Here is a 128,077-nt window from a genome sequence, read left to right as displayed (position 1 = left end):
ATCTTCCAAAGGTATGAATTATTCAAATATATCAGACCTTAATGCAGCGAATAAATGCATCAGACTATATGTATCAGATATCTTTTAACCATATCTGATATAGTCTATATGTATCAGATTTCTTTTTTGTATTTTTAAGTGTTGATAAACATTTCATATGTTGATACATAAGGTTCTAATAAGGTTTTTTGCTATTATGTACATGACACATAAGGTCTTCAGTTTTTTACAATTTTTCTGATACATAAGGTTTAATGTTTGATACATAAATTTTTCTGATACATAAGGTTTAATGCTTGATACATAATTTTTTCTGTTACATAAGGTTTAATGCTTGATACATAAATTTTTCTGATACATAAGGTTTAATGCTTGATACATAAATTTTTCTGATACATAAAGTTTAATGCTTGATACATAATTTTTTCTGATACATAAGGTTTAATGCTTGATACATAAATTTTTCTGATACATAAGATTTAATGCTTGATACATAATTTTTTAGATACATAAGGTCACTTTTGTATCATATATTTTAATGTATCAGATCAGATGTACAATGTATCAAGTTCAAGTTGTATTTAATCATTTTTCATGGTAATGTAGGAACTGAAGTATGACCAAGGATGGTTATGTTAGCGAAAATGACGATCCAAAAAAACTTTAGAGAGATTTCATCTCTCCTAGTCAAGGAAAACCGATTGACGTCGAGTAATTTTTTTTTGAATTTTGTAGTAGTAGAATGTACAATTTTATTTTTGCACCAATAGTAAATATTTTTTTTGGTTATTCAACAATTTAGCAGAATTTTATCAGATTCTCATGTATCAAACTCGAATTTAAGATGAAAATTTATTTATCAGATTCTCATGTATCAAACGTTACTGCTTCTGATACATCTACAACCTATATCAATACAAGATGTTATGTATCAACCACAATTCAGTTGAAAACTAACACAACAATCTTCAATGTATCAACCCTTAATCTGTCGAATATGTCGAATGGTTATGTATCAGTTATTCTCATGTATCAAACTCAAATATAAGATGAAAGTTTATGTATCAGATTTTCATGTATCAAGCTTTTCTGATTCTAATATAGTCTATATGTATCAGATTTCTTTTCTTGTATTTTTAAGTGTTGATAGACATTTCATATGTTGATACATAAGGTTTTAATAAGGTTTTTGCTATTATGTACATGACACATAAGGTCTTCAGCTTTTTACGGTTTTTCTGATACATAAGGTTTAATGCTTGATACATATATTTTTCTGATATATAAGGTTTAATGCTTGATACATAAATTTTTCTGATACATAAGGTTTAATGCTTGATACATAAATTTTTCTGATACATAAGGTTTAATGCTTGATACATAAATTTTTCTGATACATAAGGTTTAATGCTTGATACATAATTTTTTCTGATACATAAGGTTTAATGCTTGATACATAAATTTTTCTGATACACAAGGTTTAACGCTTGATACAAAAAAATTTCTGATACATAAGGTTTAATGCTTGATACATAAATTTTTCTGATACATAATGTTTAATGCTTGATACATAAATTTTTCTGATACATAAGATTTAATGTTTGATACATAAATTTTTCTGATACATAAGGTTTAATGCTTGATACATAAATTTTTCTGATACATAATGTTTAATGTTTGATACATAAATTTTTCTGATACATAAGATTTAATGTTTGATACATAAATTTTTCTGATACATAAGATTTAATATACATAAATTATTCTGATATATAAGGTCACTTTTGTATCATATATTCTAATGTATCAAACTCCTATGCTCTGTTTTTTGAATTTCAGAAAAACGTGACCCAACACTCATTAAATGTGAAGCTGCAACAGAGATAAGCATTAAGCAGGAGCTTTTGTTCTCCATTCAGTTATATATCCAAGCATCAGAAGGGGAAATTAAATAGGATTCCTCTTCATCGTCTTCTATCGGCGAGACAGTCACCTTCGCCGCCGTTCCGCCAATAATCCTATGCTCTGTTTTTTAATTTTTTTAAGTCCCTCATAACTGTTACGCTTTGTATGGGTTAATTCCCTTATTTAGCTAAGTAATTGATTGAAGAAGGAAACTGAACTTGATTTAAGTTACCTTTCCATAAATAAATCAACAACATTAATTATTATGTACACAAAACGTGATGTATCAGAAAAACCACTAATGTATCAAAAATCTGAGAAAAATCAGGAAAATCGGGTAATTTAAGAAAAAGTAGGGATAAGTTATAATTGGACTTTTTCACTATGGGATTTAGGTAAAGTACCCTATCCGAAATGGGGACCATCATTTAAGTCATACACATAAAAGTTTGCAAATCTATTCACTTCTGAACAACTTCATACATGTAGCGCCTAACTTTAGATATTATGGATCAAAGTCGGGCATTTCATTGGATGAAGTTCAACCATTTTTGTTTGAACTTCAAGTACGTATGATAATTTTTTTGCATGATTTTATAATAGAAATACCTAAACTTCAAAAAAAAAATACTCCCTCCATTCCATATTAGTTTCTCATTTTTTTTTTTACACGCATATTATAAAATCATAAATAAAAGGATAGTTTTACTAATTCACCCCTTAAGAACTTCTTTAGAACTTTATAAATAAGTGTGAACACTTTCAAAAAGAATTAATCGCAAAGGTAATGTGGGAAAAAATCAATTAATGTTTTCTTAATTTAGTGAAGTGATCGACTAATATGGGATAACTATTTTTAGTATAGTAATCAACTAATATGGAAAGAAGAAAATATCTAAATTCAAGATTTGTCTAAGTCGAATTTCGGATATTGCATGTGCAAAGTTTTCTACAAAGTTAGTAAAAGTTTAGTTTTCAAAGGGTTATTGTTATTGCCAAAAAGTTTGTCATGGCATGAAGTTTAAGTTGGAAGATCGAGGAATCAGCGACACCCACGGCGGTCGTGCCAATTGCCTTAGTAGTGGCTTTCATGTGCTAGTGTCTTGAAAACCCAAACACATTTTTCCCTTTTCCCTTTTCCCCTTTTCCTTTTCCCAAATCCCAGTGTTTGAAACACCAAAAAGTACTACTTCACAGCCCAAAACAAACTTAGAACCTAATCAAGACTAATTGTTCAATCATCCTTTCATCCTAGTACAGTGCAATCCAATAAATAATTTGAGTATACATATAATCAAAAGCAGAGGACGTGAATAGTTAGATTGCTTCGCAGTGTAGTATACTCCATCCCTCCTAATTTATATGATATGATATTGATTATTAACTCCGAACATTAATTAAATTAACTTTTCTAAAACAAAACTTGATAGTGAACGGAGAAAGCAAGTTTTACACTGTGTCAACGCGGAATGGTTGGAACAACGAGCAAAGGTTACCTTCCATGTTCACACACTGTCTTGATGCTTTTGTAATCTTCGTTGAAATTTTGTTGAAATTTACTTTAAAACTTTTTCTCTAAGCATAAAGTCAACCGTCAACTAGTTTCAAGACTCCATCATCCTCGAATTTAGTAATTATCTTTATTTTCAGCTGTAATGTCTGACTCTATTAGCACATTTTCATTGTCGATCCCACTAATTAAAACTAATCACCAATCATAATGAATTAAAAGATACTTAATTACTTGTCTCAGCTTAAACAAACAAAATAAGAGTTGTAATTTAATTTAAACAGAGTAGAGAACATTAACGTATATACTACATAGTATTCGTTTCATCAATTTTTACTTGTCCAAATTTTATTTGACACATTTCTTAAAAAACAAAAATAGAATAATGATTTCACTACGGTCAAACCTCTCTTTAGTGACAGTGTTTGTCAAGAAGTTGTTATATATACTACCTCTAGTTCATATTGAGTGACTTATTGGGTATGACACATCCTTTAAGAAAAATACTTAACAACAAAAATTAAAGGTTACTTCCACTGTAACTTTTTTGACTATTCTTTAATTAATGTCCTATAAAAATAAGGCAGTTGAGAACTTCATTAAAAGAAAGAATAATTTTGGACAAAAAGCCTCAATAATTGTCTTAAACATTGAAAAATTCACTTATTTTGAACTATAAAAAAAAAGTCTCAACAATTCACTTAATATATATGGACTAGATGAAGCATATACAAACAAACATTCGACGTTTAAATCTCATTTAGATATTATAAATAAAAATTCGCAAAAAAATTAGTTTAATAATTTAGTATACGAAGAAGAATGAATATATTTGTTAATCAAAAAAAAAATAAAAAAAAATAAAAAATAAATAAATAAATATATATATATATATATATATATGAATGTAAAAAAAAAAGACAAAATTCAATAGACTTTCATCGCGAAACTATGACTATAACTAATGACTACCATCTAAATACATTTTTTTTCGTTTTAGCTATTCGAACGCTTTGAAATTTACATTGTGCACAATATTGATATATGCAGTGTCGGATAATCACCCTTGACACGGAACAATCTCCGAGAGTGGAAAAATAGAGATGGTTTGATTTTTGCAAAATACTGTGTGTTTACACCTCAAGGTAAACGAATGTGCGTTAACACTTTTTGAATGGAATGTAACTTGGTAATTAATTACATTTCCAGAGAACTGCACTGTGTTTACACAGTCTCAGGGCTGAACGTCACCAACACTTATAGTTAACTAGTTAAATAATTTGAAAATATTGGGTATAACTTAGATGGCAAAATGAAAACTAGATATGGAGTGCAATTTCTACGTTTACACCTCAAAGCCATACGACTAAATCAGTTCAAATAACTCGTTGTTGGTTTTTTTAATCCGTGTCAATAAAAAACTAGTAAAATAAGAGTTGAAGACACTAAAGAACAGAGGTATGCACTCACTGATTAAAAAACAAAATGGGAGATCGAGCTCTCGTGTTCTGAACTTGTTTGTTAAAACCTAACTGTAAAGTTAAAAGAGTTGTTATATTATATATAATGTTATGCTGCTTAGGTTAGGTGCTCAGTTATTCAAGGCGCGCAGTTTAATTAATTTTACCACTTGTCCATGTTCTTCTCATTCTTCTTCTTCTTCAACATTTTGGTTTCCCCCCTGACCGACTCCTTGCTCTCGATAATCTCCCGTGTTCATTTACCCAATATTATACTCTTGTTGTTTCAAACTATTTGTCGTGTTTCTCTTTCTCACACTTTTAAAGAGATTATTAATTAAATATAATCTTATATATTCATTATATATTTACTATATTTATACTTCATCATTTCATAATTAAGGTGTTGGTACGTAATTTTCAAAAATATTACTACGAGAAAAATAAAAAAGAATATTAATTTGTTTTGAATATTAAAATGACAAATTATTTTTTTTTAAAAATATTTATTAAAATCACGATAGATAATTTGAGTCGGAGGAAGTACATTTTTTACTAGTGAATTACACTGTTCATTTCACTAATTACTTCTGGCAAAAGGATATCTAAGAGAATTCACTAATCATGTGCAGTGGCGGAACCAGAATTTTTGTGAAGGGCGTTCAACATTTATAGAAGTAAGTTGAAAAATGAAGCAAAATGGGAAAGAAAATTAATCTTAACCCACTAAATTTAACTTGTTTTGTCATGTCGTATACAGCGTTTCTTCTTACTTTAACTTGATCCATTGAGCTTTTTAAAAAAAAATATGATTTTTCCTTTTATTTTGTAGTGTTCTTTTTTTCATTTTTTAAAATTAGTGTTCGTACAATCATATGTTACTTTGAAAATTGTCAAAATTCTTTAAAAATGTATAATGATTGAGTTGCTAATATTATAATGCATATTAAAAAGCTAAGTAAATGGCATCGCCGATTTTTAGTTCATTTATTCAATTCATAAGTTTTTTCATTTGTAAAAAATAAAAGACAAGCGATTCAAATAAGTTTAGTTTACATCTCTCTGGAAAAAATAAGAAAGTGATAACGTAAATATTCATGACTTTTAAATTTCTTTGTTAGATCAAATTTGAATTTACCTTATTTTAAAAAATATTTTTTCTATCTCAATTTCATGTTAAGGACAATTGATATATTTTTAAAGAGTTTATTTGAATTAATATATAAAAAGAGAATTACGTAAATAAAATGAGCAATAAAAATAAGAAGAATAAAATATAAAAATAAAAATAATGTGCCTTATAAATTTAAGCAAATGAAAATTGGAAAGGAGAGATGGCATAAAAACAAATAATGAAAAAAAAAAAAAAAAAAAAGCTCTACATTGAGCCCAAATGCTTTTCATTGGATTAAAATTTTGAGCCAGCCCATATCAACTTTGCTATTGGATATTCCAAGGGAAAAAAAGGGAGGGAAAAAAATATTGAAAAAAGGGAGGAAAAAATTGTTACCTGGAATCAAACCAACAATCTTGAAGGCGATTGTTGAACCCCTTAGCCACTAAGTTAAGCTCATTATTTATATCAAAGGGAGTTCATTTTAATATATATACTAACAAAAATAGAATTTGACCTTATATATAGTATAATTTTCCAATAAAAGAGATTAGGGTGAACCTCCGATCTCCATGTAGATCCGCCCCTGATCATGTGTGTTCAATAACCAAATATAACAACAATTAGTGGTAGGAGGAATTTTTTTGACCAAGGACTGCCAGGTGGTGCCTGTTAACAATAGATTTGTAAAGGTTTCTTAATTAATGAATCCTAGCTAGAGTTAGATTCACTGTTTTACCAAGAAGCAATTATAGTTTGTGCCTGTACTGGCTAGCTCTAAATAAATACTATTCCCCAGTATGAAATATAATGCCCAAGTAGTCAAAAAGAAAATATGAATAACTTTATGAAAGAAGTCGAAAAGAACATATCGAACTTAAAAATTAATTAAATATAATGATACAAGAAATACATAGAGAGTAGAGATTAGAGAGAAGGAGGATGATAATTATCTAAAAGGCAAGATAGACACTACTTTTTTACAAAATAAAAAGTTAACGGTTTGATCTTTTTCATAAAATAGGAGCCAGGGGAATAGGATTTTCTCCCAATTCTTCAGGAAGTCAAAATTGCCACTACCTTTGGACCACTTCTGTGTAAACCTAAATCATTCCTTGCCTTTTTTTATTTTATTTTAAGTATCCACTTTGGGAATCAACTAATTCTGATTCATATAGGAATATCTAACTAATCTCCTCTAAAATTTGACTTAGTTTCGAAATTCCGTTTATAGTAAAGGTGCGCAATCTCATTCACAAAACATCCCATTATTTGAGTAGGGTCACATCATAAGAAGTGCGATGTATTCTAATACAAATATTTGTGACTGTTTTTATGACTTGTATTGGTGACCTATGAATATCACACGAAAAAAAATGAAAGGCTTAGTCATTGGTGTAAATTTAGGCCAACAAAACAAAACAAACAATTCCTCGTTGCATGCATGGCGCGGCAGACATGGAAAAAAACAACCGTATCTTCAGCTCCACGCTATCATAGCCCTTTTCCCTAACATCAACACATGAGAAAGACCATCTTCCTCTTTCTTAAACTTTTTTGTTTTTTCTATTCAGTCTTTTGTGTTTCCCCAGGTGCTCAATTGTACCCTTAACCAATTTTTTTAAGCAAGAAAAAGTTCATTGTTCTAACCCTAGCTTTGACTTGTATTTGGAATTTGGGCTTTCTATAAATCTCCCCTGTTTCCTTCCATGTGCATCTCTCTCCTTTATTGCAGAGTATAACAGACATAACAAAAAGAAAGAGGTCAAAAAAAATGGTGTCTTTAAGTTTTAGTTCCTTTATGCTTGTTATGGTACTCTTCATTTTTCTTTCCATAAAGGACACAATTGCTCAAAGTGATGACCATGGTATGTACTGCCTTTCTCTTTTTCCATTCATCAATACATTTATAGATTTTTTTCCAGTGGAAATTTAAATAGTTGCTCTTCCTTCTGCAGTTAAACAAATGGTCCATGAGGCTGAAAATGATAACGCCAGGGCACTACGGAGTCATCCGAGTGTAGAGAAGGTACTAAAGTTGATTTGATTTTTCTAATGATCAATAGTATTTTCACTTATCCTCCGGCCCGACTTGAACTTTGACTAGTTGATTGATGGTGAAGATGTTCAACCACTTGAGCAGAGCTTCATCTGTCTTGATTTCCCCTTCTATTAGTTACAATATTATCATTTGTTTTCTCAATACTCAAATTACATGATCAAATATCTTATTTTCAAAGTTAAAATTGATAATATTACAAACTCTGAAGGAGGTTTTTGTTGAAATTTCAGGAAGTTTTGGATGGTGTAGCAGCAGCTGCGGAATTCACTAATGGGAAAATGGGAGGAAGAAAAATGATGATAGAGAGAAAGGAAAACATGAAGAAAGTGGAGGAAACTGATTCATCAGGTGCGGCAAGTGCAAGTATCCATTCTGTTGGAAATTTAAAGTACCATAAAGTGCAGGGGAAGTTGAGAGAATTGAGCGGTATAAGTAGTAAAAGCCATTCATTGAAGGCCAATACAGGAAGTTTTGTGGCTCTTAACGCTGATTATCATATGGCAAGACCGCACCCCCCTAAGAATAACTGATTAGTAATCTTATTATGAGACTGTGAGAGACAGAGAGAAACTTTTTGGCCGTTTTAGATCTAATTAGCTGTTTTTCTTTAGTAAGTTGTTCTTGTGAAAAGGGTCGATAATAGTATACTTGTATGTACAAATAGAAAATTGCAAGAATTTTGAGATTCACATGTGCAAGAGTATCGCAATTCTTTGTAGTCCATCTATTCTTTTTCTCAAGCAAATTAAGAGAATGGAAATATACTTCTTTTGTGATTTCTGTGTTCTTCTTCAACTCCTCCCTGCAAGCTTCATGAGTGTAAATTCTTCAGCTTTGAGCTAGCGTATTCAATTTGCATAAATAATTAAAGAAAGGAAAAAGAAACAGAATGAATCCTCAATTTGGGTATGTTCTGGTTTACAACGCAGGAAGCATCAATAGTTCAGCAAGTCCACTTGGTGAGTCACGAAAGAACATTCACAATGATCAGGTTACTCTTTTAAACCATCCTATTGACTATACGCAATTTGCTTTCAGACTAGTTTGAGTAATTCCCATGTTACTAGCTAGTAATACTTTGATCTTAATATATATTCGATTCTTTGAATTTCAAGGATGAGAGCACTAGGATTAACCAAAAATCAACAAATGGATGTTGCTCGAAGAACTCATCATCCAATAAGTTAGTTTCAACAGATGATCAATTTGATGATAATGAATCATTTCATAAGCTTGAATCAGAGAAACTTCTGGACGATGCGACTGAGTTATTCACCATGATGAACAAGGACTATATCGGAGGTCCAGGATCAGGAAGCAAACCCCGTCACAAACCCCCAATCAACAATTTCCAACCTCTCCACACAACAAATCCTTAAAATTATGTAAAATTTTTGGTTTTGGTTCAACAATCTTGGCCCAACTCATAGCAGGGAAACTAAACACTAACCCAATTTTGCTTAGTGGCATGTGCCTTCAAGTACTAATTAGCATTGTGATACTGGAATATTTTTTTTATTTTTTTTTCTAGCTGTGATGTACTAATGTGTTATTAATTATAGGTAAGAATCATTATTTTGATTCGTTAATATTCTATATAGTACCACTGGTCAAAACAGGAAGACTGCGTTTTTTTTAAAGTAATATCACTGCTAAGCATCTCAGAGTGACAGTAATTTATGATTAAAGTTCAATTTGGGGCCTGATGAAACACTGTACATCACGTGGTCTCAATGAGGTGATTGAGAGTTTGTAGCTTCTACAAGTTTTTAGCTATCTTTGAATGTTTGCTAATATATTTGCCAAGTAATAGCAAGTTGTATGGTTAAACACTATTTTCTAAGTTTTTCCCCAAACACCATGGGATGAGTAAGTTTGTAGCTTTACAAACTTGTTTTTTTTATTATATATCTTTTTTAGAAAATATAAAAGATTTGAAATGGTTTTTTTTTGTGATACCCAAAAAATTTTGCATGTTCAATGGTAACCCCTCTGGATGTTAACTTCTTACAGATGCACATCTTTTTGGGCTGAAATTACAGTTCAATTGAAGGGCATCAGTATCCCTACAGTTCTAAAAAGTAGGAAAGGCCATTTTATGTCTTCTTTTGCTTTCCCCCTTTTTCCTGTTACCATTACATTGTATAATCCCAAAATCACACTAATTAACCCCGGATCCCAAATTAGCCTGGCCCTACTGTTTGGTCTCGGCCCGATATTCTTATTGGGCTGGGGTAGATTCATAACAATCTAACTAGGGTCCCTAAATAATTCTTGATTTTTATATAACTAAGGCCTCATTACATTTGCTTACACAAGATCCAAAATTAGATGAGTTTCTGCAAGCAACAAACAATAAAATACTCAGTGTGATCTTATAAGTGGTAGAGTATGGGGAGGTTAGAATTTCTGCAAGCTTAATTAGTTACATACCATGCAGTTAGCGAAGCATGCCTCCTCCCCTCATTCACGATATCAGTTAACAATTTTTCCGGCTTGGGCATCTTCACAGACCTTTATTTGATATCTTATGCAAATCCACTTATAAAATGGTGGCATTTGCAAAATTGTCAGCCCCCTTTGTCCATGTTACACTAGTGCCGGACTTCAACAATCTAAATAATTAAATGAAAAAGAAGATCAAAAAACAACCGTAAACAAGGGTGAAGCTAGCAAGAGAAGTATGAATTTGGCAAAATTTAGTAGCAATTTTAATTCAATTGTATGGAACTTAAAGCACTCACGATTGTTAATTATATAGTATTTATATAGTATGAGTCCAAATCAGATAGGAGACGGATTTCTCATTCCACGACCGATGCGGTACTTTATAAAATCAAAGAAATTATTTCAATCTCCCAAAAGGGGCAGCTCTACAAGCCTAAAAAAAAAGGCATTAGCCTTAGGGCTCATTTTTAAGAGCAATAACAGGTTATAATATAGATTTTTTAAAAAAATATTAAGCATTATTTATAAAAAATATTAACTTTTCATACAAGGGAGAAAAAATTATTAGAAGTTTGACAAAACTATACTACTATATGTCTCAAGAAAAATTAAACGAATCGACTATAATAAATTTTACTAAAAAAATTAAAATTTAAGGCCTCATTCGAATTTTACTTTAGACCACCAATACATTTGAGTCGTCCAGTCCGACCATCCTCGTCATTCAAAATAAAAGATAAAGTAACGACCAAGAAGTTTGAACGAGAAAAACATATAATATGAAGTAAGACGACGCATATGTTTGTTGATGATACCGAAAGTTGGTTGAAAATTAAAAAAATGCAAACCAATCATTTCCAGTAGCCTGAGATATAGAAGTGGAAAAGTAGCTAAAGTTGATCGCTGTGAGGGTAGTTGATTTAAGTTATAATTACTATTTGACTTAGTTTATATATGACATACACATAAAGATTGATTTATATAAGCATTTTTTTATTTTACTCAAAAATACTACAAAATTGCTTTAAAGTTCTTTTCGCTTAAAAACATTTAATAAATCAATCCAAACAAGTTTTTTGTCATTTAGCATAATCATTTTTTCACCAAACATATTAATTGCTTATTATTAGATTCAATACTTTCGCTCAAATGTGCAAATACCTATACATAATGTATATTTCAATATATTTAAAGGAGTTTTTCAAAACTTAGGTGTCGTTTGGTCCAAATAATTTTTGAAAAAGACTTGGAAAAAAAATTGGAAATTAGGGTTTGTCCATCTAATTGGCCATTACTTGACAAATATATTTGGTAAAAATCTCAAGTTTTCAAGTTCTAGAAAAAACTAAAACTTGAGAACTTGACAAGTTTTAAAAATTTAAAAATTATCCAAACTTTGATATTTTATAAAAACACTCATTATTTATTAATGTCAACTAATATTTATCTATCAACTTACTCCGCCATAAAAAATATCTCTATCTATTACTCCCTCCATTCCTTATTAAGTGAATTTGTAAGACAATGCACACATATTAAGAAAAACATTCAAGGACATAATTTAAATCATACTTTCCACTATTGCCTTTTGTAAAATCATAAATATAACTTTGCAGGTAGTGTGATTTATCTACTAGAAAATATAAAATTTCAATAAATGAAAGGACAAATATGAAAAAAATTTCAAACATTTATCTTGAACTTTGAATAATTCAATTATTTTGAAAAATGAAAAATCACTCAAAAAATCACTATGTAACGGAGGGAGTAATAAATAATCGGATTATTCATTTTTGAATAACTTTCCTTTTCCACCACATGGTAGATAAATTTGTAATTTCATTGTTGATAGTGTTTTAGAAAGAAAGAAATCAAGAAGAAGCATAAGTATGCTCTGAATTACATTTTTAAATTTTTTATAAAAAAAATTATATTGTTGACCCTGGTCTTCGAAACACAAAAGAATTTCTAGTTTCATATAAAGGAGTGCGATATCATTTACAAGACTATATGAGAAGTGAAAGAGAGCCTAAAAATGACGTAATGTAATTGAAAAAATATTTGGTGCATGAAAAAATAGATTCAAAATATTATGACAAGGCATAAACAACTATGACTTAGACATGTATATAAAAATAGTAGTTGTTTGTGCCCAATAACGAAGCCAGAATTTTGATTTAATGGTTCAAAATTTAAAAAAGTAGACAAATGAATTTGTCGAAAGGGGATTCGGATACCCCTGAGCAATAGGTGGCTCCGCCCCTACTTGTGCCGTATTAGATAATTTTTTGCTTGAAAATCAAAGCAGTGATGAAATATTCACTTAATATGAAAGTAATGATATGATTGTTAATAAAAATGATGAACAATCGATTCAGAGTAACAATATTGTTTCGTTTTTTCGGTCATTTGATCTTGAAATGAAAGTTTGTCAGGAAGAAGTTGTTCGTAGAATATGAATTTTTTTTATAAAAGAATAATTTTTTATTATCTCCTACGAAAAAGAGTTGTTTGAATGACAAGATTGAAAAAAAAATTATTTTTAATTGGATTAATGTATTGCTCTTGCCCATGTTATTATTTTATTATTGTTGATTGTTATCAATTATGTTATAACGTTGTTTTTTAATGAAAGATATCCATCATAAAATGATAACACACGAGTATTTTTAATAATATTTAGAACTTATGAATATAAAATAATATTTTTTAAAACTTCATCAAAAAATTAAAATAAATTAAGGCGTGAAACTTCACCAAAACTTTACCAAAAAATAACGCCAAAAATATTTGGAAACTTGGGCAACCGCTTACTTAATATAGTACTTATATTCATCATCCAAGCCGAATAGACTCGATAACATTTATTTCATATATCTAATGGTTAAAATAATCCATGCTTACATACTGATATTGTAGCAAAAGATGACTCCAACGATAGATTGTGGATCACCAAATTATTGCCTCAGAAGTTTGTTTTACACATTGATTTTTGTAGCCTCCTCCCTTAAATGTTCAACGAACGCTGCCAAATCCTTGAACGAATTCCCACCTTCTTTAATGTCATTATTTGCAACTCTTCGTAGCTCTGCTGCACGAGCCCTTCGCTCTTCTACGTTGTTTCCTTCCACAGCTTCCGCCAGTAACTTACCCAACTCTTCCGAATTTGGTATCGTTTTCGCACCTTCACAAGCTCTAATTGCTACCTTATGCTCATCCACTAAAATGTTCGCATTGGCAAATTGGTCCGCACCCATCGGCCATGTTAACATTGGTACTCCAGCTATTAAACTCTCCAGAATTGAATTCCAACCACAGTGAGTCAAGAATGCCGCAATAGCTCGGTGATTTAAAATCAACACTTGTGGGGCCCAGTCTCTAACTACCAGGCCCCGTCCAGACACTTTTTCCTCAAACCAAGACGGAATCACGCCGTAATCGTTTGAAGCATGTCCTTTGGTGGCTCTTTTGGCTGACAAAATGAATTTAACACCACTTTTCTCCAACGATATGGCTAGCTCCTCCATTTGCTTGTTGGTTAACACAGCTTGACTACCGAAGCAAACGTACACCACCGAGTGATCTTCGCATTTGTCGAGCCATGCTAGTATTTCACTAGCTAAAACAGAGCTTGAACCGCCTCTGTTCGATTGGCCGGAAATATTATTATTATCATCATCGTCGTCGGAAGCTGGCAGTACTGGTCCAACAGACCAAACCCTGTCGTGACCCAAATCATTCATCAGATGATCCAAATACACATTTTCCAGTTCCATAAACGTGTTGAAAACGATTCCGTGACTCGCTATATCAGCAAGATAGCATTCTCTGATGAATTCTGAACTTGCGTCTCCTTCAACATAACTTCGGTAAATAGGAGAGAGCTGCCAAAAAGGGAATTTCGGGGAATTGGGAATATTGGGAAAGTGAAAATTTTCGTTTTCATCGTTGGGGTTTTTCCTTTTGGGCATTTCACGCCACAGTGAATAAACAATTGATAAGGCTAACGCGCCGGAAGTGGAGAACACGTACCGGCGAATACCGAGCTGGGTGGCGATTTCGTGAGTAAACCCCAAAAACATATCGGAAATTATGGCCGACGGCGGCGAAGGGTGGTTGCGGAACCATTCCATGATGGGATCTCGAAGTTTGCCGAGATTGTACATCATGGAACGGAACCCATTGGTCGGAAGGTCCTTGACATTCTCTACGCCGGCGGGAATTGAAGGGTGAGAAGGGAAAGGCAAAACGAGAGTTTTTATTGATGGGCTCCTGGAGAGAAGGGGGTTTAAGATGGGGAGATTTTTTGGGGTAACTAAAATTGTTATGGCTACTCCATTGTTGACTAGCTGATGAGTGAAGTCCAGAAGGGGAAGCATGTGGCCTTGTGCTGGATAAGGAAAGATGAGTACATGAGGACGATTTTCAGACATTTTTATCAGTTGCCGATGAAGGGGGCCGCCGGACCGGCGTTAAATGGTGAATATTGGGAGGAGGAGAAGAAAAGGAAAATGGGAAAGTGGTTCAACTTTCAAGGACAAGAACAAGTGTGTGGTTTTTTATTGTTCTACTTTATTAAGAGAGGAAAATGTACTACCACATTTTTTTTGTTTTGGACTTGTTAACTCATTAGTTGACCGTCAACATTCAACTAATTTATTATCTTGACTGTGGACTAATGTATTTTCATAATCTTTTTTCTTTAGAAAGGAAAAGTAATTAATATTTGATTGAAAATGGAAAACTCACTAATTACATTCCATAAAAGATTTTTTACCATCACAGGACAAAAAAGTTGAAGAGATTATAGATATTATCCATGACCATCTTTTGGGGAGTATCAAATTAGTTACAATTTTTCCATTTGTCAATATGACGTGTCACGTGTGTTATGTGTAATTTACATTTGAGGAGTTATGGATTTCTACAAACTTTAAAACTTGGGGAAAGTTTTTAGAGACTTACCACCAAGTTTTGCTCGGTAAAAATCATATTATTACGACTACCTCTTTTATTTTAATTTTTTTAGCCGTTCTTTGAATTTATTAAAAATAAACATAAATTAATTATAATTTTCCAATTTTACCCTTCTATTCAATTTCACATCATTTTTCTTGGTGAAAGTGGTGGATTATAGTGAATGAAATTATCAGTAAATTAGTTCACTTTACTTTGCAAAGATATTTAATTTTTGGTTGGTAATTAAAAGAACACGTGCATCATCTATATATAATATATTATGGTATTAATTTATTTGTGTTGCTTTAGTACTAATTTATTTTTAAAGTATTTATTAAATAAGTTATTTTTAAATAATATGCATTGATATGAATAAGGACAAATTTGTCATAGTAGTTAATTTAAATAAATTTAAAGAATGGTTAAAACAAAATAGGAGAGGTTAGCATAATGCTGCAAATCATAGAAAATGTGAGTGTTATATAGCAAAATTTGGAAAGAGATCTCTGAAATTATCTCTAAAAATTATTACATTAAATTTAAAAGAGTTAAGAGAAAGCAAAAACGCATTTAAAATGTTTTACTTTTGAGTTTCATATTGTATTATCAAATATATGAGTTTCTTATCTGAATCATTATCAAATATTTATTGATATATATTTTAACTATCAGTTATTCTCTATTTTTTGTTCAAGTTTCAAAAATAATCAAGTTTGAATTATTATTTTTATAGATTGGGAAACATAATCTAAAAAATGATCATGTTTGGAAATTATCTCTATTTTTATTCTATAAATATTTGATTCAAATTTATATGCCCTATCACCAATCAATCAAATTACGTTTTTGTTTTGATATAGATGTTTGTCGTGGTTCAAGGTTCTTTAGTAAACATAGGTGGTTTAATTTGAATACAAGTTATGATGGTATAAATTATATTTGAATTGATTATGATGGGATAAGTTAAGCTGAGAATATATTTTATTGAGTGTTTGATTTATTGTATTCAAAATAATTTGCATGACATAAAATTTAAAAATAAGTTGTTTGTTTACAAAAACACCGTTCACTTTATTTAGTTTTTTTATATTTTATTTGCAAATTTTGGTTATTTACTATGCATTCTTAAAATAAAACTTTCATCTTTTTTAATTTTAATATTTTTATGTATGCATTTCATGATGTCTTTATGTATTTAAAAATAAATTTTTCTTCTTATTAATTATAAAATAGAATTTTCATTTTAAGTTTAATAAAGTAAAAAACTATTCATGAGAAATCAAAATATAAATAAACATAAGAATTAGTCAATTAATTTTATAAATAAAAATTATATTATATTGTGTAATTTTTTAATAGAAAAAATATGAAGAGTTATCATAAAAATAAGGAGTGAAGGTTGTGAATGTTGTTATATATGGTATTAAAAAAAATGTAAATATATATGAACTTGAAAAGTGAGGTATAAAAAGGATTTAAAGAAATATTTTTGTTATTTACCTATTTTATTCCGAAATAAGTTATCCCGGAATTAGTATACCACCTAAGAGGAGGTATAACTTATCCAATCACTAATTATTAATATCAGGATAAGTTATCCAAACTTGCCAACCAAACAACAAATTAAGTGTCACTATAATTTAATATTATCACTATATGATATTATCCTTCACATCAAACCACCCCTTAAAGTTATTCGGTACCCATTTATACGATACATTATTTTTAGTTAGTCTAAGAAATATGACATATATGATATATTACTACGTTGATAATATTTAATGATATTATCGATATTTTATTCAAGTCCCGCTTATTTAATAAAAAAATTATAAAGCATGTACTTCTTTAAGAATAATTTTAAAACAATGTAAAATATTTTCATACTTCATAAATTTTGTTTCAAGTCTTTTTATATCATTATAATAAATTTCAATTTCATCTACATGTAATTGATTTTTCTGTTTAACTACTTTAGTGGTTCAAATAAGCCTATTGAATATCGATCAGAATTAGGGTAGAAATTGTTTCCACAATGGACAAGTCCGAAAAAATTGGATTATAAAATGTTAAATGATAAAAGAATTTTCACAAATACTTATATCTACTTATATTTATGTGTCGGTCTATCTATCTATATTATCTTAAAAATATAAATTTTTAACTTAAATATTAAATGACTATAATATCCCCAATTTGAAACACCTAATTTGGTCATATATCTTTTACATTTTATATTATATTATATTGCATTAAAAGACGACATCTCTTTCCATTGAAGGGTTATAACTTTTTCGAATAGTTTTGACTTTTTCAAAAAAAATGTGACTTTTCCGATAATGATTGTGATTTTTTTAAAAAATTATGACTTTTCTGATAAGGCACAATACGCACATGTTCATACTATCTTTCGTTGGTTATAAATAAAGGGATTTTCTTACATTTTTAAACTAACAAATTTTCTATTCTTCTTTTTTTTCTTAAAACACCAAATTAGTACATCGGTTAAAATTCATATCATATTTATTTATTTATATTATATTATATTAAAAGCAGATATCATTTACATTGAAAGGTGTGACCTTTATAAAGGGTTGACTTTTTCGATGAGTTGTGATTTTTTTAAATGGTATTGATTTTTTTGATAAGGCACAATATTGATATTGTTTTACAAAACTGTATACTACATGATTTAATATACACGTACAACACATATGTGAAAGGACAAGTATTTATTAAACGCATAAATTAAATGAAATCTCTTAATTCTCATTTAGGGAAAGTTAATTAAACTTCTTAAAAGGCAAACAAAACAAAAAACATATACTAATATATATTATTGGTAAGTAGAACGTTTATCATCATATCTTGTCACTGTCAAATTTTATTTTCTATGCTCAACTCATAATTTTGTTCATATTCTTTTTATTGTGGAGAATTTCAATACCTAAATATGTATATTCAAACAGTAAAGTCACCTTAACCATCAATCACGGTTACGCCATATTTTTCTGTCTTTGTCCATCTCGTGCATTCAAGGACACAACAATGTAGTTTCTTCTTCTTTTTCTTTTGGGTCCCGGAAGTTACTTCTTAATAGTATAAACAAGAGAAAACTAATGGGAATTTTCATCGGGTGGTTGGTATCCGCATTGCAGCTCCAACTAAATTTGAATTGCACACTTAAGGGCTCATTCGGGAGTGGTGCTCCCAATAATTTTTTTCATACCCAAAGCTCGAATCCAAGAATTCTGGTTAAGGGGAACGAGCAAAACCTATTTCACCCATACATTTATATCAACATTACTACACCGTCTCAATTTATGTGGCACACTTCAAAATTTCGAGAGTCAACTGATTAAATTTTGACCGCGTATTCGGGCAATGAATTTTTTAAGTACTTTTTTTTTATCTATTTAAAAATCACTTAAAAGTATTGAGTCAGAAAAATTGATAATTCAAAATATTTAAAAGACAAATCATAATGTGAAATGTATTCATAGAAATACAAATCACAAAAAATATACAAAAAAAATTATACAAGTACCTTAATAATGCCGAAATTATACAAATAATAGTTGGAACGTATACTTGCTGATAATATACAAATACAAAAGAAGTAATTGTATATAATTATTGAAAATATACAAATTAGATCTAAAAAAGTATAAAAACCGCAATAAACATTGATACACTAAATCCATAAAATCGTATACAAAATAATGTGAAATGTATTGATAGAAATACAAATCACAAAAAAATTATAAAAAAAAATGTGAAAAATATCTCAATTTCTTCACCATGATTTTGGTCCATTGACCCACATTCATCATCTTTTTCTACAAATATTTTTCACCCAGGTCCGTACCGATTTTGGTGCAGCCGATTCAACGGAAATGATATAATTTTTGTTTGTCAGAGATCTGATCTGCCATAGCTGCTTCTCCTAGGTTTGTACCAGCTTAAAGCTCGTTGGTCCAGGATGGGGTTTCGCCAGAAAAGGGATAGAGGGAGAGGAACAAAGGCAGTAAGGATGGAAGTTTGTGGTGGTGGTTTGGTTTGTTGTAGTGACTGATGGTTTGTGGGCTGGTGGTTCATGGTGCTCGCTGGGTGTGAATGAAGAAGAAAAACAGCTACGTTAGATGATGATGGATGATTTGAGAGGGAAACACATTTTTTTTTTGAAATTTGAAATTTGATTCTGTTTGAGTGCATTAAGGGAAAAACAGTATAATTAGGAAAAACAGAATAAATTATAATCTATGTGGAATATACAAATCGAAAATGACGCCTAGCAACTCGGATGAAATATTAATGGGAAGGGATAGTTGCTTAAAACTATAGTTATAATACATAATTTAATAATATACGTTACCTTAGTGGCGTAATAATCCCTAAAATAAATCAATAATCCCCCGTGCCCCTACTAAACCTCGAGTACATTGCACTAAATTTATGTCTAACTAGACTTGATATTATGAATTAGGAATTCGTTTTAATTAAGTAAAACGTGGAGAATATTGTTCTTAGAAACATTTACAATTGGGCCTGCTAACTTCAAGCCATGACATAGGTTGCCAAACCCAATATACCGTGACAAAGATTCGGATATTTTCGTCGTTTATCCCATATTTTTTGGGACAATTGTTTAGAAAATGATTCTTTGTACTTCTTGTAATTTATGGATATTTTAAAAGTAAGATTGAGATGATTTGTACTTATGAAGAGGAGATGCATAGACGCACCAATAAGCAGGCGTGAGAAGTTGATTATAGAGGATACGAAGAGAGACAAAGGTATTGAGAAAATGTGTTAAAACAAGATATGTCATAACTTTAGGTTACCGATGATAATACCAAAGATTAGAAGGTGTGGAGGGCATATATTGAGAAAAAAGGTTAGTAAGTAGTATAGCGCTGTCTTGCTTAGATTATATGATACCAATTGTATTTTATTTTTTTGGTTAACTTTGAGCATGAAGCCTTTTTATTGAAGGGCAAATTACACGAATAAGTAAACATATACTAGTTAATTAGTTAACATAGATGTAGTTTAGCTAATTTACAATTCACCACTAATATTTAGTGTTAATTGCGGTTCGAGTTTGTATAATTCGCATATATGTATAATTCAAAATTTGTATAATATAATTTATATAACTTTTGTATAATATAATTTGTATAACTGTTTAAAGTTCATATGTCTGTTTTGTATAAATTTGTTATTTCGAGTTTATACAAAAATAGTCCATTTATACAAACACATCCATGAATTATACAAACCCGAGAATTATAAAAATGAGTCAGCTTAACTATAGCCACAACCCATAAATATACAAACTATAGCTAAGAATATAATTAAGTTTATTAAATGGCTATTTGCGAAATTTTCCTTTTATTGAATAGTAGTTTGTACAATTTTTTTTTATTTTAAAAAAAGACTCAAAGGGCCCAAAAACAAATTGCAAAACTACTAGCCCAGTCCATAAAGGACAGCCTGTATTTTTCAAATAGGCCCTTTCCTCTGGGTTTCCATATTGAGCTCTTTCTTTTCCTTATTTTAGTTCTTACTTTTTATTTTTATCATTGTTTATTATTATATTTTATAATCCATCCTAGTATCCTGTTTATGGAGTTTCAATTATCACATGATTTTATTGTTGTTTTGGCTTTCTGTGGTAGATTTTTGTATCGTTTCTTTGTTATTTGATATATTCTCTTTATTGTCTTCTTCTTCTTTGATCGAAATTTGTTGCACTTCATCCGATAATTTTTCAGAAATCATCTTTCTATCCCACGAGGTAGCAAAAGGCCTACGTACATTCTATCCTCCTCACAGCTCAATTGTGGGATTCCAGCAAGTATGTTATTGTTGTTGTTCTAAAGATCCCTTTTGACCGAGATCTATAATTTTATAGTCATTAGATGACATCGAATATTTCGTCGGTTCTAAGGATCATATTTACACAAAATATCTAGAGTAGGGACAAAATTGTAATGAAGACGAAAAAATTTGAGATATTTGTGTAAATTAGCCGGAGAGAAACTTACCTAGATATATTGTATTTATAGCTATAAAATTTTAATACACATATATTACATTTATAATTAATTTTTAATAAATAATGCATATTTTTTAAAATCAAAACAAGCCTAATACATTTCAAGGCATTTACAATACATCTATATTGCATGAAAAATTACTTGCGTAATTTGTTTTAATACATAGTGCAATTTCTTTGCTAAATTAAGTATAACACATTTATAATACATATATATTTCACATATAATTCACTTTTAATATATAGTACAATAGTTATACATGGTAAATATTTTTTAAATATAATATATCTAAATAAAAAATAAAAAATATATTTAAAAGCCATAAATATTTTATAAAATAAACTCAAAAAAGATAATGGAAAAACTACGTGGATAAAAAAATATATAGAGTCAATTAGCTAACATAACTATAATTTGAATTAATTATTGCTTGCGAAAAACATGTAGCTGTAATTACAGTTTGAGGTTTTTTATAATTCGCGTGATTATACATTTGAGTTTTGTATAATTCGCCCGATTTATACAAACATTGTGTGCGAATCGAATTGTATAGGGAAATATACAAACACTACAAATTGTATAGTGAATTATACAAACATTGTGCATGAATTGTATAGTTAAATATACAAACGTTATATAAAAACTGCGAATTATAAAGTGAATTATACAAATGTATATATATACTGCGTGAATTATACAAACGCTGCTATAACTATACTATAAATTGTTATTAGCAGATTACAGTTATGGAGCATAATTAAGTTATTTCTGAATGACTGTGTGCAAAATTTTTTAAAGATAATTACCCGTAGCCGGATATTCCGGTCCTATCAATTGGGCTGTTTAAAATAGAGTTCTGTAATATGGGCCAATTAAAAACGAGCCCCAAAAGAAAAAGAAAAAATTATTAGAAAAAATACTTTTTAATAAATAATTATTGATTTTAGCGATATTTTTTATTTATTATTATTTATAGCAATATTATTATGTATATCTACTATATATTAAAAGTGAATTATGCATGCAATATAAATGTATTATAAGTGTTTTAAAATATATTATATTTGTTTGGTAAGAAATTGACACAATGTATTATAAGTGTATTAAAGTATGTGATAAATATATTATCCATAGTTAAAACTTGTATTATATAAGTTTTATAAATTATTCTCGCTAATATGAATTAAAATTATATTATAAGTGTTTAATAAAAAAAATATTATTATTATAAATGATAAATATTTTTTTAATGTACTATATTTATGTAAATTTCTCAAAAAAAAAAAGGATGGGTTAGATGTTGTTAGAATTGTGGGGCCTTGTTAGTGCTATAAGAACCAAGTTGAAAGGCATGAGACATCAATCACGTGAGAAAGACACGTCAGCAAGAATATGAAAATATGGAGTTGTGGACCCCAGAAACGACAGGTCACTTCGGAAAGAAATGCACATGCCCCCACTAGCTAGAGACTTGTAAAAGGGAAACTTTATTTTTTTTTAAAAAAACAAAAAAATGTACTACATCATCCTATTAAAAGAGAATGATATATTTTTTTTTTAATAATATTTTAATTATAACTTTTTACGTGACATATTTAAAATTATATGATTAAAATATATTTTAATATATTTAACATAATTTTTAATAGAATCACAAGATTAAAAAATTTATTTATTTTAAACTATATATTAAGTGAAATAGGCCTTCTTTTTTTTTTAACGAAAGGTAATACTTTGGTCATTCTTTATGGGTGTTTTCTTTAGTTGGTGAAATGAAATGGAGGGACCCGCAATCTGGTAATGTTACGTCCTACGTGACACCGTCACGAGAATGAGAACGACGCACCGCCAAAGAGGAGTACAAGCACGTGCTATCACGTACCCTAATTTGGGTTGTTCATGGTGTTATGTTGTTTTACATGTATTACTCAAATTATGCCCATAACATCTCCATCTTTTTAATATTCAAGTAAAATAAAATGATACTAGAAAGATCGAAAAGAAGAAAAAAATATCACACAATTGGTTGAACGTGAAAGTAATTTGTAAAAGATTATAAAATTAATTTACCCCAAAGTTCTCTTACTTTCTATTTACTTATTTCACGTGTTATATTTTTCTGACTGAAAAATCAATTTTCAAATTTTCTAATCTTAAGATTCGAACTTTTATCTCACTACATATTTAGCCCACATGTGATCTTAGTTTTTCATATTTGTTTGGCTATAGATTTTTGCTCAAACGATTTTAAATAATAATTAGAGGTATTTCAAATTAGTATTTGTTTAATAAATTGATCGATTATTTCAATTTTTAAACTAGAAATATAAAACTCAAAATTTAAAACTAGGTTTTAGAGTTGTTTCAAGAAATATCAATTTTTACTTTTAAGTCATGTTTTCATGTTGGCGCATTTTAAAACTTTCAAATATCCCTTTTCAACTTTAACTTCAAATGCAATATCTTTTTAAATCTCAACCAAATAATGTCCAAACACCTATCTCATTTTTTGCTTTACTTTTATACATGATTCCAAAAGTAACCCTTAACTATAATATCATAGGACTAACACACTGAGGACATGAATGACAATGCCACTATTGCTTGTACTAGTTTACTAGTGCTCCACTTCATATATGTTTCATGATCCTTCCAACCATATATTTGACCCGGCAATGTTTTTTTCCCGTACTGATCGTGTGTGTATATATATATTTATTTATTTATTTAATTTATTTTTTTTAATTTCTTCGCTATTTTCGCTGCGTAATTTTCTTCTTTCGCTCGTCGTCGCTACTCTCCGTATAATCATGGTTTCTCGATCTGCTGCTAGCCATTAAAGCAGTGGCTTTAGGCCCCAAAAAATTAGAACCAAAAATCCCCTAAATTCAGTTATCGAAGATGCACAAAAAGGAAATAAATTTGACCGACTAAACGAAGAACCAAAAAAAACTAAGCAGACAAAAGATGAAGGAGATACATACTGCAATAGCACACTTAGAAGAAACCCTAAGTAGATATTAAAAAACTATCTATTTATTGTTAATAATGAAAACATTAATTTAAATATTATTTAAAAAGAAAACCATGTAGGTATATGTATATATGGTCCTTAACGTTAAGGTATATGTTTAATCTTTCTTACACATAATTTTTCTTGACTTTTTTGATTCAATGCCTAATTTAAATTTTAAATATGCCTCTTATAAATCTATTTATTTTTTATTATTTGAGTTTTTTATTCTTGTTTAATTCTTTTCTTTTATATTGTTTTAAAATTTTAGTCAATGCGCTAGAAATAAAATGTATGATGTGAGAAAAAATAAATTAACAATTATATTAAAACAATACATATAAAAAGATATCAGAAAAATAAATTTGAAAGAGAATGAAGAAAAAATATGTCTTTTAATTTGACTTCAATTAATATTTATATCCTTCATTACAAATAAATATTTAAACTTGTATAAAATTAAATAAATAAACATACACATCCTATGTAGCATAATAAATGTAAGATGTCATATAACATGAATTGCCACGTAAGACACATATGTCTATTTGTTATGCACATTCAAAATTGAAAGACATAATTATCAATTCATGTCAAGTTAAATATCATCATGTTTATATATTATGTCTTATTTTTTTTCCCTTTGATATTAACTAGTATTCGTTTACAACATTTTACTTTGTGTTTTACTACAGTTATGTGCATGAGCTTGAAATAACACTTATAATTTTATAGTTGATGCATTGCTTTGTTTGCACACTAGAAAAGTTTCCTATGGTGATTATGAGATTTAAAATAATAAGCCCCAAGTGAAAAAGTATTGTTTTGTGGTTTTAATATACACAAATTAAGTTTCAAAATGGAGCCCTTAGTGGAAAAGGACAAAAGTAAGTAAATTTTGGACCTTTTCCATATTTATTTTTTATTCTCTTAATGTTTTGTTGGGGAAAAAGGGAAAAAATTAAACTCGTTCCCTTTAAACTAAAGGGATAAATATTCACCAGAAGTTCAACAGAGGGGCACCAGTGAGAATTAATTGGGAAAAATCTTTTTTTTTTTCTTTTTTTACTGTAACAGATCATACACGAGGCTCCCACCTCTCGTGCGCGGTCAGGGGTTGAGCAGCACCCCCAAACTTTATTATAAATAAAAAAATGGAAAAATACAAGGAGGGGGCATAAACCTAACCTCCAGCCCTATGGTGATTCATAAATCGACCATCCTACAATTGGGAAAAATCTAAGATTTCTAGATGCACCACTAAAAAAAAAAAAAAAAGTAAAAAACATTAAGTGGGAATTCATTTCCGTCATGTAGATAAATAAGTTAACATTCAATGAAGTACACCTTCTTTTAAGTATAAAGTTGCCTCTTCCAGTGAGCCACGAAAAGTTAATATAGGCCGTTTCGCCAAATAGAATGATAAATATGGCATTTTCCCTTATTTAAATTATGGTCTTTTGGCCTTGAACTGTACTGTCCATACTATTCGAAAGGTTAATATCTTTTTCATAATATCAAAGGAGTTATATATTACCTGTACTTGCTTTCTTTTTGTTTATTGTTGTATTCAGAAGGGTAATTGATTATTAGGACATCTGAACTAACGACCTTATTAAAATCAGTAGCTCAAGTTAACGCCGCACTAACGCCGTCCCGTTGAGACTAGAAGCTATAAGTGGTCCCCACCGCACGCGATCTGCGAAACACGGCAGGGGATGGGCGCACGTGAGAGGCGGGATACACTCTCTCAGATCACGTGCTATATATATATATATATATTTGTTTTTTTACCCTTCCACGTATTCCCCTTAATTCTACATTTCCGGTTTTGGTATTAGGCCCCATTTCTTCTTTAATGGGCCCATCCTCCTCAAGTCCAGTAAATAATGTGTGTCCAACACCAGTCTATTTCCTTGCTTCCTTTTTTTATGGTGCCCATCTCACAAAGATCATCTGATTCATCCCCATCCAAACTAATCTTCGAGAAAAGTCATTTACGCTCTTTTTTTAAATTTATTTATTTGATTTTAATTTAGCAAATGATTTTAAAAAATAAAAGAGATTTCTGAATTTTGTAGTTTTAAACACAACACGTGAAAAGTTAATGATAAATTAAAAATTATGAGACAAACTCCAGTTTCAGGTTAAGAAGGACTAGAACATAGTATTTCGAGCGCAAATTCGGTTACATGACACATAAAACGGAGATGGAAGTAAAGATTGATACACATGTTTTACCCAAAAAAGAATTTTTCAAGAATTTGACGATAATATTATATATCGTATTATTATAGTGTGATAAGAATATGTCACTATATTTGAAGGTAATTTAAACAAAGCATGGCTTGACCTACTTTGTTGTATGGGGTAGAGTTATTAGTTAGTCAAGAACACATACGTTCAGGAGATTATGTACCAGAGATATTGAGGATGCTCAGGGGGATATGTGGGCATACTAGAAGAGATAAGTTTAGAAATGAGGTTATAATATGAGACAATATTTGGAATGTCCTTCATGATGAATAAAATGCCGAAAGCGAAATTGAAATAATTCGGACATGTGAAGAGGAAGAATACAAATACACAAGTAAAGAGACGTTAGAGATTGACTATAGTAGGTTTTAAGAGAATTAGGGGGAGGAACTTAGATAAAGACATGAGAAATGTTCAACTCATCGACGCTTAATGTTATTTTTCTAATTTTCACTATTATCTGTTATTTTTTGTATTCTATTTTTTTTATTTAGGTTAATTATTGAATTAATACGAAGGCTGTAGTTAGCAATTCAATCTAGTTTTTTGTATTAATTTCCTTTTAATTTTTTTATTTAACCCTACTCTTTTTTTTCCCCTTTTTCTTTTTGGGTACACTAACAATAACAATAAGTCAATAAATTATGAAAAGGAAATTGCGTGAGTTGGCCATGTGATTTGGGAGGCGGACGATGTATCAAGCAGACATTTTTTAATCACGTGTCTTAGCCGGATTTTACGGTCAGTTTGACACCTGTCCCATAGCGCTAACTTTAATTTTTCTTAATTATCCCTGAGCCAACTTTTTATTCATAATCACAAATAATTAAAACCAAATCGGCAATAAAGTAAAAGAAGAGTGTTTATGATATAGATTATCCTAATCCTCCGACACTATATAAACAATATTTAACTGATCCCTATAATGATACCTTAAGTAGAGAATGTCCACGCTACAGGGAAGCTTCTTATTTACAATTACTTTAATTATTAATAATTTAGATTTCAATTTATTTGGAAGAGTAAATGCTAAAACTAATGATTGAAGCTCTTTTAATCTTTTGCGTTGTCTCCCTTCTTTACATTAAAATAAACCAATAAATTTTAGTAGTACTAATTGACTAGATAAACCGTTTTTTACCTAGAATTAAATTAAAGACTAGAAATAAATAAAAATATTTTCTGAAATCTTTGTGTTACTATCTTAAAAAGTTCAATTATCTTATAATAAGATAGTTTGAATTATATAAAAGAAGAGTAACTGACGTCGCTTCCCGTATTATTGGGAATCTTAACTTTTTTATTTAGATATTAATAAAAATATAAATGTAATCTTCAGCTCTACTAATTAATTTAATTAAATCACGTTACCTTAGCTTATTGTATTTCCATTGACTAACTAAAGTCTTAATTAATGGTTTTGAATAGATAAGCAGCTGTAGATAATTAAGTAACTGTACTGTGCAGTGCGTGACTGAGTTATTAAATTAAATACACACTTCTGTTTGAACCAATTGATGTTACACGCATTTAAAATGTTATTGAGCCTTGGGTATTATATAAGTAGCTAATAATTAAAAATTTAGAGATCATGTCATTCATGCTTAAAGCTTGAATTTGAGTTAATTAATTTTTTTGTTGTGAAAAATATTAGAGTAATACTATGAATGTAAAGATGATAAATATTCATTTTGGGTCTAATAAAAAGTTTATTATATTTTGTTAGTCATATGATATCTAAACCTACCGAGTCGGTTTGTACTTGATAATTAATAAGGGGAAAATCATTCCTATAAAAAGCTTTTTTCATTCTGAAATTTAAATAAAATATTTCTGAGTTAAGATTTTAAATATGATACATTACATGCTTTGTCTTATATTTGGCTTTAAGGATTTATAAATTTTGATTATGCCCTTTTAAAGTTAATTGGTAAGGTCCAAAGAAAAAGTGTATGTGGGGTACGACGGGAGCGTACTGTCATAACCCGCCACTTGATCATGAAAAAGGAGGAAAAATTTAAAGTCTTAAAGACGTTAATAAAACGCTCTAGAATGTCCAAGAGAATTCTTGAAAAGACTTAGAGAAATCTAGAATCTTGTAGATTAGTCTTGGAAGACCTAGATTTCTCTAGAGTGTGTAGAGAATTCTTGAAAGGGACTTTTTTATAAATATGAAAGGACTTATATAGTAATTTTTATTTACACTCGAGCCCCTTAGGAGTAACATAAATAGAAGGGACATTCATTTGTAACAAACTATTCAGAAATCAAGCATTCTTCGAAGTAATATAAAACTTTTTTTATAAAAGTTCTCATGTCTTTCTTACAATCTAGCGTTCTGTTAGCGATCTAGTCTCAAAGACTTACTTGAGCTTGCAAGATCTTGAAAGATTCGTGAGTAAGTTATCAAGTACCGTACGAAGGTCTTAATTGAAGTCTAGGTCCGTGACAGTATGTAGTTAGAAAAAACATAGGGTGAGGGGTGGGGCGGGAGGGGCTTAGTTGGTGTGTCTCATATATGTTCTTTAAATTTCTTTTGACGAAATTTTTCATAGATCTATTTAGACCATTAAACCAATTTTTGACAAATTAAAATAAATTAAACTTATAAATATTTAAATTAATAATTAATTCAAACTTAAGTAAATTAAGCTGATCATATTTTTAAGAATTAATTTTGTCCCGCCCCTCTTCCGACCAGTAGAAATGGGCATTGGCAGTACTATTTTGAACAAGTAGCCGCTTTGTCGTATTGGGCATGAGCACGTGAGTTACTTTTCCTTTCTTTTATACGTCACCAATATATATATATATTAAATTTGACGATCACAACTGGGCACTTTCCTGCTAGTAGTACGATCCTTTTTATTTCCGTTAATGAAAGGGACGGGAATAAATTAGCGCGAATTCGGATATAATCGAGCTTCATATCAAACATGGGATTTGGGAAAACAAAGGAAAAGGAAGGGGAATAAAGTAGGGGAAAGATGTGAAATCTTTAGATGAATCTTTGTTTCACATACAATGCTTTTTTATTCTCTCTCTCACACACAAAAAAAATCTTCCAGGAAAATATTACCAATTGAAGAAGAAAGTTGTAGAAACATGAAACGTCCTAATATTGCAAAATAATAACAATAATATATCACCTAAGAGATAAAATTGTAAAGGGGTTCAAGAATATAAGAAATTATAGTATTATGATTTGTTCAAGAGTCATGAGTTTTTCTAAGTAATGGGAAAGAGGACCAAACGTGCCACTGAAAGATTATACAAAAATAAAAATAGGTTATTAAGAATTAATGTAGAAGAGATAAGATGAACAGTTGATCAAATCTAATATAGATGATACGTGAGCAATAATTGAAGTGCACAAAAATCTTATAAATCACCAAAAGAAGAAGAGTAAAACATTGAGTCGCACATTAGAGGTTAAGAATGTACCTAAAAGAAATGAAGCACATTAGAAGGTAAGGTCCATTCCTAATGCCAGCCCATAAGTAACAGTTGAGATCACATGATTTGTTGTGACAGAGGTTTATATATATTTAGGATTACTATGTAATTTTTTTCCCCTTAATATATGCAACATTGCACTTTTAAGTACCTAACGTTGCTGCATGTTACCCTAGGTTATTGTCCTTCCATGAAATGACAATATAATAATATCTTCGTCTCAATTTATGTAATATTATTTAACTTGTTATAAATAAATTTTAAAAATAAAAATATTTGGAATTTATGGTCTAAAATAAATCTTAAACATTTGTGTGACTATAAATCATCTCTCTAAAGATATATAATATTGATTTTAAAAGTTAAGTTATTTCTATTTATATAAATGTGACATTCTATTTAGAAGAGTGTCACATAAATTGAGATTTGAGACAAAGGGAGCTCTCCGTCCACTTTTACTTGTCAGCTACACAAAATATATATAGATGTCAACTCTTACTTATCCAATTTGGAAAATCAAGATATAATTTACCATTTTATACCTTTTTAGCCTTATTATTACATATTATTTATTTTTCAATATTTAGATGACCTATAATTAATAAGAGTGATGTAGTACAATTATTTTTTTATTTTTTTATTTTTTAAGGAGTGTATTTCAAGTTAAATATAAACAAGTAAAGATGAACGTAGGAAATATGATACCATAAAAAAGAAATGAAATGATGAATGACATAATGAATTATGGAAGCCAGACACAAATAATTTTGTAATGGATTATAAGATAAAAATGATTAATAATGAAATAATTAATGTTTACATACGTCCAAATTACAGAATAATATAGTGCTACTATACAACCTGTGAGGGCATGGAAGCTACTTAAAGATATATAGTTTTAGTTTAAGAACTGAAGAGCCATGTTCTAATACTTTTTCGAAAAGGGAAATAATTAATTAATGAATTAAGATGCAAAAAGAGATACATACAGCTTAAATAAATTGGATTAGTTAGTATATAATTAGTTGTATGATAATGACAACCTGTTCGGTTGTAGGTGTGCACCTTAATCTTAATGTGAATGCTTTCCCTTGATTGTCGGAACTAAACAACCATTTTTTGAACTATCTATGATTATTATTTTTAATTAGATTAAATATTTTGTAACCCCTAATCTCAAAAAATACAAGCAAACAGCTTGTTTTGATTTGATGGATTAGTTGGTGTACTATCTGTATCATCAATATTGGAATGTTAAATTTGTATCAAGTGATCCTTTGCATCACATTTTATATGAAAATATTTGAGTTGACACGAAGCTTATAAATATAATAAAACTTTTAACATACGTTACTTGTATAGAAAATATCCCAATTATTTGTATTATGTAAAGCTGAATGAAAAATAATAAGAATTATAATCCGTCAAGTTATATCAGTTAGGATAAAATGTAAATATTAGAGACATAATTTTTTGAAAGAAACTAATCTATTCAAAATCTCATATTGAATGTAGAAATGTAAAGAATAATTGTGGATATGATTATGATATTTGTTAGAATGAATGCTTTCACCAAAATAATAAGGATCGGGTCTTTTATCAGAAATTATTGCAGAAACTTAAAAAACAGACAGATAAAATAGATACAAAATTTTTACGTGGAAACTCCTTGATCAAGCGAGAAAAATCACGACCTGTACCATAGGATTTCAGCTCAAATCTTCACTAGAACAACTGAGCCAATGATTCAAAATTACAAGCTATTGTAATCTAGGAATTGTACTCACAATCCCTCCCCACTCTTTGTAACAACTCTGTTACAGACTTTGAAACAATAACTCTATTGCTTCCTAAATTACTAACCTCTTCGATGATTTAGAGTTCAGGTGGTTTCCATAACTAGTTCTAGTTACTTCAACAAGATGAACAGAGGAAATAAGAAATGAGAACTGATCTAACTTCCTTCACAGATTAGAAAGTAGACCTTACAAGATTAAGAATAAGAAATTACAACTCTAAGAACAAGAACATAACACTGATAACTCTATCAGATCATTGGTCTTCTTCATGAACAAATTTTCAATACTTGAGAGCATGATCTTTAATGGATATTCCCTTTTTTTGATTCCGAAAGCCAAATGAGAAAATATTGTAAAGAATGTATATATATCACTGATATACCATGTGCTGGACGATTTGTATTGGTTAAAAAACTGGCCTTCTGTACAGGAACTTGGCCGCGTACACACAGACCTACAAACTTGGCAGGATCTGTTATGTACTATTTGTCTACTGTCGTTATCAACAAGAAGTCCTCAAAGTGACCAAGTCCCCTACCTGTTCCCTGAGTTTGTCAAGTCATCAAAATCAACTTCAAGATCATTATCAATATTTAATTTTGAATGCTAAATACAAAAATATGTTAATCTTTTCGATTCATATGGTGAAATAAAATGAAAGAAGAACTCACTAGCAGTTGTATTTGCATATCAAGATATACAATATCATTTTGTATAAATTGACACATAAGTTTTCACTTACGGAATTACACCAATATAAATATGATATATATTATTATTGTTGATGAATAGAAGCTAATTCAAAATTAAAATATAATTGGGTTACCACAAGGGCAGATGTACATTAGTGGAAGCAATATCAAGCAATATCGCCTTGTCTATATTTTTTTTAGTAAACACCCATTAAATTCATGATGTTCTAAGAATTATTAATTGTTAAAAATCTCCTTAAACTTGATACATTTTATTAAATGCATATCTAAATTATGAAAAGTCTCAATCACCTTATCAAATACAGGTTTTTTGGAACTATTATTTACCTTTTTAAATTACGAGAAGTCTTAATTATCTCCTCAAATATGTGATTTTTAGGTATACAAATATTAATAACTTATTTTAGAGTACATCTTTCTTAAATTTTGTGTGAAGTTAAACTATATCATATAAATTTAAAAATGGAGATTATATTATTTTACTTTATTTGGTGTCCATGTGAATAATCATACGAGGTGAAAGACATATAATACATGCACAACATTTATAAATATGGAGCCAATTTTAAACATACTAGTAGTCGTATTTGCATACCAAGCTATACAATAGCATCTAGTACAAGTTTGACTCATGACACGCAAATTTTCACTTGTAAAATTATATCAGATATGATATTATTATTATTATTGTGATGGACCCAGAATTTCAAAACGATAAAGGCATCACAAGTAAAAAGAACAGTTCAAATGCACTAAACCCCCGCTATAAATAGAATTTGAGGAAGGGTACAATTACAATTTTGGAAAAGCTACATAACTATACATACTTCACTATCATAGTTATTATTATTATCTATACTTTTAAAATATTACGTATCTTACCATTAATTAGAAGTTTCCTAATATATATTGAGGAAGATACATTTAGATACATGTATTTTACTATCAGATACATTAAAATAAGGAGATAGGCGAGTGAGATTAGTATATAACCCAGATACATGCGAATCACGCTAGATACACACTAAATACATATATCTGTATGTATTTGATGTGATTCACATATATCTGAAATACTAAATATATGTGAGGGTGGTGAGTGAGATGGGAGAGATGCGAACGAGGTTTGTTAAGTATCCAGATACTTGTGAATCCAGTTGGATGCACTGTATCTACAATAAATTATACCTAAATTTGACTTTATGTATTTGAGCGTATCTAAATATATCAGAACGCAAAAAAATATAATAAAATACGTAATATTGCAAGATTAAATATATATAATTAATTTACTCCTAAATTAATGAAATTTACTTAAATTTCTCATGTTTTTAAACACTTTTTTTACTACGAAAGAGAGAGGCAGTGAACAAAATATATTTGGGTGCGTGCCGAGAGGAAGAGAGAGAAAGAATCTGGGTCGCAGATTGGTTTTTAAGAGAGAGAGAGAGAGCGCCCCGCGTTCCCCGGTAGAGCTGAAAGGCCACTTAGTGAGTAAGTGCTGCCAATCACGTGACTTTTCCTCCTCCCTTACCAACATCCCCCTTCTCCCTCCCATCCTCTTTATATTTTTGTATTCCCAACTCACTCCTGCAACTAAAAATCAAATCAAATTACACTAGTGTGGGTTAGACGATTATTTACTTGACTTAATTCGGATCTGTGCACTAATCATAGTCATTAGATTTTTTTTTACTAGTTAATCTCTCAAGGGTCAACGCCCCCCAACTCCTTTCATTGATCTCTTAAATTGTACTTTTGTGTGTCAACTAATTTGGGTTTAATGTGAGAGAGACCACTCACGTGATTTCTTTCAAATCAACTCTCTACTCTCTGTCGAGATATGTAAATCCAAATTCCCATCTTTACCCCACTCAAGTTCAAAGAGATACTATAAAAGAGTAACTTTTCACATCCTTCACACCTCTTGTTTTATTTTTACAAATAAAATAGCCTACGCACAATACATAACTATCTCCTGTAACTTGATATTTGTTACATTCCTGTCTATTAAATTTGAATGAGCACAAGTAATACTTAAATTTGTATAAAGTTAAATAAGTATACACATGTGTCCTACGTAGCAATTCATGTCCGAAGTGTATTATGCCACACTTGTTTAATTTTATATAACTTTAATTATCTACTTGTACATATTCAAAATTGCAGAACATAATATCAACGAAAGACACGTCTACCTGTTATTTCAGGATATTTTCTTACAACAAACACAAAATCTATTATCGTAAATTTAAATTAAAAAAAAAAAAGAAGCGAAAAAACAGAAAAGAATGTGATAAGCTGTCTACGTGAGAATATATAGCTAATTAATTAAAAATGTATCTATTCATTCGAATCGTTGTGCTGGATCGATCTTTCAATCTTTTAGCCTCGGTTGGAAATTTTCTTCCTTTTGTTCCTAATTCCTCCCTTCATTCACTTTTACTTGTCTATTTTGTTAAAAATATTTTGTATTTTTATTTGCCACTTTTAGCATATCAATAGAAAGACGTTTTTTTTTAATGTTTTACTCTCAATATTAATTATTTATTATTCAAATCATATCTCAATATCTACAACGAAACATCGAGTAATCTGACATTATAATAAAATACTTACATCAATCATTATTTCTTTAAAAGAGTGCAAATTCCAAATGAACATAAAAAATATGTGAAAGAAAAAATCTTTAGCTAGCATTTGACCACAAATTTTCAAAAAAATTTAACAAGTCATCTTTGGGTAAAGTTACTTAGAACATAGTCATGATTAAAATAAGAGGAAATTAAAGTATATAACATATTTCCCTTTTTAGGTGAAGTTTTAGAGGACTTAATGTTAAGATAACCCAAAATAAAAGACAATACAGTTAATTAATTTATGGAAAAATATGGAAGTGTGTCAATCTCAAGTTCAGTTTTTGTGGATATTTCGTAAACTTAACTTTTCGAAAGTATGTTAAACATGTATTAAGGAGGGAAAAACGTCAAGTTTAAGTTTTCCCGGGAAACCTTTTTGTTGTTATAGTTGATGAGCTACAGTCACTCTTCTTTTTACCTTCCAATTCTATTTAGTTAGTGCCACATTAAATGTCATCGAGCTATATGTATATTTGGCTCCCGATAATATCTTTATAACGGATATGATTAATTTATTCATTATTAGAGTTTTCGATTTCAGAATTCTTAAATTAAAAAAAAAAATTATCTGATAAAAAGTGCATGCCCTTATCATTCAATATGATCTTGAATAATTGAGATTCCAAAATGAAGGATGAGCGTTGAATGAAAACTAAAAATAATAATAGAGAGGTGCTGATTAGACTTTGTCCAAGTTGTATGCTTTTGTTCTTAGTTTTTCATTGTCCAATATAAACAAAATAATGTTACTTAAAAATTTAAATCATTATAAATTAACTTGTCAGAGATTTACATGTCTGTCTGAGACACAAAAATATATAAAAAAAATTATACCGTAGTGTATAATTATTGTTTGAATAGAATTTACTCGATAATCTTTAACATGTGATGTGGAGGAGCCATTTCTTTTCGAAAAATGGTACAGATTAATGTATCAATATTAGTTTAGCTGGAACATGGAGTAGTACTTTTCCCTTAATAATAGTTTTTTTATTATTTATTACTTCCTCCATTATATATTAATTAATTTTTGATTTTTTATTATTATTCAAAACAATTGAATTGTTTAAAGTTGAAGATAAATGTTTAATTTTTTTTTTATATTTGTCCTTTCATTTATTAAAGTTTTATATTTTCTAAGAGATAAATCACACTACTTGCAAAATTATATTTATGATTTTACAAAAGATAATAATGAAAAGTATGATTTTCCTTAAATATTTTTTTTAATATGTGTGCATTACCTCATAAATTCACTGAATTGTTAGTAAAATATTTAGTTGCTAAATAAATAAATACTATTACTCGGGATCGCCAAAAAGTATTTAAAAAATTCAATCTACTAGATTATCAAAATTAAAATTCCTTGACACCTTGATCCGACACACAGTCGAGTAAACGGTCACTTGCTTAATAAACGGTCAACCAATGAGCTAAACGCCGTTAATCCGCCGCAACGACGTTACGTTACATAAACGGCGTTTTAGCTTAAACGGAGTTAGCACGTCGAAAATGAAAATGAAAATGAAAATGATAATGATAATGATAATGAAGAAACGCTGCCTTTAAAAGTTAAAAACTCCTCTCACTAAAAAGTCCTTCACAGAGAAAAGTAGAGAGAGATTTTCTCTGATCTATGAGACCCATTTTCTTTTTTTCTTTTTCTGCGTTTTGATGTATATTGAAGCAAGTGAGACGAGGGAAATATAGTTATATATATATATATATATATATGTTAAGTGAATTGAATTTTGGTTAGACAAGACGACGAGGGCCTACCAGCAATATCCTTCAAAAGTCACTGTTTGGAACACTTCCTTATTACGTTTGGGGAATTGTGGGAACTATTGTTTTCATTTCTTTAGGAGGAATCCCCATCTGAATTATGCATTATTCATCGCAAATTCTCATCTAAAGTAAGTATTTTCCTTGCTATTACTTTCCTTCGAGATCTCTCTTATTCTCTACTAAATTCTTACGTATATTTTCAGCTGAATTCTGTAAAATTCAGTTGAATTATGATGAATTAGCAGGTTTGTTGGCCACCTGTTTCTTACCGCAACTTCTTTTTGAAGCTGAATTTTCTACGAAGAGGAGAAAGTGAGTTTTCGTTGGAGGCGAATTTGTAGTTAGTTTTACCAGAAAATTGCTTGCCTGCTGCTAATGCGCCTCCAATTTTCGTTGGAGGCGGATCTGTACTGTAAAGAGATTTGGATACAGAATTTTCGAGATTTACGCAACGACTTAATTAGCGAAATTCGGTTGAATTCTGTGTAATTACTTGATCTGGCGAACACACAATTCAAGTGTGTGGATGGAGCTGCCTCAGCCCAGACCTTTTGGAACAGAAGGTAACACTACTTTTTAGGTTCACTTTTTCAAAATTAGAAAATAAATAGCAGTGTTTGGTCTGAATTTGGATTTCCGGTGTACGTGATTGTTGCAGGGAGGAAGACGACACATGACTTTCTTTCCCTGTATTCACCTGTTCAACAAGATCCAACACCTCCCCAAGGTAAATTTTTCGCGCATGCAGGATATTTCTTTTCAGATTAAAATAAAATAAATAAATCCGTTTTTGTTCAGATTTATTATATTTAACGAAGATAAATAAAAAGTCTCTGTTTTATTTCTCCAATAATATAAATTTGAGGAAGTTGTGTTTGGGGTGCATGTGTTGTTATTATTGATTTTGGAGAAGATGCAGCCCTTTAGTCTTTCTTTTTAATTTAAAAAGATTCTTATATGAGAAATTATTTAATATTTCAATAATAATATTATACACTTAAATTGAGAGATAATTAGATTAGATTTAAGTTATTAATACACGTTAATGTAAAGAACTTTAGTTCATTGTGAGCTAATTGGTTATAGCTGGTTCCTAATAGTAATTTTTATTTTTGGAATTATCAATGAATGCACATCATAGAAAGTTACATCTAATCGGATTTAGGAGATCTATCATTTCCTGAATATATTTTGCAATCTCAATGCAAAGAACTCAAGCCGGCTCTTTCAATTATACCATAGATTTTGAATATGAAATTTAAAAAATTGAGTTTTTAGAGTTGCGATTTTTAGAATTTAAGTTGTGTTTGGACATGTATTTTATCTTGAAAAACTTTGAAGTTTAGATTTTCAAGGACTGATCAAATTTTACGGCTTAACATATAATTGAATATAAATTTTCAAAATCTGTTTCCAAAATCAATGGCCAAACTCTTAACTTATTCTATTCATAATTTAAAATTTTGATCTAGGGATCATCTAATCTTCATTTATTTATTTTTTGGTGGGGAGTCCAAGAAGGTTATGGTAAGGACAAACCTTCCACATGTAAGATGCAAAATTTTGGGTTGGCTTCTCCCTTCTCTCCTCTCTTTTAAAGATGAAAAAAGAAATCTGGGTTTTTTGTGTTTGTATTTTAAGTAAAAGAACTTATGGGGATCTGGAAACAGTAGAAAAAAAATGTGTTGTGGTGTAAAGTATGGTTGGGATAGAAGGGGAAAAAAAACAGTCATACCCACGAGTGTCGCATCAAATGCACCCGTGACCCTTGAATGCGTATGTGGATGTGGCTCATCTTCTTCCAGTGGGCCATCCAATTGGACTGAGGTAGGCTCAACATTGCTTAATCTGGATAAAGGTTGGGCCTTCGACTGAATGCCTCCCCACTCCACATCAACTAATTTTTCATCCGTACATCATTTTTGGGCATATGACTATTCTCTGCCTAGAGAGTTTGGGACCCAGTAATTATAACAATAATATACCTAGTGAAATCTTAGAGATTGGGAGTAGTATGTGATTCTTACTTCAATTTGTTCTTAATAAAAAGTCATGCAGTGCTCTGAAACTTTTGTTATGCACAGGATACGTGAAATTCACAGCCCAACCATAAGGGCAGGCGTACTATAGAGGCTTACCTTGATTTTTGGAAAATTTATCAAGGGATTTTAAAGTGAATTTAATTGATTCTCAAACTTGATTTAACTATGTCTAAAATAATACTGTTGATTGCAATACTATTTTCTCCCAACAGAGTTTATTAATCTCCTTTTTAATTCGTACAGTACCCTGGTCCCCTTCTTCCCCTACATATCAATCTTATTGCACTAAAAGATAAATCATACTTATTACTGTGTTAGATTCTTTTTTATGCTTTTGGACTTTGTAAATTGGACTTCATGGTAAGTTGAAAAAGACAGTAAAATGTAGCAAAAAGGTATTTACTTATGAAATACTGGACTGTAGCTTCCACAAAGTATGTGATGTTTTGATGAAAGCATGAATTATGTAATATTTTAGGATCAGAGAAAAGAAATATTTGTGAAACATTATTATGGATAGATTCTTCTACCCATTTATGCTATCTTTCATTTGCAATAATGTACTTGAAACATCTTGGATGTACTTTACATGGTCTATGTAACATGGATAATTATGTCCTCAATTCCCTGCCTTGCATGTATTTATGTAGTCCTTTATCTATGGCTGTTGCGCATACAAAAGCAGGTGGATACCTAAAGACTCATGACTTCTTGCAACCACTGGAGCAAGCAGAGAAGACATTAAGGAAGGAGGAAACCAAAGTTGAGGTAGCGACTGTGGAGAAGCCTCCGCCACCAGTAGCTGCTACTTCTTCAGGGGAGCATATTCTTCCCGGTGGCATAGGCACCTTCAGTATTTCTTATTTGCACCAAAGGGTACCAAAGCCAGAGGCAAGCTTGTTCTCTGTAGCACAGGCAAGTAGTACCGACAGAATTGACGAAAATTCAAACTGCAGTTCTTACACAGGAAGTGGTTTCACATTGTGGGATGAATCTGCAGTCAAGAAGGGAAAGACAGGGAAGGAGAATTCTGGGGGTGATCGACATGTCCTAAGCGGTAAATTTTTACTCCCTCCATCCATGTTTCACTTGGCACATTCCTTAAGAAGTAATAAATAATGTAAAATGGTAACTTTACTATATCTCTCCTAATCAGTATAAATCATCTCCCTCTTTGGGATTTCAATTGGAAATAATTATTACAACAACAACAACAACAAGCCCAGTCCCACCATGTGGGGTCTGAGGAGGGTAGAGTGTACGCAGACCTAACCCCCACCTTGAAAGGTAGGGCGGCTGTTTTCGAAAGACCCTCGGCTTAAGAGAGAAGAACAAGAAAGGAGAAACAAGGAAAACAAGACATAGGTCAGTAGAGTCAAGCATATCACAAACAATATAAAAATATGAATAATGAGAGTGAGAAAGTCAGGGTAGGAAAGACCGAAAAGAAAGGAGCATTAACTACTATAGATAAATAGGATACCCAAAGTAAACCGGACCAACAAATATAAGCAGTAATCAAATGCAGAAATCAAATGTTAATAAACAAATGAGCAAAACTACGGCTACTATGGAGAGAAGATAAGCCACCTAGCCTACTATCTTAGTTTGAGTCCTCCACAGTTTCCTATCTAAGGTCATGTCTTCGGTGAGCTGTAACTGTGCCATATCATGTCTAATCACCTCTTCCCAATACTTCTTCGGCCTCCCTTTGCCCCTCCTGAAACCGTCCATAGCCAACCTCTCGCACCTCCGCACTGGAGCATCTGTGTCTCTCCTCTTCACATGCCCAAACCATCTCAGTCTCGCTTCCCGCATCTTGTCCTCCACCGATGCCACTCCCACCTTGTCTCGGATATCTTCATTCCTAATTCTATCCATCCTAGTGTGCCCACACATCCACCGCAGCATTCGCATTTCCGCGACTTTCATCTTCTGAACATGAAGTTTCTTGATTGGCCAACACTCCGCCCCGTACAATAGAGTCGGTCTAACCACCACTTTGTAGAACTTGCCTTTGAGTTTTGGTAGCACTTTCTTGTCACACAACACTCCGGAGGCGAGCCTCCATTTCATCCAATTGGAAGTAATTATTACAAAAAAATAATTAAAAATGGTGTAAAATGGTAAATTATATCTTGGTATTCCATACAGGTAAAAGTGGACGGACGGAGTATTTTCTTTCTACTTGTTTCATGTCTTTCTTGAAAACTGTAGTGTACAATCATAATAAATCTCTTTGTAAGCAAGACATACGGGCTGGAAGAAAAGTCTCATTGAAGAACCTATTTTGTGAAAGACTGAAACATAGAGGGTAATAATACATCGTTGTACTAGAGAAACTAAGTTAATTTGATTTCATACAGGGAACATAGATAGAATTTGGTTAACCCGTGATATTCACGAGTAGTGTTTGCTGATCTGGTGTTATCTATGAATAGTTAACTCTGAACATGTCAACTCCAATTAAAACATGCCATTTGCTTGGCAGAAGCAGGTGTGAACACTGGAGGAGTTCAACCTACGACATCATTAGAATGGCAGTCACAATCATCTTCAAATCATAAGCACAACAATACGGCCTTAAGTTCGCTCTCATCTGCTCAGTCAGTGACTCTTTTGCTCCCAATCATATGAGTTCCCCCTTCTCTCCCTTGATATCAGTACTTTGATTTGCAGTTACTAACTCTATGATCACTTTGCAGGCAATCATCGCCCCTTAAGAGCCAAAGTTTCTTACATATGATAACATCAGCAAAGAATGCACAAGATGATGACTACGATGATGATGAAGATTTTGTGATCAAGAAAGAACCACAGTCGCACCCCAGAGGTTTGTCTGATGATTCCCACTCATTGTCTATATGCAGTTGTCATTTTGTAACTATCAGATAGCTCATTTTACAGGTAATTTATCTGTAAAGGTTGATGGTAAAGGAAACGATCAAAATCCAAACACCCCGCGTTCAAAGCATTCAGCAACTGAGCAACGGAGAAGAAGCAAGATCAATGACAGGCATGTCTACGACATAGTTGATAGCTTTAACATAGAAAATATTTTTGATATAGAATTATTTTCTTAGAATATTATCTCTAGGGCAGGATGGTGTATGTTAGATGTACGTGTATGTTTTTCAATTTAGTACCATTCCTCTTTGAAATATATCAAGCAGCCTTCTCTGCATAGAAAGGTGTTTGCTTGAATGTTCTTCTGTTACAGATTCCTATGTAGGTTTTATGTTTTTATCTCTTCAAAACTTTGTTTATCAACTACTACTTTGATTGTGTTTTGGACAAAATAAAGTGATATCCAGTTGTACATCTAAATATTCTGTTTTTTTTCCAGATTTCAGATGTTGAGGGGAATCATCCCTAACAGTGATCAGAAAAGAGATAAAGCATCATTCTTACTGGAGGTACTTGAATTGCACATTTTGTTAAGTCTTCTCTTTATCAATAGAAATATTTATAATAAAATTTAAATATTGTTTGCAGGTTATTGAATATATTCATTTCCTACAAGAGAAAGTGCACAAGTATGAAGAATCATACCAAGGCTGGGACAATGAACCTCTGAAGGTTCCATTGGTAATCAATCTCTGATCTCTCTCATTGTTCGCCTCCTTTCTTAGGTCATAGCTATGTTGTGCTCAAGCATTTTTGAAAAGTTGGCTTATCTTAAGGTATCAAGAATTGAGGCCTATGAATTTTATAATAAGGATGTAGTACATGGGGAAGTAGTTGGTCATTGCTGCATGTATAATTAAGACACCATGGTAAAAATGAAATTGGAAGTCTTGATTTGCTCGTGTATTTCCGTGACCATCTTTTCCGAGTATATCAGGATATGAACGGTCTTGGGCTCTGAATTATAGTGGATTGAGACAATATGTCTCAATTTGGATACTGTTTATAGTGCAATAACAGTCAAACTTAAACACTTAAAAGCCGGCAAGATATTTCCTTTTAATCTGTAAATTAGCTTAAATCTAGATAAATATGTTCTTAGTACATTGAATGACCTTCATTCTGTAACAGAGCAAGTGCCATAAGACAACTCATGCTGCTAGCAATCATCCTCAATGCACTATCAATGCATCTGGTGCTGTGCTGACGTATGCCGGAAAGTTTGATGAAAGCATAATGGGGATTTCGTCTGCTAATCCTATCAATGTGCAAAAACTGGAACCAAACATAAGCACCACAAGTTTAAAAGAAAATGGTCAGCATCCTGGTTTAACAAATAAGCCGACAACACTTCCTATGCACCCAAACGCATTTTCATTTTGTGGGACTAGTAGCACAGCAGCGGTATATTCATCAAAGCTGATAGCTGATACTGCTAAGTTGGAGTCAAAGTCTCATTCTCAATTTTCGCTTAGCAGATCAAATATGACTGATTATGCTATTCCAAATACTAATCCAAAACAGCAGGAGCTGTCTGTAGAAAGTGGTACCATCAGCATCTCTAGTGCCTATTCTCAAGGGTAAGAATTCTGTTAGTGCCTAATAGATTCTGAAAGTTATCTTTTCAAAAGCAACGCTCATGTTTTACTTACACATGCATATCTATAGATGTGGTTGCTTTTAGAAACTAGATGCGGTTGCAACAAATTAGTCGTTCATAAGCCTGGTGGTAGAGAAAGAGGTCATGTACTTCACTTTAGACTGTTGAATAAATTGCGCAGTTTTTGTCTTGAGTCTTACAGTGTGAATGAACATCTACCTTTGGTCGTCGTGATGTTGTCTATCTACCTTTGGTCGTCGTGACGTTGTCTTTTGAGATAGTGGATTGTAGAAAATTCTGTTGTTTGTTGCATTCCTATGTGTTACATAATTTTGAACTCTGATAAAATCTCCCTCTTCCTAAGTAGACCATTTCTGTTTGCTTTCTTCTGCTGAATATACCCAGTGGCTTGATTTGCGTCTATACTGATGCTTGCCAGGCTATTGAACACCTTGACACAAGCGCTGCATAGTTCTGGAGTAGATTTGACCCAAGCCAATATCTCTGTGCAAATTGATCTTGGAAAGAGAGCAAATGGGAGAGTAAATTCATCAGCTTCCACTATTAAGGTACATGAGCCCTTTATAATTCTAGAAACTTTATTCAGTTCTAGAAGTCAAGTTATTACTTCAAAGTTAACACATGGGTTGGAGCCTCAAGTAATTAACTTTCACTAAATTCTGACAGGTTGACGATGTTTCAACAAGCAATCAACCAATTCCAAAATCCAGAGTTACAAGCACAAGGGAGGAGTCTGATCATGTCTTCAAAAGGAGGAAAACAAGCTAATGCTAATTTGAAACACTAGCGTTCTTTTTCTTTTTTTTCATTGGCAATATTTAATTGTTTCTCTTTCCCTTCCCCTTCTCAACCAATATTGATGTCCACACCTGGTACAGAAATCTCCCAAATGAGAGATCACAAGCCACTGTATATGTAATGTACTAGTACTATTTTTCTGCCCCTTATTATACCCTTTGAATTGTTGGGCTGCACAAATTTACCTGACTAGAGTGTGATATTTTATTAATTGTATTATTATTTAGGCTTTCCATGCTGATGATGAGAAGCTGCCTTTTTCAAGTTAAGGCTTCTGTTCATTTTCATGTGAAGACTCAAGGACATTGTTCTAGTCTATTTTATTAAAGACATGATGAAATTCTCAAAAGAACAGAAAACTTTAGCAGGTTTTGGCTTTACATTGTTTTGGTCATTGGATTTTACAGGTGAAAGAGTTGTTATCTTTATGGGATTGAATCCCTTTCTCCATTACAATACCTTGCTCTTTGTACTGAAACATTTTTGCTGAATATTTTATGAATTGTAGAAGCCACAGTTCAACAATTTTGATAAGCTCTCTAATCTGACTCCCCATACAACCCCTTCGGCATATATTTCTCCAGAAAAAGCTTAAAATAGTCTTTTTATCTTTTGAGTTTAGACTCGGTCAATTCTTGTTTTTTCACATGGAGCACTAAATTTTTTTCCATGTTTATAGTAATAGAGCAGTTTTGGTCTGCCCTTAAACTTGCCTTTTTTGGTACGTGTGAGATCAAAGGTTCGTCACCTTAGATTACATGTGCAACATCACAACATTTCTTTCCTTGCAACTTTATTTGTCTAGTAAGGAATAAGTTCTTTAGAAACTGAAGTTATGCCTGAGCATTAACTTGTAGGATATTATCAGATGAAAATATAAGTTTATGCAGAAAATAAATTATTAGATAGAAGGGACATAAATAAAAGACCAGCACAAAATAGGGGCAAAAATGCAAATGACTAGACGCATAAAATTCAAATTATTCATGGTTTATCTCTCATTTCCTTGAGCTCCCTATCGAACAAATTTTGGGCTTTTTATCTCTGCTATACTTTGGGCCTATCGAACAAAATTGACTGTGCAAAACAACCACAACGCAATATGGCCCATTAAACAAAATTTCAAATGGTCTTACAACTATCATTACTCATCATCCCAGGAAAATTTCACAAATAGCATTTCAGTACCCCATAATTAAAAAAAATAGCCACTATCCTGGTAAAAAAGAATTCCATTTTTGAAATTGAAACTCTAGGATACTAGCTATTTTTCAAAGACAAGATCAAACTTGGAAGAATGAATTGCTATCGTCGAAAGCTGTTATAAGAGTTTGTAGACAATTATAATGCTATATGGACCTTGTTACTATTTGGTATGGGACATATTTGACTTGAACAATGAAAAATAAAAACAAAAAAAATTAAGGTAAAGGAACAATAATTTCAGTTTGTGACCTTCAATTCACCTAATCAAATAGTCGATCGTAGAGTTCTGGTGCACCAAAAGGTATTTTGGATTCTCGTTGTTCAGCCAACAAAGAAGTCAATCGATTTCTCATTTCTATCCCTATATGTTGAACCCTACTGATGAACATTTATTTTTTGTGAAGTTAATGAATGTCAAAAATTTTATCTTTGATACAGTATCTACTACTAATAATATCAATATTAATTAATAGAAATTAATATACTAAAAGGGCCGCAGTCCATCTTTTTTTGCAAGTTAAGGGAAACTTTACTCTCACCAAACATCACTATTCATTAATCTTGATACCTTTATATTAAATATGAGAGTGTATGGAGTTGGTGACTACAATTCCTTAGAACTCAAGAAATGAGACTAATCAACATATATATATTACTCCTCCTGTCGCAATCTATATGCTACATTTCATTATTATTTTGTTAAAAAAAGAATATCACATGTTATACGTAGATTGTGCAATTCAATTCTAATATTTTTGATTTATTCTCAATAAGATGATTTATTGTAATACAAATGTCTAAAATTTATTTCAGGCCACAGATTCTTTAAACGTTTATTTTAAGAAAATTTTTATATCTAATCAAATAATTCCACTCAAGACAAATGCAATGTCATCACTTTTAATTTTTTACAAAAATTAAAGCTTGACATATATATAACTCATATATTTTCCACGAGAGCAGCAAAAGAAGGCTGTAGAATGCCGACTTATCTCAAGTATAAATACACCTTTTAGCCCAGCTATGATGTGTAACGAAAGCAATGATCGTTAGAATCTTTGTGCATCTAATAGATAATTATCATTCCACCGGTTCAATTTACTTGTCATATTTTTTGTTGCACTTCATCTTAAAAAATAATAATTCAAAAAAGTAATTTGACTAAATTATTTTTATTTATTTTTTATTTCTATTTAATACTATTTTCTTTTACCACATAAATTTGATATTATTTTCTAATAATTTTGTCAAGTCAATAAGGATCAGATAAAATAAAATGATAGTTGCATATTTCTTTTATAAATATATAAATGCACTTGAATTTGAAATTTGCGATCCAATATTTCTTCCATCGAGGATTGGCCTTTCTTGGATCATTCAAAGTAGATAAAATAATTACTCTACCAAATAATACTCCAATAAACCTAGAGCATAGAGTACATATTATAGTTTCTTGGGATTACCTATCTTGGATTTCTCATGTGCCACTATTACCAAGTTCAAAAAATTCAAAGCAATGAATTATTAGCCCATTTATGACCTCCTTTTTTTTTAGTTTCACTACTGGAAATTAAACTATTATAGTAAGTGGTTTGAAAAGAGGGGAATATTGAGAGGGCAGTAAATTTAGGTTGTTCTATTGGCATTTTAAACTTGGTTGAATAAGGCCACTGCCAAAGTGAATAATAATGCTAAGAATAATATAACGGCTGATAATTGAAAGATGGTTGAATAATTATATGATCCTTCCAAAGTAGAACTAGAATGGACGCACTAAAGCACTAGTGAATGGAGGAATGAGAGTACCACAACATTATTATATTATTGGAGATTAATTTAAGTGCTCAAAGTGGCTTATTTTTGGCCTTTTATATATCTATTTTAGTCGTCTCCACTTATTATAATGTATAAATATGAAATATAATAGAGTACTTAACTAAATTAAATTTATTTAATTTTTCATGTATTAGCCGACCTACACTTAAATTATTGAACATAATGATGATGATGCACGCCTCTTCTCTCTCTCCAAGATTCAAAATATATGAATTTGATCAATATTTTGAGATGTGATAACTATTTGCCATCATATTCAAATGAGAAAAAAAAATTAGAATTTAAAGTAGTACAACTTTTGAATATTTAAATAGCAATTTAAAATATGAACTAAATCCAATTTAATTTAATTTTAAAAAATAATTTAATTAATTCTCAAAAAATAAAACATGATAATTAATATGAGACCGAAAGAGTATCATAAACCTACTCTCCATGCCTGCTTATAATTGCCGACTAATTCAATGTATGCAATATTTTTCACCCTACAAATTGTGTTTATAAAAGTCCATTTGATGTCAATACTTGAAAAGCAAAAAAAGTAAAGACAAGACACGTAAGTGCCTTTATAGCTGATTGTGGTTTGGTAGCTGGTTAGAGTTAATTCATGTATTAGTAGTGTATAGATTAATTGTGATTGAATTTATGTATTTTTTTTATTTTATATTAGATGAATATTTTTAATTTTACACGGTAATTAAGAAATTATTAATACATTAGAAGATTTTATCATTTTGCTTTTTGTTTATATCAATGTAATATACATAGATTATAGAAATAGTTAGTATTGAGAATTATTTACATTCAAAAGGTCATATTAATTATAGGGTAAAATAGAAAAAAACTAATTAATTCTATCTTGATTTAGTAAGTGATCAAGTAATATGTGACAAACATTTTTAGTAAGATGTCTATTTAATATGAGACGGAGGGAGTACTATTTTATGTAGGTATTGGTTAATATGAATTAATTATTCATGTATTAATTATAAATGTGTTAGTAATTTCATCTTCTATCTTGCATAAAATAATATATAAATTTCCACATAACTTATTCGGATTTCTAAATTGCAAAACAAACACCCTATTAATTTTATGCATGAATAATTTACCTTAAAATCAGGTAACAAACATGGTATTACTATTTAATTCTTCCATAACTCACCTCTAAACCAACTACCGGACGACCCATACTGTTTAATAAATTGCACTGGAGAACCATTGTATACTTAAAACTGTACAACGCTAAGCTGGTGGAGGCTTCTAAAGTGAATTGGTTGGTAGTTGGTACATAGCTTATATTATCAAATATTCTTACATCAAGAGAATGTGCAGAAAGCAAATCACTTTCATATACTTTTCATGTTATAAATATTATTTTCAAAGAATGAACAGATGAGTAAGCCAAAATTTTATATGACAAACAACAAGCATTGACTAGCAAATAATTGGCCTCTCTTCCTCCACTAGTCACATCTTACCAACCGCATATACCCGTAGCACTCAAATAATGAAAATCTCTATTGGAGCAAATGAATTTTGTTGTTCTCTTATAAACTGCTTAAGTAACTATCATGATGATGATGAGATCAGGATAAAATTTGTAGAACAGCAGATAGGAAAGAAGACTAATAGCAAAAGATAGAGGAAACACAAACAAGAAAAGGGGTGTGTTGAGGCAAAAAAGAATTTAGCCTCAACTGGGAGTGTATGGGATGGAATCTATAAATTGTTGGGTCCGTAGTTGCAGTAAAACAAATTCTATATTTCACCCCTCTGTGTACACTGCCGTAGAGTTGATGTAACCCTGCAATGGCAGGGGAAGCTTCTATACAGGAAATCGTTTATTAATTTATGTAAAAACATTTTTAATGTACTCTCTCCAGCATGCTCTTGAGTCTTCTCAGCCCCGTCAAAGTGTACCCTCCTACTGAGCTGCATTGAAGCAAAATCCTGCTTTCTCACTGACTCACGGTGTTGAGAACTATCTTCTATAAATCATTCACAGAAACTGCGTGGAAGTGTTTTTTTTTTCCTTTTTCTCTGACCAAATGTTGTTACAGCCAACATGATTTAAATGCTGCTACTTAGTGTTTCATCCTCATTAGATGGTTCTAAACATTCCCATGGGTTTGAGTAGAAATAATCCTCTTCTTTGGGTCGGTCTGGAATAACCAACCTCTTGGTTGGGTTGCCCATACGTTCAGCATGAGCTTTCTTAACAGCATAGGAAAACTCATCCCATGTCAATGATCCAGCAGTATGTTGGTCTATCAAATCCACTAGAAGCTTTCTGTCCAATAAGATGGTTTTCTTGTACCCAAGATATCTGCATAGAATGGTGAGACTGTTAATATAATAACATAACTACAATCAAATCTCCAAACTTGAAACTAAACTTGTACTGAAAACCAGCAAAACAAAAAGAAAACACTAGATGTAAGCTAAATTTGTACTGAAACCAGCAAATCAACAAGAAAATTGTGTACGTAATTGGGCATTACTAATGGGTGGTGACTACCAATTGAAAGCAAGCGAGGTAAGTGGTAATGCAACACTAAAGGGTATCACTTACGCATTAGCGCAGAAACAACTTCATCAAATGGAAATACCTGCGATGTCCTTCAACAACTTTGGCCATGTTTCCATCATACGTAGGAACAAAGATATCGCTCTCCAATGAAACAAGATAGTCCAATGCAGCCATTTGAGAAGAGTGATTCTGAAAGAACATAAGGTCGGAAGGTTCTAGTAGTGTTTCCTTCCTCACCTGCTCAACATAAAACAGTGCAACATGTGGGTCAACAAATTCAGGCAACATAAACAGCTAAAAATCTAGCTTGAACTTTCTAGCTACCAGATTGGGATAAGCTGCTGCAAGACTAGCCAATCGCCTTCGTCCACCATATATCTCTCCAGCAGCAATGTAAACTTGTATGCTGGAATCAATGTCCAATGCCCTTAAAGTCAGTGCAGTTTCTTCGGGTGTCAAGGGACAGAGACCGTCTCTCCTTTTCAAATCTGAATTTATGATTTTCTCCTTCCACCATGGATAAGCATATCTGCAAAAGGATTAAATCAGCCCAACACTGAAAGACTACTAAAGACACCCACTTAATACAGGGATATAAGTTTACCTCATTCTTGTCAACTCGTCAATCTCATCCTTGTTACATCCCTGACTACAGCCAGAGAAAGCTAACATATCCATTTCGTATCTCAGGTGGAGCACCATGAAAGGACCCTTTTGCCTGAGAAGTCGAATGACCTTTCTGCCCAGCTCTTCTATCTGAGGGGTGAATTTCAAGGCACCAAAATTTACTCGACAACGCAGTTTTTGCATTTCCATTGGTTGACCATTATTAGCAAGCCGAGCATCAGTTCTGTTTAAGTGAACAACTTTGTACTTCCGAATTAAGGGAAGAATCTGTAATCAGCAAATGTGACCATCAGTACTCATGGAATAATGATGAATTAGCAACATACATCATCAAAGAAGTGTGGCCTAAACCAACAAACCTGGTTATGGTAGTAAGAAATATCAGACCAACTGATGGGAGGCATGGTGTAAAGCATTCCTAGCTCCACTCTCCTCTTCAGTCTTGGCGGTAGCTCTCTCAATATTCGGACTTCATCTCTTAAGGATGTTATAAAATGATCAACATCAAAAATATCTTGAAATTCACTGCAAGTCAAAAGGTAATGTTAAGCGCACTACAGATCATCACCCTTATATATTAAGAAAGCAATCTGTTTAGAAGACAAACATTAAGATGGTACTCAAGGAGGCACACCTTGGATCAGCCCAAAACGAGGTTTTATCCAGCTCAGGAACTATGAGAGTCACATTCAAATATCTTGCAATGGCAACCATATCACATATCTGCAACAATAAAAACAGAGGAAGGAGGGGAGAAACTAATCAGTTATTAAACTCACATAGTTACTCTAATCGAAATACTTCAATACGCGCCACTAAACTCTGCAACTCACCGCAGACCTCATTTGATTCAGCCCTCCATTGCACGAAACCATAAGGTAACCATTGTTCTTGTAAACCCCTGGATTCAAAATAATTAAGACAATCAGTAATTCACGAGAATATACGTTGTAAAACAAAAATCCATAACACAACAAAGGAGGAAACAAATAACCAAGGAAGCAAATTCTCAACAAATTCCTTTTGCTGTTCCAATTAATGTTTTCACAAAAAGCTAGAATAACCTGAATAGGACCATGAGCCCTTTTCGTGATTTCAACTAATATTCCCAAGCAATATATTCAAACAATACAACCACAACTCTCACAGGTATCTCAATCATAATTAGCATCATGCCAATAAAACCCACCCATCTATGCTCTACTCTATAACATAATATGTAGGGCGATCTCTTTGCTTCCCACCAAACCCGATCAACTTCGCCACACAATTAGTAGAGAAAGCCACACCTGTAAATTACAAGAAAATACTCACTCTTGGGTGGAAGAACTCTGGCAGGGACCTCCGGTGACGAATCAACAGCAAATGCGGCAGTAGATTCCTGTGAGAAACAAGAAGGCCATCCCTTCAAAACTCTAGGACCCCAAGTCTCCCCCAATGTCATCAATTGAACCACACAAGTCCACAACAGAATCGAAGTTGTTGCCCTTATCATCCATAACTTCATTCTAGACCGCGACATCATAGAACTTTTCAATTTCTCCACACGACCGTCACCTAAAGTAGCTGCTTTGAATCCCATTACGCTCAATCCCCACCTCTTTCTCTTCCTCTCTCTGCCCTCAAATTCACTCTTTTCTCCTTCTATTCTGCACATATCCTGCCCAAAATCTTTTCTTTCTTTCCTGTAGTTTTCCCTCAGTCTGGAAGCAATGAATTTGCCTTGTCGATAATGTAGTATCCAAAACCAGTCAGAAATTAAAGCAAAATATGTTTGAAAAAAAATTCGACAAAAAGTGTGCTGATCAAACTGCTCAAATCTGAGCACCAAGAGAAAAGAGGGCGAAATTTGATCCTTCAGAAAACGTAAACAAAACTTGAACAGTTAGATCTTCCAGAGAGTGTTGATTCCCAAAACAGCACCATAAACCCTAAATCTCTACCACATTAGGCAAAAGAATCAACCAAAAGTTCGATCTTTGAGGGATAAACGGAAACGAACCCTAACTGATTATTCAGTTTCTTTTTTTCCTTATGTATGAGAGATCAATTAAAAATATATATAAAAATGTGAAATGTGTCTGAGATTTAAGAGAATTTTCCGGCGAGACGGTGACGTTTCGCCGGAATCTGCTGCCGTCGCTGAAAAAAAAGAGAGAAGAGAATGTGAATGTGGATAGAGAAAGAGAAGAAAGAGAGAGAGAGAGAGAAGAACACGCACCGCGTGGTGGGTTTAGGGAGTGCTTGTGTGTGGTGTGGTTATAGCGGTTATCACATGCGGCAACTTCCACAGTTTCCCTCATTCTTTTTATTTTCCCATTACACTTTTTATTTTTATTTTTCAACTTTGGTGGCACAACTTCAACTATTGGCAATTGTTATTTACTTATAACTTATTTGTATTTTTATTCTCTTTTTGGTTCATTTTTTTAAACTAAATTGTGTATTTGACTCTTTTTTTTTTTTGGATTAAAAATTTTTTTATCTTTGTTTCATTATATCATATCAACTCCTAATATGGAAAAGTTGGTACAACCTATAAAAGCATGTTATTTTTATGTGAATTACCTAATGTAATACTATGCTTAAAACAGGTTGCACTTACTAGTGAAAATAAGTCAGATAAAATCTTCATATAATCAAAGAAAAATAAAAATGTGTATAGCCATCATTTGTCAAAAAAAAAAAGAAAATGTGATATCATTTGTCTTACTTTTAATTTGTATAATTGTAGTTTTGTCTGCTTTAAGTAAATATTTAGAAATTTCAAAAATGAAAATGTATATCTTCCTTTTTGATAAACTTAATGTAGTAAATAAGTCTATAGTTCTACATTATTTTATTTATTTAAATATATAGAACTTTTTTCTATATATACATATCATATTTTTTTCATGTTTTACCACATAACTTTTGTCTTTTTCTCTTCACATGAATCAAACGTGTTTATTAGTACAAATACAAATCAATCGAGAAATTAAAATTTGAAGGTAGGTCCTTAAGCTAAGGTTGGACTTTTTACTAGCAAAATAAATCATTGGCTGTGAATCTTTTATTTCAAAAAAAAAAAAGAAAAAAGTGGGGACCTGTGGAATAAATACAATATTTATTCAGTAAATAAATAAAACAATAAGAGGAAATATATAAGAGGGAGCAACCTTTGGAGTATGAAACCGGGTACACTAGATTCCTCCACATCATGAACAGTGTTTATTAATTGAAAACTAAGGCAAATATGGAAAATAATTAACCAATAAATGAGAGCCAGCTAATTTGTTATCGGTTAGGGCCCCGCTACCATAAAGTTCAGTCAGACGTGTCAAAGATCGAGCCATATTAACGTTAAACGTGGCGCCATGATATGGACCGTACAACAACCTCTGTATCGCCGAATTATATAAGCACGTAGAGACACCGACAATATCTCGCGATACATCTGGAGTGACCTCGGGCAGAGGAAATAAGGAAAATGAGATCGCGATGCATCATTTAGATGTGTGTAAAGAAAGTGTAAGGAAGCACCAAATCGGAGGCGTGAAAGATTGACGGTAGCTGGAGTTAATAGCTGGAAAAAAATCAAGAGAATTCATTAAACAAGACATAACAAAAGTTGACATTCAAAAATTAAGATAAAAATTAATAGGTAATTCAGTGTTGTTGTTGTCTTATTTATCACAAGTTCATTCCTTTTGAGTTGAGAGACTTGTAGACATTGAAATTTTGTTCTACGAATTTCTCTGGAGATTCTCAATGCAGCATGCGCTGCAATCCGCCCATGTGTTTGATTTCTGTTTAGGCCTATATAAAGAGTATTATATTCTCCTAAAGAGGCATATTGAAAATTCCACAGATTCATGAAATATTCAGATCAAAATATGACGGCCCTCGAATTATAATAGAGATTAAATCCAAATCATCCAAATTTAAAAAATACGCCACTAACGGCTCCTCAAATCACGAAAAAATTAAGAAGAGAAGAATCAAGAGATAAACAAATTTTGTAGTTATAATCTAAATAATAAAATTATTCTTTTCATTATTTTGTGATTGCAGTATATTTTCATACTTAGAAAATTTGTTGTAAACAAGACTATCCGAAACAGTCTCTCTCCCCGATAAAGTCAGAGCGCGTCTTATTCTCAACAGCCCTTACCTCAGAATTACTATTAGTATGTCGTTGTAGTAATAATTAATAAAGAAAATAGGAAATCAAAAGCTTATATTCAACAGAGGCCAACTGAATTGCAGCTAGCACTGACTGACCCATTTAACTAATTTTATGGAAGCAGCTAAGAGCCAGGGCAGGAATTTTGATGTAATCATTTAACAGACCAAGAAGATAAGATATGAGGGTTGAGATTTTTAAGAAGTATAATAAATAGCATAGATAATAAATTAAGTTGTCCAAAGTAAAGCAAGGGAGTAGTCTAATTTTGGTTTCTCAAATTAAAGACTTTAAAATTTTGTTTTTATCTGTGTTATAACTAATAGAGCATCAAAACTAAAATGGCGGGAAATATTAAATACAAGAAGAAAACTGTACTTAAAACCTTTTCAAAGCAAAAACAGAATAAATCGCCTTCAAATTAGAAGAATAAAAATAGTGGGTGGCGAGTTATTATCAGTAAAATTAGTATCGTAGGCGAGAAGTACGCTTGCGATAAATTGGAAAAAGACAAGAAACGACAACTGGATCTTCTTTTGATGCTACTATTAATCTAGGCCGTACTGTGAGAGTGTCGGTACCGCCGTTATAACGGCAAAGTTAAGTAGAGTAGAGTAGGTGGGAGGGTGTGTCAGAACGGTCGATTGGGGGTCACGGGTTAAATGAACCAAAGGGCCTTTGTGTTGAGCCTATTGCTGTGTGGGCCCAAAACCCGATTTCGTATCGGGTCTGTTTTTTTGCTTTGTGGGGCAATGTGAATATGGGTCGTGTCAGATTCTCTGGCCCACTTTCACTCTCATCATTTTCACCAATCATTCCCCTACCATGCCTCACTTGGTGTATTTAACTTTGAAGTAAAAAAAAAAAAATGTATTTTCTAACTTATAACTTTTTCCGTTTTAATTTATATGAGTTAGTTTAATTTGTTATAAAATTTAATAAAAAATAAAATTTTGATATAAAATAATTCATAGATGTTTGCATGACTATAAATTATTTCACTCAAAAAAAATAATATTTAAAGTTAAGTTATTATTAAATATAAAAACGTGTTATTCCTTTTTAGACTAATTAAAAAGAAAAGTAAGTCATGTAAATTTAGACAAATTGAGTATAATTTATGTGATCGTATTTGATCTAAAATAATTCATTATTATTTATGTTATTGTAAAGTATCTTATTTAATGTTAAAATTTTAAATTAAATTATCATTATATATAAAAAATTATCATTCTCTTTTTAATTGACTAAAACGAAAAAATAATCAGAATAATTAAGATAACATCCTTTTATTTTTCATTATATCATTAATTTTCTTACCAATATTGTTTCTATAAAAATATTCAAGTTATTAGTGATTGGATGAAATAAAAAATAACCCCTCATGTGTGAAATCATAAAAGATCTCTTTTTAAGATCAAATAATTTCATCTAAACTAAGTATGATTGTATGTGCCATAGTATTTACTATCCATGAATGTCAATGAACCCGATTATTGAAATTGCTTTTGAAATAGCAGAAGCTAATGTATAAATTTTGAAAGAAAGAGATAAAAAAGATTGAGGTAAATTTAGCTCTCCAATCGATAAGCTAGACCTCGTCTGGAGGCTGTTAATCCGATTTCATAATTAGTTGATACATTCAAATGATAAAAAGAAATTATCTTTTTAATTCTATTTAGATTTTATGGTGTGAATACAATCAAACAGAATCGAATTCCGATGTACAAATTCAAAAATAAAAAAACATATAAAAGATATAAAATCAAAAATAAATATTACTAAACATGGTTGTAATTTGTAAACCTTATTTATACCAAAGTCAATAGTATCTGATATAATTTACCTATTATTGAATTTAAACCATTGACTCTTATCGTAACAAAACAATATTCTAATTACTATAAGTTAAGTTATTTATCATCCCAAAGAAAATCAAAGAAAAAATCCATCTATGGATAAATATCCTATTACGATAAGCACGAGTAAACTAAAGAATACCATTCAAAGAGATCAAAGATTATTAATATTGGATCTTGCAATATTTATCTTGATAAGAATTTATCTAAGTAATAAAATATGTATCACAAACACTAGTTAAAGGCTATAGACAATTGTATATGTTCTTACTTCTTTCTGTTGATCTCAAAATAATTACAGGAAAGAAAAGTATGTAGTGGCGACCAATTAATTAGTACAATAGTGACACTTAAATAAAGTTTAATAATAAGAGATATTTAATTCAATATTAACCTCAAACAGTAACTGGTGGCGACTTTTGATCGTATTGCCACCGAATGTGTGATTTTTTTAGTTCCTTCTTCTTGTCTTACATTTTAAAATATTTAGGAATGTCTTGTTGAAAATATAAAAGGAATGAGTGAAGTCATGAATAGTTGAGAATAAAAATATTTTAAAAATTAAAAGAATATTAGAGCAAAAGATATTCTACACCTAAGAGGTCCACGATTATATGATAATCACTAATCAACTACTCTAATTCCTATCAGATTATGATTGACAGAATATTAGAATTGCATATTGTATCTTAAACACAATATTCTTTATTCTTGAAACTGAAGTACATAATTTTCCATGATTCACCTTCATCTAATTTTAATTGTTTATATTTGATTTGGCATTCTTTTCAGAAGTAATAAATAAAATGATAAGTATACTATATCATTCTTTTTAATATAATAAATCTAATATTTTTTTGAAATGACTATTGTTAATAGTTAATAATGAAGATAAATTAGATATCAAGTGGTCAATTATTGCTTAATTTTTTAATTGAACATAAATATTTATTTTTAATATGATGAAACGCAAAAATATAAATTTACCAACTATATGGTATGTGTCAAAATGCACCAAACACGCAAATAGCTCTCTTGTCTTTGTCAAATATGTTTACTTTGATTGATTCGTTGGCTTCTTCAATTCTAGTACAATGGTTTACACAATTAATTCTGGATGGGATGAACTACCTATTTAATTTTGCTCTATATTTGGTTAATTTCATTTTCACTTTTCTCTTTCTGCCCATTATCAAACCGAGTACCCGATTTGTACCTTCTGATTAGCCTAAACGGAGAAACGTTAGGCCCCATTAATTTGGCAGCACTTATGTAAGTAAAATTTAATTTAAAACTACCACTATAGTTAATTTCACAGAAGAGGAAAGCTAAATTACACCAGTAATATTTCATTATAGTTAAGTGACAGCGTAGAATTAACATTTCACCCTTCTTTTAGTCCTTTGTTCGTTTTCTATGTTTTTCACTGCTCAACAGCCAACCAAAGTAGTACCGTTTGGTTATAAAATTTGCTATTATTTGACAAATATCCCAAATTCACAAGTTTATCAGAACTTGAAAACTTGATAAGTTTTAAAAATTTAAAAATTATTCAAAACTTTTATATTTTATAAAAACACTCATCATTTATTATCGAAAAGAGATTGTTCGTAGAATGTAGGAAGATTTTATAAAAGAATAGTTTGTTATTACCTCCTCCAAAAAAGAATAGTTTGAGTGAGAAGATTGAAAAAAAAAACAATTTGTTTTTAATTCGATTAATGTATTGTTCTTGCCAATATTGTTATTTTGTTGTTGTTGATTGTTATCAATTATGTTATAAGATTTTTTTAACAGAACATGTTTATTATAAAATGATAATACAAACTTATGAGTATTTTTAATAATTTTTAGAATTTACGGATACAAAATAATATTTTTTAAAACAGTCAAATATTCTTGAAAAGATTGGTGGTCAAATAAACTTCACCCAAAACTTATTTGCAAAAAATATTTAAAAACTTGAGGCCAAACGCTGTTGACTAAGGAGTTACTTAGGCAAGCTAATGGTTAGTGAAACTGATCAGGTTTGTTAGTAAGTTGTTAGATGGTAGTTAGAAGTAGTTAGTTGGGCAAATGTGTACAATACTCATAAAATACACAATGTGATATACATGTACAAAAAGAAGAAATATACTGAAAATAACACATACTGATATTTTTCACTCTCTATGAGAGACTCTTACATTTCCTCTCTTCTCTCTCTTCCTTTCCTCTTTTATTCTCTCTTCACTTCTCTTCAATGGCTATCTGTGCTTAACCTCTATTAATGGAGATTTAACATGGTATTAGAGCTTCACTGTGTCCTACGGTGTGGTAAACTCGAGTGCTAAGATTCTTAGCCAACAAGCAGTAGAATCGGTAGTCAGCAACTAAGAAGAACAAATGAATCTCGAAGTTGTGAAACTATGGATGTTACAGTTGAGTTTGAAGTCGGATCTGTGGAAACCAACAACTTAAACACAAACACCACAGCTGAAGCAGTGCATTTCAGAGCTCCTGTGATAGATCACAATCATCCGTTTTACCTTCAATCAAATGACACTCCAAGAAGCTCTCTAATCTCCTTGCAGCTCACCTGATTGAAGAACTATGCAATCTGGAGTAGGTCCATGCGTATTGGACTACTAGGTAAGAGTAAATTAGGGTTTGTTGATGGTAGGTATCCTAAATCGAAATTTGGCCTTGAGTATGTTGATATTTGGGAAAAATACAACGCTGTTGTTTTGTCATGGATTATGAATGCTGTGAGGCCAGGTATGCTCAACAGTGTAGTGTACAGTGATGATGCTCATAAAGTGTGGTGTGATTTAAATGAGAGGTTTGACAAGATTACTGGTGTGCATGTGTTTTATCTTCATAAAGAGATTCACAGCCTAAACCAAGAAACTCTGTTAGTGACTGACTACTACACTACACTTCAGAGCCTATGGAATGAGTTCGACTCCATCATGCCTTGTCCAGGATGCTCTTGTGATGAGTCTAGGAAATTCAAAGAACACTGTGAGTTTCAAAGGCTACTTCAGTTTTTAATGGGACTGAATTAGTCCTACTCAGCTGCTAGAGGTCAAATTCTACTTCAGACTCCTACTCCTAATCTAAACAAAGCCTTCTCACTCATATTAGATCATGAGAGTCAGAGAAATTTGATGCATGCAAGTTCAGATGCTTCCCTTCATAGGGCTATAGAAAGTACAACTCTATTCAGTCAGAAAACTTACACTACTGATAGTGGTAATTTCGGACACCAACAAGGAGGTGGTGATAGTCAACCAAATAGAGGATATTATGACTCTCAATACAAGCCACAATCACAGAAGCCTCAGAAGGTTGTAGTCTTATGTGAAGTGTGTGGATACAGGGGACACACCAAAGAATAATGCTTTAAGGTTAAAGGTTATCCTGTTGGTTGGAGATCAAAGAAGAAAGATGGCACTACCAACTCTTATACTAATCAAGCTGAAACCTCTCAACCTGCTAATTCCAATTTAAACTCTCCAACTTTAGCAACCTTCTTTATACAAAATCAGTATCAACAGATCATGCAAATATTGGCAAAAGGAAGTGAGAAAGCAGCTACTGCAGTTAGTACCTTATCTGCCTTAGTCTCCAAATATGTGCCTATAGATTGGATAGTTGATACTTGAGCCACAAATCATATGAAAGCTAGTCTTGATGTACTTGATACAATTCAACCTGTGCCTAACTATGAGAGGAGAGAAGTTCAGCTCCCTACTGGTAATGTAGCATCAGTCTCACATACTGGAAAAACAAAAGTACTTGATAGCCAAAGTATTAGTAATGTGTTGTTTGTTCCAGAATTCAAGTGTAACTTACTACCCGTGTCACAACTAACCAAGAAACTTCAATATATGGCAACCTTCTTTCCTGATTTTTGTATTTTTTAGGATCTCAACAATGGACTGGTCGGGAGAATTGGTAGAGAAGATCAAGGTCTCTACATCCTCAAGGAAGATCTCATCAGTTCAGTCCCAGCTGTTCCCTCTTCAGCACATTCAACAAATACCTCATTTACTCCATCAAGTTAGTCTGAATCTATTTTTCTGTGGCATAGAATATTAGGCCATGCTCATATAGACATAATAAAGAAGTCCACTGGTCTTGATATTGTACATATCAATTTGCATCTACCTTGTATTGTCTGCCCCTTAGCTAAACAAACTAAGCTTTCTTTTCTAGCCAGTTCTTCTGTTTCTAAGTCTGTATTTGAACTTGTTCATTGTGATATATGGGGCCCTTAAAGAGTACCAACTCATTCTGGAATGAAGTACTTTGTTACTATAATAGATGATTTTTTCAGATTCACTTGGTTATTTCTCATTACCTCTAAAGTTGATACTATAGTGGTACTGAGGAAGTTTTTTGTACAGGTTCACAATTTCTTCTTTACTACTGTTAAAACTTTTAGAACTGATAATGGTAGTGAGTTCCTTAGTCATTATTTCCAATCTCTCCTATCTACTCTTGGTATTCTTCATCAGAGCACTTGTGTATATACACCTCAATAAAATGATGTTGTTGAAAGAAAATATAGAACTATCCTAAATATGGCTAGAGCTATCAGATTTCAAGCCAATATTTCCTTAAAATTTTGGGGTGAGTGTGTCACTACTGCTGTCTACCTGATTAACAGATTTCCCTCCAAACTTCTTCACTACAAATCTTCTTTTGAATTGTTACATTCATAAACCCTTCCCTCTCACATATACGAACTTTTGGTTGCTTATGTTATGTTGTCTGTCCAAAGGTGTCAGATAAATTTGCACCTAGAGCTATTTCTGCAGTCATGATGGGATATACTCTATCACAAAAGGGCTATCTCTTATATGATTTTCACTCTCAATCTATGTTTGTCAAATGTGGTGTTCATGGAAGATGTTTTTCCCTTTAAAGACCTTCAAGTCTTCTTTAATCCTGTCTTTCCTGTTTTTACATTACCTACCCAAGTAGTTGATCCTTCTCCTCCCCTTTTCCTTCTTCATGTCCAAACCAATGTCCCTCACCCTCTACAGCTCCTCATGTTACTCTTCCAACCACTTTCCAAACCAATGTCCCTCCTACTAGAAAGTCCTCTAGACAAACTAAACCTCCCTTGTGGCTTTAGAACTTTGTCACTGCACACCACAATATCTCTTGATCCTCAATGGATCCAGGCTATGGAGCTTGAGATTGCTGCTTTGCAAGATAATCATACTTGGACTGCGGTGGACTTTCCCCCTAACAAAAAACCTATTGGCTGCAAGTGGGTATATAAGGTGAAGTACAAGGCTTCATGTGAGGTTGAAAGGTTTAAGGCCAGGCTAGTTGTAAAAGGTTACAGTAAATAAGAAGGTTTAAATTACAGTGAGACTTTTAGCCCTGTTGCAAAGATGGTTACTATGAGATTCATTGTTGCTCTAGATGCTTCTAAAGGCTGGTGCATTCACCAAATGGATGTTCACAATGCTTTTTTCAATGGTGATCTTTTGGAGAAGGTCTACATGACCATTCCTGCTGGTTTTGCAAGACAGGGGGAGCATGGTAAAGTCTGCAAACTCCACAAATCCCTTTATAGCCTCAAACAAGTTCCTAGACAATGGAACTTGAAGTTAACAGAAGCCCTGGTATAACTGGGCTTTATTCAGAGTCACTATGACTACTCTTTATTCACTAGACAAGTTGAAGGTGACATAGTCATTATATTGGTCTATGTAGATGATCTCCTAATCACTAGCAGCAGGCAACCACTTATAGACTGCACATAGAAGGATCTGCAGAAACAATTTAAGATGAAAGATCTAGGAGAACTTAAATTCTTTCTAGGAATTGAAGTTGCCAGATCCAGTTAAGGTATACATTTGTCTCAAAAGAAGTATGCATTGGAGTTAATAGCTGAAGCTGGTCTAGGGGGAGCTAAATCTGCAAGTACACCACTTGAATAAAATCTGAAGCTAACCTCTATAAAGTTTGATGAACATGTTGCTTCAAAAGGAGAACATGCAGATCCTGTGCTGAAGGACCCTAGCAAATATCAGAGACTAGTTGGAAGACTTCTCTATCTTACAATGACCAGACCTGACCTGACATTCTCAGTTCAGAAGTTGAGTCAATATATGCACTGCCCCAAGGAGTCACACGTGGCTGCAACACTCGGAGTGGTAAGATATATTAAGGAAGCTCTAGGCCTTGGACTCTTCATACCAGCAGTGACTTCAACTCAACTACTTGCCTACTGTGACTCAAACTGGGGAGCATGTCTAGAAATTAGGAGATATGTCGCTGGCTATTTGATCAAATTTGGTGGAGCTCTCATCTCTTGGAAGTCCAAGAAACAAGAGACAGTCTCCAGAAGTTCAGCAGATGCTGAATTCAGGAGCATGGCAATCTGTGCTGCTGAGGTAACTTGGCTGATTAGCTTATTCAGAGAGCTTGGCATCCAAGTTGATCTTCTTGTTAAGATGGTGTGTGACAGCAAGTCGGTAATACAAATTGCAGCAAATCCAATCTTCCATGAAAGAACCAAACACATAGACATAGATTGTCACTTTGTAAGGGAAAAGATTTGTCAAAGCATGCTGAAAACTGAATTCATTCACAATAAGGATCAGCTAGCTAATCTACTCACAAAAAGTCTTGAAAAAGCACAACATCAACTACTTCTAAGTGGCTTAGGGGTCATGGATTTGTTTAAACCATGAGCTTGAGGGGGAGTGTTGACTAAGGAGTTAGTTAGGCAAGCTAATGGTTAGTTAAACTGATCAGGTTTGTTAGTAAGTTGTTAGATGGTAGTTAGAAGTAGTTAGTTGGGCAAATGTGTACAATACTCATAAAATACACAATGTGATATACATGTACAAAAAGAAGAAATATACTGAAAATAACACATACTGATATTTTTCATTCTCTCTATGAGAGACTCTTACATTTCCTCTCTTCTCTCTCTTTCTTTCCTCTCTTATTCTCTCTTCACTTCTCTTCAATGGCCGTCTGTGCTTAACCTCCATTAATGGAGATTTAACAAACGCTAGTTATATTTCTTCACTATGTATACAAGTTTGATGAAGTACTTGAATTAATCAAGGTGTTTAAAAAATTAATTATCTATGTATCTTTTTCTTTGATGAAGAGGGTCAAAATTCAAATGTTACGTCTTCTATAACTTCAAACCAATCCACAACTATTAATTTGCTGTAATTAAATGATAAATTTTATATAAAATAAAACACATGCTATGTATTTATTATTATAATACAAATATCGATCGAGTATATATAAGCACATTTTCTTAAATTGCTAAGGACTTTTCCTCTGGTCATGAGTTCCAGCTCACACATGCTAAACTACTGTAATAAATTAGAAAATATTTAGGAATTGAGAAATTTTATTTATAAACTTTATAGCAAGAGTGAATCAATAGTTCAAAGCAATTAGCAGATGTGTGGCAGACTTACCAAATAAAAGTCGACTATATTATATATTTTCCCCTGTCATAGTCACAGAGGGTGTGTGTTGTCATAGATATCACTTTATTACTTACATCCTTATCTATAGACTATAATAATCATGTCGATTATTATAATTAAACTGAATTAGGACCATTAGTATACAATTTTCTGCATTATATCAATAATTAGGAAGGTTTTACTACTCGGGAGAAGGTAGAAATGGCCCGTGTGTCAGATAATATGAAGAAAGCGAGGTTGACATGGTTTGAATATGTGCGGAGGAAGTGCGTTGACGACTCAATGAGGAGGTACGAGAGGATGGTTGTAAGGGAGAAGAGTAGAGGTAGGCCGAAGAAGTATTGGAGAGAAGTAATTAGACAGGATTTGGCGCAACTCTATATCACCGAGAACTTGACTCTAGATAGAAAGGAGTGGAAGAAGTATATTAGGGTAGAAGGTTATTATGGGGAGGGAATCAGTGTAGGATCAACGTATTGTATCGTGTATCGTGTCTATTATCATCATTTTTTGCTATTAGTTGTTTCTTCATTATAGACTTTCTTATTCATTGCTATACTGTCTTTATTGTTTCTTGTTTTTTTATTTGGGTTTGAAGCATTCGAGTTGAGGGTCTTTTAGAAACAACCTCTCTATCTCCTCGAGGTAGTGATAAGGTATGCGTACGCTCTACCCTTTGCAAACTCCACTTGGTGGAATTCCACTAGATATGTTGTTGTTGTTGTTGTTAGAAAGGTCAAATATACCCTTGTACTATTGTAAATAGTTTAAATATACCCTTCGTTATATTTTCCGGCTAAGTATATCCCTCATGTTATACTTTCAGTTCAAATATACCCCTCTCATTATATTTTGGTATAAATTTGCCCTTAATTTTAATGGAATAACACTTGAAAAACTCAAAATTAAATAATTTATTTTCAATTTTAAATATCTGAATTTTTTAGAAATAAATAAAAAATTTCAAGTACTAATTTGAGTTTTTTTTTTGTTAGAAATGACAATACAAAATGAATTGCATAATTTTAAGTATTAATACATGAAATTTCTAAATACTAATTTGAGTTTTTTTTTCTAAATACTAATTTGAGTTTAAATGTAGGCATTAGGTTAGTGTTTAACTGAATTGAAGCATATCGGAGTATGCAAAAACTATCTTTCACAGAATAATCATCAATATTGCAGCTAAATAGCTAATAATGATGCGCATAAAGCCTAAGAAGATTACTCCTTCGAAGAGTTAAAAAGAAAAAAAAATGAGAGAAAGCTCAAATTAAAGAAATTCAGATTATCTCATTAAGAAAAAAACTCAAATTAGTATTTAGAAATTTCACGTATTAGTACTTAAAATTATGCAATGTATTTTGTATTGCCATTTCTAAGAAAAAAACTCAAATTAGTACTTGAAAATTTTATTTATTTCTAAAAAAATTAGATATTTAAAATTGGAAATGAATTATTTAATTTTGAGTTTTTCAAGCGTTATTCCGTTAAAATTAAGGACGAATTTGTATCAAAATATAATGAGAGAAGTATATTTAAATAAAAAATATTACAAAAAAGAATATGTATATTTAACCCAAAAATATATAAAAAATATATTTAAATTATTTTTAATAATACAAGAATATATTGGATTCTTCTCCATTTACTATACACGGGCTATATGACCCCACGCATATCAAAAGAAGGTGTTCCTTACTGTCTTTTTTTCATTTTAGAAAACATTATTCCTCTTCTTTTTTTTTGTGATTGACATGAAGTGACTGCTTCATCCCTAAACTCATCCCATTCCAGAAATTAAAGGGGAAAATAAAATTAAAGTAAATTCCACCTCGTGAACATTCAGTAATTTCTAACTCTAATCAGTAAAATCCTTTCTCGCTGTTAAAAAAGAATGTACCCTCTATACCAATTATATTCCTAGCATAACATATAGTACTATTTATTTATTTATTTATTGTTTCAACTATCATTTCTGACAACTTTAAATTGACACTTTTAAAAGCTATTTTCATTTTATAATAATTGTACTTACCTTTAATTTGTCATCCTGTCACGGGAACACATAAGGGATTCGTTCACGTAAATTTAGTAAAAATATTCGGATTATTTTTTTTATAAATGTTTTATGATGAACAGTGTTATTATTATATATTTAATTTAATATTTTTATAGAAATCCATGAAGTTCATATTTTAAATCAATCTATAGTTGTACTGCGCCCTTAATAATATTGTAGGACACAAAGAAAATGTAAAAGAGATAAATATTAAGCTCACTTCATATCATTCTTAAGAATTCTACTCTTATATAATAAACTTGAAAAGGGGCTAATATAAGTGCTAACGGAGTTTTCTAGAATAACACCTAGTATTAAGAGCCCGTTTGGATGATGGGCTTATAGGTTGGTCCGCTTTTAGTTTATTATGATTTTTGCTTAATGCTAACTTTAAGCCATAAAGTTTTTAAAGTCAGCTAAAAATGAAAAATTAGAATTTCTAATTTTTTTTTCTCTAAGTGCTTAAAGCCATTTTCTTTGGCCATGCAAATTACTTTTATATCCCTTATATTTTAACTAAATTCTCAAACTACCCTTTTTATTCTTTTAACCCTAAAATTCACATTATTTTCCTCATTTCTTCGGCATAAGCACTTTTATCAAAATACTCAACTGCTTATTTATAAAAATAACTTTCAACACTTCAAAATTCTAAAAGCACTTCATACATAAAAGTTACTTTTTTAAGCTCATCCAAACGGGCTCTAAGTACTTCCACACTCACGCTAAAATAACTAAAAGACATATAATTCTAGACATTGAAACATTTACGTTTACTAATTTCATTAAAGAGTTCAAATGTTCAATCATTGGGTCCTTATAATTATCACTGATGAACTCATCTCACTTTTAAATTTACGAGGAGTTCAAAATTTATTGTTTTTACCAGTGTTTTAAAAAGCTGGATGTGAGGTTAGGTGTTTTACTTAGTATAGGGCGAGGCTTAAGCCTCGAGAGGTGGGGCGTAAGTCCTATGGATCTTTAAAATTTTAATTTATAATATGGCATAGTAATATAATAGCACAAAATTATAAAAAATACATCAATAGTTTGAAATAATTACAAATATAATTAAGGAAACTCATAGAAAATAAAACTTATAACATGGACTATACAAGTATAAATAATCTAATATCTTAACTTTCTAATAATAAAAGAATCATTATTTCTCAAAATATTTTTTTCATACTATACAATTTACCTCCCTAAAAGAAAATAATCAATAAAACTTATCAGTATTATAATAAAAACACTACTCCATCATGAATAAAAATAAAATTACTTTCAAATAACTAAATAAAATATGATAATTTTGAGACATATGACAAAATCATGAAGACCAATGATAAGTGAAAAAGTAAAATTTCGCTATGTATTTTTAAAAGAAATGTTACATAATATATAATCATCTTCATAGTGTTACTAAATAGCAAAGATGTGATACTACAACTTGTTATTTGAGTTACTCTCAATCTTCTTATCTCTATAGATTAAAAATTATTAAGTATCATTCATTTATTCAAGAATTATGAGGGTCAACAATGTTAACTAAAGATTTTAACACATATTTTGAGTAAGATCTGTTAGGCGAGTCCTGAGCATTGGGGTTGGGCATGCTTAAGGCGTACAGCCGGGTGTTTAGGGCGTAAATCTTACAGATTTAAGTCCCACACTTGCATCTTGGAGCGTTTTACTAGAGCCCCGCTCCAGGGCGAGCCTTGAGACGAGTCCCAACAGAGTCCTTTAAAACACTGGTTATTAGTTACTCCCTCCGTCCATCTTTACTTTTCAACTATTGACTTTGCACAATTCTTAAGAAACTATAAATATAAGGGTAATTTTACCATATCACTCTTTGAATATAACAAATACAATGTCTTAAAAAATGTAATAGGAAAATGACTACTAATTAATGATAAGGGTAAATTAGGAACTAAGTTAAAATTATCACTTGATTTCATAAATTGGACAAGTATTGTTGGACATCTATTTTTAATATAGTGAACAAGTAAAGATGGACGGAGGGAGTATTATTCTATCTGTGATATTTTTTCATTTTTAGCTAGTTCCAAAAAAACAACATTCACTATTTTTAATGAGATGATTTACATATACTTACACAAACATTACTCTTTATATTTCAATTTGTTTGTCTTATTTTAATTTGACACAATTTAAGAAAGTAAAGAAGATTTTTTGAATATTGTGATATTAAATTAAAGTTATGTCAAATGTAGCAAAATGTCATTTAATCTCGTGGTTTTAAACATGTCATGTGGAAACTTGAAATTAAAGAGTTGTTAAATGGGAAAGACACATTCTTTTTGAAACGTATTAAAAAGGATTAAGACAAACAAATTGAAACGTCGAGTAATTACTTACCACAAGTTAAAAAAGTTTTACTTTTCCTTTTTAACTTCGTACTTAATCAAACATTTTCACATAAATTAAGATAAAAAGATAAATATTTTAGTAATTTTTCACATATATTTTATTTTTTAATATAAAAAATACTGAATTCATATGAACGGACTGCCCATAAGTAGTGTAGAATTTATTAAGTTGTTCAACATATATACATGCAGCTTAAGAAAAAGCTAAAGAAATACTTAAAAGGGAATTCGTATATATGCATGCAGCTTAAGAAAAAGCTAAAGAAATACTTAAAAGGGAATTCGTATATATGCATGCAGCTTAAGAAAAAGCTAAAGAAATACTTAAAAGGGAATTCGTAGGTTATGGAAACAATGTAACAGATCAATTGAATGGAGCCAAAATCAGCAAGAAATGTCCATTTAATAATTAATATAGATGCACGTCTGTAATCATATAGAAATAATCGACAAGGTATATGCTGTATAACCTGGACTATGGAAGGAAGAAATATCAATCCAAAAAAAGATCAAATTATTAAAATATATAAAAAAAGGGAAATATATTTAAGTGGTGGCTTGGAAGAAAACACATAATATCAGTATATCACATATAATCATGCCAAAAATAGTGACTTTTCGACAATTCAATCTGCTAATAATACCAAAAACAAAATAGAAAATATTATGTGGTTGGGACAAAATCTTGAATGTTTAATATCTTAGAGAAACTTGCATATATAATGACAATTGTTCTTTGCTTCGAATACGTACTATTCTAATATACCATTTTCTCCATTTTAATTTATTTATTTTAGTCCATTTCAGTGTGTATATATATATATGCACACATATATTATTATTTTTTATAACTCTTTCATTCTAATTTTTCATGTGACAACACAAAATTAAAGATTATTCTTGTACATTCTATATATCTTTAATTTAAGATCATAAATTTTTAATTTTTTTTAATTTTCTTTAACTCTGTATCTAATCAAAATAAGACAAACCAATATCAAGATTTTAAGAAAACCGATATCGACGTGGGTGTATATGTATGCCGACGGGAGAGATGTTTTTAAAATGAAAAGATGACAATAAAAGACTTTTCTATTTATTATTTTTCAATTATTAAATTGTCACAATTATTAGTTTTTTCTTTGCACTTCTAACTCTTTACTTTGAAAAGAAATTTCATTTTTTTTTTCAAAATTGTCCAGATCAGTTTATGAAAAGTTGTGTCATATAATTGGTCAGAGAGGAAATGGATCATAGGAAGTATAACTTTTTAATATTTTGATAAATAAGGTAAGAAGTATAAACATTGATGATTGAGAAAGGAAGCAGCATGACGAGGTTAGAGCGTGTAATTCCAAATAAGTAATGCAACAATTATTCCTTAATTGGAAAATAAAGAAATAAAAAGAGTTTATATATAGGTTATGGACAAAAATCATAAAACACGAATAGCAATTAACTGGAGCCAAAATAATTAGCATGGTTTAGTCTGTTTAAGCATTGTAATTATGACATATGTATGTTTGGAATCTCATATATATATATATATATATATATATAATATAGGGAAGGAAAAGTTGCTTCCTAGCACATCATATAATGTCATCATAACAAGACAATACATCCGACAACTCAACTAATAATACCAATAAAACAACAATATGGTCTCATAGTTGATACAATTTTATTTTATTTTTTGACTTGTCTCCAAACAATTTTGCTTCACATAAATAATGAAAAAAATAATAGCATATATCATATCGTATTCCAAATAATATCATATAAATAATGTGTAATGAAAAAAATTAACCCCTTTGCTTCAAAATTCTACACTAACTTATATCATTACGTTTGCTGCTCAAATAAAAACCAAGATTCGAACAAACTAGGCCCGCGGGCCTACATGCATGAACATTTGTGATTATTAAACATGTTTAGGATGCATTCTGGAAAACTTGCAATTTTTCTTTAAAAGATTTTGTTTGTTTAACTTTTCTTTTATATATATATATATATATATATTCAAATGAAGAATAACATATGTAAGGTATCTTTTTCATTGAGAATCCTTCTTGCACATAAAATGTTCAAAACAAGTACATGAATTCTTTCCACCAGCCTGCTTAAGTACTTTTGGTAGATTCGGTACATGTTTTGTGACGGTGAGAGGTAGAGTTAATAGTTGATGAAGTGGGTGTAAGCTCTACCGTGCTCAAATGAACTATGCAATGAGATTACATTTTATATGTTAATTCTTTTGCATAAACATTTCTGGAAAAAGTGTAACACAATTAATTGTAATGCATGAAAGTATAAACTCTCCGTTGACATGGTAAAAGATATTGCCAGACAAACAATCAGCTATCTTACTAATTTTGATCTTCTATTCCTAAGAAAGGGCAATCATACTCTGTATATAATACTGAAAGAAAAGTTGATGATTGAGAAAGGAACAAACGCTGCATGACAAAGCTAAGTACTTCTAATGTAATTTGGCAATTTCAAACAAGTATCAGTGGTCCACTGGATGTCGATTCAATTAAATGCAGAAGCTTCACTTACCGTTGTCCACACACGCCACTCAAATAATATGCACTTCTCCATATGTCTACATGTGATTGTGTGTCCGTTATTTTGTTTTAGTCGTCTTTATCAGAAAAAAGAAAGGTGACAGTAATAATATGCAAACTTTCTAAAGAACTTAGAATAACGTCTCTTCTCAAAAGTGTTCTAAAAAAAACACATTTGTCAAAGTGTTCCCTCTTTTGACTTTAGACACTGCAGAACTAGATTTCTATGATACCATTATCTTAGTACTAAATTTCACTCTTTCAATTTTTACTCATCCTTCTTCTCTATTTTCATTTACATTTGACATTCAGTACTAATTTTAATAATTTGCTCCTTTTCAGACAGCAATACTGTCGGAGAAGCAGCTGCTGAACAAAAAAACTGCATTCGGAGTACATACCAGCAACTTGAGAAAGGAAAGATAGGGCAGCATTTGAAACTCAACATGAAGCCTGAACTTGAAACTATATGTAGAGAAGCTGATGTAGTAGAACTAGAAGTAATCAGTGATACAGCAATAAAAGGTGAATAATAAGACCACCAAAAGAATTTTAACTTTACACCTCCTAAACGAACATCATTAGGTACCTCCTGACCTCCTCGGCCACCTACCTTATCTTCTGCAGCACCAGCAAAGAAAATAAAAGTTGAAAAAGAAAGAAAAAATTGAAGGAATGGACAAGATGCACGCTGAGGAAGGTAGCAAGTATTCGAGTATTTGTCTATTTGATATGAGCTGGATATATCATGCATGCATGGTATACATCCTAACGTATTTCAATCTAAACTTCTCGAAGCAGCAAATAGCCGATGTTTCACCTTTTCCTGCAGGCTTTCACAAAAAGTTATCAGAATCTACTACTACATATGAGCTTCTAGAATGAACTCCAAGTACCATAACATCTTGACTCGAGCTGAATTTTCAGATCATACTTGGTCGAAATAATCTTGAAAGTCCTCCAAGTGAGATCTCTATTACTTTAACCTTATAACATGGGCATTTAACATAATAATTCCATTTGATATGATATACATATTGCTAAAAGCCTAAAATAAAATCCATTCACGGAGCTGGAGAAAATTCAAATGTCGCAAGAAGATAACAAAAACTCACAAGCTCCAATACTAGAGTACGTACTGGAGCATGTCATCCCACCCTGTCACCCAACTGTCCCCCTCCCAAGAAAGAAAAGCTCATGAAACGAGATGAACAAAATATCCACCTTGTACATTGATTTGGGATGTTCAAATTGGTTACATATAGTAAGTGTCCTCTCACAAAAAAAAAACACATATACATCATGACATGGTTCACATAACTATACCAGAATGCAAAATTCTAACACAGTTTCATCTCAGCATGTCGTGAGAATGGAGATATACAAAAATTTAACTGGTAAAATACAATTTTATATCGAAGAACAAAACTGTGCTCACCTATCTATATCTTGTCAAAATCATCGTCAAAAGCATTTTCCCCATCATCTGAAAAACAAAACAGATCGTCAATGCATAGAAGCTTGATTATTCTCCTTGAATCTGAAGATAATACAAATGAAATTCACTTACAGCAACACAAAGGCTATATCTAGAAATGACCCTGTATTTTCTATCTTGAAGAAACAAAAAGATTAACGCTCTGGGAAGGGGAAAAAAAGGCAGAAAAGAAAACAAAAAAGAAACAAGAAATACAGAAAATCTGATGAGTTAACCAGTTTAGACGACTGATAACTTGGAAGAAGGATAGGCTTGCAATAAGAGGAAAAACTACGCTTTGACTGTCTCATTATTCTTCAAGACCAAAAACTGAGACTTCTTGTTGGTGGTAATCAGATCATAAATATTTAGCTTCTGAGAAATAAATATAGACTTCTCAGGTGATCACTTGTAATATGCAGACCTGTTAGCTACTTTCTAGCCGTTAGATCAATGCTGCTTGGAGAACAAAAGCCAAACGATTGAAAGAGAATATACACTGACCAATTGTGGATGCAAGCAAGCACCATCTCTTATATTTTGATAGGTCTTCTTTTTATGATAAATGATGTATTGATTTGGTCATCTCATTTGTGTTTCACATATCTTATGTGTACATACATCTTTGCCTACAGTAAAATATGTCCTCAAATGCTACGTAAATACCATAAACTAGATGATAGCAAGGAAAGATGATAATCTGTTGACATAAAATAGTTGTCGTCTAGCTTTGTACCATTTGGCTACTGATTATGATGACAATTCTTGACAGGATTGGGCAAATGGACAGCCTGCCGACTAAAATAACTGAAATAGACTAACAATATTATGAACGACCCAAACTGTAAATACATATTTTAGTAAGTCAACGATCTACAGTACAGTAAAGGAAGAGTACAAAGGAATGAAAGATGGCAGGTCCAGAATAATTGTGTCTTATTCATTTTCTATTGCTTTCTTTGGTGGGAGAGAGCAAAGAGCAAAGAAGGACGATGGACGGTATCTTTCCTGATTTCCACAAATAAATTAAATACTATCACTCCTTACACGAGGTGGCAAAAACATGAGATGGTAAACAAGTACCTGGCCCTTCATCGCTTTCCTCTCCGAGAAGAAAAACATCCAAATCCTGGTCAGCAGTTGATGAGGCTGACTTCTTGTTTGTCTGGGTTGTTGCCCCGATCACTGGTTTAGAAGTTGTTCCTGCTGATGAAATATCCTTTGCCTCCTCGACATTTGCCTTTTCAGCAGATATTATTTTCGCTTCATCCATGTATTTCTTTTCATACCTACACCAAATGTAGGATTAAATAATGAAGCTAACTACCAGAGGGAAATCAAAGAAATGCATGTTCCAACTATTTGTGCATGTTCTGGCGGCCTGCTTTTTAGTCCGTTCTAAAAGAAATGTAGCAACTCTTTAATTTCAACTTTCCACATGACATGTTTAAGACCACAAGATTCATAGACATTTTGGTACATTTGACATATCTTTAATTTAAGACCACAGATTCAAAAGACTTCTTTGTTTTCTTAAATTCCATGCCAAGTCAAAATAGGCCAAATAAATTGAAGCAGAGGGAGTATATGACTTCCGATGGTGTAAAGAAGTTGGGCTTTTTACTAAAAATGCTTCTTCAGATTTGCCAAGGAAATAGGAAGATTCCATTGAAATTATCATTCACAGAGTCTTATTCACTGTGCGTCCACAATATATAATACTGCTATCTTCTTACAAACTTCCTTACTTCATCACTGAACTTACGGAAAAAATCTGCACATGCACATATTTGATCAAATTTTATGAACCTGAGAGGATATAGTATTATATCAGCACCCTAAATTCGACAGTTTCATAGGAATGAGAATGACCAGAAAGCTGTAATCTTTAAATGACCAGCCCAGTTCATATCTCCATTTCGATGATTGAAGGTCTAACAATGGCTATATTCTCTTAGGGGTCGTTTGGTAGAGTGTATTAGCAAAAATAATGCATGCATTAACTCGGTGTATTAGCAGTACCTTGTTTGGTACACTTTTTCATGCTATGTATAACTCTATTGTGTATTATAGTGTGTATTACTAATGCCATGGATTTCTAGATATTAGTAATGCAAGGGGATTTAATGCATGCATTAGCATGGTTAAAGACTCAATTGTCCCACAAAATCTTCGTTACATCTTTTACACCATACTTGTGGATGGTATCTTTATAAATAAATATTTTAATTTTTTTTATGCAATGCATGCTATTTTTAATACACTAAACCAAACAATATATAAGAAATATCTCTTCATAATTAATGCAAGCATAACTAATCCAAACATTACTAATGCAAGCATTACTAGTACACTCTATTTAGCATTATTCTTATACACCCTACCAAACGACCCCTTAATACTTGTCAAAAGCCTCATCTTATAATCCTGACAAAGTGATATTACAACAGCTTTCTTATACAGAAGTCTTTACTCAAAATTACAGAAAAAAGCACAAAATAGATATTTAATTATCTGCGCATGTTATTGCAATATATTCCGACAATACAGCATAAGGAACACATTCAGCTTGATGTAAGAAAGAAGAGATTATTTTTCCAGAAAGGTACTTACGGTGCCAAAGGACTGTTAACCAGAACGAAGTAGATTCTCCAAAACTTTCTCTCTCTCATTATGCGTGGGCATATCTCATACCTCAACTTTGAGATTTCCTGCACATAAAGAAAAAAAGGAAATGAACATGTAAATGCTGTTAGTTGACTTAGTTCTACTAACTGCAAAATATATCTTCATCAGAACAGCATAATTCTCAACAGCTTGACCCCAGCCAACTATCCCTCAAATCAAAAAGGTTATAACAGAAAAAACAGAAAGAGAGCTAGAATTATCTGAACCAGTATATACACTCTTCCACCGAGCAGGTCCACTGAAACATAGTAGCCTTCAACTCAATTTTTGAAAAGGAACTTTTATATTTGAAAAGGGTGCAGCCCTCAACACAACTATGATCTACATTGACGTAACAAGTCAGTTTTAGCACTAGGAACAACAAAAATATGACCAACACTAGCTGAGTTCTAAATTCAATAGACCATAAGAGAAGTGGCAGTCAAGATGCCTTGATATTTAGGCTAGATTGAGCACCGTGTAAGTAATATAAAAAACTGGAGATCTTTTCTATACTGACTTTGACCAGGTAATAGCAATGAGAGTCATACCTTGACAGATGAAAGAACAAGTTTTGCATGTTTTTCCTGAAATTCTGTAAGATCCTGCCGAATGTTTGAGACTGTAGGAATTTGAGACATCTCTGACTCATCTGCATACGAAGAGACATTACAGTTAAGCCTGTATCTTCTCACGATGGATGACTCAAGATATCGAAAGAAGGTGCACATGATTTAAGCAGGGAAATGAAAATGGGTAAAAATATATCCACACGTTGTTTGTACCAACCTAATGAAACGTGACACATGTCCTCACATACGCTTTTATTACTAAAGCATAGTTAATTCATACGTATTCTTGCCTTAATTTATGACTTAACCATGGTAAATCAGTATGTTTAGAGTAAACATCGCATAGTAAGTTTCTACCATGAAAATTCAGTAACTAATTACATCTTCATTCTGTTCTGATTGCTCATGAAAAGATTCCCTGAGCTTCAAATAATATGTCCAGAATTATAGTAGCCCCTTACAAGTCACAACACACCGAGACAGAGAGAATAGATATGAAAATAGTAAGTGATTGAGAGATCGGAGACGGCTGGATCTGATTTCTTCCAATTTGAAGATTAAGCACAATAAAATGAATAGACTTCCAAATTAAACGACAACAATCTGCTAATACGAAAATGCACTACAGAAATTTGCAGATTAAGCACAACAAAGTGAATAAACTTACAAATTAAACGATAACAATCTGCTAATACGACAATGTACTACATTTTTCTGTGGACTCTTTTTCAGAGATGCTGGCAGCAATGCATGCATTAGAATGAACACGCGACACACACACACACACAGAGAGAGAAAGTGAGCAGACCAAGTACCTTTAAGTTGAAAATTCTGGAAGGTGTTCCTAGTGATGCCCTTAACGAACTCTCTCAAGTCGTCAGTGACTCCAAACTTTTCGAGATCAGCCGGCGTAGGAGCAGCCGAAACAGTTTGAGGGGAAGTTGAGTAGTCCACAAGGCTAGAGAGGGCGGGAATTTGAAACTTGATCTGGTCGGCGCGTTTGGAAGCTTCGGCAACGATCTCCTTAGAGCGCTTAGAAGCTTCGGCGGCAATCTCCTTTGAACGCTTAGAAGCCTCTGAAACGGCTTCGGATAACGTGGAGGAGCCAATACTGAGCTCCTGTGTACGCTTAGCAGCTTCTATAGTGAACTCCTGTGATCGCTTTGCAGCTTCCTCCGCGAAGCTCCGTGCCTTGTGCCACAAATCCATTAAAAGCCCCTTCGAACCTTAAAAGAGAGCCTATGAATGAAATCGAATTAACTTATTCTAATTTTGCAATATTTATTAGATTCAGTGTACCCATATAATACGAAATGATAGACTGGGGGTGAAGTCTACCCTATTGACGGTGGAAGCGTGTAACGAGGTGCAGCTACGAAAGAGAGTTGACTTTGAAATAAATGTTTTGTTTATAAAATCTGCGTAAAATTTCCATATGTATGTAATCATCCCGGAAGAGAAATCTAAAAATTATGAAAAGGAGTAGATTAAGATACATACGAGCTTAATTATTGTGTAATTTTCTCTCTTACTTTATGTGTTTTCATTTTTTAAAAAGATTCTACCGTAATTTTCTGTTTTTTCACATTGTCTTGAGACACAGAAAGTCTTGCCACATTTGTTAATTATCAAAAGTATCGCTATGCATAATAAATAGACTTCAAAATGCCCTATTTATGAAAATATCTCTATTTAATTTCATGGTTTAATTGTGTCTAATAAAATATGTTTTTTCATAAATATAATAATACTCGACGAAATACATAAAAGAAGATGGATAACAATACAAAACACCCTTTAAAAAGTTGAAAGAAATGAACAAAAGCAAAATGTAGTTTATTTTTTAAAATGAATCTTGGAGTTTTACTTTTCTCTTCCTTCCTTGTGGACTTGGTATTTTGTTTTCTAAGGAATCGGGTGGATCTGATATGGTCCATCATATTTGTTCTCTGGGTGGATATGCATCATGGACATCTGAGTCAAAAGCAGGGCAAGATTTACCTTGGCCAAACTCCGAAGGGTGTCACGTGACACTATTTGTCAAATTTTCTTATTCGAGGTAAATAAATAATGATAAAATGAAAATACAAGCCAGAAATACTAAAAGGACACTACTTGTAAACAAAGCTGCACATTGGCTTGGTCTCATTTTTCTTACTCTCACACTTTCAGTAGCTCACTTATTTAAATGGTGACACCACTTACGAAAAATCATGCAAACGGCACTGGTTAAAAGTACCTATTATGAGTTTATTCTATTTAGAGAAGAACAACGCCGACAAACTTTGAGTTTATTCTATTCTGAATCTTCAGTGTAGTGATTAAGCATTAAAAAGTTTGAAACCTGTTAGTTTGAGTTTTAAAGATCTTTTCTGCATGATATAACATGGCTGTTGACAATTGATTACTAAATGTGTGATGTCCAAGAAAGATGACTGAAAAACGGGAAAGCTTTTAATGTCCACAACAATATTTCAACATGTCTATGTATGGTCTATATACCAAGAGGAGTGAAGATGAAGGACAAGTAGCAGAAACCGCTATACAACTCTGAAAACTAAATAAATCAAAATTTGCAGAAACCAAAGCACGTTCTCCAGCGACAACTTAGCCTTTTAAACTCTCTCTTATCGGCTACCACCATCTTGGCAGGGCTGCCGGGCCACTCTGAGGTTAGTCTGTTTGATAAAGAATTAATTTCAGTAAACATTCGAGATTGAGGTTCATGCATGAGAAACAGTTTAGCAGAAACTTACATAGGAAAGGCAAAAGATTTTGTGCTGTTGGTGCTACTCGAGCGAATAGAGATGTTATCATGACATTGCTTCGTTGCTGAGACTACAAGATTCATGTCTTCACGGTCTGGAAGCTTTTCAGTGTTCTGATCTGCAAACAATGAAGCTAAACTTCTTGGCATTCCATCTTCAGTGCTGGTGCTGTTTTCAGCCTTTGTATCTGCTGGTCCTTCTCTGGAAATTGAATCTGCTATACCACTTTTGTTACAAGATGCTTCCTTGGAGACAAACTTAGACGCCATCGAGACTAGTTTCAGCTTTTGATCCTGTAAAAAGAGGTAAGAAGTCATGTCTGCTCTGTCGTTTCCTTCTTTTACACTCTTTAATAATATCATTTACCAATGGATAAATCATAAAAAGAGACTTTCATGGTAGTTGGTACATTAAATTATTCATGCTATTTACTTAACTGCAAAGATGAGAATGCTTAATCAGTTCAAGGTTTCCTTGAAGGAAACTTAAGAATGAGATGTGATGAATTAGTTCGCCTTTCCGAGTTCCAACGAACTAAAAAAGGCTAAAGAGAGGAGATCACGTCCAATCAAATGTCAGCTGTAATTGTGCTATAATAAGAAACTTAAGATACGAACTGGTAGAACTTTCTGAATGACTCAGAGAAAAAACTAAAAGAAGTAAAAAGAAATATGAAAAAGTACAGCAGGAACAACTAAGAGTATCATTATTAGTACCATTTTGAGGAACATCTGGCAGATTGTATGATTCCTACCTATCTAAGAGTTCTCAATTTTGGTTAGGAAGTGAAGCATTACCAACTGAAACAGAACAAGCCAGGAACAGCGAAGTATAGAGAAAATACCTGATTCTCTTTTTGATCAACCAATTCTCTGTCCAAACTCGGCCGTTTTGGAACATCATGGCTAAAGGAAATGGCATCAGCAATCTCAGTAGCAGCTTTACCTTCCATCAACAGATTTTTAGAGTCGTCAAACTTCTTAACAATGCCCTCGTACGATGCAGGCTTGGATTCAGAAACTCTGTTCTCTAATTCTACACTGTTGTCCAACTCATACTCGAGCATGTAACAAATATTATGGTGGTTCAATTCACAATTATCCAAAGAACATTCTTCCCCATCCATACAGTTTTCCTTGAAAACTTGATGATTGCTGTCTTGAAGAAAAACAACTAATTCGGGTAGTTTGCACTCCATATAATTCAGATTATACATTGCATCTCTCTTTCTCTGCAGTGGATAAAAGAACTATCATTTTCTAACATAACAGCATTTACATGGAAAAACTACAGTACCATACATAATATAATGAATTTGACTCAAGATCTCAAACCTACTGTGCACTACTACCCATACAATCAATAAAACTTGAGGGAAGACTTAGGTTGATAAGCTGTCGACATTTTAAGGAAAAATTACAGAAAAGATCTATTATTAAGCGAAAGTCACCAACTCTTTTGTGGTATTTCAAGATAACTTTAGACATAAAGCTTCAAATTTTATTGCTTCATATGACATCTTTTTCTGAGACGGACGTGATAATGACAAGCAATGTCATTCCAGTTTTCTTTAGGAAGCAGGGTCACAGAACATCAGCATATGTTTACAGGAAGATCATAGTCTTACACCCATCAAGAATCCATCTTATAGACCAAAAACTAAAATGAAAAGAAGCTAAAATCTGACTTCAGAGTCCAAATTTATATGATGATTGACGAATGTTCGTTTTAAGCATTAGCTTCGAGAATATTGCAAATATATCAAGTAAATAAGAAAAACTGTGATTAGTATGCTATTTAAGTCCTACGAAGTTCAGTAAAGAGATTAGCAGCCAACAAGAAGCAAGGAGTTGATTGAAAGGAGAACACTAATGAGTCAAAATTAGTGAATACTAGTTAACAAAACAACATAGGTGACATACCATGAGGGCTTATGGGATGTCTGCATCACCAGAAAGTGACATACATCTTCATGGAAAAAAAGGGCTTCACCAATTAGCACATAAATAAATTCACTAAATTCAAACATTTCCTACCACCAAGAAGTCAAGAATGGAAGTAATAAAGATTAAAGATTACAAAAAAAAAAAAGAAAAAGCAAGGAGCAAAAAAATATGATACGAATCAACAAACCAAGCATCTAACCAAACCAGTGAAAGTGGAGAACCAACTACCGAGGCAGAGTAGATGACCTTAGATTACAAGGTCTCAACTCTCAACTGTTTCTTATTTTATATCATTTAATTAAAGGCATACAATTAGATTGAAAAGCTCTGAAAGATCAAAATACTCATGTAGCGCAGATATATAATTTCTTTTTTTTTTATAAATGTGGTGTCTCATCTAGTATTTTTTTATCTCTGTTGACAAGACCCTTATAGTTCTCAATCCACTTCATTGACCACTAGATCACACTCTTGGTGCATTGCGTATATATGCTTGAGGAGTTCTCTACAAATGATTGTTCAACAATTTTTAATTATTCACAACTACATCTCCTAATACATAAATATTCATGACAACAACAAAGAAATACTAGAGTCCCCTTCATCCAACAACAAGAAAAACTAATCCTTAAATAATTTACTTACACGAGGAAAATGAACATTTGAATAAATGAAGAAAAATACCTTTTTTTAATCAACAACGTACTGATTGTAACCTGCAAAGAAGCCATATACATATACAGAAATTCGTGAATTGGTGTAGAAGATATCACAAAGAAGAGTGAAGACGAAATTGAAAACTAACACTCACTTTGTTAATATCAATTTCACATATTAGGAAAAAAGAAGGTGAATTTATAAGGAAATCTTAAAGGTTTACTCATTTCCTTATTCATGGTAGTACAATTAATGTAATTTGTTATTAAAATCAAATTAATGGTTACGTTTATTTTTTCTTAGTTTTTGTGTCAATAGGAAATTAATCCTTCACTTTTCACTTTTGGAGAATTCTTTGCGTGGGGAATGCTTAAATTAATTAGCCGACGAGAGCAGTTCTTGTTAGTTAGAAGTACTGAAACCTTATAACCATAGAATTAAAATTTCATAATTGGCTCTCTAAAATATGCTATTATACTTGTAGGGTCCTTTGGTTCGGCCTACTAGGGACAAAATAATTAGGTCATTTTATTAGTAAAATAATGGCTACATAGAGAATCCTGATTTCGACTCTTGAATTTGAGCAAATATTAAAAAGATCGGAGGTTAACACCTTGTTTGGATGGTTGTTATCCTGTTGCATTGTTTTGTAGTGTTAGTTGCAAGAGATTACAGAGTAATAGTGCAGCAGAATAGTAGATCGATATATTTTCAGCCATTGTTAGCAATGTAGTCGGAATCGTCGGTGTTTGTTTTCTCAATTTTCGGTGAGTCTTCTAAGCACTCAAAAATTCTCTCTGAGATGACTTAGTTTTTTAAGAAGAAATTTCGTGCTTAAGGGCCCAATCCGTGATGCTCTTTATATAAAGTTTTATCATCAAGAATAGTTTGAGAAGTTATTGCAGATATAAAAAAGGTACGAGCAGTTACTATAGATAAGGCGGTTTCAAAGTTTATGGACAGTTAATAGCAGTGAGATTCCTTTGTGTACGGAACATGGTAAAAGTACTTTTAACTAACATTAGTTTAAATATCATATTTGGTTTAATTATTACTTGAATTTTTTTGTATTGTATCATTTAAATCCATCGTTAGGTAAGGACAAAAGGTCTCATTTCATGTAACGACTGATTTGATGTGATCGCGTAATTATTTTTATATTTTCTTCTCATTTTGTCTTTACTTATAATTCAATAATCATATTTTATTTTTTACCATATTTTATTTTTACAGTAACTCTACTCCATACCCTATTTTTATTGTAGATTTATCATGCAAATTGTTGATGTGTGACATTATACAACAACGGCGAATGATTCAATATTTTCAAATATTGTATTCATTAAAAAAATATATACCATATAAGATAATCCAATATAATACAATATGATGTGAAATATTATGTAACAAGCAGAGTTTAAGACATAATAACCTCCTCGATAGTTTCATATTTTGTCATTATTTTCTACCTTGTCGAAAGGTTGTTAAATTTTTGCTTAACACAATTTTTATTTATTTTCAGGGACCATATGCCCGATAATTTCCGACTGGGAAAGCATTGAATTACTGATCATATAAAAGATATTTTAGATTGTACACAATATTTTGATGTTTAATGCCAATAAATTAGGTGGAAAAAAAATGAAAAGATAGAAGCGTTTGGGGTAAATTTTTCTAAAAAGGAAAAATATTTCACCTTAGGAAGGAATAAAGTCATATAAGATGATTAGTGAAAAGTCATATAAGATGATTAGTAAAATTGGGTACTCCATATTAAATATTGGTGATGTCTCAAACTGATATAAATTTAGAAGAAGTGAATGATTGTTTTAGATTTAAGTATATATATATATATATGTATATATATATATATATATACTGATAATAAAATATATTTTATATTACTGATATAGTTTAATTAATATTTTTTATTTTCCAGATGATTAAGTCAGAATTGTTATAAATATAATACGTCTTTTTATTACCCACATAAGTTTAACTCGCTTTCATTTCTTATACCAATACCAACATTTGCATCTTATATCAAGCAACTTTTTATCCCAATCACAAACTTCCAAGTAAAGTTATTAAAGCTGAATTTGGGAACTTCTAGTGATGTAGCAGCTAAGATAGGTACAAGTAGAAGCTACTACTATATAACAGGCCGTCGAGAATAAATAACTGAAATGTTACTTAGCCTAAATAAGTACCCTCGAAAAGTTTGCCTAGTTAAGTACCCTAAAAAAGTTTGCTTTAGTGATATTAAATTATTAATAACACCCGCAGAATGGTCGAGTTAATTAAATGATCTTCCAATTCGAAGTCTGCCTACTTTATCAATCGAACTCACGAGCTTGTTACATTAGCGCAGCCTTGTGCTCATATCGACTGCGGTTTCCTTGTCAATTTTTTTTTTCCATTAATAACAACATGTTTGCACAATTTTTTCTATTCCTTGAACATATATTTAAAACGAGGCCGGCCAGCATATGGTATGGACAGTGTTTGGCTCTGATACAAAGATAAAACCGTAATTAGTTAGAAAGAAATGGGTATTTTGGTAAATTCATGATTTCATTTTAGTTGTAACGTCCCTTAAAGCATAATGAAATGAAATTATTTTTGAAAAGCCAAAAATATAGTGAATATTTCCTTTTATAAAGTCTGAGAAGAATCAAAGGCATTTCAAATTTCAGTATTCTCAGAAATTGACAAATCCGACAATGTATGAGCCTCAGCAGTTGCTAGATTTGCAGGACAACAATGGCGGTTTCGGTGCCGGAGCTGACTCCAGGTCTTGGCTTTCCGGCGATGACCGCTCCCCTACTGTCCGGCGAACTGATTCTTCTCTCTCTAATTCGGCTGCCGGAACTGTTGACCGCACGCTCTTCAATGACCTCGTCCAGATCGTACCTCTTGTTCAATCCCTCATTGTAATCCTTTTTTTCTTTCTGGGTCTGCTTTTTCAGTATTATGTTGAATTTCTTTTTTAAAAATAAAAAATTTACCGAGCGAGCAATGTTTTGCCTGACCCAAGTTGTTCTCTGATCTTGAACGGAGTGTGAATTTTGATTTTTTTTCATGTGATTTTTACAGGATCGAAAGGCGAAGTCTTCATTTACTAGAAGGGGATCAATGACCTACACCAAAACGCCTTCAAGAGAGTCTCTTTACAAGAAGGTAATTCCCTCTCCCACTCCCCCCTACCGACCATATTTTTAGTCTGAAATCTAGAAATGATAAATTAATTTCAACTTGCTTGCAGTCTTTCGTGTGTAAATTTCCTTTTTTAATGTTTGTTTATATAGATAGAAGCAACGATTAATAAACCCCAGTTCCGTGGAAACTCTTCCCATAAGATTATGCTAATTAATGTTTTACCTTCCTGGCAGAATTTTTCATAGGATATATAGAAATTGCAGCCTTTTGTAGATTGGGACTTTGGCATGTTGCATTAAATCTTAAGATACCCCAAGTAAGTCCCGGTGGACTGAATATTGACTTAACTTGGACTGTAATTTCAAAGAGATGTTAACCAAAAAGATTAGGGCTTATAAGAGTACTAAGTAAAAATATTGTACGCATAAATCAAATTTCAGGTTGATCATAGCGTCATACCAGAAAAAAGGAAATAATACTAAGTACTTCATCCATTTTTCTACCGAATGCTTCGAATTCTATACTGAACAAATTTTGTTAAGTGTCTTTACTTTACTGATATCTTTTGAGTAGCGTCAAAGTTAAAAGCAGGATGCAGTTTGCTTTAAATCGAATAAGCTGTCTAAGCCAGAATTTCAGTTTGGTTTAAGTCTCAGACTCAATTTTCACTTAGGTCTCGTTGAACTAGTGATTGAATGTCTATTCAAATATTGTTAAGAGTACTTTCACCAAACTATTTTCCAGCTTGACAGCAATATAGACCCAGATTTATTCTCAACACATGGAACCTTTTGTATTATGGTTTCCTGCTTCTCATTGTGATGGACTCCTTGACAGTCAAAGTCTCTGCATTCAACAGAATAACTTTTATTTGGGTCCATTCTTTGTATTTTTGTATGTCTCTGTGTAAGCAAGTGAGGTACCAGAACTTCTAGACTTGCCAGGCATGGAGTCTTGTTGGATCTTAACCCATCCCAATTTTGGCTTTGTCCTGATACTGAAGGCTAGTCCCATGCTTGGATGTTCCCACTTGATGAGAAATAAGTGTTTTTATTGAGAGGTCCCTCAAACTGAAAGAAAGTTTGAGATGAAGTACTAGAGATGTTTGATATGTTACAATGTTGCAACTTCGCAATCAGTGCAAAAGAATCTCTTCCTAAGTATCTCACAGTCAATTGCAAACAATCTTGTGAGGAAACATATATCTGATACAGTTCTTAGAAGTCATAAGTTTAGTATTTTGACAAAGCGATTTGTGTTCATCTGAAATCTACTTTGTCATGGAGAAATCTGTTGGAAGACAGAAGACATCTCAGTCAAGCAAAACTTAGAAAGTTCAAGAAAGTAACCAGAAACGGCATGTTACTTATGCAACTCCTTACAATCCTTCTGAAAATTGCATTTCTTACTTTTCTTTTATATATTGATGCAACTGTAGCAAGTAAAATGTCTAGCATCTAGTTTTTTTCCATATAACTGAAGTGTCTGGGCCAACTTGTTGGCACCTCGGCTAATTCCACAGGATATGTATCACCTCCCACCAGCAACAGATAGTGGGTAACTCTATTCACCAAGGCTACAACAGATGGGAAGAATTCACCTACTATTTTGAAATCACCTCATAGTTCTCAATCCCCTTGGGTGCTCAGTGCTCTAGCAACTAGTATCTTCCTAAGACTAAGAAAGTGAATTATTATACATTTATGTAGGGTGCTTGATTTTTAGATCAAGTGTGTGAGCGTTCTTTCTGAATACTAATAATGCATAGAAGTCAGTTTGTCGTTTGCCTGTACTTGTCATTGGTGTTTAAGACCTCAAGTGGTTGTCCTTAGAGAAGCTTTAAGTCTTGCTCAGTTGCTTGTTTATTTATGCCTGGTTTTTAGTTGTCCTGGCTACTACAATGGATGCTTATATTGTTGGTGGTCATCCATTTTGGGATTTGAAACTAGGGTATAGTTAAAAGATGGGAATTAGAGGCTGGAAAACAAGGTTCAAATGCTAGTTACCACTTACCCATGCAATGGCAATGTGAATGTTACCAGAGCATGGAAAAATAAGAATACAAACCTTCTTGTAATTTCACTCTCAAGAATTTTGTGGATAATTACTGTTTGTATGGAACAATAATGCCAGGCATCCTCCAGATTCATACACGCCAGCACAAATCAAATTTGTGGTTTCATCTAAACAACCTAAATTAGAGTTTGCATCAAATGGATTTAATATCCGACTCTATAAAAATGCCTTTAAATGTATCATTTTCCTCCTCCAGCTCCATTCTTCTCTCAGGTTAGTAGGTCAAGACATCTCCATCAACTTGCTACAATAAATAAGAAGTCAACTTTATTTCTGCTGAAATTGATCAAATATTAGGCATTGCAGTTGGATTTGTTGTGCATGTGAATTAACTTCTCATCGCTTGCATATTCTTCTTTGTAAGGTTGTTATGCAAAGCAAATTTGCTTGCTTATCTCTTGATTGCATGCAAACTAGCACTGGTTTATTTTGGTCCATTACAGATGCTAACGTTGACAACTGCTGCAGACTTCTGAAGCAGAAGGAAGGAATGCAGCTCAATCAACGAAAAAGCATAGGGACCAAAATAAAAATGTTGGTGGTGACCAAGATGGATGCTCAGATAACGTTTCAATGCTTTCCTCAAGGTCATATTTGTCAGAAAAAGATAGAGAAGAATTGATGGCTTTGAGGGGACAAATGGAGGATTTGCAAAAGAAATTATCGGAGAAAGATGAACTTTTGAAGGAAGTAGAGATCTCAAAGAATGAAATGGCTTCTATTTATGCTAAACTAGATGAAATGAAGAAGGAATATGCAGAAAAGGACTCTTTACTCAAATCGACTCAAGCGCAACTATCTGATGCAAAGGTAATATTTGATGTCATCCTGCACTCTTCTGTTTAGTATCGAAGCAGATGCCAACTAGAAGTTTCAAGCAATACCTTATGCTTTCCTGAGGTGTTCACTTTCACATTACTGCACCTTTAGACTGACTCCTACTACTAGATCACCACTTAGATTGTGCTCAGATTTCCCGTGATGTTGTCCATTATCTCCATAATTTGATGGGTGAACCTCCACTTGTTGTCTTCCTTTTTGCTCTTCTTAGGTTAAGCTAGCTGACAAGCAAGCAGCTGTGGAGAAGTTAGAATGGGAAGCTACGACTTCCAGCAAGAAAGTGGAGAAACTACAAGAAGATTTAGAGGTGGTGCAGCAAGAAATTGCATGTTTCATGCAGTTTGTTCAACAATTGACAAAGAATGGTTCTAGGGCTTTAGCTGAAGATTATGATGTTATCCCTTACTTATGCGACAAGAACATTGAAACGGTAAGCTAACAATTACCTTCACCTGGTTATACTAACATTGCTATTAAGCACTTGATATATCTTTTCAGCTTCTTTGTTTGTTAGTAAGTTACCTTTTCAACTTCTTATGTTGGATTGTAATTCTCAGATTTGTTTTGTACAGGATCTGCCAAATGAAATAGGAATGCAGGAAGTAGAGTTGGCAAGAGAAGCTTATATTGCAGCAATTGCTGCTGCTAAAGAAAATCAAGATGAAGCATCTTTTTCCGAAGCTGCCAAAGCAAGATTATATCTGCAGTCACTTGTTCTAAGAACATAAACATGGATTCTAATTGGGAAATTGTCAGCTATAGTTTGTATTAATTACTATGCACATGATGTTGTTTAAATAATTAATGGTGACCGTAAATCTCTCAAGTATAATTAGTTAGTAATGTGCTGTTATTCTGAACAGTGAACGGTGTTGTTGAGTGCCACTTTTTTCTTGTGGGGTTGACCCTCCCACCTCTATATTGATGTATGCATTTCAGTTCTCTCTCTCATTACTCGATTTTGTTGCTGGAAATAAGTAAAACGTACTAAACAAGGAAAAAAATCTTGATCAACGAAAGAAAGATGTATATAAGTATTCTTAGAGAGTTCGATGAATTCAGTAAGAAAATGTCCTATGGGGAAAAGGGGGAGAACAAGGTGTCAAAATTTGCAGCAGTGATGGCGCACGCTGCACCAAGCCTTATGCTTCCCCAAATGTGGGCCGCCTTCTTCTTCTTCTTCATCTTCTTCAGGTTTCGGCATTTGAGCTGGACTGCCCATCAATTCCCAGCCCAACCTGCAATTGTAGCAAAATACCCGTCACTTATTCTTGTAAAAAAAAACAATCAGATTATTACATTGATACTTGTTGAATAAGAGAGTTTCATAATTTGAAGAAATGGCTATACTTACACAGGGAAGGCAAAGGAACCAGTGCTACCATTGGAGTAATTAGAATCACTTGATTCCGCAGATGGAGTTGTTTTGTTTTCACAAACCTCACCTATGTGACTGATCTCTTTAATGACAGCAGGTGGCCATTCGTCTTCCATATCATTGCTTCCTTTTCCCTCACCCTGCCAACAACATGTAGTAATTTGTGAATTCTAAAAGGCCCGAGTAGAGGATAAGTGAGAATATTGTTGATTATCTGAAAGAAAATGAACGCCAAATACATAGACAGTCCCTTTTTCATTTGAACACCTAATGTATGTGCCTAGAGATTGCACTTGCCTTATCGTCTGTAACGGGAATCTGTTCTTCAGCTGATTCATAGCTATTTTCTCCATCTACAGAGTGGACACTGTCGTTTTTACTCTGAGGGAGAAATTCTGGTGCATTCTCTACATATTTAAGCTGTTTTTCAACAAATCAAAACAAAAAAATTTGATTACTGTTGAGAATAGTAGTACAGTAATATTTTTACACACGTGAAATTACGGGGAAAAAAAAGTGGAGGAGAAATTGGAGAAGATTTATTACCTTCCTACAAACAGGCTTTGAAGTTAAGTTGGCATGGTCAATTTTCTGGTGAAATGCTTCCGATTTTCTATCTTCCACTATATGTATTCCTCCATCGTCTTCAAAGCAAAACACTATATAATCCTCTTCTGAGAATCGAGGCCAGCTCGAGTCATTTTCTCCCTTCTCTTCATCCTTCTCTGCTGAAACCTTCACAGTTTCTTTTTTCCTCTGTTCCATTTTCTTATTCAACTTCTTCTTTCTATTCCTTCTGCTATCACCAATCGGATCGAAAACCATTTTCCTATTCGGTTTCTGAGGCGTCATTGAGCAAAACTTATTCGATTCTTCCTCTACACATGTACCAATAGATCAAACAAAGTAACAGAAGAAAAACAAAAAGTAGAGCAAAAAAATAACAATTACCTAAAGGGAACCTGCAAGCATAGAAACAGGATACCCAATCTCTAATTCGCCATCTTACAAGCCTGGTTACTGTGTATGGACTGTTCATTCTTATTCAATTAACAAACAGCAAGACAAGGGGAAGTTTGATTATTATTTTTTTCCTTGAAGAAAGGTAAAGAGAGAATGTTAAGGAGAGGGAGTTATGGGATTTTTGAATTTGAAAAGAAGGAATTAAAGGAGGAAGATGGAAGCATGAGAATTACAGTTGTATATACAACTACTAGTATCCCATAATAATGACGGTTATAATTTCCTCTAACATGCTATTATTGAGAGTAAAACGTGGAGATGTATATGGCAACTTCTCCACACACATTTTTTGGGGCAGGAAAAAGAGAAATGGAGAGGGATTAAGGAATATTCTTACCAACAACAACGTGAGAGTTAGATAGTAATTGTTAAGATTCTCGATAATTTCTCCATTACTTTTATTTTTTTTTATGTTAATAGAATCCAAATACGAAAGAAGAAAAGAAAATCTAGTGCTTTTAATGCTACACGTGCGGTCGTTTTTGGATCACCATATTCTCGTGAAGGCGTTGAGTTTCAGCTCTTTCAAAATTTTAAACAGTGTGTGTTTGTATTTATTTTTTTTTCCATGAAGTCGATTGCTAAATTTGTAAATTTTTATTTTGGTCCTAATCTGTAAATTGTATATGTAGGGAAGACTCTATAGTCTATTTTAGTAACAATTTATTCACATCCAAAATTTACATCAAATTAATTTATTTTGTATGACTATTTGAAATCTTTTCACGAATATAATAATTTTTAATCTTATATGACCATACAATCATTTTAACATTTAAATATTTTCGGCATTCATCTTGTAGATATATTAAACTTTAGCGATCCAACATTTATTATACAACAACAAGATATCCACTGAAATCTCATAAAGTGGGGTTTGGGGAAGTAGAGTGTACGCAATCCTTACCAATATCTCTTTGAGATAGAAATATTATTTCCGAAAGACCCCTTGCTCAAACAAATCAAAGCAATATTAAAACGGAAAAAAAGATAGTGTGTACCTTGATCTTATAGGAGTATTTTGTAGAACTTACATTACACTTTGTTAGTCATCCTTTTGTCACATACCACCCTTATAACAATTCTCCATTTAGAGTGTGTTTGGTGTGGATGAATTTTATTTTATTTTCATGTTTTTTGCTTAAAATATTTTGGAAAATATTTTTTTTAGAAAAACAACCTAAGTAGGCGTTTGGTCATGCGATTTCATCTTATGATATGAAATTAATATTTGGACATGCGATTTTACGTTGATTTCATCTCGTGATTTCATACCATGAGATGAAATCCCAAATTCACCAAAAATCATGATTTGAGAATTTCAAATCACAACATGAGATTTTTCTAATATAAAAATTGACCCACAAGTTTATATTTTGTAAAAATAATCCATATTTAATTTATATATATCTATTAGCCATTTGTTTCATATGTAAATAAAATTTATAATTCATATCATTACTTTTAAAACCGTTAATATTTCATATAACAATTATTCTCTCCAATATAAAATTTATTTTTACTTCAAATCAATTCTTAGTTTACCATTTATATTCACCAAATTCATTATTTTTGATCAAATTTATTACTACTTCATTCAAATTAATGTTTAATAATAATAAAAAATCCCATCATTATATTGAGTGAAAAGGACTAATCACTATGATCTGTGCCATTAATTGTAAAAATAATTTTCTTAGCTACTAATAACTCGAACACCACGTCTTATGTTCAATTTTATTTTTTATTGAATTAATTAAGATTTGATCAATAAATATTGTATTTTTTAGAATAACTTTGTGATAATGTATAATGTGATTTTATAAACTTTTGTTTATTTGGTAAGATTGTATAAATAATTGGGACAATTTTGATAGTTTTACAACTTAATAGAGTTTTTATGTTTATGAGAAAACATACAACATAAAAAGTTCAAATCGTATGTCCAAACAAAACTTCAATTTTATCTTACAATTTCATATCGCATGGCCAAACGGGCACTAAGTTTCATAATTGACATTTCAAATTCATTATTTTCTCCTTATCATCCCAACATCAACCCCTTGATCTTCCCATCTCCCACCACCTTCGAACCCCATTCCATATCCTATATGATTTTGCTAGATTACATATAAATATTATTTTGATAATATTTTTTTTATTTACTTACCAAACTCTGAAAAATAAGTAAGAAACTCATGTATTTTTTAAAAATAAATAAATTTAGAAAACCATTTTTTTTTGTAAAAACACACCCTTAATTCATGAAATTTTGATTCTAACATTTTACATCTACTCTCATGTTATTCGACAATAGCAACTAACCTAATTACCTCAATTATTTACATTTAGGCACCACAATCTCATATAGTAAAAGGAATTATAAGAGCATAGATATTAAAATCAGATAACAGATATATAAAATTCAATTGAGATATAAATGGAGATTATTACTATAATTTAAAATTGAGAAAAGAGTTTGATTTTTTATACTAGAGAAGAATGAATTTCAAGATATTTAATTAAGATGATTTATTTGAGTTGATTGCATGTACACACCATCTTAGACTCCTCTGTAAAATTATATTTGATACGTTATTGTTGTTGTTGGCGACTCCCAAATTGGAAAATTTTGATTTTTACCCAACATCTTTTAAATTCCTATTTTGACTCTTAAATCCTTTTAACCGGAAGAGATCACGTGCATGGGCCGATACTTGCACGTGATCAGTACTTCCCCGCCAATATTAGGTTTTGGCTCCTTCCCTCAAACGCCCAAAACCAATTGCAAGAATCCATTTGAAGAACCATAACGTTATTCCTTTCCCAATAATCATCGGGAGCAACCTTCCACAACTTACAAAATCGGAGAATAGTAGTAAAATAACCAAAAAGGAGGAGGAAATTAGAGAATCAGCAGAGTATGGAAGAACCAGAGACGAGTATGGAAGTGCGTAGCCTATCGGGTGAATCCATAAGTGTCTCCATTTTGCCGGACAAAACCATTCAACAACTCAAGCAACTCCTCAAGCAAGCATTCCCACCGGCTTCAATTTCCCCAAATTTCCACCTCTTTCTCAAGGCAATTTCTTCTGTTTCATTTATTATACAGTCCTGAATTACTGAAATTACAAAAAATACGTCTTGTTTCTAATCTTGTGTTTCTATTTGATGATTTATGTCAACTATGATGTAGGCCTGTTTTTGTATTTGGTAATTTTGATATTCATCTTTTTGTGATTTTTTTTTATTTATAAAAATCAGGGTGTCAAATTGGGGTTAGAGAGTAAGGTAAGTGACCATTCAGTTGGGATTGGGGAATTTCTTGTACTTGTTCCCTATACCAAGAAAGACAGACAACAGAACAAGAAAACCGAGACACCTGCTAGTTCATCTATCCCAGTTGGTGGCTCAACTCTGAAAGAAGCTGAGACAGCATGGTCTGACATGATGCAAGACTTGTCTTACTTGAGCAGCATACCTAGGAATGAAAATCAGACAGAAGCTCTTTTGGATGAAACACGTTATAGAGATTCAGATGGACACAATTGCAGTGTTTCGATGAATTGTTCTTCACAGGTTAAGCGCAAGAGAAGCATCAAGGATTATAAGATGGAAGGACATGCAGATGAGCTAGTCCTTAGCATACTAAAATCATATTCCGTTGACATGGATGACGAGAAAGCTAAGATGTTTGTTCAGGTTTTAGCAACTATAAATTGTTTTATCGATCCGGATTCAGGCAACTGCATGTGTGAGGAAGCCAACAGAAAGGAAAACGCATCTGATCCATGTTCGAGTGGTAGTGATTCGTGCGGGTGTCCAACATGGTTAAGGAGTATAAGCAAAATATTTTCTTTTTTAAACATCTATTCAGCTTCCTTACAACTTCAGCAGGGACAAGTTACCTACTCCAGTCTGAAGGGAGCACTTGATCGTCTCTGTCTGTTTGGATTTCTGGCTGGTGTCTCAGACATCGAGCAACTTTCCCTATTTTGCCCTAAGGTACTTTGTTGGACCTCTGGCTAGTTTAACAGTTTTTATCCCCTACTTACTTTGATATATTTTAACATTTCTATCAATTAGTTTCACTTACTCTTGGCACACTCCGACTTTTGAGCTGTGGCCTCACTCATTCATTTTTGACAAGTATGTCACAGGGAGCTTATAACTGGAAAGGAAGTACTGTAATAATAAAGTCTGAACTCAAGTTGAACTTATGAACTTAGGAGGACCACCATAGTATACAGAGTTTTGTTTACTCTTGCCAGAGTAGGGGTTTCTCTTTCTAGAGAACACCTGTGGTGCTAAAAGATATCTCACTTACCTTACTTGCATAATTTGTTTAAGTGAATGTACGATTTGATCTCAGTATCCCTTCTAGGAATTTACGGGATTTGACATTCTTAATTTCGCTTATACGTCTAATCATTTATCCCATTCAGTTCTTTTTATGTATCACCATAACCAAATGGATTTTGAGGGGTGTCAGGTGGTCGTTTCCCCACAATCTTTTGAAGTTATATTCTTTCCCTTCTAAATTTGGTAAATATGTTGACATACCAGTTAGAAATGGCTTTGTCCGTCCCCCTTCTCGGTACCACAATTCAACATTGAGGTCTGGCTAGACCACTTATCAGGACTATGAACTTTCTTCTTCAAGCACTTATGCCTTACTTTCTTTTAGGTTGTACACATTGTTGATGATGATACCATGGCTAAGAATTTCAAGGATGGTATTGTTATTTTCAGAAACTCAACAACAAAGGGAGACCAGAGTGCAAGTATGTTTAGTTCATATTTAACTCTTTGATATAGGAAAATGGCTGCTTGAGCACTGAATAAGTCTGTTTTTCTCCTTTTATGCTGAGTAGCTAAAAAAGGTGTAACCATATCAAATGTTCTCCGCTCAATGAAGAAAAGGGAGTATGCATTCCGAAAAAGTCTTTTGAAGTTAGTCAAGTTGTTAAAGGTATGCCATTTCTCACTTTGTCTTGGCATCCTCAATTTTTTTTAATTTTAAAGTTGACTTTGGTGTTGTGCAATATCCAAATGTTTGGAAATTCAAGCACTTAAGATGCAGAATCGCAGTCATGAAACTTTTTTCTTTATGCCTATCTGTTATCATGACGTGTATGTTTTATGCTGTGTTGACTATTTATCTTGCAAGTCCAACTACATTTTCCTGTCTATGGATGTGTTGGCATATCCAACATGGTGGTTCAGACTACAGGACTCTTGTCTGATGACTTCATGACAATTTAAAAGATGGGGTTTTCATCCCGTTCTTTCTTACTGTATGTAAATGTTTACTCGAGTCGATTTTTGGCTTAACTTCATTTAATTTGTGTTTATACTATAGTCCTTCACTAGTGTATTAAGTTGCAGCTACCTTTCGAAGAAAGGAACTTCGGAAAAAATATAATGTCTAGCAAGTAAAATTGTTTGGCACTTGTGATCTCAAGATTCTTTCTATTGGAATTTACTTAGGTACTATATGGTGGGTAGTATTCTGAAGTTCTGGGTTTAGCTTAATGTTATCGTCTGGAAGGTAGATGAATTAATTGTTACAAACATAAGCATCACTGTATAATGCTGCAAATCTTAGTGCCCTTTTTTTAAAAAAGAAAATAAAAATATCAGTGGTGTCTAGCATCTCGACCAATCAACCAGGTAGCATGTCTTACCGACAAGCACAAGTTAGGTAATCCTGCGCCAGAGCACTTGGGCTCAAGCAAGTGTTTATTGTTAGAGTGGCTGTGGTCAAGCAAGTGTTTATTTGTATTTATTTTCTATGTTGATCCTTTTATATCCATTATTCATTTTGATTGTTCAATGTTATGAGGTCCTTCGTAGTTTGACTTTTTTAGCCCTTTCTTCATCCGGGCTTGGAACCTTCTGGTCGTTCACATAAGCAGAGTTGAATAATATGGACCATCTCATTGTGACAGTTATTGTATGATTTGAATTATTAAACTACTAATGTTGTAATGCAGCGTCAAAATGGAAATGAGTTTTCTAAAATTTCCCTGGAAGATTTCATTACCTTTGTGAAGCAAGGTGGTATTGGTGCAACAGGCATTGACACGAGACGAGCAGGTTCTCAATCCTTTAAAGTAAACTGTTGTGTAAGTCTTTAAACCATGCACTAAGCCTTTTGTAATGGATGCTCTCTTAATCCATCATAACATGCTACTTCTATGCAAATCTTTCCACAATCTTCTTTTTTTTGTACATTTGCAGTTGTGAGAGTCTCCAGTTCACAACTTCCTCTGCATTTGATTTTTACTTTGTAATTCTTCTTCATTAGAAGTGCTTGCATGAGACTACACATAACTTTATCTTTCTTTTTTCCAGAGGTCAATCAAGCTTATGAAGGAATTACTCATTGTTAATATAGGCACATAAATGATGGGAACTTAGCAGAATGCATCTGCTCTTTTGTTCTAAATATTTGTCACCTTTTAAGATGCTAGCGATAAATATCTTCTCTTGCTAGAACAAATTCCAGTTGGATATTTAATGACTGATATTTCTAGAAAGGGGCATTTTCAATGAAGTGGGTAGGTGAAGGATATAAAAAGGAGCACTTGTAGAGACCTGTTTCAGTGGTACAGCTAATAGCAGTGTCTTGAATAACTTTTTATCAGTGCAAGATTCCCTTGGTTATTGTGGTCCATTTTTTGAGAGATAACAAAGAACTGTAAATGATTTAAGTTTCAGACCTGAGATTGAGTTCTGCAGTTTTGATAAGCTTTTGACATGCAGGATACTAATCCTATGACACCTTTGGAAATGGTGGAACATCTGAGAAAGGGGATTGGATCTGATGGACAGGTTTTTACCTTGTTGCATTTTTACTCTTCATATTATTCTTCTCCCCCTCTTGGCAACATATATTCCGTTTCCTTTTCTTATGGATGAGTTATCCCAAGAGAGCGTTTCATTGCTATGCGGTCGGATAAAGCGGCAGCCCTCACTTACTTCAGTGGACATGAGATTCAATTGTGAATGACTTCAATTTAGCTACTGTACGACCAATTATTGCTGTAAGAGCTAACCCATGGTTGTCCACCATTATTTCTGTTCCTGGTGCAGGTTGTTCATATTGAAAATATCACTGCCCGCAATGCCACCTATGTTGAGATCCCAAGTGCACTTTCAGAAAGCACAAGATTGGCATTGAAAAATATTGGAATTACCAGATTATATAGCCATCAGGTAATATGCTGGTCTATCTAATATTGGTTTCCCTTTAAACAAAACTTTTATGCAAAACTTTCTAAGCATTGTAAATCCTCAGGCTGAGTCTATCCAGGCTTCTCTTGCGGGAAAAAATGTTGTTGTAGCTACCTTGACATCCAGTGGGAAATCTCTGTGCTACAATGTGCCAGTTCTGGAAGTAGTATCCCAGAATTTGTCAGCATGTGCTCTATACCTATTTCCTACAAAGGTTCTTTTCGTTATACTTTCCAAGCTTAATTGTTGAAAATTCTGCCTTTGGGAATGCTAGTCTCACAGAAGTCATTTGCCTTTATATTTTCTGCTTGTGTTTGTTGGATAGGCTTTGTGTCTGCTAAGAATTGCCTCATTCCATTGTAGTCATTAGCACCATTGCAGTAGCTTCTACATTGTTTGCATTGTTAATGCAGGCTTTAGCACAAGATCAACTAAGGTCTTTATTAAACATGACAAACGAGTTTAGCGCTGACCTTACAATTGGTGTATATGATGGTGACACTTCTCAGATGGATAGGAAATGGCTGCGTGATAATGCTAGACTGGTATTCAGTAAGTTTTGATGTTTAGATAGGCTGAGATTTCTGTCCTGGTCCTTTTCCTATGTTTGTCTATTTCCTACCTCTCCTTTCCTTTTTCTTATGCAAGTACTGCAATTTCATCTGTTTTTTCAGTTGATCACAAATCCTGATATGTTGCATGTCTCAATCTTGCCGTGTCATAGACAATTCAGTCGACTTTTATCAAATCTTAGGTAAATTTTCTTGATCATTTAGTCCTAGTTTTGTTTCACGTTACTACTGTGTTCGAACGTTTCCTGTCCCATTCTTTTTCTTCGGTTGAGTGTCCCTGTAAGTGATCTTTTCTTCTTTTTTCCTTTTTAAGTCAAATTTTGACGACTTAGTCTCATTTCCATGTCTCAGGTTTGTCATTGTTGATGAAGCTCATTCGTATAAGGGGGCATTTGGGTGTCATACTGCTCTTATTTTGAGGCGACTTCACCGACTTTGTTCTCATGGTAGCTTTTCCCTTCTGTCTACTGCTTCCATGAGACCTCTTTATCTTTTTCTATGTTTTATTTGTGCCTTTTATGAAAAGTTGGCCTTTTATTGATTTCTCATGCAGTGTACGGCAGTAATCCTTCATTTATATTTTCTACTGCGACCTCTGGAAATCCCGTGGAGCACTCAAAGGTATTCAATAACATGCATAGTTTTACTATAAATAATCTTTAACTATTCTAGGTAGTGCTTACAGAGTTATAGTTGTATCTGTATGGCGTACATTATGACATGAGAAATGAAGAAGATAAGTGAAAGAGAGACGTGGTACCACCAGAGTACACTCAAGATAGGAATGAACTCGCCAACTTAAGGAATATACAAAAAGAGTTGAGAGTTAAAACTAGAAGAAACCTTCTTCTAAATCCCTAAGATTCATTTATAAAATTCAATTTCATTTCTAGGCTAAGAATTACAAACAAAGCTTTACCCACTAAGTCTACCAACATATTACAAGAGAGCTGCTTTAATGTGCTGTTTATTTTGTTAGAATGTGTAATTTCATTTTTGTACCCAAGTGTCATTGTAGCAGTAATTACTTGAATGTAAAAAGGTCATTCAACTTTTGATGGGCAATTTCGTCTTGAACCTTTTCCTTTGGGGCTTCCCACTTATATAGTGTATGCATAATATAATACAAGTATATGTATATTTTTTCTCAAAATTTACGCCATTTTTATCTTTTGTATTAGCAGATGCTTCCACCTTTATCTGTGGAATTCATCTAAAGCTGAAGTCTATGATCTAATGCTTCCACCTTTATCTGTGGAATTCATCTAAAGCTGAAGTATGCTTGCATGTTATAGACTGCTGAACCTCGTAAATGCTTGCATGTTATAAACTGATGAGCCTCGTAAATGCTTGCATGTTATAGACTTCAAATAGAGGGTTCTCATGTATATACTCTATCAGTTCAGACTAGTTAGTATTTGTGATCATTTAAAAATTTCATCTCGTCGCCTCGGGGTTATGTAGGAGCTCTCAAATCTACGAACAATAGAGTTGATTCAGAATGATGGCAGTCCATCTGGCTCAAAGCTTTTTGTGTTATGGAATCCTCCTTTGCGCCTGAAAATGGTAGGTTTTCTGATGAAGTCCTATAGCTCGCGTGTATTCAATTGGAAGCTGTTTCCTGTCATTTGAGATACTTTTATCTTGCAGATCTCAAAGAGATTTAAGACTGGCATTGAGGATGGCTCTGTTGACAAGCATCTGATTGCTAGAAGATCAAGGTGAAAAACATTTCCTGCTTTATGTCCACAGAGAATTTGATATAGATCTCAGTTCCCCAAAAAAGACAATTTGATCCTCACTGTTATCGAAATGCATATTGTAAAAGGCCTGTATCTTTTCTTCCCTACGAACTGGATCATCCTCACTGCATCAGGACGGAAGCAAGTGCTGTTTCATTTCTCGACATACAAGAATATATACCAGGATTTATTCTTCAAAGCGTGATCAATTTATTGAGAAATTTGAAAGACAAAAAAAAGATGTAGTCTTAGGAGACAACATATAATATGATACCAATTACATGCCTATTTGGATGGAAGTGAATGAGTAGTTATTTACGAAGAAAATAACACTGTATAAAGAAAGTTGAATGAGAAGATATTGGCTGAGTAAAGTACGAGTCAAGTAGGTTATGTGGAGAGAATACATCTAGATATTACATTAAGCAATGAACTTGTAAGAATTCTGAAGAAATTAGAGTAAAGCTTAGGACATCAGTTCTCCTTTGAAATTTTCAGAAGCCCACTGTAAAGAATGCTCCGCAATGAGGATAACTAAAAGCAAGGCATACACTATATGTATTTGTCAAACATGAGGCAGGTTATACCCCCATGTCAGCAAATTTGTTTGGATATTGTGCACGTATATGAGATCTTGATAACTTGTTGGTAGAGACTGGTTGTATTGTGTATTGTCACCATGCATTGGCAGGGTAATAGCAGGAATACTTTCTATTACTTATGGTAAATATTTTACGTATGAAAAAAAAATTGTGATGAAGATACTGACTCCACCGTTAACTAGATTAAACTGGATAAGGCTACTGCATTTAATTAGTAATGGCATTTGGTTTACTGACTAATATTCTGAAATAGTTTTGATGAGATTTCTTACTGCTAAACATGTAAGAATAGCTATTGCCTTCATGGCAAAATATATAAAGTATTCAAGTTAGCATTAGCAAACTTTTCTTCTGCCTTACTAAGTGGGTTGTGTTAGATAATTAGTTAGTGCCAGGAACCTCGCCATAATCTTGCACCTTGATTTTTTCATATGTTCCTTATATTTCCCACTTTGTCCTTATTATGCATGTGATTCCCTTCATCACTCCATTAGTTGGATGCTTGAGAATATGTTAGATTTTTAGAAGTTGGACCTAACAGGAATGCTCTTACCTTATTGCCCCCATGCATTTTCTTCCCTTTTTTTCTGTCTTCTTTCCTTATTTCATGATCTTAGAGAAGTGTCTTAATTTCTAACAGCATTATGTCTGTCTCTGTCGCAGTCCCATTTTGGAGGTTTCTTGCCTTTTTGCAGAAATGATGCAGCATGGTCTTCGTTGTATTGCATTTTGTAAAACGCGCAAACTTTGTGAGCTTGTCTTATGTTACACGTAAGTGAAATTCCATTATATAGTTAAATTGTTCATTCTCATTTATCTTCTATTAACAGTCTAGCATGCTGGAATATTTTGTTGTCCTAAGGCGTGAGATTCTTCAGGAAGCAGCACCTCATTTAGTTGATACTATATGCGCTTACCGAGCTGGTTATATTGCTGAGGTTAGGATCTATAACTTGGTTAAGGACAGTTTGTTCATCCTCTTTTTAGTTGATCTTTCCCAAGGAAATTGACTTAAACAAGTATTTTTCATGTTGCTCTAAACTTGCTTACAGGATTGGCTTGTAAAATGAACTTAACTTTGTTTCATTTTCATCCGTTTTAAAGCATCCATATCCCACTTATTCAAACCAACCCATGTCATAATCCCAATTGATGCACCTAAATCATGAATGCGGAAGTTTTTGGAAAATACCAATCCTTTAAGTATTGAAAATCATGCATGAATACAACCGTTTAGTCAACCAGATTTCATTTAAAATGAAATACTCATAAAAGTAATAAAGTCTCATGCATGCATGCCATATGAATAACCATAATTACAACCCGAAAGAACAACTACCATCTATGGGAACCTCTATGAAAAGGATTAAACTTCACAAGTTAAGCAAGAATCCCTACTTCCCAATTCAAAAATCAAATCCTTAAGTTTACCTCCAATTCGTCCATAACATGTGTTATGGAACCTGGTCGCTCCTTTAGAAACTCGAAACGTTATCGTTCAAGCAAACCCAACACTATTCATCTTCTTTCCCAACAAAGTTTCCTATTTCAACACTAGCTTTCTAGGGTTTCACGCATCGATGTCTAAATCCAAATATTTCTTCAAAAGTGTAGTGTACGATGCCCATGAAGCATAATATATATGATTGGAGTGAAGGGATTACCTCTTTGTAAAACCCTACAATATTCAAGGCTTAATTTCTTAAGATATTCTTGAGATTTTCTTCAAAAATGTATAATTTACATGATGTTGAGGAGTTAAGACACGTATGGACCAAATCTACCAAGAACTGCATTTAATACTCACTTCAAAGAAGTATTAATGGTGGAAGAGCTCTCTTCTCTCGCTAGCCTCCAAAAACAAACTCCAAATAATGAAATATTAACTCTACCGTATTTTCACTTGCACGCGGGACACGCACGACCTGTCCCCAGGTTTTAATTTTTTTTTGATGCCTTCCTTGGTGCAATTGCAAAGCTTCGCAGCTTTGTATGATTAATTGCAGCCTTTTTCAGATATTGATCCTTGGCATTTTAATCCCTTAAACTTTTTAGTAAATGGAATACCTACTCCATTGTCCATCTAATTAGGATCCTTGTTTCCATCCCTTTTTCTCATTTTTTTTATGACAAGGGAAACCCGCAGCCGTTACCCTTTGGAGAGGTAACCCACCCAGGCAAGCCCGGTGCGACGAGTTCGACCCAGAAAGCAAACCCCTTGCTTTCGCTGGCAAGGGGTTTCGAACTTGAGACCTCCAACATTAAAGTCCGAAGCCCAAACCACTGGGCCACCCTGAAGGGTTCTTTTTCTCATTTTGCCTTCCTCTTAATCCTTTGTCTTTCCCTTTTTAGTTGCTGCCAATGATTACCCTTGGTTCCCAAGTTTCCTTTTTTTATTTGTCTCCTCCTTTGCCAACTGATTGTTGGTAAAATGATTACCCCAATTGATCATTCTCAATAATTATTCTAATAATATTGATTCATTCAATTAAGTTAACACTTATGCTATGGAGTTATAATTTATTCCAAGCTATACCTATGTTAATTACTTGTGTTCCCATGGCTTTGTTATATTTGTGTGGGTCCTGCGTGATTCAAGTATGATAAAATTGCATCCTTAAGCTCGAAATTAGTGTCCAAATTAATCATGGAAATTCACGGGGCTTCACAGATTACTTTCTTGTAAGCAAAGGTTTAAAGCAATGTTACCTATCAGAATAAGAAAAAAGAAAAACTTATCTCTACTAAGCATTTCAGAGCCTTGGATATGCTGATTCCATGTTAAGTCATATTACTACCCTAACATCAATTTTGTTCACTCAATTTAAGCAGTTGGTTGGTTGGTTACCTGAAGTTTTACCCTGTTGGTGAGGGTTCGATTCTCCACCTTGTAATCCCCTCCCCCATTTCTCTTTCCCCTACCCCCAATTTAAAAAATAAAATAAACAATCTAATCTTCTGTCACCTTATTTTCTTTACCATATATGAAAATTTAATACTCGTTATAATAGTTAATTCTCGCTTCCATAGTTTCTATAGGGCAATTATGCTTATTGTTATAACATATAAATTAAAGTATGCATACTTTGCATACTGGCAAAAAGATAGTTTGACCTTAGTTCTTCGTGGAGCAGGATCGAAGAAGAATTGAGCATGACTTTTTCAATGGTAGTATATGCGGTATTGCTGCTACAAATGCTCTTGAATTGGGTATTGATGTAGGACATATTGATGCAACCCTACATCTAGGCTTTCCAGGCAGTATAGCTAGGTATTACTATTTGTTTGTGTCCCTCCGAAGGTTTACACTTTTATTCTGATACTGAGATGGTTCGAATATTTCTTCATCAAGTCTGTGGCAACAGGCAGGAAGGTCAGGCAGACGGGGAAATGCATCACTTGCTATTTATGTTGCCTTTGAAGGGCCTTTGGATCAATATTTCATGAAATTCCCCCAGAAACTTTTCAGGGGCCCAATTGAATGTTGTCATGTAGATGCAAGAAACCGGCAGGTTGTTTTCATTTCTTCTTGGGTTTTCTTGACCTTGCCCTCATTTTCAGTTTTAGTGATTGATCCGTGTGTTTAGTAGGGAGTTCACTTAACATTTGAAAAGCATATGACTGGCAGGTTCTTGAACAGCATCTGGCTGCTGCTGCTTTTGAACATCCACTGAGCTTGTCTGATGACGAGAAATACTTTGGCCCTGGCCTGGAGAGTATCATAATGGCACTTAAAAACAAGGGAATTCTGAGTACAGATATATCACGTAGTGCTGCAGCCAGAATATGGAGCTACATCGGGTTGGAGGTATGATCCTTTGGGTGTAGTGTTAAGCTGATATTGTGCTTGTGAGCTTGGTGTGATTAGCTTTTCTAAAACATTCTATCTGTTACCAGAAGATGCCCTCAACTGCCATTAGTATTCGAGCCATAGAAACTGAGCGGTACAAAGTGATCGACATTCAAAAGAATGAACTCCTGGAAGAAATTGAAGAAAGCAAGACTTTCTTTCAGGTAAAGTAATAGCAATTATATTTGGCAAGTTCTTGTGATTATTCCTATTGGCAGAAGGCGGAAGAACAAAAACATAAATAGGAAAAAGAGAGGGAGAAAGAGATCGTCATTGTGATGCTTATATTCATGTGTGCTATACATGCGTGTGTATATTAGTTTTCAAAAAATACATGTGTGTGTGTATTATTTTGGTGCAGCAGAACTCTTCAATTCTTGAGGTTTTCTTTTGGCTTCTTTTGAAGTTACCTTTTCAAGTTAATCAGTTCAGGCCTAAATTATTTTACAGGTTTATGAAGGGGCTAATTATATGAATCAAGGGAAGACGTATCTTGTGAAGGAGCTTGATGTGGCAAACAGAATTGCTTGGTGCCAACGAGCGGACTTGAAATATTATACCAAAACTCGTGACTATACTGATGTCCAAGTCACTGGTGCCAACTTTGTATGTCTCAAGTGGCGCTTTTCATTTTCCTACATGTTTTTCAAGGATTGCCTCGGTCTTTTTTTTAAAGAGCTTAACCTCCAGAATTCATGATGGGTGTTTCTTGGGCTCTGTCTAGTTAGGTTTGGTCCATGGGATAAAGGATAACAATCCCGGGATAGAATTTGGGATTATTCATTCCCATGTTTGGTTGGATTTTTGTTTTTGGTATAGGCAAAATCCCAGAATTAGTTATACCACAATTTTTGGTACTATTTTTATATCAGATTCCATGTGGAATAATAATCCCGGGATTAGCTATCACAGGATAAAACAATCAAATAACCAAAAAATGTCTTTCAAAGCTCTTCTCCCAAAATATTTTAAGAAGGCCAAGGTTAAAATTGGATTTAATGTTTATCCAAGTTTATGTATTTTAGAACAAAACACATGTTTTATATTATACTTTGTATTTCCCAATTTTAATACAATGAACCAAACATCTACTGAAAAAGGCATATTTAATAAGTAATCCCATAATTATCTAATCCCCATATTGTAATCCTGGTCTGACTTGTTTGTGAACCAAACAACCCCTTAGGGTGTTTTAGAGCTCTACTATCAAGTCTCTCTCCAGGAATCTGGTGTGGAGATAGTTAAGGGTGTGATGTACATTATCCCAAATTAGTGACAGAAAAGGAGCCTAGTTTCTTTCCAAAGAGGAATCTTTATTATGCTACTGTTGTTTCATCCTCGACAATAAGGTGTGTTCAGAGTTCAGATTGTGATGCAAATGTGATGCACACCTGATTAGTCATAAGAACCAAGTTCTTTGACTCTCTTATTTGCGGTTGATCATTCTCAAGAGTCTGATAATGCTGCCAGTTCTCATCTTTTAACACTATGACTTGATCATGGTCATGTTATGGGGTAATCCAGAGTGTTCTGATTTTGCATCTTCTTCCTTCCTTTTCAACTGCTTCTCATATGATTTTTGTTTCTCTATCACATATGTCCTGCTAGCCTTCTTATATTACTCTGAGCTAATAGCTCCGTTAGTCAAGAAAAACCCTGGACTTCCAGTCCCATTAAAAGTACGGTAGATATTTAAAGAAGCATAGCCTTTTCATTTTACGTTTACTGCTGATAGGTAGATGTTCCTGCTTTCATCTGAAGAACTCGAATGCACTTGCCATCGTAGAGAGATCCTTAATTAACTGGCTAATCTTTATTGGTCTTATTTAATAATAAGAAAATTCTCATATTGCTTATTGCATGCTACTTGTGAAGTCACTCTTTGTATACCATGTCATTTATAAATTCAGCTGTTACATCCCAGTAATGTTGGATTGACATGATACATATTTTACCACTATGTAGGCTTACCCAGCAAGGACTACTAGTCTGCAACTTCCAAGAACAACTGCCCAAGCACAAAGTTGCAAAGTAACAACCACGTGGTTCGGTTTCTGCAAAATATGGAAAAAGAGCAACCAAGTCTTTGACACTGTTGATCTTTCACTTCCTAATTACACATATGAAACCCAGGTGAATACCAGTTTGAACTGTTTCTGAAGTTCCTCTGTGTGTGATGTTTGTTCATCACTGTTAGTTCTTTCTTAATTTGTAGCTTTAATGCACATGTAGGCTGTGTGGATTCAAGTTCCTCAGATCATAAAGACAGCCGTAGAGACCTTAAATTATTCATTCCGAGGAGGCTTACATGCTGCTGGTCATGCTCTTCTTAATGTTGTTCCAATGTAAGTTTCAACCGCACGAGTTTTTGGATCTGGCTCAACATGTTGTCTGTCTGAGTTAACATACACTAGAACTGTTCTCTTATTGCTCCTGAAACTTGTGCTGAAGGTACATAGTTTGCAATTCATCTGATTTAGCCTCAGAATGTGTAAACCCTTATGATTCCCGCGATGTTCCAGAAAGAATTCTGCTTTATGATCCACATCCTGGAGGCACTGGCATTTCAGCACAGGTGAACTATGTCTGCTTTTGAATCCTTTTCCATCATGATTTGATTTTACTCATATTATGTTACTCCCTCCATTTCAATTTGTTTGTACTACTTTCTTTTTTAGTACATTTCAAAAGAACGCCTCTTCCCTTTTTTAGCAACTCTTTAATTCCAATTTTTCACATGGCATGTTTAAGAACGCAAGATTAAAGAGCATTTTGGTACATTTGACATCTTTAATTTAAGACCACAAGATTCAAAAGTCTTCTTTACTTTCTTAAACTCGTGCCAAGTCAAAATAGGACAAACAAACTGAAACGGAGGGAGTTTTTTACAAGCCAATTGGACAACTATGCCATTTTGTAAAGATTCCTAGGAATACCAGGAAACTTGTGAAAAAAGGGACCTGAATTTAATTGGTTAGTTTTGAAATAGATCGTGAAAGTTCAATAGGATGTTATTTATTGAAGTAATGACTTAAGGAAATTTCTAATAATAAGATGAAATGGCTTTCATTATATTTAATCAGTAAGTTAGTCAGAGCTCCTTTGAAGAGCATGCATGACATAAGCTGCAGAATGGCTTATATAAGATGATGTGGTTGGAACTTATAGTCAGGGAACAACCAACATAGACTGCCCAAAATATGTAAAGCATTTGAGAAACTGTTTTTGTTTATAAGTGTAAGAGGTGGATTTTTCATCATAGAGATTAGAGAATATTTACAAATATTTATAAAGAACCCACACTTGACCTTTTGAACATAAGAAAAGTTGGTCGTTTGTTTATCATTTGGAAACTTTTGAAAAGCTAGTAATTTCCGAATTGCAACATTTTATTTATCTCATCTGTAGTCTCTTCAGCGACAATAAGAATAAAGTTAAAAAAAAAAGAAGCAATTGGTACTCTTGATTATTTTTGTGGTTGAACATGGTTAGCAAATGAACAAAGTAAATCTTAGGCTTGCTACTTGGTAAAGGGGATGTGGTGTTAAAACGAAAAACCAATGTCTGTTATTCAAGTGGAAATGCTAAGCCACTTTGTCTGTGATCTTAAACCATGGACAAAAGTTATCTAATGCCTTACCACATGAATTAGGAAATACAATATTGTCACAACCTCTTTTGAGAAAAGGTACAATTTGATCTGGCAGGTGCAGCATATATTCAGTGAGCTTCTGACTGCTGCTTTGGAACTTCTTGCATCATGCTGTTGCTCTGGCGATACCGGCTGCCCTAACTGTGTACAAGTTAGTATTTTATTGCCAATTAGTTTATGTTATCGTTCTTCCTGTATATGAAATGATAGGAAAGTCATACTTTTAAGCATTGCAGAATATTTCTTGTCGTGAGTACAATGAGGTTTTGCACAAGGATGCCGCCATAATGATAATCAAGGTTTGACAATAGAAAATTTGTTTTGAAGTTAAAGAAGCATCGGAACGTTCTTTAAAACCTTCTAATATGGAACTTTGTTGTTCATGCAGGGTGTAATAGAGGAAGAAGAATCCTACTTTAGGAGTATATCAGAGTTGTCTTAGATGTTTGGCTTGGTGCTTTGCTTCTTCTGCTCTCTGCTTACAGTATACAGCCCCAATCCCAATATTAGGGATGGCTGCTGTTAGATAGTGTGATTAAATGTCATTCTACATAATTTAAGATTCTTATATTTGTGTCATCAGAGAGTAGTGGCCAACTAGGCAACACTAAAGTGGACATTATTTGATTTATTAGGTAGGTGCGTCTTATGTCAATCCTTGTTCACATGCGTTAATCGTCTCAAATTTTGAATTTGTCTCTACTGGAGACTAGAATATTCTTGGTGTACTTGTCTGGAAGATTAAAAATCTAGTAGACCTCAACGGAGTATTATGCCGCCAGTGATTTTCCGACGAAATTCCAACAAAGATGATCGAATTCTTCTCCCACTTTTCTTTCAATTTTTCCTGTTTTGTTCTTCCATGTTCTTGTAAGGTATTCCAAACTAAAGTGTAACCGTCTTTTTTTTGGTTCTTCTATGTTGTTGTAAGATTTTCCAAAATTTGGGTGGTGGTGGAAGGTGGAGTAGGTGGCAGCGAGAGAGAGTGTAGGAGTAGAAATGAGACAAAAATAGTATTTTTCAAGAAAAAAAGAAGCTCCTCAGGCTCAGAATAACCCGTTCTTCTCTCTTTGAAAGAAAGTTTTTTTTTTTTTTTTTTTAAAGCAACTTTGTCTTCTCCATATTACTATATCACTAGAGTAAAGTCGAGTTCTACTACACTTGTTTAAATGATACAAAATTTTAATTAAGGTATCTAAGCAAAAAAGTGTTTCAAGTAATACAAATCTTAATTGACATATATAAGCAAGATAGGTGCCAATTTTAACTTAGGATACATTCAACCTTACCTATTTTAGTTAGGGGTATCCAGTTACATTTGACATGGGTGCCAACTCAAAAGCAGCATTCACACAATTTTTGAGTGAGAAAATGTTATAAATAGTTCCTTAATTATAGGAGTAGGTTTAAAATGATACTTTAATTATATAATTATTCGATTTAGTTCTTTAACTATTTAAAAACTTATCAAGTTTGGTCCCTTAATTATATATTTATTGGTTTGTGTCTATTAATTATACACTTACCCATTTTAGTCTTTAAGTATTTCAATAGTTATCAGGTTTGGTCTTTTATCCATTTTTTTATACAAATAACTTAGAGATATAATAACGAAATCTATGCCTCAGTAAAATTCAATTCTTAATCCATTTTTTCATTTGTTTCTCTCTCCTTGTTACTTTTTCTTCTAATTACTCTTATGAAAAGATAAAATCTCTTATTTTTCTTTTGTATGAAAATGAAATTAAAAGAATTCGTGATAATTTTGAGCAATAATATGCTTCATTTTATACTCCATTAAATAAAATTAGAACTTATATCTTCTTTCCTCATTAATTTAATTTTGAATCGTTGAAGTTATTGTTCTTTTCTAATTTGAAGAAAGAGTTGCGGGGAGAGAGAAACAACTGAAAAAATGGATTAAAAATTTAATTTTATGAAAGCATGAATTCCGTTAATATAAATTTAAGTTATTTATATAAAAAATGGACAAAGACCAAAATTGATAAAATTTTGAATATTTAAAAAATAAAAACTGATAAATGTATAGTTAAGGGATGAAACTTTTTTGAATAGTTAAAAAGGATTTAAGGACAAACTATTTATGGCATTTCTCATTTTTGAGTTAATAACAAAAAAGAGTGAAACCGATTGAGGGAGAATTGGTGCGGTCGGGTAAGGTAATTATGGGTTGGGCAATAGCGTTGCACGGTGGAGCTGGTGACATACCCAAGGATCTGCCGCCGGAGCTTCGTGAGCCCAGAGAAGCCTCTCTCCGCTATTGCCTGCAGATGGGCGTCGATGCTCTCAAGGCCCAAAAATCCCCTTTGGACGTTGTTGAACTCGTGGTATACTACCAATTTTACCTAGATTATCATAACAAACATATCTCTCTAAGTTTAGATTGTGGTTAGGATGAGACTAAAGATATCTTACTTGACTATGTTTGATACTCAGGTTGAATAGCTTTTTATCTCTGGCTTATGAAAGAATTGAATACTGGATTGGATATATGAAGATGTCTAGTGATGTCATCATATCAACTTTAAAAGCTACTTCAAGTTGGTGTTACCGATTTAAAGCTCGTTTAACATTATTCAAAAAGATTATAGAACACATGATCTCTATTTCATCCTACCATGAATTCACAAGTCTAGTAGAAAACAGAAAATTGCAAATTTTTGTAAGTAGTGACATGGATTTGGTTGTGATGCTGAGCCTCCGAGATTGAGTAGGAGTTTTCACCTCAATAACATCATGTCTCCATAAGTTGTCACCTCACTGGCATGCAGGATGATACTATTGTTAATTTTGTTTAATGTTTTAAAAGTTCTCTTACTCCCTGCTTTAGTTTTTGTTACAAATACCTACTTCCACTACTACAATTCGTGCTAGGGAAAGTGTCATTCCGTATACGTGCATCCTGAGGAACTTGTAAAACTCCTTGAAATTTGTGGTTTCTGTATAATGAGTAATTTACCTTTTACTGGTGTTATGAAAGCTTTTAACTCTCTTGGATCAAGCAGGTGCGCGAACTAGAAAATAGCCCATACTTCAATGCTGGTAGAGGGTCTGTCCTAACCAGCAATGGTACAGTAGAAATGGAAGCATGTATCATGGATGGGAATACGAAAAACTGTGGAGCTGTTTCTGGTCTAACCACTGTTGTCAATGCTATATCTCTGGCTAGGCTGGTCATGGAAAAAACTCCACATATATATCTTGCATTTGAGGGGGCAGAAGCATTTGCAAGAGAGCAGGTCTGTAAAAACTTTCTAAGTCTCTCTCTTATGGATATTCTAGTGCAGTGGTGGAGCTAAGATTTTCACTAGGGGGATTCAAAATATTAAAGAAGTAAATACACGAAGAAGCCAAGGGGATTCGACATCTACTATGTATACATAAAGATAATTTTAACCTTAATTATACAATGTAATTTTTTGCCAAGCCTCTTGCTCCCACTTGGCTCCACCCCTGGTCCAGTGGCATACTTGATTTTGTCAGTTCTTTTGCTTTATATGGTTTAGTTGTGAGTTTGCGTAATCGGCTTTTTGGAATTTATTCTAGTTCATTTATAGGTTAATAATTGAACAACTTACAGCTGATGAATGGTATCTTGTATCAGGATGATGCATAGACATTATTCTTTCTGTTTATACTGTTTAATTCCAGCTCTGGTGATCTTTTCCTGGACTTCAAGTAGCTACCAGTTTCTTTATGTTACTGGTTCATTAACGTGACTATTCAGGCATGAGGGACTAGTTCATTTTAGAGTTCGTATTGATTAACTCTCTCTGATAATAACCCCCTAGTTTTGAGGTTGTGTTACATTCAATTTTTTAGCCTTTTTTACATTGAATCTATTTGATGAAGTGTGATGATTATGTTGTCAAGGGAGTTGAAACCATGGACTCAAGCCATTTTATCACTCCACGAAATATCGAGAGATTAAAGCAAGCAAAAGAAGCAAACAGAGTTCTGGTATGCAACACTCTCTATTCACTATTATATCTTTGCTGCAATATAGCATACTTATGCATTGGACCTTAGACATTTATTGAAGTGCACCATTTTCTTATACATATGTGTTTTAATCTAAACTTTTTGTTGAAAATTTTAAAGAGCTTTAGTTCATTTTTCGAAAGCATCAACAAAAATATTATCCATTTGTACTTGGTCCTCTTCTTGTGCCCTCTAAGTGAGTTTGATTATGGCATTGGCCTCAATAGCTTAAATGTAGTTATATGGCTATTTCTCTAACAGAGCTTTCTTGTTCGACTCCCTTCTTGGCAACTCAGTCTCGTGATTCAAGACTCAATTCTTTTGTAATTCCTAACATCAAGAAGCTTTCTGCTTCCATGTTATTGGTTAAATATCATTGCTACCAATTTACAGGTAGATTATAATACACGGCCTATACCAAAAGATGACAAACCACCAGCTTCTAGTGGAGATAGCCAGCTAGGAACAGTTGGATGTGTAGCTGTTGACAGCTTTGGACATTTAGCTACTGCTACTTCTACTGGAGGGCTAGTAAACAAGATGGTTGGTAGGATAGGAGATACTCCCATTATAGGTGCAGGTACATATGCGAACAAACTATGTGCAGTTTCTGCTACAGGCCAAGGTGAAGCTATTATCCATGCAACTGTAGCAAGAGATGTGGCTGCTCTAATGGAGTATAAAGGGCTTTCTCTCAAGGAGGCAGCAGACTACGTTATAGAGGAATCTGCGCCAAAAGGAACCACTGGCCTTATTGCTGTATCTGCTGTTGGGGAAGTTACCATGCCATTTAATACAACTGGAATGTTTAGAGCTTGTGCAACTGAAGATGGTCACACAGAATTAGCAATTTGGTAACTTTTCACAAGAATAGATTAGTCTTTTTTGCATATTCTTACAATTGCAAATCATTTAGAATTTGAGATGGGGATTGTGTTTCCAGAATTAAGGTGTTCTGTAAATTTACTCGGTCAGTTTTACTTAGCTGCTATTTCATTTGATTTGTGTGTTGCAGTACTGGGTGTATTAATCATGACAATTGACAGCTATCCAAGAATTGACCCTATATTTATAGTAACTTCAAATGAAATATTTTCCTAATTCCTTTTGTGTATGGTCTAAAAAAAACTTCTAATCACACCAAGGAAATGTGACAGAATTTAATGGTTACAATAAGAGGAAATTGGATCTCTTTTGCGTTTGACATTGGCCGGTAGCTCATCCACAAAACGCCCGATCAACTCTCTCTCACTATGTGTTTGTGTGTACATGCATGGGGTTGACTACTCGTAACATAGACGGATTCAGAATTTGAAGTTTAAGTACTTATTTGCGATTTTTTTTTTTGGTATTAGGTTTTAATTTAATAATTTAAATATATTAAATAAATTTATTAGGAGAAATATAAGATTTGAACTAAAGTTCAGTTGAATCTCTTTGTCCACCTTTTTAGTAGACCACTACAAATATTCATGTGCTCTTTCTTTCACTGGTAAAACTATACTGTCAAATAGGGTAACTAAATATGAACATATTTTTAATTGTATATGGACTATTGAATCCCTTTTAACATAAAAGAGGATTCTTGTGTATTGAAAATGAGGTTCAAAGAATTTCTTGGATCGTGGGTTTGGTATAAGGAATCTTGTGGAGCGTAAATAAGGTTAAAAGAACAGAAAAGGGTCAAAATGTTTTTAAATTATGCGAAATGAATAAAAATGTCATCAGTTGATAATTTGGTCTAAAAATGTCTTTCTCGTCAATATTTTGGTAAAAAATGTCCTTATTTTTACTTAATGAGTCAAAAATGTCATTTTTCAAATAAATATATTTTTTTCTTTTTAAGCACATTCTTTTCGTAGTGATGATTTTTTTTTAATTAGAAAATATATATCCTACTTTAATTCGAAAAAAATTAAGAAATAATTTTTCTTAAATTTGTTTTTATCATTATGTAATATGGAGTAATATTTACATCCTATTTTGAAAATTGTGTTAGAGAAAATACATATTAAAAGGAAGTTAGACAAATGAAAAATCTTTTATAAATAAACTAACTTAGCAAAATAAGAAGCAGAGAGTAAGAGAAAATAAGAAGGAGCAGATCAGAGAAAATCTTTCTCTTCGGGAGCTTTCGTAACGGCTATAAAAAATGCTACGCACCTCGTGAAAGGCTGCAAAAGATGAAATAACAAGTTGTTGGGGGGGGGGGGGAGCTAATAGGAGACAAATTGAAGTGGAGTGAAAAGGTGGAAGTTGACATCCACATATCCATTTGCATAACACTCCCCTTTAGATATTCACGTGTAATGTGTCTCATTAAAAACTTTACAAGAAATAATATGCATAGTTATCGTATACATCCATAAATATTGTGCCTCGTTAAAACCTTACTAGGAAAAATTCAGTGGGAAAAAGCTTAGTGAAGGAAAAAGAGTACACACATTTGGTAATACGTCTTGAGTGCTGCATCATTAAAAACTTCACCAGAAAAATCCAGTGGGACAAAATCTTGGTTAAGGAAAAAAGAGTGCAGCGCGTATTTTACTCCCCCTGATGAAAACTTCATTTGATATTTTGGAGACGACGCATTCCAACCTTATATCTTAGCTTCTCAAAAGTTGATGTTGGTAATGCCTTTATGAATAAATCTGTAAAATTATCACTTGAACGAACTTGTTGTACATCAATATCACTATTCTTCTAGAGATCACGTGGGAAGAATAATTTTGGTGAAATATGTTCCATTCTGTCTTCTTTTATGAAGTCACTTTTCAATTGAGCTATGCACGCGACATTGTCTTTGAATATAATTGTGGGTACTTTGACATTATTTTTTAGGCCGCATCTTTTGATGAACGGTATCATCGATTTCAACCACACACATTTTCTACTTGCTTCATGAATTGCTATTATTTCAGCATGATTTGAAGAAGTAGCAACAATAGACTACTTTGTAGATCGTCATGATATATCAGTTTCTCCATGTGTAAGTAGATAGCCTGTCTGAGATCGAACGTTATGTGGGTCTGATAAAAAATCTTCATCTGCATAACCAATAAGGTATGCACAACCTTTGTTAGTATAAAACAAACTCATATCAATAGTACCCTTTAGGTATCGCAAAATATGCTTGATACCATTTCAATGCCTTCTGGTTGGGGATAAAGTATATCTTGCCAACAAATTAACAGAAAATGTTATATCAGGTCTGATTGCGTTAGCAAGGTACATAAGTGCACCAATAGCACTGAGATATGGTACTTCAGGAGCAAAAAGTTCTTCATTCTCTTCTTGATGTCGAAATTGATCTTTTTCCACTTCAACAGATCGAACAATCGTTGAAGTACTTAATGGATGTGCTTTATTAATGTAAAATCGTTTTAAGATTTTCTCAGTGTAGGTAGATCGGTGGACAAAGACCTCATCTGCTAAATGTTCAATTTGCAGACCTAGACAAAGTTTTGTCTTTACAAGGTCTTTCATCTCAAATTCTTTCTTTAGATAATCAATTGCCTTTTGGACCTCTTCAGGGGTTCCAATGAGATTTATGTCATCAACATAAACGACGAGTATAACAAACTCTGATTCTATTTTCTTAATAAAAAACACACGGACAAATGATATTATTTATATAGCCTTTATTTATCAAGTACTCATTAAGGCGATTATACCACATACGTCCTAATTATTTCAGACCATATAATGATCTTTGCAGTTTCATTGAGTACATCTCCCGAGACTTAGTACATGCTTCAGGCAATTTTAATCCTTCTGGGATTTTTATGTAAATTTCATTATCAAGTGAACCATAAAGGTAAGCTATAACTACATCAATTAGAAGTATTTTAAGATTTTTATGTACAACTAAACTGATGAGATATCGAAAAGTTATTCCATCCATAACGGGTGAATATGTTTCTTCATAGTTGACCCTGGGTCATTGAGAGAATCCTTGTGCAACAAGGCGTGCCTTGTATCTCACAATTTCATTTCTCTCATTTCATTTTTGCACAAAAACCCATTTATATCCAACTGGTTTTACACCTTCAGGGGTTTGGACTACATGTCCAAAATCCTCACGTTTAGCAAGTGAGTCTAAATCTGATTGAATTGCCTTTGGCTATTCTGGCCAATCACATCTACGTCGATATTTTTCGATGGATTTAGGCTCAAGACTTTCACTATCTTGCATGAGGTTAAGTACAACATTATATGCAAAAATATTATCCACCGTAATTTTTAATCGATCTAAATTTATTTTATCACCGGTAGAACTTATTGAAAGTTCTTCATTCACTTGAGTCTCGGGTTCACTGATTTTTTCAAGAATATTAGGATTACTCAAATCTTGACCTTCTTTTAGGTTTTTTTTTGTAGTATCATTTTTGTTATTCCTTACGCTTCTCTTTCTAGAATTTTTATCCTTTGAACCCAATGGTCTAACATGCTTCAGGCGTGTTTGAGATTCAGAAGCTATGATACTATTAGATGGTCCTTTGGGGACATCAATCCGGATAGGCACATTCATTGCAGGAATATGTGACTTAGTTATCCGTTTCAAATTAGTAAATGCATATGGCATTTGATTTGCTATGTTCTGTAAGTGAATGATCTTCTGGGCCTCCTGCTCACATATGCGGCTACGTGACTCAAACTGAGATAGTGATGAAACCTTCCACGCAATTTCTCTTGCGGGGTCCTTTTTCTCTCTCCCTAATGACGGAAAAATTATTTTATCAAATCGTCAATCTGCAAATCGAGCAGTAAATAAGTCTCCTATCAACGGTTCAAGGTAGCAAATTATGAAGGGTGAGTCACACCCAACATATATGCCCAACCATCGTTGAGGGACCATTTTTGTATGTTGTGGTGGTGCTACAGACACATATACTGCACAACCAAAAATTCATAGATGGACTATATTTGGTTCATGACCAAATATTAATTGTGATGGAGAGTATTTATTATAATGTGTCGATCTAAGATGTACAAGTGCTACTGCATGTAAGATAGCGTGACCCCAAACAGTAATTGATAATTTTATTTTTATTAGTAGAGGTCTGGCACATATACTACATAACCAAAAATTCATAAATAGACTATATTTGGTTCATGACCAAATACTAATTGTGATGGAGAGTATTTATTATAATGTGTCGATCTGAGACGTACAAGTGCTACTGTATGTAAGATAGCATGACCCCAAACAGTAATTGACAATTTTATTTTTATTAGTAGAGGTCTGACACATATACTGCATAACCAAAAATTCATAGATGGACTATATTTGGTTCATGACCAAATACTAATTGTGATGGAGAGTACTTACTATAATGTGTCGATCTGAGACGTACAAGTGCTACTGCATATAAGATAGCATGACCCCAAACAGTAATTGACAATTTTATTTTTGTTAGTAGAGGTCTGACTATCAATTATAGACACTTAATAAATGACTCTACAAGGCCATTTTGAGTATGAACATGAGCAACAGAATGTTCAATTTTTATCCCAATTGATAAACAATAATCATCAAAAGCTTGGGATGTAAATTCTCCAGCATTATCAAGGCGAATGACCTTAATTGGATAATTTGAGAATTGCACCCTTAATCTTATTATTTATGCTAACATCTTCACAAACGCCAGATTGCGAGATGATAAGAGGCACATATGAGACCATCTAGATGATGTATCTATTAGGATCATAAAATATCTAAATAATCCACTAGGTGGATGAATAGTTCCACATATATCTCCATGTATACGCTCTAAAAAGGCAGGAGATTCGATGTTAATCTTCAGAGTCGATGGTGTGGCAATTAATTTTCATTGATAATAAGCAGCACATGAAAACTCATCATTCGTAAGAATCTTCTGATTCTTTAACGGATGTCTAGTTGAATTTTCAAGAATTCGTCTCATCAATATTGATCCAGAACGACCTATTCGATCATGCCATAGCATAAATGTATTTAGATCAGTAAACTTGTGGTTTACAATCATATGTGCTTCAATTGCACTAATTTTTGCATAATGTAGGTCAGACGACAAAGTTGGTTAATTTTTCAAAATATATTTTTGGCTTAAGACACTTTTGGTTATACCAAGATATTCAATATTCATTTCATATAGTGTCTCAATATGATATTCATTTCTGCGAATATTTTTAAAATATGACAAGTTTCTTGGGAATTTAGAAGAGAATAATGCATCTTCTATAAGAATTTTTGTCCCCTTAGGCAGAAATATAGTAGATCTTCCGAAAACTTCAATCATTTTCGAATTACTAGAAATTGTAGTAATATTTATTTTTCTTCTAAGCAAGATGGAAAAATATTTCTCATCTTTAAAAATGACATGAGTTATTTCAATATCAATTACGCAAATATCCTCGTGATTGATCATTGATCCAAACAAAATTTGAGGCATATTCATATTTTTTCTTCAAAAAATAATAATATAAATATTATAATTAATACATGACTCATTATACAACTTTTATTTATTTACATGGACTAGAAATACAAATAAAAAGAAAATTATTTAAATATTATTAGGCTTATCAATATTCATATTTTCTTCTGAAAAATTAAAGAAATCAGTTACATCCAGATGCATAAGCTCAATATTATCTTCAGAGATAAAGTTTACCTCTAGATTATCTTCTACCCTCTTCAAGGATGTTTGATATAGCTAAACCAGACGTTTTGATGACCGATATATCCGTGACCAGTGCCTCATACCTCCACATCTATGACATATACTTTCTGAGCTTTTTTGGTAAAACTTCTGGCTTTTCACTCTTTTTTATACTGCCGATCATTTTTTGGTGCCAGCCGAACATCATGATTATAATTTTTTCTTCGACTACGATCACAACTGGGGCCATGACCTCTATCTCGTTGGTTATAATTTGTCTGATTCACTTCAGGGAGTGGCAAAGAACCATCAGCCGACTATCATAATTTTTTATTAATAGTTCATTGTGACGTTCAGCAATCAGAAGGTGAGAAAGTAATTCAGAATATTTTTTAAAATCCTTTTCGCGATATTGCTGCTGCAGGAGCATATTCGCGGGTGGGAATGTGGAATATGTTTTTTCAAGTTTATCTTGCTCAATGTTTTCTTCTCCACATAAATTTAACTGAGCTATAATTCAAAACAAGACAGAATTATATTCAGTTATATTTTTGAAATTCATTAATATCAGATTTAGCCAATCATGACGTGTCTGTGGAAGGATGACCAACTTCAGGTGGTCATATCTTTTTTTAATATTCTTCCACAATTTAAGGGAATCTTTTAATGTAAGGTATCATGTCTTTGGCACGGTCTTGACTAGATGCCGTATTGTCATCTTTGATGGTGTCTGTCAGACCCATCGATTCTAGATGTATTTCGACATCTAGTGCCCATGATGAGTAGTCTTTTTCAGATATGTCAAGAACAACAAATTCAAATTTAGAAATATTAGACATTTTCAGAAAATAAATTTTTTACCCCTTTTGTTATCTTCTTAAAAATATAGCTCAAAGCAATGAAAGATCATGCTAATAACGTGTTATAAATAAATTAATTTAGCAAAAATAAGAAGCAAAGAGTGAGAAAAAATAAGAAGGAATAGATATGGTATTTCATATCCTCTATTTGCATAATATATAGCCACGGCAAAAGATGAAATAAAAAGTTGATTTGAATGACTAACGGGAGACAAATTAAAGTGGAGCAAAAAGGTGGAAGTTGACATCACACATCCACTTACATGACAAAATCAACTAATTTCTGTCTACTGAATATGCACTAGTTTAGAGGCCTGCAATATGATTTCAATATTTTAAAAAACTTGTGGGGTTTATTTGACATACTCATATACGTGGTAAGTGCTATCACTCAATATCACGAAATGAAATCCATATCATTACAGTAACTTAATTAATATTAGTACGGAGTATAATATGTAGTACGGATTTAAAGTACAGCCATTCAAATATTCAATGATAATACACGGTGAATATAGTTGGTAGAGTGTCTCATTTTGCAGGAAGCAAGATGTACTACATGCAGCGTATTCTAAATTTTCATTCGGGATTTGATTTTTATGGGATTGTTTGATTTTTTTGGGATATATATTGGCTAAATACGTAGTGCTCACAGTGAGGTTCAAACCTTAAGCATAAGGGACAATTTGAAAAGCACTTTATTTCTTGTTCAACAAAATAAAGTAATTAACACACATATATATATATATATATATATATATATATATATATATATTATATATATATATATATATATAATATTGGCTTTTACATAGATATCTTCTATACTTTAATTTATCTAGTAAAGTGGCACACGTTTCAAGACAACAAGTTAATTAACTTTACATATGGTGTGACTGAAATATCTTTTAAAAATTCTCTTTTTTAACTTGACTCTGCTTGTTTCTAAGTGTTTGGTTTAAGAAAGATTCACGAAACACAAGGAGCAATCATTCACCTTATTAATAATATTTCGACTCTAAATTTGATTATCATTATTGGAGCAATCATTCACCTTCTTAATACTCCCTTCATTTTTATTTACTTGTCAAATATTTTTTAATTTATCATTTTTGATAAATTAAGAAAGGACATTATTTTCTTTCTATTATATTCTTAATTTAATAACATAGAGTTAATGTCTTTGAAAAATATAATAAGTAAATATGTTTAAGACTCTATTAATTTAGAGGAATTTTCGCATATAACCATTCAAAAATACCTTAATGTCCATAGCTATAGTTTAAGTAATTACATTTCATGACTATAGTTATAGCGGCGTTTGTATAATTCCCGCAGCGTTTGTATAATTCGCTATACAATACACAGTTTTTGTATAGCGTTTCTATAATTCTCTATACAATTTGCAGCTTTTGTATAACGTTTTTATATTTCGTTATACAATTCGTGCACAACATTTGTATAATTCGCTATACAATTCATAGTATTTGTATATTTCGATATACAATTCACATCATTTGTATAATCGCGCACAACGTTTGTATAATCATGCGGAATATACAAAACTTAAACTGTAATTATAGCTAGATGTTAGTGGCGAGCCGTAATTAATTCAAACTGCAGCTATGTTAGTTAATTAACTAGTATATGTTTGCTTATTCGCGTAATTTTTTCATTAAGAGGGGTAAAATGGTAAACTCATATATCAATCATTATTTTTTTAATAGATGTGTCAAATCAAAATTTGACAAGTAAAAAAAAACAGAGAAAATAATACTATTTATGTAGTTATTATATACTAAGAATAATATGAGAAAAAAAAACTCTCTTAATTTGCTATATTGAACAGGTATGAAACATCAATTTTTGACATAGGAGCCAAATAAAACAAAACGAAGGGAGTATATTCAAATTTCAATTAGTATTTTTGTATTTACTATTCTAGGTTTCTAAACATATTGTTAAAATATAATCGTTAAGTAAAACATATTCTTGTAGTCTTAAGCTTCCCCTTAGTCATTTCTGAAAGAAAAGTCAAACAAAGATTGCTAAGAAAAGTAAAAAATAAATAAATTAAAAGTTAGGCAACAACTTTTTGACGGCTTTTTATTACATATTGCAGCAACTTTTTGACTGCTTTTCATTACGCGTTTTGAGTAACGAAAACGCGTATACACGTTTTCTTTCTCCTATAAATAGAGGGCCTCGTGCCCTCATTTAATTCATTCAGAAAAAGAGAGTAAGAATATAAAGAGAGTTATACACCAAGATAAATATTGTATTTTTGAGTGTCCTCTTTAGTAGTTGTTCCTTTTACAAGAGAGGAGTGTTAATTGTTGTTTTCTCCTTGTATTTGAGAGCAGTGTACTTTCATATTTTCATAGTAAAATTCTTCTACCCCGTGGTTTTTCCCCTCTATCTGTTTGAGGAGTTTCCACGTAAAATTCTTGTGTCCAATTTATTTTCATCATATCAAACTTTAGTTATGATGCTTACTCCGAACAACTTCCTCCACCAGAATGACAAAAAGGCACATTTATTGGAATCAAGAATCAAACCTTGCAACATGACCTACAGAGGGTAACCAAAACAAATAATCTTTAACACGGGTCTCAATTAGGGTATGTGGTCCTATCCTAAAAGACAACCACTTAATTGAAATTACATAAAGTGGATTTGGAAAAGGTACAATGCATGCATGCTTTACATTATCTCTCCGAGGCAGAGAAGAGATTGTTTCTAAGAGATTATTTCTGAAAGACCTTACTAAATAAAGAAAATACATGCTATTTGCTGTGATTCTGGTCTGACTCAATCCCTTTACCATTTTGGTGGGGAGTGACAGATGTGGTCATCAAATCAAAACCCAACTTTTGCTTAGTGATTTCATCAAGAACCTCAATCATTTCCTCTGAAAGATGGTTCTTGGAATCACCCACTTTCCCTTGCCTGAAAAATATGTTGTTTGCAATAGTAGGAATAAAAAATCCAGTGTGTGTGCCCCCTTTATTCACCTCCAAATTACTCAGCTTCTCAAAGCTGCAAAGCTCTGTTATTTTCTCCACAATGCCTTCACTTTCTTCCATCAAGGAAAAAGGCTGCTCCAAGAACTCTGCTAATCTCTTTACATTAAAGATTGGATCTTTCTTCAATTCCTCATACTTCAAGAAAAGAACCCTCTTTGGAAATTCTAAGCTGGCTTTATAATATCCCATTACATGATCCCAAAATGGACCAAAAGGGGAATACCCTTTAGTGAATTGATCAAATGCTTCTGGTAGAGAAATGAAAGGAAGTTGTTTGGGTCTTAATTTCTGCACAAAATGCCAGCAAGAAGCTAACACATCTTTCGGGTCGCGAAAGACGTATACTATTTTGCAGTTGGATTCTGGTAAAGAATTGAAAGCAAGATGTGAATGCATTAGACAAGTGTTTGGTGTTGGATTTGTTGGGTGCTTAAATGCATAAGCCTCTAACTGGGGTACTAACTCATGTGGATTTGAAGAGAGTAAAGGGTGTGTGTTGAAATCACATTGTGTTCTGTTTGTAATGGCAAAAAGAAGGGCCTTGAGCCATGTAGTGCCAGATTTTGGGTAACTGGCTAGTAAGACACTGTTTGGTTTTGGCTTAAAGTGTTGCTGTTGAAGTGCTAGCAGACCTTGGAGAATTCCTGTGGGATACCAAAAGCCTTTGTATTGTTGAACATGATCACTTAGCCAACCTCTTTCTTTTGGAAAGTCAGAGAGTATTATGTCAGGGGATTCTTGGTGGCTTTTGTGGCTTTGTTCTTTGGTGGCACCATTTGTGAGTGAAGGGGAGTTTTGGGTAGAGAAAAAGCTTGCCATGAAGCAAAGGGAGTAAAAACTCTTGCTACACTTCTAATGATGTAAGATGATATACATATATTATACAATCTATCTATATATAATAGGAGTGGCAAATCATGCCACAATTTTTCTTGCATTTTTAGTTTTTTTTTAAAAATAATTAATTAAAAAAATTAAATCTATTTATTTTGTTTTTTTAAAAAAAATGGTTACTTTCAAGATAAAACACATGTTCTTAACACATAATTCATTTTCAGATATTTTCATAAAATTGTTGAGGGATAATTGCACAAACATTTTAAAATAACAATACATTTTAAAATTTAGATTTATGATATGTTCAATATTTGTAAAAATAAATTGAACACAATATACATATCTTTTTTGATTTACCATCATTTGAAGAGGTAAACAGAAATTTCGATGGACGATCATCAGAGTAGAGATTAATTGAAAATGAACCACGTTTAGATGTGTTTTACGAAGAAATTTATAACCAACTTTATTCCTAAGCCATGACCCTCGTCTTCTGAAAAAAATAGTAATAGTCACAATTATTAAGGACCAAAACGAGTAAAGTAGAAATGATAAAATACATTATGTGAGTGTTAGACAGGGGTGAAAATGAGTGCATCTATATCGATAGTTGGGGGGGGGGGGGGGAAATCAAGGGCAATGGATTGACATAGGATTGAATGTTATTCTCTATTTGGTGTTATAGAACAAAAATTCAAGATAAATTTTCATGGGAAACTAATTATCAAAAATAAAATTTACTATTTAAGTTATTGTGACAGGACACCTACTAAATATTGTGTATGACCAATTTTTTTTTGGCAGTATTGGGAGAAAAATGCAGATCAATATTGGTTATTCGTACTTAGAAGAATGGAGGAAAAAACTTCATCTATTACTGTAAAAAATTATGAAAAAAAAACATCGGGAGCATTGAAAGTATTCTGACAAATAGTAACTTCATCAAACTAAAAGGATCTTATTCTAATATGTACTATTTTCATTCCCTATTTTTAAAAAAAATTAAACGAAATTATAGTTTCGTGCTCAACAATTTTACTTTTCCTATATTAGTACCAATCTTGCTTTGCAACGTACCTTTTAAGCTTGAAATTATTTTACTATCTAGGTTTGACAAAAGTAAAGTATATGGAAGTGAAAATGACAAGTGAAATTATCATATTAAAGACAAATTAATGTTCTATTAAATAATAGTAAGACATATGTCAAAAATGAGACGCAACCCAAGTTAAGTTTTAAAAAAAGTTCTCTCTAAGAAACTGAACAGTACTTACAGAACTCTAGCGACTCACGGCATAAACATCCCTTCCCATTACCCCAAACCACCTGACCCTATCGAATCATCGGACTCCTCTATGGATATGGATGAGGACAAATGGAATTCAAGCTCCTTCAAAGAAATCCTAATGAATAAAGAGAAAGATCTGAATATCTCCTATACACTCAAAGAACATCACATTGAAGATGAACTGGAAGCCATTGCGGAAAACATCATCCTCACGGATGACGAAATGGCAAGGATCCATAGGCCGTGGAAAAATTTCTTGATAATCAAACTATTTGGGAGGAAAATGGCACATGCCTATCTGAGGAATAAACTGACAGAAATGTGGAAACCAACAGAACCCCTCACACTAATAGACTTGGGGTGGGAATTTTTCATAGTCAAATTCAAACAAAAAGACAACATGAGTAAAGTACTCCACCATGGCCCGTGGTTCGTCATGGGAAGCTTTCTGTCAATTAAAAAGTGAGAACCAAACTTCGTCCCTAAAACAGCCACAGTAACTCACATTGCAATCTGGGCAAGGCTACCACAACCACTATCGAATTCTATGACAAATACATCTTGGAGAAAGTTGGTAGGAGGCTGGGCAAACTACTAAAAATTGACACTTGTACCTCCTAAACATTAAAAGGTAGATATGCTAGAATTACATTTAAGTTCCCTTGGATTCCCCTGTCAAAAACTCCGTCCAAATTGGAATCCATGTACAGAGGGTCATCTATGAGGGAGAAGGGATTCTATGTACCTGCTGTGGAAAATTGGGGCATATTCTAAGGAATTACTAGTTTCATACCCCCCCCAAACTGACAAGATCCATGATGCACAACCATCAAAGCAATCACTGGATGAAGAAAAATGGCAAACGATCTCCTTCCCAAGAAGAAAAAAATAGATTGCCAAAGAAAAAAACACCCGAAAAAGGCAGAAAATATACGACAAGGTGACGCTCAGGTAAGAACCACGGCCAGGCAATCCCCTAATGTCCCAGGTAAGTCCACTACTCATAACTCGAATGAGTATACCCTCTTAACTGGTCAGTCTGCGCCCGCTGCAATCCCCAACCCCACAATGCAAATTCCTAGTACAAAGAAAACGAGGGGATTTAGGGAAAAAAGGCATTAAACCCACTAATGACGAAGTCAAAATGGGTGGCCTCCACTCCCATAACCCCCAAACTACCGCCTTTAATTGTCTCTTAAATTCCCTTTGCCAACTCTCACTTGGATTTGGCACTTCACTGTCTCCGGATTCCCAAATAAATACTCTTTCTCCCCTCTCTATTAGCTTCATTAATGGCGAGGGGACCATGAATAATAACTTCTCCCTCAGAAGAGAAAACCCAACCCTTCAACTCCCATGGACACCACTACCTCTGAGGAGCTGCTTTAAGATACTCATCCTGAAAAGAGTAATCATCACCAAAATCCGAACGAAGTGACTGATGACGTCGCTTCAATTTACTACACACCTCCTCTCCCTATGAGTAATGCCAACCTACCAACTCCCTCTATATCCTTTGTTATTCCTTCTGCTCAAACGCAAGAAACTGTTTCCCCACCATAATCCCAAATTGATGGAAAACTCACCATTAATCTTAGTTACGGAACCAAAAGTTTCAGAACACACTCCAAAATCATGGCTGGAGCTAGTAATTCAAGGGAAGTCTCTATCTCTCCAAATCAGAGTCGGAGAGATATCGGTAATACTTCTAGTCTAAAACCTTGCCTTTCTAGCCCACATTGTGATGGAGGGCTTGAGCCATGTTATCGGCAATCTGGGCAAGTTAGTATGGTCCAAGACCTTGCTATAAGCCCAACTCATGAATTCCCCAAATCTATTGTTGATGTCAAAACTCAACCTTCTAATATCTCAGATATTCCAGAACACTCATTTCTTTCCTATAAACCCTCCACCGGAAAAAATCCTAAACCCAAACTTTGTTCCCTTATCCCAACTAAAGCCACCCACTATATATCCCAGAGTGGACAGGGATAAAAAAAAAGGAGGTGGAGGCAGACGCCGAAATAGTTAAGAAAAGCAAAGAGGAATTGAATTCCTCCTAGCCTTTTTCGGGGAATAAAGAATTCAAGCCGTAGTATTGAAAAAACCCATAAGCAAGGAACTCAAGGATCTATCAAGAGAGGCATATGTGGTCTTTGGACCAAGGGACTTAACTCTACTCTTTCTAAAATTAAGAAGCGAGAAATAAACATGGGGAAGAAGCCCATAGCACCGTTATCATCCCTACCAATGCCAATGAACTTCATAATTTGGAATGTTAGGGGTGCGAATAGTACTAACTTCAGGAGGCACTGTGAAACAATGGTGAAAAATTATAAGCCAACAATGATCATCCTCTTGGAAACGAGGATGGCGGACCATAAAAGACTCACTGAGGTGCTGCGATATGATGCCTACATACAGTCTCCGGTCGAAGGTCTATCTGGTGGTATGGTGGTCATGTGGAAAAAAAGATTCTCTTACTTGAAAACATAGCCATCACCTCTCAGAGTATCCATGTCATGATCTAGGTAATCCCAAACCTAAACCCTTAGATTTTTACTACAATTTATACTAGCGATGCTTTTGATACCAGGGTTAGACTTTGGGATGAACTTTCTGATTTTGCTAAGATTGTTAAAAGGGAATAGTTTGTAGGGAGCGATTTTAATGAGATCCTTAAAACTAGTGAGAAAACAGGTGGCAATCAAATCAATAATTATCGAGCGAGCCTCTTCAAAAGATGCATTGATACTTGCAACATGGTAGACTTAGGGTTTAAAGGTTGCAAATACACCTGGACCAATAAGAGATATAGGAATAGGCAAACCTTATCCTTAAAAGACTTGATAGGTGTTTAGCCAATAACCCTTGGGTAATAAGTTTTCCCCACTCCACTATTACCTATCTCCCAGAACTAAGTCTGACCACTGTCCCATGAAAGTCAATCTCAACCCCCCTCAGACTGACAAACAAAAAAGGCCCTTTAGACTTGAGCCCATGTAGTGTGGCCATCCCTCATTTAGAAACCTTATCTAATAGAACTTTGACAACCCTGAAGCCCTTCCCAAAGCCATTAACCACTTCCAAACCATAGCTACTGCTTGGAATAAGACTACCTTTGGCAACATCTTTTCCAAGATGAAGAAAATTATTATCAGACTCATTGACATCCAAAATTCTCCCAACTACTATAATAACACTTATCTCCACAACTTGGAGAATGATCTTCTCTCTAAGTATGATACCCTCCTCAAATTTGAAGAGGACTTTTGAAGAAATAAGTCTAGAATCAACTAGATTGGCCAGGGGGATGCAAATACCAGTTTTTTTTCATACCTCCACCATTAAAGGAAGAAGAAGGAATATGATCTTTAGCCTAGAAGATGACATGGGCAAAGTCTTCTGCAATAAGAATGGCATTGCCTCTCATGTCCAATCCTATTTCTCTTTCCTCTTCTCCACCAATATCACTCACTCTTAACTTAAGGAGGGAGAGGTGCAACCCTCTGATCCTCTCATTTTCAGTAAGGACAATCACATAATGAACTTCCCTCTCAGAGATTCTGAAATCCCCAGTGCTATCAAATCCTTTAGCCCTCTTAAAGCTCCTGATCGTGACGGCCTGCATCCTCTCTTCTACCAGAAGTATTAGGACTTGGTAGGAAGTAAAACATCTGACTCTTGCAAAAATGTCTTCTCTAGGAAGATCATGCTTGAAATTGTAAACCAAACTCTACTTGTGCTCATCCCTATGTGCACCAACCCCACCACTCTTAAGAGTTACAGACCTATAGGACTGTGTAAGACTGTGTATAAGTTTGTCACAAAGATCATAGTCAACAGAATCAAGCCTTTTCTCAACTACATTATTAGTCCTTGCCAAACAAACTTCCTTTCTAACAGAAGAGCCTCAGACAATGTTGTCATTATT

General features: G+C 32.8%; 11 protein-coding genes across 20 annotated transcripts; 5 read left to right on the top strand and 6 right to left on the bottom strand.

Moving 5' to 3' along the window:
* The first annotated feature begins 7,538 nt into the window (after positions 1-7,538).
* LOC129895828 (uncharacterized) lies at positions 7,539-9,538 on the top strand. The gene is made up of 5 exons (XM_055971599.1): positions 7,539-7,857; positions 7,948-8,018; positions 8,282-8,399; positions 8,981-9,042; positions 9,167-9,538. The coding sequence occupies exons 1-5, from the start codon at positions 7,764-7,766 to the stop codon at positions 9,428-9,430; spliced, it is 609 nt and encodes a 202-aa protein (XP_055827574.1). The 5' UTR covers positions 7,539-7,763; the 3' UTR covers positions 9,431-9,538.
* Positions 9,539-13,309: 3,771 nt separating this feature from the next.
* On the bottom strand, positions 13,310-15,051 carry LOC129896320 (UDP-glycosyltransferase 89B2). Its single transcript, XM_055972181.1, has one exon. It carries the CDS (start codon positions 14,930-14,932, stop codon positions 13,478-13,480), a length of 1,455 nt encoding a protein of 484 aa, XP_055828156.1. The 5' UTR covers positions 14,933-15,051; the 3' UTR covers positions 13,310-13,477.
* Positions 15,052-36,971: 21,920 nt separating this feature from the next.
* LOC129894482 (transcription factor BIM1) lies at positions 36,972-44,932 on the top strand. 5 transcript variants are annotated; one of them, XM_055970199.1, is made up of 12 exons: positions 36,972-37,312; positions 37,388-37,747; positions 37,843-37,911; positions 39,909-40,283; positions 41,724-41,832; positions 41,932-42,059; positions 42,134-42,242; positions 42,573-42,642; positions 42,722-42,814; positions 43,265-43,713; positions 44,173-44,302; positions 44,421-44,932. In XM_055970199.1, the coding sequence occupies exons 2-12, from the start codon at positions 37,711-37,713 to the stop codon at positions 44,520-44,522; spliced, it is 1,671 nt and encodes a 556-aa protein (XP_055826174.1). In that variant the 5' UTR covers positions 36,972-37,312; positions 37,388-37,710; the 3' UTR covers positions 44,523-44,932. The 5 variants fall into 5 exon arrangements, with proteins under 5 accessions (XP_055826174.1, XP_055826170.1, XP_055826172.1 ...); XM_055970195.1 differs by having other exon boundaries at positions 36,975-37,312; positions 37,472-37,747; positions 41,718-41,832; XM_055970197.1 differs by having other exon boundaries at positions 36,975-37,312; positions 37,408-37,747; positions 41,718-41,832.
* A 4,406-nt stretch (positions 44,933-49,338) lies between these two features.
* Positions 49,339-53,081, bottom strand: LOC129894442 (rhamnogalacturonan I rhamnosyltransferase 1-like). 2 transcript variants are annotated; one of them, XM_055970144.1, is made up of 9 exons: positions 52,976-53,081; positions 52,069-52,896; positions 51,588-51,655; positions 51,389-51,477; positions 51,114-51,279; positions 50,732-51,021; positions 50,452-50,656; positions 50,207-50,364; positions 49,339-49,923 (listed from the first exon to the last, which is right to left on the bottom strand). In XM_055970144.1, the coding sequence occupies exons 2-9, from the start codon at positions 52,409-52,411 to the stop codon at positions 49,668-49,670; spliced, it is 1,575 nt and encodes a 524-aa protein (XP_055826119.1). In that variant the 5' UTR covers positions 52,412-52,896; positions 52,976-53,081; the 3' UTR covers positions 49,339-49,667. The 2 variants fall into 2 exon arrangements, with proteins under 2 accessions (XP_055826119.1, XP_055826118.1); XM_055970143.1 differs by having other exon boundaries at positions 52,069-53,077.
* An 18,632-nt stretch (positions 53,082-71,713) lies between these two features.
* LOC129896181 (uncharacterized) lies at positions 71,714-77,343 on the bottom strand. 2 transcript variants are annotated; one of them, XM_055972021.1, is made up of 6 exons: positions 76,798-77,343; positions 75,962-76,062; positions 75,357-75,454; positions 73,827-74,032; positions 72,705-72,752; positions 71,714-72,099 (listed from the first exon to the last, which is right to left on the bottom strand). In XM_055972021.1, the coding sequence occupies exons 1-5, from the start codon at positions 77,189-77,191 to the stop codon at positions 72,709-72,711; spliced, it is 843 nt and encodes a 280-aa protein (XP_055827996.1). In that variant the 5' UTR covers positions 77,192-77,343; the 3' UTR covers positions 71,714-72,099; positions 72,705-72,708. The 2 variants fall into 2 exon arrangements, with proteins under 2 accessions (XP_055827996.1, XP_055827995.1); XM_055972020.1 differs by having other exon boundaries at positions 71,714-72,092.
* Positions 77,344-78,386: 1,043 nt separating this feature from the next.
* On the bottom strand, positions 78,387-81,504 carry LOC129895881 (uncharacterized). 2 transcript variants are annotated; one of them, XM_055971661.1, is made up of 4 exons: positions 80,673-81,017; positions 79,595-79,981; positions 78,739-79,043; positions 78,387-78,660 (listed from the first exon to the last, which is right to left on the bottom strand). In XM_055971661.1, the coding sequence occupies exons 1-4, from the start codon at positions 80,673-80,675 to the stop codon at positions 78,549-78,551; spliced, it is 807 nt and encodes a 268-aa protein (XP_055827636.1). In that variant the 5' UTR covers positions 80,676-81,017; the 3' UTR covers positions 78,387-78,548. The 2 variants fall into 2 exon arrangements, with proteins under 2 accessions (XP_055827636.1, XP_055827637.1); XM_055971662.1 differs by lacking the exon at positions 80,673-81,017 and adding an exon at positions 81,381-81,504 and having other exon boundaries at positions 78,393-78,660.
* Positions 81,505-83,979: 2,475 nt separating this feature from the next.
* Positions 83,980-88,313, top strand: LOC129896531 (protein MICROTUBULE BINDING PROTEIN 2C). The gene is made up of 5 exons (XM_055972458.1): positions 83,980-84,286; positions 84,450-84,533; positions 87,057-87,398; positions 87,640-87,858; positions 88,001-88,313. The coding sequence occupies exons 1-5, from the start codon at positions 84,077-84,079 to the stop codon at positions 88,154-88,156; spliced, it is 1,011 nt and encodes a 336-aa protein (XP_055828433.1). The 5' UTR covers positions 83,980-84,076; the 3' UTR covers positions 88,157-88,313.
* Positions 88,314-88,434: 121 nt separating this feature from the next.
* Positions 88,435-90,194, bottom strand: LOC129896533 (protein BREAKING OF ASYMMETRY IN THE STOMATAL LINEAGE). Its single transcript, XM_055972459.1, has 5 exons — positions 89,758-90,194; positions 89,353-89,684; positions 89,104-89,226; positions 88,783-88,946; positions 88,435-88,666 (listed from the first exon to the last, which is right to left on the bottom strand). Exons 1-5 carry the CDS (start codon positions 89,843-89,845, stop codon positions 88,531-88,533), a joined length of 843 nt encoding a protein of 280 aa, XP_055828434.1. The 5' UTR covers positions 89,846-90,194; the 3' UTR covers positions 88,435-88,530.
* A 2,366-nt stretch (positions 90,195-92,560) lies between these two features.
* LOC129894460 (uncharacterized) lies at positions 92,561-108,203 on the top strand. 3 transcript variants are annotated; one of them, XM_055970167.1, is made up of 27 exons: positions 92,563-92,911; positions 93,094-93,834; positions 94,517-94,613; positions 94,704-94,801; positions 95,826-95,957; positions 96,598-96,666; positions 96,928-97,050; positions 97,133-97,282; positions 97,482-97,613; positions 97,743-97,822; positions 97,992-98,086; positions 98,194-98,261; positions 99,105-99,206; positions 99,291-99,361; positions 100,648-100,755; positions 100,847-100,922; positions 103,119-103,255; positions 103,337-103,496; positions 103,613-103,792; positions 103,885-103,998; positions 104,285-104,440; positions 105,800-105,967; positions 106,067-106,179; positions 106,286-106,409; positions 107,542-107,637; positions 107,723-107,785; positions 107,875-108,203. In XM_055970167.1, exons 1-27 carry the CDS (start codon positions 92,753-92,755, stop codon positions 107,926-107,928), a joined length of 3,666 nt encoding a protein of 1,221 aa, XP_055826142.1. In that variant the 5' UTR covers positions 92,563-92,752; the 3' UTR covers positions 107,929-108,203. The 3 variants fall into 3 exon arrangements, with proteins under 3 accessions (XP_055826143.1, XP_055826142.1, XP_055826141.1); XM_055970166.1 differs by having other exon boundaries at positions 92,566-92,911; positions 103,882-103,998; XM_055970168.1 differs by lacking the exons at positions 106,286-106,409; positions 107,542-107,637; positions 107,723-107,785; positions 107,875-108,203 and having other exon boundaries at positions 92,561-92,911; positions 103,882-103,998; positions 106,050-106,180.
* A 1,396-nt stretch (positions 108,204-109,599) lies between these two features.
* On the top strand, positions 109,600-112,566 carry LOC129896095 (isoaspartyl peptidase/L-asparaginase). The gene is made up of 4 exons (XM_055971918.1): positions 109,600-109,834; positions 110,513-110,746; positions 111,381-111,467; positions 111,882-112,566. Exons 1-4 carry the CDS (start codon positions 109,673-109,675, stop codon positions 112,344-112,346), a joined length of 948 nt encoding a protein of 315 aa, XP_055827893.1. The 5' UTR covers positions 109,600-109,672; the 3' UTR covers positions 112,347-112,566.
* An 8,946-nt stretch (positions 112,567-121,512) lies between these two features.
* On the bottom strand, positions 121,513-122,943 carry LOC129895089 (flavonol 3-sulfotransferase-like). The gene has a single exon (XM_055970732.1). The coding sequence runs from the start codon at positions 122,835-122,837 to the stop codon at positions 121,779-121,781; it is 1,059 nt and encodes a 352-aa protein (XP_055826707.1). The 5' UTR covers positions 122,838-122,943; the 3' UTR covers positions 121,513-121,778.
* Positions 122,944-128,077: the final 5,134 nt, after the last annotated feature.

This window comes from Solanum dulcamara, chromosome 7 (genome assembly GCF_947179165.1).
Source record: "Solanum dulcamara chromosome 7, daSolDulc1.2, whole genome shotgun sequence".
Taxonomy (NCBI): domain Eukaryota; kingdom Viridiplantae; phylum Streptophyta; class Magnoliopsida; order Solanales; family Solanaceae; genus Solanum; species Solanum dulcamara.
This window is presented reverse-complemented; position numbering and strand designations above follow the sequence as displayed.

Coding starts and splice junctions, on each gene's coding strand:
- LOC129895881 (XM_055971661.1), bottom strand. Junction 79,044..79,594: donor TTGATCAAAAAGAGAATCAG/GTATTTTCTCTA, acceptor CTCTTTTTACAG/GATCAAAAGCTGAAACTAGT. Junction 78,661..78,738: donor AAATCTTTTGCCTTTCCTAT/GTAAGTTTCTGC, acceptor TTTATCAAACAG/ACTAACCTCAGAGTGGCCCG.
- LOC129896531 (XM_055972458.1), top strand. CDS start 84,077: ATGTATGAGCCTCAGCAGTTGCTAGATTTGCAGGACAACAATGGCGGT. Junction 87,399..87,639: donor CGCAACTATCTGATGCAAAG/GTAATATTTGAT, acceptor TGCTCTTCTTAG/GTTAAGCTAGCTGACAAGCA. Junction 87,859..88,000: donor GCGACAAGAACATTGAAACG/GTAAGCTAACAA, acceptor TGTTTTGTACAG/GATCTGCCAAATGAAATAGG.
- LOC129896320 (XM_055972181.1), bottom strand. CDS start 14,932: ATGTCTGAAAATCGTCCTCATGTACTCATCTTTCCTTATCCAGCACAA.
- LOC129896181 (XM_055972021.1), bottom strand. CDS start 77,191: ATGGATTTGTGGCACAAGGCACGGAGCTTCGCGGAGGAAGCTGCAAAG. Junction 76,063..76,797: donor CCAGAATTTTCAACTTAAAG/GTACTTGGTCTG, acceptor CTTCGTATGCAG/ATGAGTCAGAGATGTCTCAA. Junction 72,753..73,826: donor GGAAAGCGATGAAGGGCCAG/GTACTTGTTTAC, acceptor TTTGTTTTTCAG/ATGATGGGGAAAATGCTTTT.
- LOC129895828 (XM_055971599.1), top strand. CDS start 7,764: ATGGTGTCTTTAAGTTTTAGTTCCTTTATGCTTGTTATGGTACTCTTC. Junction 7,858..7,947: donor TGCTCAAAGTGATGACCATG/GTATGTACTGCC, acceptor TTCCTTCTGCAG/TTAAACAAATGGTCCATGAG. Junction 8,400..8,980: donor GGAGGAAACTGATTCATCAG/GTGCGGCAAGTG, acceptor TTTACAACGCAG/GAAGCATCAATAGTTCAGCA.
- LOC129894482 (XM_055970195.1), top strand. CDS start 37,711: ATGGAGCTGCCTCAGCCCAGACCTTTTGGAACAGAAG. Junction 40,284..41,717: donor TGATCGACATGTCCTAAGCG/GTAAATTTTTAC, acceptor TTTGCTTGGCAG/AAGCAGGTGTGAACACTGGA. Junction 42,060..42,133: donor ACCACAGTCGCACCCCAGAG/GTTTGTCTGATG, acceptor CTCATTTTACAG/GTAATTTATCTGTAAAGGTT.
- LOC129895089 (XM_055970732.1), bottom strand. CDS start 122,837: ATGGCAAGCTTTTTCTCTACCCAAAACTCCCCTTCACTCACAAATGGT.
- LOC129894442 (XM_055970144.1), bottom strand. CDS start 52,411: ATGTGCAGAATAGAAGGAGAAAAGAGTGAATTTGAGGGCAGAGAGAGG. Junction 51,022..51,113: donor TTTCTTACTACCATAACCAG/GTTTGTTGGTTT, acceptor TGCTGATTACAG/ATTCTTCCCTTAATTCGGAA. Junction 49,924..50,206: donor GTTGTTGAAGGACATCGCAG/GTATTTCCATTT, acceptor CATTCTATGCAG/ATATCTTGGGTACAAGAAAA.
- LOC129894460 (XM_055970166.1), top strand. CDS start 92,753: ATGGAAGAACCAGAGACGAGTATGGAAGTGCGTAGCCTATCGGGTGAA. Junction 92,912..93,093: donor ATTTCCACCTCTTTCTCAAG/GCAATTTCTTCT, acceptor TATAAAAATCAG/GGTGTCAAATTGGGGTTAGA. Junction 107,786..107,874: donor CCGCCATAATGATAATCAAG/GTTTGACAATAG, acceptor TTGTTCATGCAG/GGTGTAATAGAGGAAGAAGA.
- LOC129896095 (XM_055971918.1), top strand. CDS start 109,673: ATGGGTTGGGCAATAGCGTTGCACGGTGGAGCTGGTGACATACCCAAG. Junction 110,747..111,380: donor AAGCATTTGCAAGAGAGCAG/GTCTGTAAAAAC, acceptor TATGTTGTCAAG/GGAGTTGAAACCATGGACTC. Junction 111,468..111,881: donor AAGAAGCAAACAGAGTTCTG/GTATGCAACACT, acceptor ACCAATTTACAG/GTAGATTATAATACACGGCC.
- LOC129896533 (XM_055972459.1), bottom strand. CDS start 89,845: ATGAACAGTCCATACACAGTAACCAGGCTTGTAAGATGGCGAATTAGA. Junction 89,685..89,757: donor TGCTTGCAGGTTCCCTTTAG/GTAATTGTTATT, acceptor GTACATGTGTAG/AGGAAGAATCGAATAAGTTT. Junction 88,667..88,782: donor GGTTCCTTTGCCTTCCCTGT/GTAAGTATAGCC, acceptor CTACAATTGCAG/GTTGGGCTGGGAATTGATGG.